The sequence below is a fragment of the Rhinatrema bivittatum genome, chromosome 15, assembly GCF_901001135.1.
Source record: "Rhinatrema bivittatum chromosome 15, aRhiBiv1.1, whole genome shotgun sequence".
In the NCBI taxonomy this organism is placed as follows: domain Eukaryota; kingdom Metazoa; phylum Chordata; class Amphibia; order Gymnophiona; family Rhinatrematidae; genus Rhinatrema; species Rhinatrema bivittatum.
The window spans coordinates 47,795,228-47,939,406 of record NC_042629.1 but is presented as its reverse complement, the minus strand read 5'-3'; the positions used below and the strand labels follow the sequence as shown (position 1 = coordinate 47,939,406).

At 42.9% G+C, this 144,179-nt stretch overlaps 1 protein-coding gene across 3 annotated transcripts; it reads right to left on the bottom strand.

Moving 5' to 3' along the window:
- Positions 1-40,044: 40,044 nt before the first annotated feature.
- TBX15 (T-box transcription factor 15) lies at positions 40,045-128,135 on the bottom strand. 3 transcript variants are annotated; one of them, XM_029578912.1, is made up of 9 exons: positions 127,900-128,037; positions 119,908-119,980; positions 83,063-83,279; positions 71,637-71,738; positions 70,100-70,271; positions 65,109-65,276; positions 60,644-60,708; positions 46,803-46,900; positions 40,045-41,525 (listed from the first exon to the last, which is right to left on the bottom strand). In XM_029578912.1, the coding sequence occupies exons 3-9, from the start codon at positions 83,152-83,154 to the stop codon at positions 40,744-40,746; spliced, it is 1,479 nt and encodes a 492-aa protein (XP_029434772.1). In that variant the 5' UTR covers positions 83,155-83,279; positions 119,908-119,980; positions 127,900-128,037; the 3' UTR covers positions 40,045-40,743. The 3 variants fall into 3 exon arrangements, with proteins under 3 accessions (XP_029434772.1, XP_029434771.1, XP_029434773.1); XM_029578911.1 differs by lacking the exon at positions 119,908-119,980 and having other exon boundaries at positions 127,900-128,135; XM_029578913.1 differs by lacking the exons at positions 119,908-119,980; positions 127,900-128,037 and adding an exon at positions 95,208-95,308.
- Positions 128,136-144,179: the final 16,044 nt, after the last annotated feature.

Below are 144,179 nucleotides of genomic sequence, written 5' to 3'. Positions count from 1 at the left end.
GCACACACTCTCACATATCTGCTCACTCACACACTCTCTCACATGACTGTTTCCTCACACACACACACACACACACACACACACACAGAGTCACTCACACATACTCTCAGTCTTTCACTCTCACATACATAGTCACTCACTCTTCTTCCTTTCCATTATGCACAAGCTGCAGCAGCCTCATCCTTCAACCTGTGTAGCTGATTGGACGACTCCTCTGTCATTGAACCATGCAGGCTGTGGCTGCTCTACCTCCTGCTCTTCTGCCTTCAGACTGCTGCTGCTCTGCGTCCTGCTTTCCTCTCTTTGGACCACATGGACTTACACTGCTCCTGCCTCTCCCTTCTGGCTGAGGATTACACCTCCTTTCCTCTGGCATGGACCCATGACATGACTTCCTCTTATAGGACCATGCCAGCAGGAAGAACAATGAGGAGCAATCACTGTGGTCCTGGGTCCTGCCGTGCCGCCCCTCCCCCCCCCCCCCATAACCAGCACTCTAAGTGGCCACCGAGTCCACCTTATGCTTCACACCGGCCCTTGTCTCAAAGAATAGCTCTAATGATTCTAGAGCTCAACAGATGATAATAATAATTTTGTATTTTGGGACTGCCTTTCCAATTTTAGGTTTACAACATTTTTTTTAGCTTACAGCCTAAATGGATATCTGAGGCAATGGAAGATAGAGAGACTGTAATGATTGGTGTGGGAGTGAGCCCTTTATGCTGTGACATAGTTGACACAGCTGCGTAGGCAAGCCTACGAGGCCTATGCCGGCAGCTGGCTAACGCGTCCTGTAGCGGGACAGACTGGAGCTTCGCCTATACCAGCCTCCTCCCCCCCCCGCAGGTTGAGCCCTTGGGTTCTGGCTGCCAGCAGGACTTAGGCAGGTCCCTAGGTCTTTCTGAGTCCGAGGGCATGCCGGGGTCAGCAAGTTGGAGACACGGAGACCTGGGCAGGGCAGGCAGAGGGCAAACATGGTCAGATCCAAGCAAGAGGTCAGTAACAGGACGTTAGGCCAAGGGAGGACAGACACACACAGAACACTGGATGAGACAGGCTGGGCAAGGAGAAGTTGGACGAGGCAAGACAGAGGAATGCAGGATATTCAGAAATGCAGGAGCCACATGCACTACTTCACAGTAGGAGACCCACTGCTGAGGCGTTGGAATGATGCGGGGCCTTTGCTTAAGGAGGCACCGGTCAGTGATTCCCATCACTGGGGCCTATATTAGGCGCTCACATGCAGGCCCTGTGACTGGCGAACATAACAGCGACTTACCCAAAGCCACAATGGATGTCATTGAAAAAAAACTGGGATTTGAACTCTGGTTTCCCTGGTTTACAGTTCCATTGTTCTAAGCACAAGACTATTCCTTCTTCCCCTGACTTGTCTACAATAATCCAGCTTCTCTCGTACCAATGGCAGAAACTTCTAAAGAAAAACCATGCTCTCTCACTACACCTCTGAAAGTTTTTCGCCATTGCTAACATTTCAGATGAACAAGTGAAAAATAGAAATACAGTCCAAACAACAGAATTATCTCTAAATTCTCCAAATAAACTACTCTCAGTGCTTTTACCAACGAACCTATATGGACTTTGTTCCGACAAAGTCAATGATATGCAAATATTACACTCAAGGATAGTGAGCAGCAGAAAATAAAAAAGCTTGCATTCAGAGTTCAAAAGTAAGGTGGCAGGATGTTATGTACCTCTCCCCACCGAGCAGAATGACGTGTGTCCTCCCCAGACGGACACCATTTGTTACCAGCTTCTCTGGGCTGTCTGCACATCTGGTTCTGCAACTGGGCCTCTCCCGTGTAACCCTCAGCCAAGCTCGCTTGTTTCTTTCACAAATGGGCACAGAGCTCTTTTGATCCAGATGATTTTATTCAGAGCCATCTAGAATGAAACAAATACAGGATTTAACAATGCATTATTGGTCTGGTCAGCTCCTTTTGGCATGCAAGCAGTGCAAAAAAAAAAAAAAATTGGAGGAGGGTGTTTATAGTAATTATTACATACATTGTATAACAAAAGCATTCTGTCATTCAGAGCGCGACATGTCTGAACAGAATTAGCGCTAATCCAACATTACAATAACAGAGAGACCTCTGCAGTACCTGGAATGTATCAAATACGTGGGAAAACAATGGTCAGGTCAGCTCTTTCTTGGCATGCAGGCAGTGCACAAAATGGAGGAGGGACTTAGGGACCAGCACAAATTATAGGCTTCTCTGAGAGCAGGGCACTGTGGCTAAATCAGCAGATGGCGCCCAGCTTTCTAGTTTGTGCCTTGGGCCAGGCTCCTCTCCACTCAACTTTTATTAGGAATTTAGAATGATTTGTCCTGATACATGATTGATCACGCTGCCAAATTAGAAACATGTGCAGCACTTTTAAAATAGACCAATAGGTTCCAATAGCCCATAGAGAAATAAATGACACTTTGCAAGATGTCATAGGCGTTGTGAGAAATGAGAATAAGACGGTAGAGAATGCCCTTGGCAAAGGAGAGAAAGAGAATACTATTTTTTGTTTTTCGTGGATATTATTGCTATTCTCCAGAACAGAGTACCTGCCTGACAGGATTTATGAGCGTCTAGAATAGACTTCTGTTCCGGTAATACCACTGGTATTTATAGAGAGAGACTGGGAGTCACTTCTGTCATATTTACTGTTTTCTGTCTAATCTAGTATTACAGGAGATTTGTTAGAAATCCTTTTAATGTTCTTTTTTAAGAACTGTAATAAACCCAGCCAGCTTTGGAAAATACTAATGTTTTCCTCTAATAATTATATTTTGACCTTAGTTACAGCGATATCTAGTAATTTTCTCTTGGCAGTGCCATTTTATGCATACATAATAAATCTAGTGTTATGCGGATGCATGATATTCAGGCCAAGAATAATTTCGTGGGGCATTACTTTTTCCTTTGAAAGTGTTTTATTGAGCTGTTCTTCACTTGTTTAGCCTTCAGTAATGATTCATCATTTCAGAGGGGTTGGGCAGTAGATCCTCATGGCATAGAGCAGTGAAGCTTGGAGAGAGGCAGGGTAAAATCCTACTTTTGCCACATGCTGTATGACCTCGAGCAAAGAATTTACTTAACCTGCCTTCTCTTTCAATTGTTTTGTGCTTTCCAAGGTATACCAACCCAAGGTTTCCCCATGGAACCTCAGTGAGGCCTGGTTCTTCTCAGGATAACCAATATAGACCAGTCAGATATGTGTGTTCATTCTGAAATGACAAGAAAACATCTATGATGTACGTCACTTCGTTTCAGGTCATTTCCAACATGAAACAGAAAAGAAACTATGGATTTACATTTTTTTTTTGTCGTTGCTGTTTAGTGCATGATAAAACAAACAAACAAAAAAAGAAACAAAATAAGAAAATACCCAAAACAAATAAAGAAATGAACGTTTTTTTCTTTCCCTGCACGTCCTTGAATACCAATTAAATAGGTTCTTAGTTCAAATCTGGGCAACTTTAGTGCATAAAAGTTCACTGTGGATATCCTGAAACCCAGACCTGAAGGGTAGTCCCAAAGACAGCATTCGGGAAACCCTGTCCTGAAAGTGACTGAGCCTCATTACATCAATATCCATGTTGTTCCATCAGGAACTGCAAGACCATGGACGGAGTGGAGGCAAAATCTGGACTGGCTCGGCCTGTCCCTTATGACATGGTCAACTCACCAATACCCAACTCAGCTTTAATCAGTACAATGTGCTCCGGAAGTTTATTCTGAGGAAAGACATGTGGTAGAATATTAATTGCAAAATCTTGGAGGGTTTGCATTAAAATTAGCAACAAAAAAAAAGTTTACCTGGGCTATTTTTTTTCACCATAGAATTTAATGGTAAGGTTTTTGTGCTTAGTTGTAACTGGTAGCTTCCTCCTGCTCCTTTGGGCTCAATCAAAACCATAGCTGGAATCCTGCATCATGAGCTTTCATTCACAAACACCCAGGGATTTGTTTGTATTTCCCGTCACAATTTACTTCAGTCCAGTCATTGCAGCTACGGTCCTAAGCCTGGGGCCATGCACCAGGGCTCCATTTTATAATCACGGGGCCTATCTCTAGCCACTAGGCGTCACCTTTGCACTCTGACTGGGATTCTCTTCCCTCAGCTCCAGTAAACCCAGGGGATGGAAGACCTGAGCTGGAAACTGAATAGGCTTTGCCAACTGGCTCCAGATTTTCAGGACGAGCTGATCTGGCCCTGGTTTTATTCCATTGCATGCAGGGATTTATAGACTTGCTTCTCTTAGGGAATGAATACAGAAATCAGAACTACAACTCCCTGCTTGCAATGGGAGTAAAAACCAAGACTAGATCAATCTGTCCTGAAAATCTGGAGCCAGTTGGGAACCCTAGAACCGAACCCAAATCCCTGCCCACGACAGCACGCAGAAGTGCTATTGAGCCATCCGGCCCGGCCTACTAATATGTCTTTTCAGCCTTCCGTGGTTAAACTGAGGCATTCTAATTTTATTTCTCTGGACCTGGCAACTTTCAAGAATGCTAAAATTCACCAGTGACAACCCTTCCGCCCCCCTCACCGCAAAAAAAAAGACCTGTCATGTGATTGACTGTGGGGTCGATTTTATAAGACGAGCGCCCGCGCACACATGGACGTCCCAATTTTATAACATGAGCGTGCAAGCACGCGCATGTTACAAAATATGATGGTGGCGCGCATATGCAGGCGGCCTGCGACTCCCGCGTGCAGAGGAAGGGGAATTTCACAAACGCACGGCGACGCAATCGGGCCTCCCCCAATTCCCCTCCCAGTCCGCTCCAATTAAGGAGCAGAGTGGGAGGGAACTTTCCTACACCTAACTCTCTCCTTCCTCCCTCTTCCCCTCTCCTGCTCGCCCCCTAAACCTACCCTAACTATCCCTCATTTTTTAATTTTAATACTTACTGCTCCTCTGGAGCAGAAGTAATCTGCACGTGCCGGCCGGCGCACACTTCCCCGGGACAGCGGCTAATGGCACTGTCCCGGCCCGCACCCCCTCCCTGCCTAGGCTACGCCCGCCGGGCTGCCCCTTTTCCCTCGGCCGGAACTTCCGCGCGTACCGGGGTTTGCGCGCGTGGCTGGGCCTGTTGTAAAACGCGCACGAGGCCCGGACACGCGAGTAGACCCCGGGATTTCCGCGTGTAGCCCTTTTAAAATCTGGGCTTGTGCGTTTGCAGAATTAAATTCTACCTTATCCGCACTTTTTATAGGGTAATCCAAGAAGGCTTATGGCTGGATTTTGCTTTTTTTATTTTTCTTGCAGTATTTTTTCATGGCCCGTGAAGTGTGAGTAGTAACTATAATATCAATGGGAGACCTGGGAAATTGTAAAGAACTTGGCATGACTTCAGCCTCTGGCAAAATACTGGAAACTATTATCAATGATGAGATAACTAAAGCATATGAATGATATTATTTGTTTGAAGGTAATCAGCCTGATTATAACAAACTAATCAGGTCTCTAGAATTATTACTGTAGAAAAAAGCTGGCAGTAGAGAAATAGGGCCTTTTTTCAGAAACATTTTTTTTCCCATTCTGTGCTTATACAAAAATAAATAAATAAATAAATAAATAAATAAATCTGAATAAGGTCCATGGTGGGGAAAAGGTACCAAGCTGTCATAAAAAGTATAGGACACTATAGTATAAAAGAAAACTAAGACAGGTCAATGCTACACGAATGCCATACAAATTTTATCTATAATTTAAGCACAGAGTTTTTGACTTGAACAAAAACATCAAAAAGTTTGCACCATGAACCGTCCCCCTGCACTCTATGTTCCCACCCTGCCAATCTGTTCTGATTGCATTGCTTTCATCTAGATTGGATAGTGGATACCCACTGGTGGAGGGATCCAGACACCAATGATGGCAAGTTTTTAAAAACGTTTGTTGGGTTTTTTTTAACACATTGTTTATAACTCTTGAGATTTCTACAACTCCCTCCACGTGGTCAGAGGTGTGTTCACTGATGACAAGGCTTTATATATGATCACAGTAAAAATAGGCAGAGTGTAACAACCATGGTTTCACAGACGACATAGTTCACTCCACCTTTAAATTTTCAGAATGAGAACCTGTTATCAAAATGGCTAATAATCTCCTGTCTGCAATATTCTGGAGATCATCAGTTCCATTAAATATTACAACCAAGAAAGCAGAGGAATGGCTTGGACAACATGAACATGCAGAAACCAGAGCAAAATCAGATTTGAAGTTAGGGATGCTTTTTATTTATTTTTATTTATTATTTTTTTATGACAGCTCTGTAGAAATGAAAGCAGTATTTTACCTTCTAACTGCATTTTTCGTTTCCTTCTGCAACATTTCAGGGGTAACACAATTCTGGTGGGAATCAAGGGGCATTAAAATGCAACTTCTAGTGGCCAGCCCAATGGCTCAGTGGTAGAGCCATGCAGGTAGGTTCTTCCTCACATTGGGTTGGCTGGAGCTGAGGATGCTCTAGATGATGGGGGGGGGGGGGGGGGGTTGCGAAAGGATTTGTGACCACTGTTAAGGGAAATACCTGGTGGCTGGATCTGAACTCATGATTCAGGGCTCCTGCAAGAGTCCTGGTGCATGGCTTCTGGCCTCAGGACCATTGCTGCAATGTCCAGACTAGAAACAGTAATAGTGGTGGTGATGGAGGGGGGGGGGGGGGATTAAATTAAGGTAATAATTCCCAATTGAAGTCTCAAGGAGCCAGAATCCCAGTCCTGGTTCTAACTGAGCTAAAAGAAAAAGAAGACAGGAGAAAGTACCAGAACTGGATGGCTTCCACAGTCAAGTTTCAACCAAAATGCCCCATAAATTGAACATTTGGTATTCACAACCCCTAGAGCTAGGTTATTACTAAACTGATGCCTCACAGGGAAATGATGAGGCTACCACGTGTAAATGAGCCTAGATTTGTTTGTTTTTCTTTCTGAAATTTTGCTGCACTTATCTACATTTGCACGATTCCAAAACCGCTGCTCTCCTTCAGGGAGCATAACTTCAAGCAGTTACGCAGATGTTAAAACCAGATATCTGTTTACTTCTTATTTTGTTCCAGTCCTGTAAAATGCAACGATTTTTTTTTCAATCCTTTAGGAAGAATTTTCCACCATTTGTAAAAAGAAATTTCTGTACTGGCTCCAAAATATTAAGTAAAATTGCGCTCTCCAGCAAACTGCTCGCATAATTTCTATATGTTGATTGATAGCTTTTCTGCACTTTGGAAGGGGAAAAAACAGATCCATTGCTTGTGCTTGAATAAAAGGACATGAGAGATTATTGTCAGAGACCTGCTGACTCCTTTATCCTGAAGCACAGTGGAAGCAGGGGCAGTGGTGAACCTGATGTTGAAAACAAACCAAGGGGGCCCCAGCTCAGATCACAGGCAAACCTGGCGACCTGTTCAGTTTGAAATTTGGATCAAACTCATGGCTTCCCCGCAGCGCAGAGCATCAAGCTTGCGAGGCTGTGGCACACTCCCATCAATCTTGTCAACCAACACATTTCTGTTTTCTCAAATAGCCCGACCAAAAATATTTTCTTTTACATTTGACAGAAGAACATTTATTCAAAGAGCTTTCTGAGATTAACAAGTTTCCATTTTTGAAAGAAAAAAAAAAAAAAAGCTGTGCTGAGAGTTTCGTGGTCTGGCAGCTTGCCAGGCTCTGACCGTTTAGGCTGGCTAACTCACTATTAGGTAGTTAATTTGACATGCTAACAACAGAGCTGGTAGATTTTTCTCCTCGGCGCAGACGGACACTTCCATGTTCCCAAGTGCAGCTGGCATTTAACTCCAAGCTTAAAGCACTTTAATAGAAAATGTTCTAACATCAGTGATTCCAATAATAATATTCTCTTTGATGCTGTGAATTTCTTGTGTGCAGTTGTTGCTTCACAGTTCTCCCCTTTTTTTTGTAAACTAGGAGGCCAAGGCACAAAAGTGCAGAGAAAAAGTGCTCGCGATTAGCCTCAGAATGGAATTGTAAGTAAAGTTCGCGTATGCTTTACCTATGGACTTTATCCTAACTGCACTTGTCCGAGGTCTAGTTCATTATTTTGCAAATGCACATTTGCCACGGTGCTATGCAAATTTAATGCTGTGGTCATGGTTAATAAGTTGCCCAACATTTCTTTATTTCCACAATTTCTATTCCGCTGATGCACCAAGCTCAGCGGATTACAGGCAACAGTCACAGTAAAGCATAACAAAACCTTATGCATCACAAAACATAAACGCGCCAAAACATACTTTTGCTTTCCAGCAGCTCATTACCCAGAACAGCTAACAACACTAAGAACAATTAAATCACAATTCAATACACACACACTATATTCAGTATATTGTATTTCCATAAGTCAGCTGTTAAGCAGTAAGAGCCTAGAAAGGCCTGCCCTATGACAGCGGCCAATAAGAATGCAGCATTGCAGCCATATATTACATAGAAACATGTCGGCAGAAAAAGACAGTATGGCCCATCTACCCAAATAATTTAGCATCACTTCCTTAGAGATTCCCTGTATTTATCCCATGCTTTCTTCAATTCAGATACTGTTTTGTCCCCATCACTTCCACTGGGAGGCTATTCCACACATCCACCACCCTCTCTATAAAGAAATACTTCCTAAGATTACTACTTTATAATAAACTACAGATGCATTCATTAAACGAACCAAAATGATCAGAATGAGGGTAATACAAGTGCAATATCGCAAATATCATGTGAAAGATAATGAACCTAATGTATAAGTATATTGTATATATCACATACAGAACATATCAAGACTTCATATGCAAATGCTTATATCATAGCTAGATGATTGTTATATTGTGATTGAATGTTTATATTGTTGGTAGATATACCAGTACTATATAATGATACATGCATAGATAAAATGTTTATTAATTATCACAGAAAAATAAGTTAAATATCATTAGATTGTATTAACTATTTAATGAACTCAATCTATTATTATAGGGGACAATTGATCTAAATGTGTAAGATGTTATTGTATTAATTACTGTATTTCACTTTTGATGTAATTTGATTATTGTATTTATCTTTGATGTAAACCACTTTGGAAGGAAGGTGATATAAAAGTGTGAAATGAGATGAAATAGAGCAGGGGTGGCCAACCTGCCATGTACTAAGAGCCAAGGAACCAAAATGCACAGAACCAACGAGCCTCACGTTTTCAAGACATGAAGGGAGAGAGTGGGAGGAAGGCGACCTTTGAGGAGGGGGGAGGGGGGGTGCTGCTTACTGATGGAGACCCCTCCTTCCCTCATATCACTGTCACTAACCTCCATTCTGTCCCCACCAGTCTCTCTCTCGGTTCTCCTAGTCTTTCCTCAACAGTCTCTCTCTCAGCAGCTCCGGCATAAGAGCCCCCCCAGACAAGAACAATGACAGAGGCTCAGCATCCCCAGCACAGCACTTCCCAGGCAGCCCCTTGTGCTACTCTCCCTTCTCCACTCTCCTGTCCATGTCTCTCTCTGACTGCACTCCCCTTCTCCCCAGTTGCCTCCCTGGTTCTCTCTCATACACCACCCACCATTAACCCTGCTGACCCATACCCATCTCTCCCTTTATCACAGCAATGCCTCTCTTTCTCTCGAACCCTTCCGCCTCCCAAGCCACCATCTCTGGCTCTCTCATTCCTCCATCCCCATCACATCTCTGGATCTCAGAGCTTAATCTGGAAGTGGAACTGAGGAGCAGGGTGGAAGGGAGGGACCAGGGGCAAACTTTGAGAGGAACCACGGCTGGGTACGAACTCTCACTCTCTCCCATGCAGGCAGCCTCTCTTACATTCGCAAGCACACTTTTCCTCCTTATCCCAGCTTCCAGGACGCCGCTCCCTCCCCCTCTAACCATCCTCCATTCACTGGCGCTCATTCCTTCTCTTCTTCGTCCCTGCAGGCTGCCTGGAAGGAGGGGTCAGAGAATGATATCCCTGCTGCTCTGCCTCTTAAGTCCGAAAAGAAGTGGCGAAACTGCGTTCCAGGCCATTCCCTTATAAATTAAGTCCTACTGCATCATATTCTTATTCCCCGCCCCCCTTCCCACCTCACCGTCTCTGGCTCGGTTACCCTTCTTCTCCCACTTCACCACTCTTGGTTCTCTTTCACCTTCTCTCCCCCCCTTCACTACCTGTGATTTCTGCCATCCATCATTCTCTACTTCACCACCTCTGACTATCTCACACACCCCCTCCCCCTCTGACACTTTCTCATCCCTCTACTACCTTTCTCCCAGTTCTTCTGAACCCCTTCTGCCCCCGTTCCTAGCCTTCCTGTGCCCCCTCCACTCCCTTACACTATTTCACACACAACCCCCTCCTCCCATATGGTCCTCATGCAACTCCCTATCCTGGCTCTCTCTCGCTCCCCTCATTCCCCCTTCACCTGACAGCATGGACCTTGGAGGATTAAGGTGCCAGACAGCCCAAAATCCATTGCTGAATACAGGGAGATGGGGAGAGAGAACACAGGAAATTAGTCGGGCAGTAGAATATTGGGTGTGCAGCAAAAAGTGTAAAGCCAGAAAAGAATCCAATAAACTGAGCAGTTGCATCTCTAGCAGAGGAGGAGCTTGGTGCTTAGAACAGCAATCTGAGAACCAAGGAAACCAGAATTCACATCCTGTCAATGTTCCTTGGGCAAATCATTTCTCCTCTCCGTTGCTTCAGGTATAATTTATGAAAGGTTTTCTCCCATTGTAAGTCTATGGGAAAAACGCTTAGTAAACAAGGTCCATAGGGCCGGATTTTTAAACCTACCCAGCGCGGACAAATGTACGCCCGATTTTATAACATGCGCACGCAGCTGTGTGCATATTATAAAATCAGGGGTCGGCGCGCACAAGGGGGTGCACACTAGTGCACCTTGCGTGCGCCGAGCCCTCGGGGAGACCAGCTGGCTTTCCCCGATTTCGGAGCGGCCTCTGTCCCGCCCCCCCAGCGCGAAAAAAACCAAACCCCGGTACCTTTATTTCAGAAGTTATGCCTGCCAGAGGCCTGCCAGAGGCAGATGTAACTTGCGTGCGCCGGCCAACTGCCGGCGCGCGATCCCCCAGCCCAGCGGCAGTGGAGAGGCCTCTGGCCATGCCACACCCCGGTCCACCCCGCCCCCAGACCACCCATTTTTTCAAGCCCCGGGACTTACACGCGTCCCAGGGATTTACATGCGCCTACAGGCCTTTTGAAAATAGGCCCGGCGTGCGTAGGCTTTTAAAATCTGCCCCTTAGAGTGTAAATCCTCTGGGGACCGGGCAATACCCAATGTACCTGAATGCAACTTGCCTTGAACTAGCAAAAAAGCTAAGGTGTAAGCTAAATCCAGTAAAATGTTTTTTCCCTAGTACCTAAAATAAAAACGAGCAGCATGCTCAAGATCACGAGAGCGAGTGGAAGACACAAGAGCTGAGAATTAGATCTGGATGGTGAGATTTTACAGAGCTGGAATTTCACACTAAAATTCCAAAAATTGATTTTCAAACTTCACTGCGAATTCCAGATTTTGTTGCTTGATGGTTTCACACTGGTCACTTCTTTTGTCATCAAGACACACAAGCTTTTACTTCAGATTTCGAGGGTGGTGTCCCAGGCAGGGCTGGATTTTGGCAGAGGCAACATAGGCACAGGCCTTGGAGGGCCAAACTCAGAAGAACCCTAAAAACTGGGACTCGTCCTGCTGCTCTCCTTCCCAGGAGGAGGGAAAAAGAGAATCCTGTGCCCGGGGGGGGGGGGGGGGGGTACTCTTCCTATGGGCGCCATCATCTTAAATCCAGCCCCGACCTGGACCTGCCGTGGAGGCAGAAAAAGTGACAAGGTTCCAAAGCGAGAAAAGCGCAGTGGAAATGTCGTAAATCAGAGGGGTTTGAGAATCTGATGACAAACCTAATTCCTGTCAGGAAAGAACTGGGCTGTCCCCTCTCAACTGTCATCGAAACTCGACCATAAAAATCACAGCTGTCACCTAAGCATGCCAGGCCTGTGGAGAACATGCCATCCCGGGGACTCATCTGCTGCATCCACAGCTGAATTCCCGAGGCCTGGCGGATTTCACTTTATACTTTGTCACATCTCTCACTGGTGCATCTGTTCAAGAGCGTTAACTCTTTCAGAATCACTTTTTTTTTTTTTTTTTTGCTTCTTCTCTCTTAAAAACCAATGCTGGGAAAATGTATGGGGGGAAACTGCGGGAGGCATAGCCCCTGCATTTTAAGAGCAGGGTTCAGGTACGCCTTGCATAAAGACACCATCCAGCTGATAACCTTCCTTCAGGCCACTTTGTTTGTGTTTGCTTAAGGCCTGAAGCACCTTCTAGTTAACAGTAAGTGTATCAAAGAGGATCTTCAATTAGAAGAAGATTATACTTGATGGACCTCTCATCTCCTTTCAACATAAACCAATTATGTAACAATACGCAGGCTGAGTGTCATCTACACTTTGAAATTCAAGAACCCTCCTTGAGATCGTTCAGATCAGATGTAAAGGATTTATAGAACAGTTATGGGTGTAACTCGAAGCCTTAGAAATGTGATCATTTCAGCAGATATGTTTTCCTACCCTTAGATTAGTTTGCAATGCCTCTGCCGCAAGTGTCAAGTGATATTGTGGCAGCAGATGTGACAAAAGATGGGAATGGGAATGGGCCCCCCCCCTCGATAATAAGAGCGGGCCTGGAGGTAGAAAGGTGGAGGCAGCCGCACAAAGTCGCCCTGTTTGGGAGCCGGGCATGGTGCGCTCCGCGAAGCAGCAAGCCAGCTCAATCCACTGCAGCAGACTGTGGGCAGGATCCGCCATGACAGCAACATGGAACCGGGGGCAGATTGCAGGGGGATTTTTTTCCCCAAACTGGCCCGTGGGGGTACCTGACGCCTTTCATGCACTTTCCCTGCAGCGCATGTTATCTTCCGGCTGCAGCAGGAGGGGCTCTGCCGTTATCCTTGCAGGCCTCCAGGGCCGGTGCTTAAGCTTTTTTGCTGTCCTGTGCGAACAACGATTGTGCCCCCTCCCCCTCCGATTCATCCAGTCTCTGACCCAGGCCCATCTCCCTCCAGCAATCTATATTTTATTAAAAACTGACACCCCCCCCCCCCAAATGGCAGCCATGGTCAAGAGAAGGGTATTTACCCTAAGCAAACCTTACAGCCTTGCACATACACACACAATTCAATTATGTATTTATAACAGATTTTACATGAAAAAAGAACATTCAAAAGTACAGTCTTCTGGGGCAAAATATCACTTACAACATGCATATTATATTTACATGCACTGCTGTGGTGCCAACTAGAAGATCCTGCAAAAAAAAAAAAAAAAAAGACGCTTGGATCGTCTATGGAATTACAATTTTTGTAATGTGTGCTGGGTGTGGGCTTGGCTCTCAGAAAGCCATGAATAAACGGAATTACCATTACAATATAGTAAACAAAGCAACCCAACATGAAAAAAAAGCTATATTCAAATTCTGGGGTCACCTCACTTAGAAAAAAAACCCAAAAACCCCTCCACTGCTAAACATTTTGTGAAGTAACACAAACCCCTGCAAAAAAAAAAAAAAAAAAGGCGCCTAGAACCTTGCCATACCATACAGTCACAGCACTGACTCTCAGGACTCAAATAACAGCAACCTTATGAAAAAGAAGCAATGCAAATACTACACCAGGCCCTAGAACATTAATACACCACCTACTGGGATAACAGAACAAGCCAGACAGATACAAATCTCTATAGAGAAACTACAAGCTGGCAGTAATTCTGCAGCTCAGTCACACACAGGCAGAACACAGGCTGACCCTTACCTAAAACCGAAATAGAAAGCCTGAGAAACCAGACTCTGAACAGTGAAAGGCTAAAGAGCAAAATACAAAATTATAAGAAATATACATACCCAAAGATGGCTTATTCCAAATGCTAACATTCTCAAAATATATTTACATAGTTTTTACCTTTGTGGTCTCATGTTTTTATTTTTCTAATCAGTTGGTCCCAGTCTCTTTTTTCCACTTTCCCCTTGCCAGTCTTTTCCTAATTCTTTCTCCAGGGTCACTCTTCTCTTTCTGCTTTCTCTCTCTCTCTCTCACACACACACACACACACAGGCTCATGCTTTCTCTCCAAGACTCCCTCTCACACACCCAAGCTCTCACTCACACACCCAGGCGGCCATTCTCCCATTCTCCCACCCATGCACCAGGGCCCATTGCAAACCCCCTTCTTTGCCGCCATGGGGATGGGCTCCCGAGGCAGCCTTGCTTTGGCAGGTCTTTTTTGCTGCCACACAGCCTCTCCTGCTGCTGCCGCCACCCTCCCAGGTGTACTAGGAAGTTTAAAAAAAAAAAAATCATGTGATGGGAGTGACCGGCCCACCGGGGGGGGGGGGGGGGGGAAACCCGATCCTCGGATAGGGCAATCCAGCCCTGCACAGAACCTAATTAGGGCTATTCTAGACAAGGCCCGTAATTAGCATTGTAATGCAGAAGTGTGATGTGTTGATTTCATTGAAAACTCTACAGTGAATAAAGCAGTGACTTACTTTCTCCCTAAAGCGTGCATGTGTCATGCTGGCCTACAGACTACAGTACGGCTGCATCTTTAACAACTTACAATATCAAACATATAGACAAGAGTAGGGATGTGAATCATTTTTTGACGATTTAAAATATCGTCCGATATATTTTAAATCGTCAAAAATCGTTAGGGCCACGATACAATACCAATTCCCCCCGATTTATCGTCAAAAAATCGTAAATAGGGGGAAGGGGGAGGGCAGGAAAACCGGCACACTAAAACCCCCTAAAACCCACCCCCGACCCTTTAAATTAAATCCCCCACCCTCCCGAACCCCCCCCCCAAATGCCTTAAATTACCCTGGGGTCCAGCGGCGGTCCATAGCTAAATCGGGGGAAGGGGGGAGGGCAGGAAAACCGGCACACTAAATCCCCCTAAAACCCACCCGCGACCCTTTAAATTAAATCCCCCCCCCCCAAATGCCTTAAAGTACCCTGGGGTCCAGCGGCGGTCCGAAACGGGCCGAAAACCGGCACACTAAATCCCCCTAAAACCCACCCCCGACCCTTTAAATTAAATCCCCCCCCCTCCCGAACCCCCCCAAATGCCTTAAAGTACCCTGGGGTCCAGCGGCGGTCCGAAACGGGCTCCTGCTGTTGAAGCGTGTTGTCTTCAGCTGGCGCCATTTTGCAAAATGGCCACCGCAAAATGGCGGCGGCCATAGACCAACACGATTCGACCGCAGGAGGTCGCTTCCGGACCCCCGCTGGACTTTTGGCAAGTCTTGTGGGGGTCAGGAGGCCCCCCCAAGCTGGCCAAAAGTCTCTGGGGGTCCAGCGGGCGTCCGGGAGCGATCTCCTGCCGCGAATCATTTTCCGTACGGAAAATGGCGCCGGCAGGAGATCGACTGCAGGAGGTCGTTCAGTGGAGGTCCGGAACCCTCGCTCAACGACCTCCTGCAGTCGATCTCCTGCCGGCGCCATTTTCCATACGGAAAATGGCGCCGGCCATACGCGTATGGCCGGCGCCATTATCCGTACGGAAAACGATTCGCGGCAGGAGATCGCTCCCGGACACCCGCTGGACCCCCAGAGACTTTTGGCCAGCTTGGGGGGGCCTCCTGACCCCCACAAGACTTGCCAAAAGTCCAGCGGGGGTCCGGAAGCGACCTCCTGCGGTCGAATCGTGTTGGTCCGGCGGCCATTTTGCAAAATGGGGGATTTAATTTAAAGGGTCGGGGGTGGGTTTTAGGGGGTTTTAGTGTGCCAGTTCACGATTTTAACGATTTTCACGATATTCTAAACACCCAAACGGCAACGATACGATTCCCTCCCCCTCCCAGCCAAAATCGATCGTTAAGACGATCGAGGACACGATTCACATCTCTAGACAAGAGATAGACCAGGGCTCTGTATCTGACAAAGAAAGTTGTAGACGTTTGGTTAAACAGGGAGTAAGTGAAGTTATTTGAGAATTGTGATGATGTGGTTTAAAAAAAAAAGTCAGTCAGGTCATTACAACCTATGTCGAGAAATATTTAGAAAACAAAGTTTTGCTCCAGCAGTAAATCCTTGGGGGAGAACGGAAGGATAGTTAGATGGCCTTGAAGGTAAACCATCGTAAACAATTAGTGGCAGACTTTAGCGGCTCCCTGATCATAACCATCAAGGATGCTGCAGTTTGGCATCGCTAAGTCCAAAACAAAGGGGAAAACAAGGGGATGCTGGCAATTCACAGAGATAGGACAACAGATCCTTGGTGGTGGAGCTCCAAGCATGAGAGCCAGGAGTGTGATTTAAAGTCAAGCAATTTGCCTTTACTGGAAAACCAAGCTCATTAGAAATGAAATAATTGCATTGTGGAATTTCTCTTACCCTAAACAAAGGTTTTTTTTGTTTTTTTAACAATATACTCAGAGGATCACAGTGGCATTATTTTTAAGATAGTTCACTCCTCTCTCCTGTCCAGCTACTCTCTTCTTACGTCCTGTATATGTAATGCCTACGGGTTTTTGAGGGTAACTTTACAATGGCCCATGTGTAGAAAGCACAGGTGGACATCAGCATGAATTTTCAAAGCCTTTGCTAAGTCCTCTTTGAAAATAAACGGGCATGCACGGAACCGCTGCGAGGCGTGTGCATGTACACCCGCGAGGGGGCAGGTGCGAAGGTGCTCGTGCGCTTTTGAAAATCGAAGGTCCATGCATAAATGGTTTCCCCGCCCCCAACCGCCCCCGGGAACGGCTCTTTCTAGTACTCATAAAAGTGTGCGTGAAATCATTCCTGCGTGGACTTTCACGCGCGCAACTCTGGGGGCAATTTTTTAAGCGCCATTGACGCGCTGCACGTAAATGCTTTTGAAAACCAGGCTCAGTGGGGGGTGGTATTTTTAAATGTAACTTATGCGCATAAATCTAGGTTTTAGGTGCACGAGTGGCTGTGCTAAAATGGCCTGGGGCTGAGCGTAATAACCGCGTCATGCGCCTGCTTCTATGCAAACCGAGCAGAGGCATTTCAAGGGGGCAGAGCTGGGGGGGCGGAATTGGCACTAATGTGCATGCTTTTTCATTTGGGGAAAAAAAGTGCGCAGGTAGGTTACATCTTCAGAGGAGGCGGGGGTGGAACTTTACGCCAGCAAAGGCATGCACGGCCCAATTACCCGAGGAGTTTCACAGCGAACTCGCACAAGTTAAGTGGGCTTTGAAAATAAGCGGGAAGACCTGCGCCTCTCCCATGTAGGCGCAGATTGCACCTCCCCGTGGGAAATAGTTTTAAAATGACCTTCCATAGGAGATTTCGAAACCCTCTAGGCATTGCAGACTTCCTGGAGATCCAGCTCTCCAGACTGCACTCTGTCCAGGATTGATCCTAAGTGGTTTTCAAAGCCATTGATGCACACACAACACGGATATATGCACGCGTAACTGGAAGATAAAGCTGCTCGGGGTTTAGGCACATAAAATTATGCAAGGAACCTGATGTCCCGCACGTTTTATTGTACACACACAAAAAAGGGCATTTCAGTGGACAGAGTTTCAATTTATGAGTATAAATTTGATTTGAAAAAGTAGGCATGTTGATGAAAGCTCGGTCGAATTGTGCCCTTTAAAGAGCAGGCGTAACTCTGTACAGGTGAGTTTGTATGCGCTCTTAGGGATCATTTTCCCAACAAACGTTTGCACATAGGTTTGCATTGAAAATTCATGCACGTAGGCAATGCATTGCTTCCATGTGTTCTAAAGTTACCTCCAATATGTGGTTACATATAAAGTTATAAAGTTTAGAATGCATGGTAGATGCAGACCCCTCTAGCCTAGATGGCTCATGTCAAGCTTCATTGTAAATCAGTAAAGGATTTTCCAGTGTGGGTTTTTTTTCAGTTTTTTGCTTTGTGTTGCACGAGCCAGACATGAGTGCCAAAACATCACAGCAATGTAACATTTTCCAATTTCCAAATGAGCCAATAAAACATAAAACAGAAATGGTTTGTTTTTTTTTAAATGTATTTGTGAAAAAGTTTCCCATCAAGCCAAAAGGCTGACTTTTATTATTTAGCAAGGCCTGAGGAAGGATTTTGCTATTCTGAGTTTTTTTTTTGTTTTAATCACTTTTGCCCTTTGCTAAAATTACTTTATCGCCATTCACTACAGCTGGGCCCATGAGACAGTTCAAAGCAATAGATTCCATTTGTAGAGGTTCTGGCGTTCTCGTTTGCATCCGGTCTGAAACACTGTAAACTTACAGGACTACACAAGAAAATCTGAAAGGCTACGCAAACATTAGCAGTCTTTTATCTGCAGCCTTTGCTCCCAACTCTAAATAGATGTTGCCAAATGCATCAGAGAGTGAATTATTTAAAGTGAAAATAGAAAAATGCAGGAGATGTTTGTTTATTGCATTTAATAGTTGGAACCTGTACCTACTGGAAATGGAAGCTATATTATCCGAACTTATTTTCAGGTGATGTCTGTTTTACATTTGTTGTCTGTTTTACTGTCCTGAGTGGTTCAAAATGTAAACCAGAGTGAAGGCCAACACTAATACTCCGGTATAAAAAAAACCCACTTAAATAAAAATAAATAAAATAACTTCACAAAAATATATAATTTAGGGAATGATAAATGTCACCACAATGTCGTGATGCTTAGCATTCTAGGAATATCAGGCTCAAATGTGCTGTCACCTCTTTCAAACACTTAATTTAATATTGTGGTATCTTTTTCATACCCATGGGATGGGAAGCACCAAGAAAATCACAATAGTTGTTCTCATCTTTCCTAAATTGCCAGTCATAGTTCCATAAATTTACACAAAAACTGATGCTTTTGTGCTTTGGAAAAGAACATTTTGCCCTAAATTACTTTGGTACATTAGGGTTCATTTTTCTCTTTCTGGGGCGGGTAAATCGCACACCTATTTTTTTATTGGCAGATGCTCACTCAGAGATGGCTGATCTCTCTTGGGACGGGGATGTGGGGGCAGGGTATCAGAGTATTGCCCGTTTTTTTATTGGCAGATGCTCACTCAGAGATGGCTGATCTCTCTCGGGACGGGGGACGTGAGGGCAGGATATCAGAGTATTGCCCGTTTTTTTATTGGCAGATGCTCACTCAGAGATGGCTGATCTCTCTCTGGACGGGGACGTGAGGGCAGGGTATCAGAGTATTGCCCGTTTTTTTATTGGCAGATGCTCACTCAGAGATGGCTGATCTCTCTCGGGACGGGGGACGTGAGGGCAGGGTATCAGAGTATTGCCCGTTTTTTTATTGGTAGATGTTCACTCAGAGATGGCTGATCTCTCTCGGGACGGGGACGTGGGGGCAGGGTATCAGAGTATTGCCCGTTTTTTTATTGGCAGATGCTCACTCAGAGATGGCTGATCTCTCTCGGGACGGGGGACGTGAGGGCAGGGTATCAGAGTATTGCCCGTTTTTTTATTGGCAGATGCTCACTCAGAGATGGCTGATCTCTCTCGGGACGGGGGACGTGAGGGCAGGGTATCAGAGTATTGCCCGTTTTTTTATTGGTAGATGTTCACTCAGAGATGGCTGATCTCTCTCGGGACGGGGACGTGGGGGCAGGGTATCAGAGTATTGCCCGTTTTTTTATTGGCAGATGTTCACTCAGAGATGGGTGATCTCTCTCGGGACGGGGACGTGGGGGCAGGGTATCAGAGTATTGCCCGTTTTTTTATTGGCAGATGCTCACTCAGAGATGGCTGATCTCTCTTGGGATGGGGACGTGAGGGCAGGGTATCAGAGTATTGCCCGTTTTTTATTGGCAGATGCTCACTCAGAGATGGCTGATCTCTCTCGGGACGGGGGACGTGGGGGCAGGGTATCAGAGTATTGCCCGTTTTTTTATTGGCAGATGCTCACTCAGAGATGGCTGATCTCTCTCGGGACGGGGACGTGAGGGCAGGGTATCAGAGTATTGCCCGTTTTTTTATTGGCAGATGTTCACTCAGAGATGGCTGATCTCTCTCGGGACGGGGGACGTGGGGGCAGGGTATCAGAGTATTGCCCGTTTTTTTTATTGGTAGATGTTCACTCAGAGATGGCTGATCTCTCTCGGGACGGGGACGTGGGGGCAGGGTATCAGAGTATTGCCCGTTTTTTTATTGGCAGATGTTCACTCAGAGATGGGTGATCTCTCTCGGGACGGGGACGTGGGGGCAGGGTATCAGAGTATTGCCCGTTTTTTTATTGGCAGATGCTCACTCAGAGATGGCTGATCTCTCTCGGGACGGGGACGTGAGGGCAGGGTATCAGAGTATTGCCCGTTTTTTTATTGGCAGATGTTCACTCAGAGATGGCTGATCTCTCTCGGGACGGGGACGTGGGGGCAGGGTATCAGAGTATTGCCCGTTTTTTTATTGGCAGATGCTCACTCAGAGATGGCTGATCTCTCTCGGGACGGGGACGTGGGGGCAGGGTATCAGAGTATTGCCCGTTTTTTTATTGGCAGATGTTCACTCAGAGATGGCTGATCTCTCTCGGGACGGGGACGTGGGGGCAGGGTATCAGAGTATTGCCCGTTTTTTTATTGGCAGATGCTCACTCAGAGATGGCTGATCTCTCTCGGGTTGGGGACGGGAGGGCAGGGTATCAGAGTATTGCCCGTTTTTTTATTGGCAGATGCTCACTCAGAGATGGCTGATCTCTCTCAGGACGGGGATGTGAGGGCAGGGTATCAGAGTATTGCCCGTTTTTTTATTGGCAGATGCTCACTCAGAGATGGCTGATCTCTCTCGGGTTGGGGACGGGAGGGCAGGGTATCAGAGTATTGCCCGTTTTTTATTGGCAGATGTTCACTCAGAGATGGCTGATCACTCTCTGGACGGGGACATGGGGGCAGGGTATCAGAGTATTGCCCGTTTTTTATTGGCAGATGTTCACTCAGAGATGGCTGATCTCTCTCGGGACGGGGACGTGAGGGCAGGGTATCAGAGTATTGCCCGTTTTTTTATTGGCAGATGCTCACTCAGAGATGGGTGATCTCTCTCTGGACGGGGGACGTGGGGGCAGGGTATCAGAGTATTGCCCGTTTTTTTATTGGTAGATGTTCACTCAGAGATGGCTGATCTCTCTCTGGACGGGGGACGTGGGGGCAGGGTATCAGAGTATTGCCCTTTTTTTTATTGGCAGATGTTCACTCAGAGATGGCTGATCTCTCTCTGGACCGGGACGTGGGGGCAGGGAATCACAGTATTGCCCGTTTTAGCATCACACGGCAGGTCCTTAGGTATCTTTATGCTCCTTCAGCTCCATGGGTCCTGGTCCCAAAGCCAATTAGGCATGCGTAATTTCTCAGAGTCAATTAAGGGTAAGATTTATGAGCCCCAATGTTTGTCCTTGGGCATTTTTATAATCTTGCCCATTTCTGCAGCTCATGACCAGATGATGTCTGGACCATTGGTTTAGTTCTTCTGTCATTAGCTTTCCAGTTGTCCTTGTAATTTGGAAATCATGTGACGCGTGGTATGACTAGGAAGCCAAGGTTTATAGGCCTAGGCCTAACATTTCCAGGTAGAGATTATGAATAGAAGGGGTACTGAACCAGTGCCTCTTCCTCTCAGTTTCAGCCTCTACTCCTTAGGACTGTAGTTTAGTTTTAGTGATCAAAGTTAAAAATATGCTACAGCCCTGAGCCCTATAAAAAACTAAAGCATAACTGAGCACATCTGGCCATGCTTCTACGAGATAATGTCCATTTTAAATAGGCAAGATCCTTTGTGCAGTTACAATTTGAGTCTCTCACTCGCTCTTTTGCTGGTTTTTGGATCCAAACCTGACTAAAGAGTTACCTTACAAAAAAGTAGGAGGCAGAATCCACTGTAACCATCACAAACCACTTTGGACTGAATTTTCAAAGCTTTTTACGCACGTAGATGGTTGTAAGGAAATAGATTGGGGCTCTCTGCACATAAACATATGCTTGGGGAAAGGTATTCCAGAGGACGGAATAGGGAAAGTTGGAAGACATACACGTTTTAAAAAAGGAGTTTCATGTGTAACTACTGTTGTAGCAATTTTTAAAGCCATTTACACGTGTAAAGTGCACTTACATGAATAAATACTATGGATAATTCAATGGAATATATTGTAGCAATTCTCAAAAGCCCCCTTACATGGGTAAAGCACATTTACATGTGTAAAACTCGTTTTTAAGCATGCAAATTCTTTTAAAAATCAGGTCCATATGTTTTTATTTGAAAACGTATGCATGTAAGTTTGCCTGCAGCTGTAATTTTGGGCAAGGTAACCTGTGCCAGGTCAATAACCCGAACATTTTCAAAGTAAATTTATGCGCACATAAGTTCATTTTGAAAATTCGGGGTAAAGCCTGCATATAAACAAATATAGGCAGACTTAATCCAGTTGCGTGCGGTTATAAAATGACCCTGCTAGTACATAAAGGGGGATAAGACCTTCAGGTTCCTTTAGTATAATTGCATTAACGAGCCTCTGAGTCCTATTGAACCATGGTGCAGAGGTGCCTTTGACCAAAAGGAGAGACATTTTACATTTGTTCATTTCTGCTCTTATATAGAGCCCCCACTAGGGCATCTTAGAGTAGAAAGTTAAAGTGGGTGGTAGAAAGAGCTTAAGGATTAAAATACGCAAGGTGGAAAAGAGGTTTTAAGCTTGGACCCAAACAGTTATTATAAAAGGGGCGTCTTGGATATCCAAACCAAAAAGCTGTTCGTTTCTGAAACGATGCCTCCTGCATACAACCACACTGGTGAGTGGATGATCAATTTGCTGTTGCGAAGACGTTGCTATTGATATCAGATAAATGCCTGTGGCAAAATGTTACGCCAAAAGCAACTCTTCTACCCCCTATGCCAAGCAGATATAGTTTTGGTAGCAGATTTTCTATAAGAGCAGATTTTTGCTATGAGCTGTACATCCTTTTAAGGAAGCAGAAAGGAAAAAAAAAAAGCAATCGATTAAAATTAAAGAATTTAATTAATGCACATCTAAGAGACTTTCAGCGAAAAGTCGTCATCTTTATGTCTTCTGTGCTGGGCATTTCAGGGCTAGGTTTCTCAATGGTTTCATATCAGTATCTTTGCTCTAGTTCTGCTTTGCCATTCAGCCCCTACATTTCTAGCTGAATAAATTGCCAATAATGCTAATGTGCACCATGCCCCAATGAAAGCTGGAAGCTCGGCTCTGCACATTGCCATTTTGGCAGGGCTGGTATTGATTTTGCAACACCAAAGCAAGAGAGGTGAAGGGCAGCCTCATTAATCTCACTCTCTCCTCTCTTCTCCCATTGACCTTGAACAGAAAAACTTCCTAGGTTATGACTTGAGGTTAAAAATCTCAATTTAAGAGAATGGCTTCAAGATAATACGCTATGGCCAGTGCAAATCTGAAGAGAGGTTGTACAGCACTTCCCTCAGCTTGAAATTGGAAAGACATTTTAGTCTAAATTGTGTTACAAATGCACATACGTACACACTCCCAAGCCTGCATGCAAGGTTACGTTTTCATAGAAACCACTAACAATAGAAGGTGGTGTCAGCACTCCGTCACCTTCCATCCTTCCCTTTTTACAAGACGCACGCCTTTGAGTAAAGCAGTTTAATTAAAATGCTTTCTGTAGCATCCTGTTTCTCCTCTCTGCCGTAAATTAAACTTGACATGCCACGATTTTAACAGGTGGATGAGATTATTGAGAAAAGCTGCCAGATGGGCAAAATAGTAAGAGGGTGAGAGACAAAGACAAATATACAACCCAAATGAATATAATTACTCACCAAGAAAAGGAAAACGTATTCATGGAGTCAGGGACGAAGAAGCTTGAATTCCAAACCATGTTGTAAGTATCCTGCTAGAGAAGACAGACAGACAGACAGACAGATGGATGTTATACATGGGATTAATATAGAGAGAGACACATGGAGAGTAATTTTCCCCTGGGTAAAAAAAATGTGCTTTACCTGCAGACGTGGGACTTTACAGAATTGCCTGCCCAATACGCGGGTAAAAGTACAGGCATCGGGCCTGTATGCAAACACATTTACTCACAGTGAGTGGAGGGCTTCCCGGGGTGTGCCCATATTTTCAAAAGTGTGCCCATATTTTCTCTCAACAAAACTGCCGTGACAAATTAGCAGGTGTACAATCTGTGAGCCATCGACTCTGACTCTATGCAGGCAGTTACAGAATTGTCCCCGATTTGTACATTACAAATGGTGACTATTTTTACTGATTTCCCCTTTCAAATAGTACTTGGGACCAGGAGATACTCTGTGAAACTAACTGGTAGCAGATTTAAAACAAAGTTTAGAAAGTATTCTTTCAGTCAGTGCAAGGTTAGGCTGTGGAGTTTGTGGCCGGGCTTTGAAAACTGTTTGGCCCAGTTTCTGGAGAACGGGTCCATTAGCACTAAATTAGCTTAGGTAGATGTCGGCACTGCCACCTTTTACTTCTGGGCATGAATAATAGGGAATGGATCTCCCCATTGGAATCTACCGGCTACTTTCTATTGATTCTGCTTGACCACTGTCAGGGTCAGGATGCTTGGCTCAATGAGCTATCGTTTGTGCTGCTGGTGCTCTGAGCCACCCTCAGCCCAACTCAACTTTTAATTTGATGAGAACGAAAGTGCAAGATTAAAGACTAGACCTGCCCTCCCCAGATTAAAACAGGATGCAGAACCAAGGATCCAGGACGTTTTCCTACAAGCAATCGGAGGGGCTATCGTAACAAGGCTCTAGCTTAATTCCTGTTTGATGAGCTTTTTAATACCCTGGTCCCTCAAACGTACTGATACTATAGGCTAGGGTAGCCATGCTGCAGCTTGAGGCTCTGGCCTCAAAAAAGTACTTTTTGGTCCACTTTTTGTAACTACTCCATTCTTCACCACTTTGCAGATTGTAATGAAATTTGCAGAAAGCAGATGGATTTACTGGCTCGGTGGTGCCTTTTTCCCCAAAGTTGTTTTGGGGATGAAAGGAGGTCATCAGCCACATTTTCTTGTGGTCTGTGAATATGTTAATATAAGAGAAAAAAAAATGAATGACACAAAAAAAAAAGTAATAACTTCTTTAAGGTCAAATGCTGTAGTGGGCGGCGAAATGAGCTTTTACCCTGGGAAACTGCAGAATGTTAAAATTAGAAGGGAAACAAGAAGTTCCTTGCACCCAGAGCTAATGGAGCCTAATTTCCAGAATGCACACATACATAGGGGGCTCAAAAAAAAAAAAAGAAAAATACTGCTCACGGGATCGCTTGACATGTCCTGAAAATTTGGTATGGATAGGACCCTAAAGCATAAAAGTCATTGAGGGAGGGGGAGGGCCAGCCACAAAGTCACACGGACATTGCAAGCTCTTCCTTTGGAAAGCAGGTTGAAAGCATATCTACTACTGGAAGAGTGGACCTTGTACTCATCCTCCAGCAAGGTGACCAAAAAGGTACCAAAGGTTTGCCATAGTAATCTCGGTTGTTATTACTTTATCCCGCAGAATAACTTTAAAATTTAAGTAGCAAACTTAGGCCTGGATTCACCATTCTATCATAGCTGGTGTGAATCTGCTGTTGAATTTCCAACAAACTCAATCTAATTCTATCATAGAATGGTGAATCCAGCGAAAACGGGGGGCAGGGGAGCGGGCTTGCGAAAGCCGGCAGCCTTCGCACCACCTTGGCATTTTCGCAGCCAGCTTTTGCACCCAATAGCGCCACCGTGAAAGGTGGCGCTGTTGGGCGCGCTACTGGCGACGATAACGTTACTGACCTTATCGCCGCCAGTGAATTCACCGCCGAGACCGCCTCCTGGCCGCCCCGACTCCGCCCCCAGCATGCTATCGCACGTGAAAAGGGCCTTTTCGCACGTGATAATGCTTTGAAAAATAACCCCCTTAGATAGAAGCAAACCTCTTGCAGCCCTCTCATTGTCATTTGCCCACTGATTGCCCCGTTCTTCATGATGTCATCCTCCCAGTTGCATTAATTTAGTATTTTCATACCACCTTACCAATAAAACCTGCCCAAGGTGGTTTATAAAAATATCAAACACCATACGATTTTTCAAAAATAAAACATCACTAGCAGAAAAACAATGCAGTTGCTTGAGAGACACTACAGAGTCCAAAAAAAATGATTAAAATATTTAAAAATGTTAAAAACCACAGTCAAATAGGAAATGATTGCTGATGTGAATCTGCTGTTGAATTTCCAACAAACTCATCCTAAGTGTCTCTTTCACCACTAGGCAGTCCTGTTTTCCTAATGAAAAAGGGAAAGGAGACCTCAAGGAATAGTTTTCAAGTGTCTCTCTTTTGAAAAAGAAATGTATGCTTGCTTCTCTTTCCTTTTTTAATCTCCTGCTTGCGGTCTTTCAGTCTTAATAGAGAAATGACAATATGTGAAACAAAGCCAATCTAATGGCCTGATGCATTGAAATGCCATTTTATCACCGCACTGATTATATGTGGCAACATCTGAAAGTTGTTAAAAAGAACATCTGGGAGAAACAAAAAGAGGGAAAGTGCAATAATGGTCTCTGTTTTAATTAAGAAACAAGGATGCACCTTCCCCAAGGGGCTGAACTGGTAACTCTGCATGGTGACAAATGGACAGCTTGGTTCTGCACAGTGCCCTCCTGACAGCAGAACGTAATAATCCCATAGGTGAGTCTGCGGTATTTTTTAAAATTGAAAACACAAGACTTTAACAAAGCTTCTTGGATCAGATTTCCTTTTCTTGCTAAGGAATAAAAGGATCCCTTGATGGTAGTAATTACATCTGAAGACTTCATAGAGTTCATTTCATGGTATTTAAAAAAAAGATAGATTTATATGCCTTTCTTATGTCAGTTTTCTAGACAGGTAGATCAATTCATGTAAATTCTGTTTGGAGATACTGTTGGCACTATTGAAGCATGCACCTAGTGGTGTCTATTACAAAGCTTTCAAACAGTTAAAATGTAGCCACGCAAACTCAATGGAAATAGACTGTCCAGTGTCCATAGGTGCTATGATTCAATTTTCCAGATGTGCAATGAAGGGATCTATGTGATCTCAAAAACTTTTTTACAGCATTTGTATTTATGTATTTATTTATAAACCGCTTACATCTAGGGCCCTAAGCAGTATACAAGAGTACATAAATAAAATAAATTCAGAACAAACTTACATAAAAGCATAAAATAACATTCGGCAGGCTCTAACAACTTCAGGCCTGACTGAAAACCAGTTCTTCAAATTGCTGTATCGAAGATTACAAAGTTTTCTCCCCAGAATAAAAACTAAACAAGCATCTGGAAATGCCAAGCGAAAAAAAAAAAAAAAAGAAGAATGTCCTCATTATACTTTTAAATGATTTTGAACAGACAGACAACAACTCAACCAGCAAAGAGTTTAATAGTGTAGTTACCACAACTGAGAACGCTCACTCCCTAGTGTCAATCAGACAGGCGTTCCGAACTGAAGGAACATCTAACAAGCCACGTGGTGAAGAGCTTAATAATCTTACCGATTATAGATTCACAGTAATGCGTTAATTCAAGAATGAATTTTATGTTGACACGATAAAAGCTTTCACAAAGAATCCAATAATGCTGGTAGAAATGCAAAACAGCAGCATTCAAATATGAATGCTTTAAGTATAACCATAAAATTGTGGGGCAGGCAATTCAAGGAATTCTTAAAAGCTCATCTATGAAGGACAGTATGTAACTTTGTGATGCTTTAAGTTTTAATGAAGAAGCTGTACAGAATATAAATTTATAAAATAAAATGTCATTCATGTTTTCACAAAAAAAAAAAAAGTTTAGCATTAAGAAATTGCAATAAATTGTAATCAAATTCTTGCTGTGAGCATTAAAAGCTCAGAGTCCCAAAATTTCATCCTGGAGGGCCATGAACCAGTCGGGTTTTCAAAATGTGTGCAATAAATGTGCATGAAGTGTATTTGCATACAATAGAAGCAATGCATGCATATAGATCTTATGCATATTCATTGAAGAAATCCTGAAAACCAGAATGGTTTGCCAGCAGACCCCATCTGTCATAATCTAATAAACATTGAAGCGGCTGGTATTGCGTAAACATTGCCATAAGTTTTGTCTTGGCATCGTTCAATACCTGAGGAAGCTCTGCGAGTTGCAGACTACTCATTTGCTTTTCGTTGTTAGAGGATTTAAATTACATAGTAAAGTGCCATTAATGTGCATTGGGAATGCATTCAAGGAAAAAATGTTAAAGATTAACATCATTAATAACGAGGAAGAAGGGCAAGGTCAGGTCTTTAAGGACTAGCAGAGGAAACAGGAAGTCTGGGAGAAGTAATGCTGTGTACAATATATTAGACCAATCCCCAGAGGAAAGATAAAATTGAGATCCTTGATGTGCCATCAACACTGTCAACACATTGTTTGGACAGAAGGAAACTAAAAAAAATAAAATAAATTATGGTACAAGTATCAAAAGCTTGCTAAGGAAAGGGAAATACTGTAGACCAAGAGAATGGTTCTACTGGAGATTCAGGTAGTGGTAGGTGCCTTGGATGTTGACAGAATCTGCCAGCAAAGAGTTACATGTACTATGGGTCAAAAGTCATAAATTGTTAGATACTGGAGTTGAAAAGGTTTGCAGCTATGCCACAAAACTAAGGCTGCAGCCTCAGCCTGTGCATTAACTTAGAAAATATTTATTAACTGCATAATAAGGTACTCTGGAGCATATGTGATAGTGGGGCAGACATCTTAAGGCTTGTGCCAAACAAAGCCAAGTGGCATCTAACAATCTGCTGTTTGACATGCCATAATGCTCAGTTGTATCCCAAAGTAATATTACAGTAATCTGTTGAATTTTGATGCTGTAGATTACTTATTGTATCGATTTATGCCATAATATTTATTTATTTATTTAAAACCTCTTCTATACCGTCGTTAAGTTAGTTCGCCATCACAACGGTTTACATAAAGGCACAATAAAATAAAAAACTATGATTGGTGTAGATTACAAATTAAGCATGTGCCAACATAGAACGGTAACATATTTTAATAAGAGAACCTGTGTGTTAATTAGAGCTTATATGTTGGTTAGGAAACTGTTAAGTGGTTCAAGTCTACGTTAATATGCATTTGGAGATATAGTTAAAGCCTGCAGTACTCATTATTGCATTGGCTGATATTAATCTACACTTAAAGGTCTAGCTCAGAACCACATCCCAGAACTTGAAACATTCTTGCTTTTATAATCATATCAAACAACTCCTAATTTTATCCTTGGTCTCACAATTCCAAATCATTAAATATTTGAACATGCTACACCAATACCTCTTAATCCAGATGTAACCTTAGTTTTTGAAGTCTTCACTCCTATAGAAATAACCGCCAGTTCTTATTTACTTGACCCTATTCTGTAGACGTAAACTTTTCATGAAGACTGTAATCTGTAAACACCTGTATTTATTATAAGAACTTGTATTTACTATTTATATTTATTATTTAGCTATTAACATTGTTCTATTACCACTTGGTACTATTTCTCTCCTTCACCTCTAACTCTAAGTTCCTACTAAGTTAGCCATGTTATTTATACCCAATTGTTGGATGTAATTGTATATTTGTTTAATTGTTCAATCTGTTTGATGTAATTTTCTGTTCCTTGTTCCGTGTAAACCGAAGTGGTATGCACTAGTGCATGAACTCCGGTATATAAAAGCCTTTAAATAAATAAATAAATAAATAAATAATCTTCATGGGGCTTATTTACTATTTTTAAAGCAGGTTCTTATTGCGCTGCTATATGTAGGTACCATCATTTTCAGTTATTTTATTGTATTTTTCCTGGTATTTTTAAAATTATAACAAAAAAAAAAAGTAGAATAATGACTTTTCCCACTGATTTTTTCCTGTTTGTTATAACAAAGTCATTTTTCCACTGATTATTTTTGTTTTACCATTGAAATTAGCAGGAAAAATAAACCGATAAAGGTCTGTAGCTACAGTATATGATAGTTATGTAGCATCTACACACTGTATATAAAGATGGCAATTCAGCCGCACTCTGGTCTTTGTGTGTTTCATGCAGGCACGCTCACGGAGAGCATCAGCCAACGCACTGGGTGGCCTCATCCGCGCCCTCTTCTTCGTGGCGGTGGCCATCTCTCCTGCTGCTGAGGGGTGCCAAGGACCCTGGGGGTCAGGGGAAGGCTGGGGAATACCTGCAGGTGAGCGTAGTGTTTGGGGTGCAGCTTGCAGTTAAGGCACAGTAGTTGCAGGGGGAAAGGAGAGTGATGTCATTGTGGGCAGTCGTTCTGATGGACGTTCCTACTAATGTTAGGTCACACGGGGTCGTCCTTTGGCAAGCTAGAGTGCTTTTCAAAAGTTTGTTTATCTAAGCGCAATATGTAACGTGCGTAGCTGTTTCTTTCCTATATAGGAGATATTTACATAAATTCTCATCACCTTCCAGACCAGGTAGGAAGCTGAAACTTTGCACACATGGGCCAGATGCAAATGGTTTTCTCCACTACTTTGTGTCTATGGAGGAAAAATAAGCTTCATGCACTCGGCCTTCAGGGTCTAATTATTGAAATGGACTGACAAAAGTCCCCAAATCATACATATATATTTTTAATTTTTAGCAGGGCAAGCGTGCCCCCAAAATGTTCACCCTTTTTTTCAACTGACTTGGCCAAAGTTGTATTTCCAGAGGTTTTCTATGCTGGCGATTCAGCGTTTTCAAAAACCAATAACGATATTTCAAAGATGGAGGAGGGGGAGGGAGGTGGAAGCATTGAGTTCTTTTTAAATTGTAATCCCATGACCGGTAAAGCTAATTGATCTTACTTGGGCTCCACCAAATCAAAGGAGAAAAAGAACGATAAGACCGGAAACAAGGCGGCCCAACAGAGGTCAGTATTCTAAGGAGTCACCCGGACCCATCCAGGGATTTGAATAGTTCCCCCAATTCTCTGGCTAAACTTTGTCCGGGCAACTTGTAACTGCATTTAAACTTTACTTGGCTACAAAGAAATGGAGCTGGGGGTGCTCAGCCAGGCAAGTCAGAAAAATACCTGCTGCCAAAATGATCCGGAAGCCTCTCTCTGGGTGTATGGAGTGGAGCCCTTCTCCTGCTCTGTTCCACTAAATATCTGGTTACAATTATTTGGATAACTTTTCCTCTCCCCTGCCTACTCATCATGAAACTCGGAGATTTACGATTCGCATAGGATCAGGGGCATTGTGTCCCGTGTCCCCCCCGGACTGGGAGTCCCAGTTTTTGGGTACTTTCAGAATTTGTTGCCCTGGACCCGTGCCTAAATCCGGCCATGTAGGTAAGACGCAATACATGGATGTTTCTGATACCGGGTGCCAGCGTTCATCGTAGCGAGGAAGTAAACAGCCTCCAGCATCGCTGGAAAGGAGGGCCATTTGATCGAAGTGGGGAACCAGGATCGCTAACCATTTCCTTCCTTATTTCCGCTCATTGGGGTTCTTATTTTGGAGCAAGTACTTTAAGCAGGTGGCATGCTGGGAACAAGAGAAAGGTTTGCAGCGCTGTACTGAGTGCCGGGGTGCTTTTGCTGAAGGGGAATTACAGTATGTGTGGGAATATATAGGAAGGGATGTCAGGTCAAAACGTTTGGCAAGTTCACTGTTGGAAGCAAATTGCTTTTCTATAATTGTATTCACAGAAACCATCGGTTCATAAGTCACATTTTCCAGCATGTGCAGCCTTGCCTGTTTCAAGCTATGATTGGAAAGCTAAATTAAAAAAAAAAAAAAAAAAAAAGTATTTCTGAGCCTCCAGGAGGAAAACATTAGTTTTCCAGTAATTGCTAATATGTTAGCAGATATTCGCAACACCTGTTGGGTTGTGTGAGTGAGGAAGAGGGATCCCCGGCCTGTGTGCATTCTCTCCAGATGGGCCCCAGACCTTGTTTTCAAGTGCAAATTTCCTCAGCCCTAGGATTTTATAAACCTTCTATGGTAATCTTCTCCAGATTTGCCAGAGATCAAAGGTCATATACCTTCCAGGGTCCAAGGCTGAGGTCGCTGTCTTTCCAGACTAAAGCGTCGTAGGCTGGTGAGTGACGAGCGTGCCGTTTCCACCCAAAACCTCAGCTGACACTGGGACAGAGGTTTCCAGGCCCTTTCCCAGTTTTCAGGTTTTGCTTCACTTCTTTGTCCAATTTGGAGTGAGACGTGTAAGAAACTGTGCCGTCACCTGAGCTGGACTAATCTTGTGGGGCTGATCCAGTGCCAGTTCTCTTAAAAACCATCCCACCGTATTTGGCCACGGGTAATTTCGATTTGCAAAGGACAGCCAAGAACACGGAGCAGGGGGGGCGCGCTCCGATCCAGACCTTAAGGGCTGCAAACTAGTCTGGCTTTCAGAATAGCCACCAGAGATATACTTGCCTGCACTGAGTCCACGAATCAGGCTCATTCTTGTCAATTTGGTTACCTCAAAAAGTAGGCCTATCTGCATCCTTTTCATATATCTGCCCCAATATTTGCATGTATGTATGTTTCAGTGCACACAAATATTTTGCAATGCAATGGAAGTGGTACTGTAACGCTCACGGGAATAGTGGACCCTTGGTGCTATGGTGTGATTTGCACTGCCTAGTAAGTCAGGCCACTAGGCCCACACCAAGAGCTGGCGGAGAAGCCCTGTAGCAGGAGTGGCTGGAGCTTCGCCTATACCAACTGCCTCCCCCCGCAGGCTGAGCCCTTGGGTTCTGGTGGCAGGCAGGTCTTAGAGGAGTCTGGGAACGAGAGTCCAAGCTAGGCAAAGGTCAGGGCTGGAAGCAGGCAGCAGAGATGGATGACATGCCAGAGATTGGGGCAGGCATTAGATAGCAGAGACATAACAGGCCAGAGGTAGGGGCAGGGGGCAGATGAAGCTGGGTCAGGTCCAAACTTGGTTAATAATAGTTTATGGATTTCTCTTCCAGGAACTTGTCCAAACTTTCTTTAAACCCAGTTACACCTCCAACAATGAATTCCAGAGCTCAGTTGTGTGTTGAGTGAAAAAATATTTTCTCCAATTTGTTTTAAATGTGCTACTTAGTAACTTCATGGAGTGTCCCTTAGTCTTTGTATTTCTTTGAACTTCTGTAAGACATTGGGAGAGGAACCTTTTCAAAGAGATTTAGTCAGTTATAGGGTCATTTATCAAAATGCATTATCGCCATAATGCCTGTGATATTTATCGCTGTGCATGGCACGAATGCAAATTTTTTTAAATTTATTCAAAGGGGCAGGATCAATGAAAATGAGGGGCATTATGCAGTGTGTGAATTGGGGAGAGAGAGAGTGAGCGAGCCTCTGGGGTGGCACACATAGTAGTCAACTATTTATTCCGCTATAGGAGGGCCAGCTAGTAACTCGAGGTGAGGTTTTGGTGGTGGTCTAGGGTTTGGGGGCCAGTTTTACATGTACAGTGAGACATATGAACAGCACAGTGCACATCAGTGAAGATTGGACGTGATTTGGAGTGAGGAAAGTCACACACAGTTGAGATTTCTACAATGTACTCTCACCCTAATTTGATGGACTCTCTACCAGAGTACTATCAAGCTAGGGTGAGAGCATTGTAGAAATCTCATGCCTGTCCCTCGTATTTTATAATAAGCGCGCACCGACGCACACATGTTATAAAATATCCGCATTCATGTGTGTGCACCGGGAAGTGCGCACACATGGACGCACGCAAGTTTAAAAATCTACCCCTTTGTTTTTACAGAATTAAACTAGTGTATCTTCTCACTGATTACAATAATATGCAGAGCTAAGCAGGAATTTAAAACAAACCTGAGAAAATTCTTTTTCACTCAATACAGAGTTAGGCTCTGGAATTCATTGCTGGAGAATGCAGTTAAGTGTAGCTGGGTTTGATAAAGGTTTGGACAAGTTGCTGGAGAAGTCTATAAACTGCTACTAACCAAATAGACTTAAAGGTGAATTTTAAAACTGGCGCACGGGCACACAAGTGCTCCCGTTCGTCAGCCTGTACCCAGGAACAGGGCTAGTTCATAACATGTGCATGCCTATGCACTCATGCTATAAAATAGCCTGGCCTTGTGCACAAGTGCGCCAATTTTAAATGGACATAAGATCATAAGAACATGCCATACTGGATCAGACCAAGAGTCCATCAAGCCCAGCATCCTGTTTCCAACCGTGGCCAATCCAGGCCATAAGAACCTGGCAAGTACCCAAAAACTGTCTATTCCATGTTACTGTTGCTAGTAATAGCAGTGGCTATTTTCTAAGTCAACTTAATTAATAGCAGGTAATGGACTTCTCCCTCCAAGAACCTATCCAATCCTTTTTTAAACACAGCTACACTAACTGCACTAACCACATCCTCTGGCAACAAATTCCAGAGTTTAATTGTGCGTTGAGTGAAAAAGAATTTTCTCCGATTAGTCTTAAATGTGCCACATGCTAACTTCATGGAGTGCCCCCTAGTCTTTCTATTATCTGAAAGAGTAAATAACCGATTCACATCTACCCATTCTAGACCTCTCATAATTTTAAACACCTCTATCATTTCCCACCTCAGCCGTCTCTTCTCCAAGCTAAAAAGTCCTAACCTCTTTAGTCTTTCCTCAGAGGGGAGCTGTTCCATTCCCCTTATCATTTTGGTCGCTCTTCTCTGTACCTTCTCCATCACAACTTTATCTTTTTTGAGATGCGGCGACCAGAATTGTACACAGTACTCTAGGTGCGGTCTCATCATGATGCGATACAGAGGCATTATGACATTTTCCATTTTATTCACCATTCCCTTCCTGATAATTCCCAACATTCTGTTTGCTTTTTTGACTGCCGCAGCACACTGAACCGACGATTTCAATGTGTTATCCACTATGACACCTAGATCTCTTTCTTGGGTGGTAGCTCCTAATAAGGAACCTAACATTGTTCAACTATAGCATGGGTTATTTTTCCCTATATGCATCACCTTGCACTTATCCACATTAAATTTCATCTGCCATTTTGATGCCCAATTTTCCAATCTCACAAGGTCTTCCTGCAATTTATCACAATCTGCTTGTGATTTAATTACTCTGAACAATTTTGTATCATCTGCAAATTTGATTACCTCAGTTGTCGTATTTCTTTCCAGATCATTTATAAATATATTGAAAAGTAAGGGTCCCAATTCAGATCCCTGAGGCACTCCACTGTCCACTCCCTTCCACTGAGAAAATTGCCCATTTAATCCTACTCTCTGTTTCCTGTCTTTTAACCAGTTTGTAATCTATGAAAGGACATCGCCACCTATCCCATGACTTTTTACTTTTCCTAGAAGCCTCTTTATGAGGAACTTTGTCAAACGCCTTCTAAAAATCCAAGTACACTACATCTACTGGTTCACCTTTATCCACATGTTTATTAACCCCTTCAAAGAAGTGAAGCAGATTTGTGAGGCAAGTCTTGCCTTGGGTAAAGCCATGCTGACTTTACGCAAGGCAAGACTTTACGCGTCGCTTCTACCATGTTAGTGGGGAAATTTTAAAAGGAACTCGCTTTGACGCCATTGCCTGTTTTACCAGGTCCTCCCCAGTTTGCCCAGTTAACAGCTAGGTCCTCCAAACCTGCTCTGATATCCTGTACCCCCTCCCAGTTACCCCATACTCTTTACACCCCTCCAAAATGGCTCCTAAATTATTTTTTTTTTAATTTACACACCATCCATAGCAAAAGTGAAGCGACGCAGCAGGGGACCTCAGAGCGTGTTGTATTTACGTGCAAATTTCTGCTGAAAGATTCGAAACGCCCATGTACCGCCCATGCTCCACCCACCCCATGCATACACCCCGCCCCTTTTTGAAAACTTCCAAGATGTGCGCGCTGTGGCATTTATGCGCTTATCTGAGCGGCTTTTAAAATCCAATCAGCGCATGTGAGCCCAATTTTTTCACACCTCCCGATTGATGTGCAAGTCAGGCTTTTAAAATCCACCTTTTAGGAAATAGCCACTTCTATTACTGGCATCAGTGGCATGGGATCTTCTTAGTGTTTGGGTACTTGCCAGGTTCTTGTGGCCTGGATTGGCCACTGTTGGAAACAGGATGCTGGGCTTGATGGACCCTTGGTCTGACTCAGTATGGCATGTTCTTATATTATTAATTGCTGATGGACAGAATATTGACTGTCAGTATCCTGTACATCATGGATTTCTACTTAAGCACAGATATTACCAGATTCATGGTAGTAACATTGATTCCATCCATCGGGTTTGCTTACAAGGTAATATGTATAAGTCTGGTAAAAGAATTTAAGTTTCAGAAAGAAAAGTTACTAGACCTCCTAGAAGCAGATTTAAAATGAGAGATGTAGGAACCAGGGACTCATCTTATAGAATAAAACATAGTTTTTTGGGGGGTTTTTTTTTATTGTTTAGACATCTCTCTGACGATCTCAGGATAAACCCCATGTTCTGATCAGTCCACCTGCTTGCCTTGCTGCTTCGGTGAAGATGGTCCACTGCCGATATCAACAGCGCCTTCAGCACATTATTTACTATGGTGGCTCAGGATGTGAGCACCAGTCTACTATTAGATTTGATAGCCACTCTTCCAAGGCTGCTACCTTCTTCACCTGTTTTCTTCCAAATCCTTTTATGGGTTTATTAGGCTGCTACCAGTGGACTTTTCTGCTCGGGGTAAATATTCCATTTTGCAATTCTATTTCTTATGAGTGACGTGGCAAGAGACCCTTGCTAGCTGGATGAACTAATGGCCTTCTAGCAATACGCGTGATGTTCTAACCACACATTCACTTTTTTTTTTTTTTTTTTTAAATCCTCTTTTACAGCCTCTGACAAATTTAATGCTGGCAGCTGTCACCCTTCCATTCCCTGCACCACTAAAACTAAGTGAAGTCACTCCAGAAAGCTTTCGCTGAAAGCTGTGGGAAGTGCCTCCCATTCCCAAGCCGTTCAAGCTCACTAGAGCCATCACAGATGGAGTGCATAAACCATATTGAACAAAACAAGTGCCTGATCTATTTTATGTTACATGCGCACAAATTCCAAGTATTATTTCCAAATCTGTATTGAAACAATAGGTGTATGGACTACATTTACCCAATGCATTGCCGCTGCATTTGTTGTGTGTCCTTTGACATCTTGATGTGGCCTTAATGTTCTGAAAACTGCACTGTTGCCACAGCCTATTCCTTAAAAAAAACAAACAAAAACTTAACTCTTACAGCTTGAACTTTTAGGATCCATGTAATATCATTGCCTTGGGCTCTGGGCCAGCTTGATCTGGTGGTGTTAAAGCAGAGTAGCTATCCTGTAACTAGGAGGTCAGACCCAGCATTTATTTTAATGAAGGAATTGGGTAAGCATGGCAGAATGCTGATAAATAAGGAACAGAAGAAGACTGGAAGAAAAAATATAATTTAAATTTAAAAAAATTAAAGGCAATTGTAAGGGGCACGGTATCTGTTCTGATGTCATAAAAAGAGTAAAATTAGTATCTGTGCAGGTATGTAACATCTGTATGTAACTAGTGCATGCAAACTTTCGCCAATGTTTTCAAAGTGAACTCATGTACAGAAATTTGCTTTGAAAATGCTCGGGCAACTGGTCCATTGTGCACCCAAATTAACTGGCACAAGTTACACCTCCTTTTCGGAGGGCATAACCTTTGTGGGTTAACTTACAGGTGTACTTTTTAAAATCAAAATGTATGAGGGTAAGGTCCAACTCTGCTCCCCTGAATGTAAATATGTACTGAGCCTCGGGCTATTTTGCAACAGCCATTTATGCATATAAAACACAGATTTACACACCTAAATAGCTTTGAAAATTCTGCCCAAAATGCACACTCATAGTCAACATTAGGTTTAACTTCTTTGGTTCCTTTTCATAACTTAAACCAGCTTTACAACACTAAGAGAGTTCTCTCATTTTCCCTTCTTTTATTTGAGAAGTGGGCCATACATGGAGTTTCTTAGGATAATTATATCTGACTTTTAGTGGTTGTTTTGCTTCATACTATCATGAAGTTCTTCTTGCCCTTTGACACCTGGCTGCAGAATTTTTTTTTGCTATCTGGAGGTACTACTGGGGAAATGTTCAATATGATCCTTAACTAGCAACGTAGACACGTACTTCCCAGTCCATGTAAACCCAACCTGTTTTCAAACACAAGACCATGGGAATAGTGTAGAGGTACCCTGCACCTATGCTATGACAACAGGCTTCCAAGAAGGAATTTAGGTAACCGGCTTGGAGCAACAGTTATGAACCTAAGAGCCTATGCTTCCAAGAAGACAGTGGGGTAACCTGCGGGGAACAGTAGTCATGATCCAAACTGCAGCATCAAGACTGCATCGAGCTTCCAAGAAGGCACTGGAGAGACCTGCATGGTGTGACTGTGATTAAAACCAAAACTTCAATGAGCATGGGGAGGCTGGATGTTTTGGACAATGGCTCTCCTAGCTTTGGGAGCTGTGTGGATTATTAGAAAATGTGGTAATAAGACATTGAAGGGGACCTGGGTGTTGGATTTAGGTGCTGGTCTTGTAGGAATCAGAGGAAGATGTGAAGACCTGAAATGGTCCTACCAGTGGAGATAGTACAGGCCAAAGTTTAACAGATTCTGGGCATGCTTACAACTGAAATGGAGGGTCATTGATAGCAAACGGGTTGAAAGTTCAGGTAACATACATGGTGTTGGGGGGGGGTGGGTGAGAGAATGGAGAACTAGTGTTGGGTTGAGCATGAGAATTTATCTGCTCATCTATCCAAAGTGGATGACTTGCAACTGAGCAGACTGGATGGGCCAATTTGGTGGTTTTCTACTATCATTTGTTTTCTTTCTTTTTTTTACTATATTTGCTATTTTACAAGGTGTCCACATGCACTGGTCTTGAATATCAACTTAGATGGCTAAAAGCACCCACATACACTCACCCAGCATTAAAGGCTGGCATAAAGTTGGATGCATTAGCAGCATGCAGACTGCATGCACACATTCCCGAAAGGCAGCTCTTTCTCCCCCTGAAAATTCCTTTCCTATGTGACCAAAAGTACATTTTGCACACATCACAATAGCACAACTTAAACAATGGCAAAGATTTATTGAGCATCATTCTGTGCTTGGCACTTATAAACAGAGTTTCGTGCACAGGGCAAATTTTTATACATCTTTGTATTCATATATCTTACATACCCTTTTATTGCCCTTTTTTTATATTCATTATACTGAATTATCACTAGGCACATAAATACATTTATCAACAACACATCAAAACAAAATCTTAATGTCTGCATTCTGTTATTTGGTATTTGCATTTACACATCACTTATATTCTTTTGCTTATTTTGAGGATGGAGGAGAACATGGGACAATAAGTCCAAGGCAGTGATCTATCTGATATCACAACTGGTCGCAGTTACATAGCTGACAGACAGAACTTGTCCTCTGCTAAACACCATTGATCTGCCTAAGGTTTCCTGTGCAGACTCTTCCATGAAGTACCGCCATCCAGGACCGAGACTGGACTTTTAAAACTTAGGAGAACGGTTCATTTTTTTGTCTTTCCCAATTTCTTTGCACTTGGCTTCCACAGGTATTCTATTAGTTGACTGATTTTCATTCTGCCTCTGCAGACCCAAGGGAAAAGCGGGAGATGTCACACAATGGTTGACCGGATAGCTATACAGTTCCAAATTTAGGTCAACACTGCCCATGGAAAAAAGTTAAAAAAAAAGCTTGACTTCTGGGATGCCGCAGGAGCTCCCCAAAGAACACATCCCTTGATTCCAATTCTACCCTACTTCTAGGGTCAAGTGATGAAATGCATGGAGAAGGCACTTGATCTTTGTACTTCTATGTGAATGGCTGATGCACCAACCCATACACTGTACTGTCTGTACTAAAATATAATCCCCCTTTCATTGGTGTCCATCCAGGTGTAATGCAATGCTTCATCCTTTATCCTGCTACTTGACAGATTTCAGCCAATAGTTGAACCAATGGTTTTTTTTTTGGGGGGGGGGGGGGGGGAGATTTCTGTTATGGAAGTGCTGCAGAAAGTCTGTTTGCTCATTTTTAGCAACCCCAATCATCTTGTAGAAATTGTTCTTCACAACAAATTATCATCAATCATCTTTTGGGGAAAATCATTCCCGGTGCAAGAGCAATGTATCAGTCCTGTGGGAGACTCAGCACATTTTGCAGGCTTCCAGAGCATGCTGAATTATTCTTTGTGTAACTCTGAGCTTCATGCTTCAAGGGCACCTCACTGCAAGTGCAGCTTTAAATAACCAGTAAAAGTCTAAATGTGACTTCTTTCTTTGCTGAGCACTAGCACTAACCTCCTACGGTGTCATAACGTTCATGATAGTTCATAGCAAAATGCACCTTTTTCCATTTAACTAGAGCACGGGTTTTACTTACAATGCCATTTGAATGCCAGTTGAAAGTCATTGAGGATACTAATTCATTGCTGGAGGTGAGTAATCCTAATGTTGAATATCAGGTTTTTTTTTCTTGCCTCAACTCTATAGATTTCCTTGATTTTTTTTTTTAGCTGTTATTATGTTACTTATGAGTGTTTTATTCTAAATAATCAGTTCCATTCCATATCAAAAGGCAAAGAGATATTATGTCGGGAGAGCATGGAATCCTTATTTTGATCCTAAAGACAAAAAAAAAGCTTCCTGCTGTCTTCTGTTCTGAGAAAATAAGACACTTAAACCATGTGCACCGACATCTGTGAGGAGGCACCTGGTACAGTTCCATACTGTCTGCTGTCACATGCATTGGCAGCCTGCTGATTGGTGGAAGGAGTGCCAATCATGTGCATCCCATCCATGCCTGCTGAAAGGTACTGCCTTTCTCCAAAAGCCCCACTGGAGGGAGGAGAACAAATTAAAGTGCTCTGTGATGCAGTCAGTTTTTCAGGGCTTCCTGCAAGTCGGGGGGATGCTGGGAAATTGTATCCATACAAATTGTATGGGTTGTGAAGAGAGAAGGCATTGTAGGAGCCCTGCTGCATGTGACCACTGCCAAACATATGTGGAGATGAAGAGCCGGTGGTGGAATTGCTGGCTTGCATGACATACTGAAATTGAGAGGGTGGAAATGACCCTAGCTGGCCACCATAGGTCTCCATCTTGCTGTTGCTTGGCAAGGAGGAAGCAGTAGGCATTCCTGAGATCAAGGATGGAGTCCTCTGAGGTATGAAGGTTTCTGAGGGCTGGGCGTTCGAATTATTGCCACTCTGAAGCCTATTATATCCATTATCACTTAGCCCTGGGTAGCTCTGTAAGGTAGCCACATTACTCCTGGCACATGGAGGATAATCGGACAGGTTAAGGTTACAGAGCTGGCTCTCCCGGCAGCCGACATTGAAAGTGTTAGGGGCTAGGTGAAATGTTGGAGGAGAGCAGGATGGGGAGAGGAGATGAGAGGAAGCCGATGGGGATGGGGTTCCAGTGCTTGAGGTTGTTGGAGAAGTTCCTGTACTGCCACCTGCAAGAAAACCACAAACAGCATTGAAGCAGCTTTCAAATGTTCTCCCTTTGCCCAGTATTACTGAACGTCACATACTACACTGTGTGTTAAAATCCAGGTGTTTAAAATCATGTTCCACTATTTAATCCTTGCACTTAGGTTTTCAATACCAGATGGGAATTTGGGTCGTGTGCACCAACATCTTTTGAAAAAAAAAAAAAAAAAAGGGTTTTCTTCTGAAAATTAATATGAAACACATGGAAAGACAGATGATCATTAATCGTAATTCAATAATGTTGAAAGCTGCCCAAGGAGACTACCCCTAACGCAAAATGTCTTGCCTTTATAGAAAGCCCTGTTTATCAGCCTGGGTACTGTACGTGAATTCTGGTCAGTAATTAAATACATCTAATAGGTAGTCTGGTGCTCTGTATTAAGAAAAGGTTTTTTTTTCAGGTATGATTTCACTGCAAAGGACTCCTGCAGCATTCCCAAACCTTGATCTGGAGAAACAGGAACCCAATCTCAAAATCAAACCCAGATCTCCCATTTGGCAACACTTATTGATAACCATCAAGCCAAAGGTCGACTCTAACAGACCTCCTGCTCTACTGTAAAATATTATGGATACAGCAACAAAGTCCTGTCCACATTTACTGTTTCTTAAAATGCACATGAAACACATTGATTTATTGCTTGAATAAGTTAAGCCGGCAGTTGTTCCTTAGTCTAGCAATTAATTCTTAGGCAGTTTTTAATCAAGGGAATCATCTGTTTTCTTGATTACTATAAAGAGCATATTTTTTAGGTTTAGTTCAAAATAAACTGATTTTCTTGAGTTCTTTAGTACTAAAAACCACATTTGTCTTCATGCATTAGCTATATGCATGGCTGGAACCTAAGGGCCGGATTTTAAAAGGGTTACGCGCATAAGGTACGAGCGTAACCCTTTTAAAACGCCCCTGCGCGCGCCGAGCCTATATTGCATAGGCTTCCGGCACACGCAAAGCCGCGGGACGCGCGTAAATCCCAGGGCTTTCTTGGGGTGGGCGTGTCTGGGGCATGACGTGGTCGGCGCATCATCGGGGGCGTGTCAGGGGGCGTGACGTGGTCAGTGCGTCATCCAGGGACGGTGCCGCGGACATGATTTCGGCCCAGGGGCCTCGAGCAGGCGTAACTTGTGCGACAGAGGTGGGAGGGGGGTTTAGATAGGGCCGGGGGGGTGGGTTAGAGGGGAAGGGAGGGGAAGGTGGGGGGAGGCGTAAGGAAAGTTCCCTCCGAGGCCGCTCCGAAATCAGAGCGGCCTCGGAGGGAACGGGCAGCGAGCGCAGGGCTCGGTGCGCGCAAGTTGCACAAATGTGCACCCCCTTGCGCGCGCCAACCCCAGATTTTATAAGATACGCGCGTATCTTATAAAATCCGGCGTACTTTTGTTCGCGCCTGGTGCGCGAACAAAAGTACGCGCGCGCGCTGTGTTTTAAAATGTATTTCTAAGAGCACTTCTATGGTAACATAATTATTACTGGATCTGGAGTTTTTCAGTGCTTCTCTGTGGTTAAGATTTCATAAAGCTGATAAGAAGTGACCGCCCTTATGAAACTGCATAAATATGTATATCTAGAAGTGCTCTTATCTCAGTCAAAGCTCCCAAAACAACTGATAAAAATTGATCAATGATCTCTTCATGTGTCAGGGCTGGGCGATCTTGAATCTGATACCCATGGCTCTCCAGCCAAGGGCCTCACTCAGAGAACTGTTCAGCTACCTGGTGCTGGATATGTTCTAGCGTGCTCACTACCTTTTTCTGAATCTGTAAGTGATCTACCCTGCTGGCAGCTCATTCGACTAGTAGTAACTACTTAGTTCCTACTTCTTCCTACTATAATAATTTGGAATTGGAGCACAGCATTTTTGACCAGCTCTTGTTCATCATGATTTAGCAAAAGAAAGTGTTGCCTTACCAATATATTAGATTTTTTTGAAAAGGCAAATACAATATGCGGATAAAGGTGAGTCAGTTGATATTGTGTATTTGGATTTTCAGAAGGCATTTGGCAAAGTCCCTCATGAGAGGTTCCTCAGGCAATTATTTACTCATGGAATAGGAGGCAATGCCCTAGTGTGGATTGGCAATTGGTTAGAAGACTATTACAAAATGCCTCAGCAAGACTTTTGTTAGGATCTGGAAAATGTGATCACATTACACCCTCGCTGATCTCTCTGCACTGCCTGCCATTACAAGCTCGAATACATTATAAGGTATTAACGCTAATATTCAAAATGATGAATTCCAGTAACACCGGTATGATAGGTTTGATGTTACAACCACGCAAACACCTCAGTGAACACTAAGATCTCAAAATAAAGGACTATTGACTGTTCCCACAATACAGAGCGCATACCTGATGCAAGTAAGAGATTGGGTGTTTCCTATAGCGGGTCCAAAGCTATGGAACTCCCTACCTGAGGTGCTACGGTTAATACCAGACAGAAAGAGATTTAAATGTGAGCTATAAACATGGCTATTCAAAAAAGCATATAAACTAACTTAAAACACCTGAATGTAGAAAGGAACAACAACAAGAAGGTCAAAGGATACTAACCGAAGCACAAAGAGAATGAAAGAATCGATAGAATCAATGACTAAAATGTGAAATCCATTATATTATTCTATCTTATTTTATCTTTCTCTACCCCTCGACCATGTCTTAAACCTTTCGTCAAATGTATCGGAACAATTCAATTGATAGATGTTAATGCCTAAAACTACCTCCGTCGCCCATCATTGCTTGTTGATTTATAGCTATGAATGTTACTTTTGTAAATCGTTGTGATCTTTTACATGGAACAACGGTACATAAAATGTCTAAATAAATAAATAAATAAAAGAAAAGAAAGACAGGAAATGGAGAGTATTTATTTATTTGATATGCACTTCAATTTGAAAAGAAAACATTAAAGCGGTTTAAAATACTAATGCATAACAGAGGTAGGCAACACCAGTCCTGGGGTGCCACAAAACAGGTCAGGTTGCATGATATCTCTCTTTGGAACTTGGCACACAGTCTGCAGGTAAAAAGTACCCGCATACTCTATCCTCATGCGGACGTTCTGTAAATTGCCCTGTTCTGCGTAAAAAAAAAATTAAAAATAAAAATAAAACCAAAGGCTTGGGCTTTAATAAACCTCTCCCAGGTCTCACCTGTTCATCGGAATTACAGACACTGGAAGTGTTCCCAGTTTTCCTTCACATGTGAAAAGTTCCACTTACAGAAACAAACAGCAAGCTGCAGGATCCCTAAACCCACCCCCATGTCCCGCTCCTCCCAAGGCGTTTCCAAAAGAAACTTAAAAGTTTTCAAGACAAGCAGGCAGGCCCACGTCTCCCAGAATTCATGGGCGCCTCCTGCATTTGTATAGATTACTGTAATGCCCTATATTTAGGTATCTTAGAGATTTCCATGAGAAGGGCACAGATGTTACAAAATACCATGGCCGGGATTATTTTGGGGGCATCAAAATGTAATCCTGCTAACGCTGTTATTGCAGGACCGTTGCTGGTTGCTAGTACAGTACAGAATTCTGTTTAAAGTGCTCTCTCTCACTTACCGGGCATTATACAGAGGGCCACCAGTGTTCCTTATGGACCCACTAGAACTCTTCAATCATCACAACTAGAATTACTTAAGCATCCTAGCCCCTCGTGAGATGAGATTAGATAGCACCAGGCAGACTACTTTCCATTAATGTGGAATCATCTCCCCTTTGATTTAAGAACAGAGAAATAGTATCTCAAGTATAGGACGCTTCTTAAAGCCTGGTTGTTTGCCCAGGTTTTTAATTAACTTTTATCGATCACATTTTATTAGGTTTGATTGTTTCTTTTCGTCTATTTTGCCACATATTATATTATATTTAAGGTCTTTTTAATTTTTATGGTTTTCCTTTTCTTGTAACTCGTCTTATGACAATTGTCTTTTGTGTTCAGATTATGGTATTAATGGTTCTATTTAATTGTACACTGGTTTGATTTTTTTTTTTTTAGCAAATCTATGAATTAAAATAAAATTACCACTACCCTTAGCTAACAGAACCTCTCTTTTTTTCAAAGTGACGCTGAATTATTCAAACACTTCTTTCTTGAAGCTGAGGAAATAAGCCACATATTTTCTAATAATAAAAATCTGGGTCAGGTTCATCCTAGAGTTTGAAAATATATTCCAATTAAAGTATTTACTGAATTCTTGGCTCTCTGGCTCTCCTATCTGCATGTGCATTTAATAACGGAGAAGCAGAATTCATGCCCGAGATCATGCTTTTAAAAGTCCAGATCTTCAAACAACACATTTTTTTTGACTGTATTTTTTTCCACTGGCAGAGCTCTGTGGTATGGTATGGAAGTTTCAAATTTCCAAAATTAAGGAGGTCAGCTCTCCAAAAATAGAGAGAGAGCAGAGGCGGTCCAGAGAAGGGCTATCAATATGCTGTGGGGTCTGAGATTAAACTTAATGACCTAATATTTATACCCTAGAAGAGAGAAAAAGAGTAGGGGAGAATATGATACAGATATTCAAATATCTCCAAAGTATTCATAATGTGCAAGACGCAAACATTTTTCAGTGAAAAGGAAGTTCCAGTATAAGAGATCGTGATACGAGGCTCACAGCGGGTAGACTCAGCAGCAACACTGGTAAATATTTCTTCAAAGAAACAGTAATAGGGAGTGTCATCGATTATTTCTGAATATGATGGACAATTTATGGATTGAATATATGATTATGAGCCTGATTCACTACAGCTGTTCTCCCACATTATGTTTAAAGGAAGAGACCTTGACAAAGTGTGCCTCATCTTAGCAGACTTCTTGAATCTTGGTGCTTGGTCTGGAATTGCATTGAGGTGGCTAGGGTGGGAGAAGCATGTAGAAAATAAAAAATCCCAGGTAATTGCAAATTAGGGTTTACAGCAATGTAGCTCAATAAAGTCTGGTTCCGACTGAGCTGGAAACCTGGAAGAAATAACTGGGCACAGCCTCCTGCACCCCCTGCCTAAAAAATAAAATAAAAAATAAATAAAAAAGACCTGCATTGTTTAGTGTTTTGCGTATTCAATATTTTAATACTGAACACAAGTTCTGTTACTATGGAGCTGTTTGATCACCTACATATGCTTTTTTCCCTCCCTTTCTCTTTTGGCAGTCATGAAATCCATAGTCAGTGGTTCAAACAGCTTCAATAGGAACAAAAGGACTCCCCATTCCGTTCCAGCATTTCGGTGCCCATTCCGGTGACTAACCTTGCTGCTTCTGCATGCTAGTGAAATCCTCAAAGGTGAGGGTGCGCACAGGCGGTCTCCAGAAAGCATAGGTTTCCATAATGGCCTCCAGGCCAGTCCTGGAAATGAAAATAAAACAAAAATAAGAAATATCTTTAAAAAAAAAAAAAAAAAAGCATAAATCAACAAGTACACCTAATTCAATAAAGGGAAGAGCCTAACCTCTTTTGACAAGCTGCAAATGCTCATCGAAAGGTCACCTTGTCAGCTGTAAATTAATCAAGCAGGTGGTGTTCAATATCCAGAAACAGAACTGATCTGCCCCCAAGATACAAGATCTTGTAACAAAAGCTTAGCTTCCTCCTGCAGTTTAAATTAAATTTCTCCCAATGCAGGGGTTTTTAATGACGTGCATGTTATATCCCAAATAGTCTTTTCCCTGGACCACTGAAACACACAGATTTTGGTTTTTAAAACCTGCTGTAAAACCATATTTTCTATGTTCACCAGCTGACTGTTCAATGCATTGCATTTGTCATGATATATTTGCCCGCAGAGAATTTAGGAGGTAGCTTGGCCCAGTATTTTCCTCCTGCTCCTTTAAGGCTTCCAGATCAGTCAGAATTGGCTTCAATTGGGCTACAGTACTATGAGCATTCATTCACAACTGCCTAGGGGTGGCCCCTATTTTCTATCCCTTTCTCAATTCCCTTAGCTCAGTCGGTGCAACAACAGTCCTCAGCCAGGAGCCGCACACCATCACGGCTTCTGGAACCCTGCAGTTAGGAGTCCTAAGTCCAGCCACTAGGTGTCACTGTTGAGTAATGACAGATTCCTTTCTCCCCTCTCCAATGGCTATGAACACTGCCTCTGTGGCATCCCCAGCTGGTCCAAGGGCATGGAAGACCTAACCCAGGATTCAAACCCAGGTCCTCTGCATAGCTGGGTCAGCTTTGCTCCCAGAGTGTTTTGCATTAAATTTATTGTACACATCTGTGTGCCATTGGCTCCACACAAGCATAAAGCAGTTATGACTCTGCCAAATGTAATGAATTTTGTAGTATTGTAGCTGCACCCACTCTATACAAATTCTTAAAAACACTAACAATGAAGCTCATCTTCAACCCCACTTGTCTTTGTGGCTGGTTTCTTTTTTGTAAAGAAAATGATACTGCTAACAGTAATAATCTCACTTTACCATATGACATATTTGCTTCTGGCAGAATTTGAATCTTAACTCTTCAGGAATTTGCAGTGAAGATGCACTGTAGCAACATCCCAAAATGGCAGTCATAACAGATTATTTCATAGCCAGGTCACTATATGGCAACTTTTGAAATCAGGGTAGGAAATCCTCCCTTTTGGCAAGGGACAGTGCATCCATCTTGGTTAACAAGATTATTTTGTTTTAATGCTTTCACTTTCCCCTCAAGAAAATCATCCCAACATATTTCAAATGGCAGCTGTCCTATCCATCTTATACACATCTTATTGCCCACAAATTTCTCTAAAAAGAAAAGGTGATAGCCAAAACAAAAACAGAACAAGTTCAATAAAAATGGTGTATTCAGTGCAAGGACCTGGCACCAGATTGTTTTCTAGTACTGTACCAACTGGTAGTCATTTGTTTTGCACGTTTTTCTCGACTAGGACTTTCTTATTACTGGAATTTGCTTCCTAAATTCGCCCAGGATGTGCAGATGCTGGAAATGCAAAATTTAGATGATCTTGAGTTGTGTTTAAACGGCTAGACTGTTCTACAGAAGTCGTCCCTCCACATACAATGGTAGTCCATCCTCAGGCTACTGCTGAGTACACTTAGCAGAAAATACCAGTGGGAACATATGGGCAAGAGAACAAAGTCCAAAAATAAAAACCCAAAGGTGTGGACACAGTGCCTGCCTGTAGATGAAGTGAGTGGTAGTTTTAATTTTAACTCTTCATGATAGATATCATGAAAATGCTTGACCACTAGCACATCTTCGAACCTTTTGGTGTGCATGCAGGCTTCTTGCATAGAAAGGAAGCGATATGCTAGAAAAGATGAAATTCAGTCTGCTTGGCCAATTTGGTCTTTTCCCATCTGTGTGAGAGATGACAAAGATCTCGTTCACCTTTCCCTCAAATACATTTGAAATACATTTCAAAGGGTTTCACAAAAAACGTATGCATGTCTTTGAAACCGAAGTGGGAAGTATTTCAAACCCATTTCAGGGAAACTTCTCCGTGAACCATACCTTGTACACCCACAACAAATATTTGAATCAATAAGGGCCTTGAAAATTAGAAGGGGTAGGCATGGAAAAGAATTTCATTTTTATTTTCCATTTTTTTTTCAATTATTGTGTTCTGCCTTTCCATTGTATTAATTTCTGTTTCGTTTTTAGTGAGCATTATCTTTTGCGAACAGCATGTGCTGAAATGACAAAAACAAAGACTTGTTAATTTTTGTGTTTTGTAAGAGAAACAATGCAAAACAATATGACAAATATCATTGATATTTTCATGTCATTTTAAAATGAGGTGCATCAGAGGGCCACGGGTTCGCATGACCTCAAAGAATACAACAAAATCCCCTTTATATCTGAATTATTTCCTACTGGCTTGGACTTCACACGGGATGCTTTGGAGCTCTGCCTAGCACTATGGTCATTAAATGCCTCTTGGTTGCTCAAAGCCTGTAGAGATTGTAGAAAGACCCTAGCACTCTTACAAGCCCTCAGCAAAAGGGCATGCAGCAATAAAAACATATATTCTGATTATCTTTATATGCAATTCATATTTATTTATTTATTTTTAGCTTTTATATACCGGAAGTTCCTGTATACAATACATATCACTCCGGTTCACATTTAACAGAGTTAACTATCGCCGGGGAGGCGATTTACAAGGAACATGTTGAAAAAATGAACGGGTAATCTATAATAAGGTACAATCTATTATAAAACAACTGGGATCAACTTAGAGAACAACTGGGAAATATAAAACTGAAGCAATATAGACACTACATTATAGACACTGTAACCGAAGCAGCATAGACACTGTTAAATAGACACTACATTGTTGCTGAAAGACAATAAGTGTGGATTGATTTTTCTTGCTTTTAGCTCTCTGGGAAAGCTTGCCGGAAGAGCCAAGTCTTGAGTTTCACTTTAAAAGTGGTGTGGCACGGCTCAAGGCGGAGGTCCGGTGGTAGGGAGTTCCAGAGGGATGGGCCCGCTGTGGATAGAGCACGTCTCCTCAGGGTGGATTTTGCAGGTCGGGTGATCATTCTGTTCTGATAAGCCATTCTGGTTGGTTTGTTAGAAGAGTGTAGTTGAAGCTGGAAGGTTAGGTTGAGTGGAGAGATGTTATGTAGGGCCTTGTGAATCATCATGCAGGTTTTGAACTGGATCCTGTATTTGATGGGAAGCCAATGGAGATGCTGGAGGATCGGGGTGATATGGTCCCTTTTTTTTGCGTTGGTAAGGATCCTTGCAGTGGCATTTAGTACCATCTGCAGTGGTTTGGTGGTGCAGGCCGGAAGGCCCTGCAGGAGTGAATTGCAGTAATCCAACTTAGGGAGAATGATGGCCTGGACTACTGTGCGGAAATCCCTATAGAGTAGAAGGGGCTTTAATTTCTTTAGCACTTGGAGCTTAAAGAAGCATTCTTTTGTGGTGTTGTTTATGAAATTATTGAGGCTGAGTCTGTTTACTCCCAGATCTCTGACTTGAGGTGTGGTGGCATATCCTGAGGTGTCTGGAGAGTTGACGGATGTTGGTGGGGCAGATTGATTTGGTGCTATTATGAGGATTTCCGTTTTGTTGGTGTTTAAAACCAGATTGAGGCTGGTTAGGAGATCATTGATGGATGAGAGGCAATTTTTCCAGTAGGCCATGGTTTTGTGTATGGTCTCCGTGATGGGGATGAGAATTTGTATATCATCCGCGTATAAGAAATGGGTAAGCTTGAGGTTAGTAAGTAAGTTGCAGAGAGGGAGAAGGTAGATGTTGAAGAGGGTGGGGGAGAGTGATGATCCTTGTGGTACCCCCATCTTGGATTGGATGGGGTGAGATTCCTTGCTGTTTATCTTAACTTTGTATGTTCTGTTCTCTAGGAAAGACTTAAACCAGTTGAACGCTGCTCCTGTGATGCCGATGTCTGTTAGTCGAAGTAGTAGGCTAGAGTGGTTCACGGTGTCGAACGCTGAGGAGAGATCCAGTAGTGCGAGTAGACAAGGTTGACCTTTTTCGAGATTGAAGATAATGGTGTCCGTTAGTGTGGCCAGTAAAGATTCGGTGCTCTTTTTCCTCCGGAATCCATATTGGTTAGAGGTGAGGATATTGTTGTCATCGAGGAATTCTGAAAGTTGTCTGTTGACAATTTTCTCCATAATTTTAGCTAGCAAAGGGAGGTTAGCTATAGGTCTATAGTTAGCCGGATCTGTAGTGGGAAGGTTGGGTTTTTTGAGGAGAGGTTTGAGAAGTGCTAACTTGAGTTGGTCAGGAACTTGGCCTTGGGCGAGGGAGCAGTTGATGATATCTGCAACTGGCTTGGCAATGATGTCTTGGATTGAACTCAGTAGGTTTGATGGTATATGGTCTAAGGGGTGAGAGGACGGTTTTATCTTCTTAAGGATGTTCGCTATTTCTAAGGTGGACGTGGGTTCCAGAGTTTCGAGCACAGCTGTGTGTGTGTTGGGTTGAGGAGCGGTAGCTGTGGCAGATTTCGGGCTGTAGATGCTTGCTTGGTTAGTGTGTGGCGTTGGCCCTTTGAGGGGGGCTACGAGTGCTGTTTATGACCATAATTATTTATCTTTATTTATATATATATATATTATAATATATATATAATATATATTATATATATATATATATATATATTTATTTATATTTATATATTTATGACCATAATTATTTATCTCATTGAGAAATAAAAGAACAAAGAACATCTTCACTTTGATTGTGGGAAGGAGCTATTTACCTTCAACCACAACTCTAATCATGAGTTTTTACTCTAATCAGAGTTTTTACTGCCTGCTCATTTTTTGAAAAATAAAATCTGCCTTTAAATAGGTATCAAAAGTGGTTGTATCTTTTCATCTTTGTTATTTTTTCCAGTGCTATAAAGTTTTAATAATAGGCAATAAATCAAACAATCCCATTGAATGAAAAAAGAAAAAAAGATGTCCCAAAGATTTCAGTCCTTAATTCATTCCACATGGCTCCTCCTTGCTGATGTGGTGGATTGGGTCACAGCTTGATCATTCATTCTGGAAAGAAATCTGTTTTTTTTCTCAGTCTTCCAGGACGCTGAGCCTGCGAGAGGGGAAACCAGACAATTTCTGCATGGGAGAGCAAGGGCTGATGGGATGAGCAGCGGTAAGTGCTTCCAGTCCTTTGGGATCTTCACCACCAGCACGGGCATGAAACGAATGGGCCCTTGCTGATAGGCACCAGCGGTCGCACGGATAATGAGAAACGTCAAACCTGGCATACTCTCCCTGCTTACAAAAATTAAAAAAAAAATGTGGCTCTTTTATCTTCACTGTGCTCCAAAGATTCAGAGAAGCAGATTGTAAACGACCATCTGATTTTGAATTACTGTTCACAAGAATTCCTCACGCTTCTCAGTCTCCAGCAGACCTCTTAGAGATTAGCCCAATGGGATTTGGCCTTTCATGAAAACATGCATCAGATTTGTACTGGTCACATGAAAGATTCTGCATTAAATCCAGCGGGGAAAGTTTTTGCAAAGAAGAGAACGCTATCTCATACTTACGAATGTATTCACAAATGTGACAAATTTATTCAGTGAGCATTTCTTGCTCACTGAATAAGTTTGAAACTTGTTTTGATACTGGTTTAAAATCCAAAAAATAAACATTAGATAAAGTATCCAAAATTGTCTTCCAATGCATTTTGACAATAAAAGGAGTATACCATATCCTTTGATATTAAGAATATTCTATTTGTACAACACAATTCATGCTTCTTAAAATGTATCTGCTCCTATTTCCAACTCAATTCTTTGGATGATTCCTCACTTACGATTCAAAGGGGTGGATTTTCATGTTGTTACGTGTGTAAGTAGCGTATTTGTTATTTTATAAAGCTTCAAAGTATGTACATACTTCACATTTCACGCACACATATATGCATGGGGAATAAAGGGGCGGTCTAGGAGCACTCCAGAGCGAGGCCAACAGTTCCACGTGCAAATTGCTATTTTAAAAAAAAGAGACTTACGCATATACGCTTGGCTAATTATCTTGCGTAACTGATATCTGACTTGTTTTTGGTGTACCATTGGCTGGGTGGGAGGTTTGGGTGAAGAACCAGGAGGGTCTTGGTGACCTGGAGTAGGAGGACTAGGCCAACTGGTGAAGGAACTGGAAAACCCGCGCACGTTGTAGAAGATACTGACTTAGGCATATAAACTGGGTTTTATGCCAGAAAGTCCTTCTTTATTTTCATGCGTAAAATATGCACGTGTATATTTTTTTTAAATTAGAAGGAAAAGCATGCATGTTCAATGCATTGCATGGAGATGGAAGTGGTGCACTTACGTGTATTTTATAATATGCACATACCTGATACACACAGCCATATATGCACCTGTTGTATATGCAGTAAGTTATCCTCTAAAGTTTTTAGAGTCACAGCAAAATATTTTGTAAACAGAATTTGTGTGTGCAGATCATAAACAAACCTCATTACAATCTCTAGGTCAAGCCCTCCTTGACTTACAGAGTTAGAGAAAAGAATACAATATTATAGGCCCTATTTATTCCTAGGAAATATACATAGGAGGTGGAACAGGTGGGGGAGGCCACAGGAGTCATGCCCCCCCCCCCCAAAGACATTTCAGCTGGCAAGCATGGATGTTACCCCCTCCTTCCTGCCCACCCTGGAAAAAGAAGGCATTGGTGGCAGTGGACGGCGCAGTCCCTCCCTCACTGACTCATTCCATCTCCCCTGGCCTTCTCCCGCCTCCCCTGCTGGAGCCTGAATGCTGCACTTTTAACCCAAGTGGCTCAAAGCCCGACTCTTACCCCACCCCCAGCAGGAGGGTGGGAGGCAATAAGAGGGAGGACACCCCAGAGCAGCTCTTGTCTGGTTGAAAGTGAGTGAGAGGATCCAGAGGGGCAGGGAGGGAGTGAACTAGGGATCCATGGGTGGGAAATGAACCAGGGAGAGTAAAGAGTTTAGGGGGGGGGGGGGGGGAGAAAGGAACCAGGGTGAGTGGGGGCCAGGCCTCTCTACTACCCCAACAACATCTCACCTCCCATCTCCCTCCCCCATCCACCTCTTCTCCCATCAGCCCCAGACTCTCTCCACCCTTGCTCCCTTCGGCCTCCCTCAATACCCTACCTCTCCCTTTGCTTTCCTTTCTCTACCTCCTCCTCTGTTTCAGGCCCCTCTCCTTCTCCTTACCCCTGCTCCCACACCCCTCCTGTCCTTACCCCCTCTCTACAGCAAAGGCACAGCAGATTACTTTAGGGCTGCAGAGCCTTTGTTGTTTTTCTTGGAGGCAGCTTCTCATCCTGGCTCCCATACCGCTCGCTCTCTCCTGCCTCCTCTTCAGCCCCTTCCTGTTTCCCTTCAGTACCCCACCTATCTCCCCATCCCACCTCTCTCCCTGTCCTCAATGCTTCCTCTCTTCCTCACCGTACACATCCCTCTCCACCCCCCACATCTCTCCCCATCTCCACGCCCCCTTCTCTCCTCTACTTGCTTCTCCTCCTCTTACTCTCTTCTCCCTGCTCCCACTCTTCCTCCTGTTGCTCTGTCTCCAGCTGCTGCCACCACTCCTACCCCCCCCCCCCCCCAAAAAAATGAGAAAGGCTCGACAGCTTCAACATAATACCATATTATCGGGCTGATACAGTACAGTGCGCTCCAATGGAGCGCACTGTTAACCTGTCATTGGACACGCATTTTCCCTTACCCCTTATTCAGTAAGGGCCGAAAACACGCGTCCAATCCCCCGAACCTAATAGCGCCTGCAACATGCAAATGCATGTTGATGGCCCTATTAGGTATTCCTGCGCGATTCAGAAAGGAAAATGTGCAGCCAAGCCGCACATTTTGCTTTCAGAAATTAGCGCCTACCCAAAGGTAGGCGCTAATTTCTTTGGGCACCGAGAAAGTGCACAGAAAAGCAGTTTTTACTGCTTTTCTGTGCACCCTCCGACTTAATATCATGGCGATATTAAGTCTGAGGTCCTGAAACTTTCCAAAAGTAAAAAAAAAAAAAAATTGAAGTCGTCCCGCGGCTGTCAGGTCGAAAACCGGGCGCTCAATTTTGCCGGTGTCCGGTTTCAGAACCTGTGGCTGTCAGCGGGCTTGAGAACCGACGCCGGCAAAATTGAGCGTCTGCTGTCAAACCCGCTGACAGCTGCCGCTCCGGTCCAAAAGGAGGCGCTAGGGACGCGCTAGTGTCCCTAGCGCCTCCTTTTACCTGGTTTTACTGCCGGGCCTAATTAGCATAGTGAATCGCGCGCACAGGAGAGCGGGTGTTTGCCCGCTCTCCCGCGGACTTTACTGAATCGCCTGTATGTGGGCAATACCAAGTCTTTGTCATTTTTCTTGTGGGGGGGGGGGGGGAATGATATTTAACATAATAGCCCTCACTCTTGGTACTTGATGGCCTTCTCTCCATGTAGTACAGAAGAGACACTTAGAACTGGCATTTCTATTAGTAATGCTGTTTTTGTCTTTTTCTTCTTTACCACAATGTCTGCATTTCTTTGGTCTGGGAATGAATAATTCTACTCTGTGATTTATGCAGAGAATGTATGTAAGATCGAATGACTAACTGGGAATGTAGTGGGAATGTAGGCGGAGCTTGGGTGGAGTTGGGGGCAGAGCTTGGTTTCCTCCCCCAACCAGAAGGGCGTTCTGCTACCCCTGGAAATCACATGAGATTTCTTGCTGTTTCTTCTCCTAAAGCTAAAAGAGAGCAGGCTTGCTGAGATCAAGTCCCATTTGCACATGTTTTGCAGATGTTCCATTCATGGATTCATCCATTCTACAAAGTATTTGTGGCCTAGCTCATAACTATGTTTTGTTTTTTTTTTTGGGGGGGGGGGGTGTTTGTTTTGTTGGTTTCATTTTGACCCCAGCTCAATCAGAACCAGCCATAACCGTGGCTTCTGGGTCACGAGTTTTCATTCACAATTATCCCAGGTGTTTGCCCATGTTTAACCCATCTTTTCCCCGCCCATCTAGCCTCCCCATCACAGCAACAGCCCTCACCCGGAGGCCACCGACCGGCTCCCTCCAAAAAACGTGCCGTGCGTGCGCCCAGCACCTGGCCACCAAACATCGCTTTCGAGTAATGACTGGGGCCAAGGAGCCAAACTGGACCTGGTCATGGGCTAGCTTGGCCCAGCCCATGACCGCTTCCAGAGGTGTAATAAAAAAAAAAATTCTGGCACCAGCCACTCAGCATTTTCTCAGGCCTCATAAAGCTGATTGGTTTCCAAGGTTATTTTTAGTTTTGCTGAAAGCAACGAATGGGATTTTTTTTTTTTTCTTGTGCTTCCCTTACCCTCCATCTCTTAAACCCCAGTCTCTTCACAAAAGAACCTTCGGCCCAAATTTTCTAGCTGGCTTGAATGACACCCACGCACTAAGTAACAATGAATATAAATATGCAAGGCCTTTCCGAACCAGAGAAAGCGATGCTCCTGCCAGCACCCAGGGAAACCAAAGGAAATTATTACAAAAAAAAAATGAATTTGCAGCCCAAATGGGGTGAAGAGAGAGTCTGTTCTCCCCAAGAAAAGTTGAAATACTTCCTGGAACACAGGAACTGGAATCTTATTTTAATCACCTATGGGTGGGGGAGGGGAGAAGGAGGTGGGAAAAAAAAAAAAATCAAACCACAGTCCAAAAATATGAATCGAATTCCTGGTCCTGGGTGAATGGTAGGATTGCTACTGTGAGCGTCTTTCCCCGAAGGAGAACTTGTACAGTAATGCAAAAGTGATGCGGTGACTCCGGAACGGCAAAATAAAGAAGCGAGAACCACAAGAAAAGCAGGCAAATATGCTAAAGGCAGAAGTCACGAGAAAGAAAATGGAAAATACAAAAAAATCTAATTAGCCCAGTTCCCCAATTTTTCCATATATTTTAATTTTCCTACGTTATTTAAATGATTTAAGTGTGCTTTTTAGGAGCTGAGCGAAAGATGATCAGTGGGTCACCCTTTGTCAAACCTCGCACTTCCTATGCACGTACGCCTTGGAAAACCTTTTTTTTTTTTTTCTTTCACTGTAAGAACCGGACTTCAAAACAGAATGGTAGAATGAAATATAAACTACCAAAAAAAAAAAAAAAGAATAGTGATGAGCTAAACACTTCTATTAGAAAAACCTGCAAAAGGATCGAAACCTTTTTGTCTGCTGCGGCAGAGTGAAACGGCATTTGGAAGAGAATTTTGACAGTGACGTGTGTGGTTCTCTAGCGAGTGAGTTTTCTTTGTGATTCTTCTTGACTTTAGTCCCCACAAAGTTCTACATCAGGGAACACGTTGGAAATCACCTGTTAATAATGTGCACCATACTGGTAATGCTGGGGTAATGAGCACCTTCTTCTGATAGCTGTAATAGGACAGTTCAGCTCCATTAGGTCAAGCAATGGGGCTTTTTGAAGGTCGCCAATCAATGTTCATAGTCCTGGTTATCAACCTCGGGGGGGGGGGGGGGGGGGATTTGAATTCTCTGAGCTTACATATGCTCTTAGGGGTCATTTTCAAAAGGATTTACAAATGTAAATATAACTATTATTGTAGCAGTTTTCAAAAGCCATTTACTTAAGTAAAATCCACATAACGTGGGTAAATCCTACTGACAATTCAGTGACATACATTGCAGCAATCTTACATGGATGAAGTGCATTTAAGCATGTATTTACTTTTGAAAATCAGGCCCTGCTTGCTTATAGCTCTTGCTGGAGTACGCAGGAATGCCGACATGTTTTTTATTGGGTCCTATTTGAGTGCCTTGTTTTACTTTCATATACTTATGAACAAGAACGGAGAATGAACTACATGTTTAAGTGCAGCGCAATTGCCTCTTCAGATCCATCTCTAGAGTATTATGATCCTGCGACCAAATTTACAAAGGACATTCCCAGCCGAAAGGGCACGGCGAGCGCACAGCATGAAATTATAAATATATCCACAGTTCTCAGCAGACTTTAAGATGATCAGCACTGCCCTAACAGACCCAGGTTGCTGTGGATTGAGAATTAACAGAAAAGCTTTGTGACTACTGTTTTGGAGATGTTCTCAAATCGTAAGCCTGCTTTCGTCCAGGTGGTCACCAGGCTTTAACCTAGAAATTAGGGTTGCCAGGTAGCTCCATTTTTTCCAGACCTGGTTTTGCTTCATTGCATGCTGGGACCTGTAATTTTTTTGTTTTTTTGTTTTATTTTTCTCTAATAAAACTGGGGTACATTTCATGGGGTAAACTCAGGATTTGGATGAGCTTATCTGAAAAAAAAAAAAAAATAGTCCCGATGGGGAACTCTACCTAGAATATTGATTGATTAATATGTAGAGGGATGGGAAAACTCCTACAAATTGGTTTAAAAAAAAAAAAAAAAAAAAAGCATCGATGAGAAAAGATCCAGTGACACTCGCAGAAAAGTGAAGGTTGAACGAGGAAGTTTGACATTTTACAATCCATATGATGCTGAGGCATCTACTCCTATCCTGCTGTCTCCATTTAGGAGCCAAATGCTTTTTTCTTCCAGAGCTCAAGCCAGCCAAGGATATTTTATTTGATTCTCAGGGATGTTCTCCAAGAAAAGCAAACAAGAATTAAAAAAAAAAAATGATTAAAACCAACTCTGTCACAAAGCAGCATATTGTAGTCAACTGGTTTCGAGCGCCGTCCATTGGATGTGACAGTATCCTCCCACACTGGGTCTTAGTCAAATGAAAAAATCTTTGACTGTGATCTGCCAACTCCTGGCCTGCACCTCACTGAAATCCCAAAGAAAAGTGAGAGAAACCAAGAGCTGTCACGTTTATTTGTGCTTTGCCTGGGATGATCCCAGTCAGGGACTTGCTGCTAGAAGGGCAGGCTGGCAAGACATTCCCAAGTGCGCCGGTGCTCCAGAAATTACCTCCTGGATGCTGGGTGCAACCACCGCGGTTCGGTGTTCCTGGAAACAGGATGTCGCACTGCATCTTGGTGCATTTGCCATTCCTATAAATATCCCTCATAAAAAAAAGTCATGCCAAGGAAAAGTCTATGCATCATCGGTGAAAGGGAACTAGATGCTTTCTCGTTAGTCACAAATACCATTTTGAAAATACTTGCACGCCGACTTGAAATCCCCAGTTCACTGATTCCTCTGCCAGTTCTAGCACTGTACCCTGACCTCCCTGAGCCCCAATCAGTTCACCAAGACCTGCAGCCAACAGCCAAGTGCAATTCCACTTGCGCCAATCAATGAGCAGCTGTAAAAGTGTAGGAATATGGTTTTTGGCGCTTATGTAAACATATCTCTTACAAATAATAGCATGCCATCTATCGTGGGTACTTCTGAGCCATGCCCCAAAACTCCCTTAGCCCGACCCTTTATTCCTGCTGGTAAAATGTATGCACACAATTGAAAGTAGGTGCATATGAGCAACATTTATAAAATAGCATATTGGCGAGTAAATGCTATTTGTGGATGGATTTCCTACCTTTACAAGCGAAACTCCTTTGAAAAGTTACTCCAGAGTGATCAACACACAAGCGTATGACATCGTATAAAGAGAGAGAGAGAGCGCGAGAGTGGTAATCCATGCAAACTCAATGTGTGCACTGTATTCCCCCAGAACTCACTCTGCCTTGATCTTTCCAAGTCTCAAAACTTTACTGAGGTTGATATCCAAAGAGTTTGTCCAGCTAAGTTTTTCAACCAACCCAGACCAAACCCAAGATTTCATTAATCCCCCTGCACTTCTGGCTAAATCTTATCCAGGTAACTCCTTACCCTTACAAAGAGGCAGTGATGGAGGCATTCTGGGAGTGAGGCTAAAGTTTAACTGGTGACCACTGAATATTCAGTGCTGCCCAGTTGAAATTAGCTGAGTAAGTAAAGGGGAAAGTTTCCTGTCCTAAAGGTGCCCAGATAGCTTTATCCAGGTGATGTTAACCTCAAATATTTAGCTGAACCGTTATCTGGTTATGTTCCACTGAATATCCGGGTTCCCTCACCGGTCCACTGAATATTGACCCCCCCCCCCCCTTAGGGTCATTCCTCTGTGTTGGGTGCACTCTCTGGGTTGGGTCTCCACAGGTGCGTGTGTCCATCCACATGAAAGTCCTCGAAGTTTACGCCTCAATAAATCTGCTTGCCACCAGCCTCTGGGTCCTCTTTTCTAACTTTTAAACTACCACAGCAACCCCTCTGGACGTTTTACAGCGAGCAAAGTTCCTCCTATGTGTCTTGTCTGTCCGACCCGACGAGATTGTAAACTCCAGCGGGCAGGGGACTGTCTTTTCTTTGCCTGTACGGTCCCGCCACTAAATAAACGATTGCTAGCAGAAATAGCAGCAGAACCTACTCGACGACCCCTGCAGTATGCAAAAACATAGGGGCTTGACGATAAAAATATGTATGCACTGCCTCCATAACATGCAAATTTGCATGCACTGCCTCCATAACATGCAAATTTTCTCTCATGCATATTCATTGTGGATATCCTGAAAACCCGACTTGCTGGTGGGCCCCCAGGACAGGGTTGGGGACCACTGCTCTAGGCAACCGCCCAGTTTGCCTAATAGAAGCACTGCCCTTGTATTGAGGTAGATTTCATAGCAGTATAGTACAAAATGGAAAGGAAAATTTTAAAGACTTCTTAACGTTTACCTGTTTCTTCCAGAGTCTCTGAATCCTTTGGCAAAGGGGTTTCGGTCAATTTTTAATCTGGTGATCTAGAAAGAAACACAATGTGCAAATCACTTTTTAATTGATTTTTTTTCCAGAAGAGTGGAATCATCCCACATGGTCCATCCAACCTCTGTGTGGCACAAGCACCATACGGAGAGTGCCAGCAACCTGCAAGTCTGCAATGGAACTGCGGCAGCTCAATGTGCCCCCATTGAGACAAATGAGTTTCCGACGGCTTAGTGGGTTAGCCTGTCGGTGTGGGGGAGAGGGGATTTACTAACCAATTTCATGATATCCAGACATGATGAGGTAAACAAACAAGACGGACTTAACTTGACCAATTGGCACTGAGACATGTGATCACCATATTTAATACCAAGCTGTCACAGCATCAATGGGGCAGAGTGACCAGCAGACGGTTTGACTTGTTGAGTTGAGCCAGTGCAAGTAGCCCCCGCAGGGGAGGGGTTTATGCCTGTAGCGTGTAGCAAAGCCCACCTGGACAGAAGCAGGAGGGATTTAGTGAGAGCAGCAGGTCACTTCCACTTCGATAATGGAAGGGTTGCTGTGGGGAGTGGGGGAAACAACCCATGAACAGCGCTCAAACTGGGTAATCTACAGATTGTGGAGCCCCGGAATTCCTGGTAAATCCCCCCCCCCCCCCCAACCCCAGCAGAAGAGATGTCATTGGTCGAAAACAAATAAAAGGGAGTAGCTTCTGTCAATGGCCTAGTTGACAGTTACAGAGGGGGATGGTCACCTGGAGAGTTATTGGAAATAGACGTGGCTTAAAGTTGGGCTGTTTAGGCCTCCAGTTATAGAATTGTACTTGAAGTTGATGGTTAATGTATGCTATTTATGCTATCCAGTGTATGTTGCGGCCATGATTGTCTGCAATAAAGGTTTACATGCAGAATTCTACATCTGGAGTCTCCTTAAGCATTGGGGGGGGGGGGGGGGGGGGGAGTTGGCCCTAATGTGGTCGGAACAGACCTCAAGGGAACTACCCATGTTGAGATAGAAGAGAAACTGAAGTAGGAAATACCTATAGTACCTGAATGTAAACCGATGTGATATCTCAGATCGAATGTCGGTATATAAAAATAAATAAATAAATAAATAAATAGCTGCATAGTTACTTAGGACTGTTGGCTACGTATGATAACAGACAAAGAGATTTAAAAGTGAACTAAAGATGTGGTTATTTAAAAATGCATTCAACCTAATTTAAAACATCAGAATGTAGAGAACTAAAATAAAGAGACAGACAAAAGATACTAATTGATACAAGATAAACAATTTAACAAGAGATTGTACTACGCACAGAATGATTTGTGACATTTGTTATTTATTTTATTTTTGTACTTTGTGTCTCAAGTCCTGATCTTTAATATGTACTTGAGAATTCAGTTGATAGATGTTAAGGTCTGTTTATGAATACTTCCTATGTAATCCATCATTCTCTGCTGATTTATACCTATGAATGTCATTATTGTAAACTGTTGTGATCTTTACATGGAACGACGGTATATAAAATGTCTAAATAAATACATCGTAAACATTCACAAATACTAGAAACTTCCCTGATGGTTCATGCATGCCATACCATGTGCTGATCTATCACTCTAATTCTGCTATAAAACGTTACCCTCTGAAAGCTGGCAAAGCACATCAAGCAATTTCCTCAGAGTCAGAAATGATCACCGTTGATTTAGGAAGGTCTCATAAATTACTGTTAAACGATCAGCAGATTTTGAGCAGTCTGTGTTACTGCTGGAAGAACGGTTTGATTTCTATTGAGGAACGTTCATAATCTATTAGGAACTCTCCACCGCTGTGAAGAAGCATTCAATCGTGCTCGTCACTGAGGAAGATGCAGTATCAATCTGGAACCACTTATCGCTATTTTGAAAACATAGCAGGGCTCTGGCATGGCTCGAAATAAAGCAAAAATTCAGGGAAAGCAAAAACAGAATGACCGTTGTCTAAAATCATTACCATAAAGGGAAGTACATTTTGGATTTGTTTCCTAAAATATACTCTGCAAGGAAATCTCTCTCTCTGTTTCTTACTTTCTTACCTGTCTTTCCAGAAGTGCCCAAGATGGAGTACACTTAAACCCAAAACACAATCTAACACACACAATACACCATAACCCAAATATACTAACATATAAAATGCATCTCAATAAGAACATAAGTAGTGCCAAGCTGGGCCAGACCCATGGCTCATTGAGCCCAGCATCCTTTCTCCAACAGTAGCCAATCCAAGTCGCTTGGAAGTAGTACCCAACAAATCCGATCAGGGAGATGCATTAACTGCTGCGATCCCAAAGTCTTCCTGGCTAATAATTAATGGACCTGTCCTCCAGAAACCTGTCCAAACCTTCTTTAAATCTGGCTGTGCTGTTGGTTTTGGCCATGTTCTTTGGCAACAGATAACCCTCTATCATATCTCCCCCTCCGTTGTCTCTTCTCCAAGCTGAAGCTCCCTAACCTGTTTAGCCTTTCTTTATAAGGGAGCAATTCGCTCCCTTTTATCATTCTTGTTGCACTTCTCTGTATCTTTTCTAGCTCTGCTCTATCTTTTTTAAGATGGGGTGACCCCCGCCCCAACTGCACATAATACTTAAAGTGAAGTCACACCATAGAGCTATACAGAGCCTTTATGACATCTGCAGTTTTGTTTCTATTCCAATCCCAACTAACTCCTGCTGCACACCGAGCTGAGTAGGGTCTAGAATGGCTCTAAACTCCTTTTCCTGAGCAGCAACTCCTAAAATGGAGCCAAGCACTGTATTCAAGGCTTTCCAAACCTGTTCTGGGAACCCCTCAGCTAGTCAGGTTTCTGGATATCCACAATGCAGATTTATCTCATACCTGATCGTTGTGAATATCCTGAAAACAAACACACCTCATAGCCACATTCAGAGGTGGTGTTCCTGGAAGCATTGCCTCTCTTTGTTAACCAGCCCAGTATTAATAAACCAGTTAGTGTGGGCCCATCCCTCCACTGAAATCAAGCCCCTTTGGTTTTGCAATGATCCTCCTCCCCCCATGCACCAGCAGTCAAAAGTGCAAGGTGGCAAGGCTGCCATTTGCAAACAGACTGGTGAGGCAGCAGGATGCAAGATGGCTGCTCTCCTCCTCCTGCTGCCTTGTCAGGCCTGGGGGGGGGGGGGGATTCTTGGTGGGGGCTGTTCTAGCCAGGGAGGCACATTAGCACTCTACATGTTCACATATGAAGAAGGGTCCTAAAAAGTACTACTCATACTCCAAGACCCCTTCAGAAAGGTTGCAAAGACAGTACACTATTAAAATTTGCCTGATGCAGCAGGCTCTAGGCAATTTATAAAATTACCCACAGAATGATTAGAAAATACAGCACAGAAATAAACACAGACTCATAAAACACAAACTATACAAAACTTAAAAACAGGTCTACTAGACACAACTAAATAATGTGGGACCATGCTTAATATGCATTGGCAAGTTCAAGAAAAACTGCCTTACGTACTATCCGTAGGCAAGCCTTAACGTAATAAGTGTCTTCAGCAAAGTTTTAAGGGACCTAGGACATGAGGCAAGTCGTAATTCCAAAGTTTCTGCTACTGAGAAAGGTCTCTTGGAGATGGGACATCAATCCTGCCCCTCTCGGCTGGCCGTAAAGCAATAGATGGAAATGCGTAGGGCCGCAGCCCAAGGAAACGAGTTTGAACACAATCACTGCGATTTTACACTGGACCCCTCCAGTAAATGGGCAACCTATGAAGTTCATAAAGAACTGGGGCTATATATGTGTTTGTTTCATTCGTGCATCAGTAATGAAAGCGTGCAGTGGAGCTTAAACAGAGTTATTAGAAAGGTGCGCAAAGTTGGCGTGTTGCCTCTGCTTGTTGACCATGAGTAGATCCCAAAGGCGGAGGTCTCTTCGCCCGTAAAAAAGAAGGCCAGCGAGAGCTCAAAAGCTAGTATGAACTTTACACCTGACCTGAAAAAAAGGGGCCTTAAATGTATCATCTGTTTGCTGAATTAATCAAATTATGGTTGCCATTATCTCATCTGCCTTACAGGAGACCGATACAGCTCCTGTTTCTTTCTTGCCTTATAACAAACCAGCTGGGAATAACACTTCAGCTTCACTGCTGAGAGTGTGTTATATGGTAATTTATACTTTGGTGGCATGAGCTCTGCCTACTGTGGCCAGGCTTTCATTTGAAGAGAATTATAAGACATCGCTGGATAAATCCAGCTGCAAACAGCACCATGTTGAGATGACAGTCAGAACATGGAGTCATTGGGGCCTTAATTACAGGTATAATTAAAAAAAAAAGGAAGGAAGATAATGCCGCACATATCCATTTAGGTGCGGGATAAACTGCACACACATCACACCAATTCTCTGGATCGGTGCAAATGCTGGGCTTGCACGACTGCCGCCTTACCTGCTGATTCTGGTATGCGGTTACTGTGGTGAACACCGTCTCCGGAAAACTGAAGCTTTTCACGCCATCGCCCATGGGAATGGGTTTAGTGGGCGAGAGATCACTGCTGAAGTCCTTCCGGATGACGTGGACTCGGGGCTGATACTTGTGCATAGAGTGCAGGATTATCTGTAAAAAAATGAAAAAAAGGCAATTTTTATTTTTTAATTTTTTTTTTAGGTTTTACCTGACTCTTCTGCAGACCTTTTTGGATTAAGAAAGAGCAAGCTGAAAACACAACAATATGCAAACTTTCTACCAGTTACAAGTGTGGAGTCGCGCTGCCGAGTCTTATAAATGACCCGATTTACATTGTTCAGCTTTTGTGTATCTGCAGTAAGAGGTGGGGATGTGTCAACACCACAGCTTCTCTCATTTCCATGTCTGGGGTGGAGTGAATATCCAGTCCATGATCACATTCTCTCTCCACGTTTCAGGATCCTCCATGACCAGGAGTCAACCTTCACCAAGATTGTAACTCTTCAAATATTCGCTCTATGGGCTTGATGTTTTAAGCTTTTTTTCCCCTCCGCAGACATACAGAATACCAAACTAAATCTATACGAGACGTAACTAGGGGAAAAAAAAAGCATAGCAGTACTTTCAAGTATGCCATGTTCACTCTGAGATCTTCAATGGCTGGTAGAGCTTTCTCCTACAGAGGGGTGGAAAACCTGTGGTCCTCAAGGGCCACAGAGCAGTCAGGGTTTCAGGATATCCCCGATGACTTGCAGTACATGAGACAGAGCTGCAGGCCCTGCCTGAACCGTATGCAAAATTTCTCTTATTCATATTCATCGGAGATATCCTGAAAACCCAGCAGGTGGTACGGCCCACGTAGACTGGAGGTTTCTCGCCTTATCACATCATTGTATTTCATCTCATCAGTGCTTAAACCAGAGGGAAATAAATATGAAGCTAATGACCAGGGAAAAGCAATCAAATTTAAAAATAAAGGTAGTAACTTGACGACAGGGAAAACTTAAGGCCCGATATACTAAATGTTTTGCACATAGCTATAAAACTTGGAGGCTCCTGTTCAACTCTGTTTTTCAAATGTCCTTAACCAAGTAAGTTAAACAGGGAAAGGGAATTGAAAACAATGAAGCGATAAGGGTGCCAACTCCAGCAGACTGTGATGGTGGATTTCTTTTAATTGTGGACACCTAGAACTGGATGGATTGGAGACTGACCAATTCGTTTCACAGTATCCACAGCTTTTGGTTTTAACAAATACTAGATTCCATCAACCTGACTTGCATCTATACTGGTAGGCTAGAGTTCTTGTAACAAATATTTTCTTAGCCTCAGTGTGCAAATCAGAGTTGGTGTCCACAAGGACCATTTTCTCTTTAACGCTTAATTGGCTAAAGTTAATTTTATCTGTAGTGGCTCAAAAAAAATAAAAGGTTAAGGCCATCTGCAAGCATGGTGGCCACATTGAGAAACACTGACCTAGAGACAAAAGCCTCTGCGTCCCGACGCTAATCAGATCCCCGTAACAGGGCTGTCGCAAGGCGTGAGCAAGAAGGGCAAGCACAGTGGGCATCAAGCCAGGGAGGGGCGTGCAACATTACCCTTTTGAGTCAGTCTGCAAACACAAGGGAAGAGGCTGCTGTGTGTAACCTCTGCAGGTAAAACCTATGTGGAGACCTTGGAAAATGCAAAACGTCTGCGCGCAGGTCCTGCCCCCTCCCCCTCCGCTGGGGATATTTTCATAGAGTTACTCACTCGCCTAAGACCCCAGTTTTATGCCCATAAGTGGTTTTGAAAAGGACTCCCGTGCTCCCAAGATCCTTTACTCTTGAGAGCGCAGCAGAAGGGCCCCCATTAGCATTATCATAGGCTTTTCTCAGCCTGATATGAAGATCTTTTACTTTTGCCGAATGTCTGGTGCATTTTATGTATTTATTTTTTTTAAACAGCAGCTGCCATTCGCAAAAATCTTGAATATTGTGCCTGGAGGCCAAAATGAATATGGGAGAATCACGGTGTAGATTTTTTTAATGAAAGAAATAATGAAGAGTGGCGCAAGCTTCCTTCCCTCATAAATCAAGAGCGTGAGAGTGGGACATCACCCACACCGGGACGGAGAGGAGATTGGGACGGTGCCCCAGAACTAATAGAGGACAGATGGCCTGGCGCTCTTTCTGCTTTGAATAGCACTTGAATGCATTGCAGAGAGCTGCTCCCTTTTTATTTTTATTTTTTTTCCCTCTAAGCACATCTCAGGTTCCCCCGGGGACTACAGAAGACGAAGGTCATTCCAGGTCAGGGCTGATCGACTGCCCGTTTTGCAATATAAACGGCCCAAGTAACGTTGCAGCATGCACCTGGTGAAGAAGAAAATCTCCAGGCAAAGGCGGAGCAGCTGGAAACCACTGTCCAGCGATTCTCTCTCTCCACCGACATCATCTACAGTGCCGGTTATGTGCTTACCTGATGCCCCATGGAGATGGGAAGAACTTTCAGCCCATTAAATGGAAAGAGATTTTACGTGTCGAGGACTTGCCACCCAGAAAGACTTGCAAAGGCAAACACTGCATTGGTAGCACTAATTTTCCGTTTGACTAGGTAGGTAATAACGCTGGGCGTGCCATCAGTAAATAAAAGCCTTCCCAGTTCTTCAAAGTGACCACTACCAACCCCTAAGGACGTTCCAGCTGTATTATTCTGTTAAGGTAAAGAAGCTGCCGGAGGAACCAGACATGAACCTTATTTCTTGGATAACTGACCCCACAGCGTGAGAGGGGTCTTCCAAAGAAGCCGAGCACCAGGGTTTCTGATGGACTGAACCAGAAGCCTCCCCTCCCTTGATCTTCCTAAACAGGAGCTTCAGTTACAACAGCAATACCAACTCCGGGAAATGGAACTGATGTAGGGCCGTGATGGTTCTTGGAAACACCGACTGGCACCAGTCTTAGAATGGCTACATTCAGAGTGGCATCGATATATTACCCTCAAGGCATGGCAAACATGATTTTGATGACCTGCAGCATTTTGGGTTGGACATCTTTAGGAGAAAGATTTAAGACCAGGTGTAAAGAATGGGCAAAAACATTGCAAGTATTTCTGCTGGGCTCAGTGATGCTTGTGTGCGCACATGGGCTAATAAAAAGGTCCCACAGTTTGTCAATTTGTAGAAAGTTGTTCGAAAAGTCACTGAACAAAATGTTGCAAGCCCTGGAGCCTACATAATTTTAAAATAGAAAGTTTAACCTGAAGTGTAAAGTTGATGCAAGGCAAAAAAAAAACTGTGCAAAAAATAATTGCACATAATTCAAGATGTGAAAAAAAAAAAGACTTTTGGTCATTCCTTACATCTGATCGCTATATTTAGAGTTCACTCCTTTGCAGCTTTTTTCCCTTTTTTGCTGGTTGGGTTTTCAGTTTTTCACCATTTCTACTAAAATATGTTAGCTTAATGTCTATATCCTTAATTTGAGGAGGGAGAATAACATATTGACATTAACTTTCAGAGGGGCGTGCGGGCACACATTGACGTGTGTGCCTCAGCATGCGCCTAGGGACGCAGCTATTTTATTAACATACATGCGCACACACACACACGCAGATTTTATAAAACAGCCTGGGCACGCGTATGTGTGCGCCCTACTTTGCAACTGGGTGCTCAAACCCGCGCACATCTGGGTACGAGCTGCACAAGCGGGGGAATTTTATAACCGGCATGTGCCCAACGGATGCTCAGTTTCACCAGTTTATCCACCAGTCACCCAGTGTAGAGCTGGGTCCTCCAACCCCCCACCCCGGTTCAATAGCTTGCATTCCCCAGGTAACCCAGACCCTTAATGGCTGCTTTTTTTTTTGTTTGGGTTTTTTTTTTAACTTACACCTTTCTCCATAATGGAAGTAAAGTTACGCAGCACCGGACCTGAGCGCGTGCCCAGGCGAGTAAGCACGTGTGCGCACATCTCCTGGCCCTGCCCTAGTACACACACGCCCTGCTCAAACCATGCCCACACCATATCCCCTTTTTGGATCAGCGTGAGATATTCACGCATTGGGAAATATGCGCACATGTGGGCGGCTTTTAAAATCCATTGGGCCTGTATGCACGCACATCTCCCAATTTTAGCACACGTTAGGCTTTTAAAACTTACCTCATTCTGTTTAGCTAAAAAAAAAAATGTAAAAAGATCCACCCTATACCTTACACATAGTACCTTAACCAAAACTGACTACATATGACATTTCCCCCATGGGCTACCCTCTCAAAACCCTAATAATTGGGTATTGATAGAACCCGGAAATATGTGAGGCTTGTTGAAATCTTTAGAATATTTTCAGAATGTGGCATTTTATGTCAGCCGTCTTACAGAAATTCTACAGAAACAAAACAAGGTTAGAAGCAAAAACACGTTTGGCTTCCCATGCCTTGCTCTTTTTATACTTTTCATGCCCTCTCACAGAAATAATTAAAAATAGCTGGAAGCAAGCTGTCCTGGTGGCTCAATGGTTGTGCTGCTCCCTGCCTTCTGGGGAAACCTGTGTTTGAGTCCTGGATCAGGTCTTCTACTCCCCTCCAGCTTGACCAGGGCTGGAAGTGCCACAGAGGTAACGTTCACAGATGTAGGGGGCCCCAATCATGAGGCATTGGCGACATCTAGTGGCCAGAGTTAGGGTCCACTTTAACTGGGTTCCAGAAGGACCATTACTATAATGGTTGAGCTAAGTTGGAGGGTGATGGGAGAGGGATAGAGAGAGGAAAAGCCCTGGATAGTTACAAATGAAGGCTCATGGTACCGCAGCCTAAGATGCCAGTTTGGACTCAGCTGAAATAGCCAAAAGTTACATTTTAAGAGAAAATGTAGTAAGTCACATGACAGAAACATATTCAGCTGTGTTACTTAAAAAGATTAAAGGCAATGATGCCTAAAATGGTTTCCTTGAGTAATGAGATGCAGAAATGCTAAGGAGAAAAATAGACTTACATGGCCTTGATCATCCAGTTCATTGTTCGTTAGCTTGAGTTTGTCAAAACTGACCACCTGCCTCATCCAAGTATCTCCAGAAGCCAGAGAGTCAGGGTGAATGTATACCCGAGGAGGCACTGGGGAGTCAGCATTGCCAGCCACCATCCACTTGGAACTGTGGTACACATATCTGAGGTAGACAAAACAGTGGCCTTCAGTGAGGGTTATGATGTTAAGGCTGCTGGAGCTTCGTATGCCAACTGCAAGTCAGTGCTTCAGAACCTCGTCTAGGAAGCAGACCTAACCAGTCTGATTATCAGGATATATGCAAAGACTGAAAGCAGTTATCCTGATTTTAAGAAAAAATTAAAGCCTGGCTATTTCAACATGCCTACAGTTGGACAGCGGAGTGGGAGATGTAGTATTTCCGGTGGAAGGACATTATTTGTTTATATTTTATTGGCACTACAATTATACATAAATATGTAAAAATAAAAATTTGTATCCAATTATGGAATCCACTTCTAGCATCCTTAAGGAAATTTCAGAATATCAATTAAAGTAAAATGAAATAAATATGCATGAAATACACTTTGCATTCATTGGGGGTCTCTAGCTCTTGCCATATGCATTATGGCTACCCAGAAAATCAGCCTGGTTAGTAGGGATGTGTGCATTCATTTGAAACAAAATAGACAATGAAACAATAGAGAAAAGAACCACAAAATTGTGTGTGTTTTTCTTCTATTGTTTTTAGTAGTGTGCACTCTTTCCAAATTAATTAGAAAACATTAACAATGAAAAATCAACCTCCAAACAACACGACAACATTGTGAGCCTGCACGCCCCTACTGGTTAGGGACAGACACTGTACAAAAGACGTGTCATGTTGCTTTTATTTGGGGATTAATCTATTGTAGCATGTAGACAAAGTTTTTATTGACTTTTTTTGGTTATGTCTTTTGATTTATTGTTATTTATGAATTGTTTGATATTTTACTGAGTTTGTAAATCTCTGACTTTGCAGGATAGGCAATAATTCAAATTGAAAAAGAAAAAAAAAAAGAAAGAAAAAAGTCAATTTCAATTGGTTCTTTTAATTACAAATTTGTTAAAACATTATTGCTGAATTGTTCCTTGGTAAGAATCAGTTGCTTAATTCTTGCAGTGAGACCGCAGAGTTTTAGGAGGAAACTGGATCCTCGGTGAGTTGTGTTGCTTTTTATTGAACCAACCTAAGAATTATCTAAATCTCTTGTTGGATTATTCTCACATTGGCCACAGTAAAAAGGTGAATCCAGTTACCTCCTTCAACAATTGCTTTTAGTTACAATACAGGCTTGGTCATAACTAGGAACAGATTTTATTAAAGGCAAGATTGGTGGAACACTGCTCACTTTTCATCATGTTCCAGTAGTTTTACTGAGGCACGTTCCTTCCTTGCCTCTGTGGTAACTACACCCCTGCCACGTATTAAACTGTAGTGTGCTTCATACATTCCTGGGTGTGCAATGTACGGCTGCCCGCAGCTTAGTAATGCACTGGTTTAATTTACCTGTATCTCTTGTTATCCACAGGTACAATATCCATCGCTATGTAATACTGCTGATGTGGGTCGAGGCCGGTTATTTTTACCCTCATGGCTGGAAACATTCTCCTGGAAAGCATGAGGAATGCAAAGAATAAGTAAAGGCAGGGGAAGGTCTGATTAAAAAAAAAAAAAAAAAAAAAAAAAAATATATATATATATATATATATATATATATATATATATATATATATATTATATATATATTCTACTCTTTTTGAGCTCGATTCAGTAAACATGCCTAAAATCTAATGGCCTCAAAGAGAAGGCACTGTTGATTACAATTACAGGAAATATTTATGAAAATCCAACGCATTAAAGCTCTCCGTGTCTGCAGAGTAAGACACTTCCCATGGTCTGTGACTGGAGATTGGGGGACAAAATGATTCGGGTAATGAAACACAAAAGGCTTGGGCTGGTCTCTTTCGCCAGTCAGAACAACAGTCGACTTTTGATCCAACCTTAACCAAGTCTTTCGGGGGTTTTTTTTTCCCATTTTAGGGCACATTAATAAACCGATTAATGCTCACTTGAAATGGTTCGATGAAACAAAATAGCTACAGTACCTGAATGTAATTTGCTTTGATGTAGCTGAAAGACGGAATATACATATTTTAAAAAAAAAATGTTTTTCTTATGTTTTGAAAATGACGCAAAGTCTGGATATTCCAGGATGTTTCTCAACATACACAGGTTAGAAGGAAGGCTTTCCTTCAGCTTAGAGAAGCTGTGATTGCTAAAGGAGGGGTTTTTTCCCCTTAAACAATTCAGCTATATGCATGGTTAAAGTTCTTAATAATAGCTATATTTTCTTGGAAGTTAAGTCATTTGAAAGCGCTCTTGGAAAATATGATGGCCGTGCCCTCATCATCAACTCCAGAGTTTTGTGATTAGACGATCAGACTAAATCTCAGATCAACAATCTTAAAGGTGGGTGGGGCGTGGCCATGGTCTGGACGGGGAATGGGCATTTTGGGGGCTGCCCAAGAGATGCGCGTGTAAATACTCACACTCCCAGGCGCGCGCAGGGGTCCTTCTGCTATGGATGACGGGCAAGTCATAAAATAAAAAGGATCGAGCCCTTTCTGAGGGGTTTAAAGGGTGGGGTAACTGGGGGGGGGGGGTGAGTGTAAGCTTTCAAGCCAGGAGGGTTGGAGGACCTAGCTGTTACCTGGTCAAACTGGTGGATGAACTGGTAAACTAGGAATGGCGTGAGCACTTGCCCCTTTTTAAAAAAAAACCCCGACTTATGCAGTAGAAGCGGGATTTGCACCCGCCTAATTAAAAGTTGACACGTGTGAGTGCGGCCAGGCTATTTTACAAGATGCCCGCATATTCGTGCTCAAGTTTTAAAATAGCCGTGTCCCTAGGCGCAGGCCGATGCATGCGCGCCAGTTTGAAAGTTACCATCTTTGTGTTTTGTAATTATATTTCCTTTTTTTTTGGTAAAGGTCTTTTGCTCCTCCTTCCTTTTTGTGGCCTTATTAAGGGATCCGACTATACTCATACTCTATACTCATTTATTTGTTTTATTGTTTTTCTAATTGTCAATATCTGTGTGTTTTCTCTCAAGCAATTTATGCTTGTGTTTTGTTAATATGAAATTATAAATAAAGAGTTTTAAAAAAGATGACGACACAAATTGAAGCAACAAATTTCGTTTCCATTTTGTTTAAAAAAAAATAAAACACATTCCTAAGTCCTTATCAGACTCAAACTCACTTGATGAAAAATGTTGTGCAGTCCACACTTAGGGGCGGATTTTCAGAGCTCTGCTCGCCTAAATCCGCCCAAAACCGGGCGGATTTAGGCGAGCAGGGCCCTGCGTGCCGGTAAGCCTATTTTACATAGGCCTACCGGCGCGCGCAGAGCCCCGGGACTCGCGTAAGTCCCGGGGTTCTCCGAGGGGGGTGTCGGGGGCGTGTCGGGGGGCATCCGGTTTTCAACCTGCGAGCCACGGACCGATTTTAAATTTCTTTTTTTTTTAAATTTATTATTTTTTACTTTGGGACCTCCGACTTAATATCGCCATGATATTAAGTCGGAGGGTGTACACTTTCCCGGCGCCTGCAGAAATTAACGCCCACCGGAGCACATTGTACTGTATCGGCCTGTTAATTTATTCGGCGTCCTAAAAACATATTTTACTCAGTCTCTCATTCCAGGCTGAACATGTTACGTGTATCAAAATTTTTCTTAAAAAGCTTTGATATGACAGATCATCTCTCTCATCATTTTTGTCGCTAAGTCCAATGCTTATTCCCTCTAACTTTTTCCTTTAGGAAATCAGAGCTAGGGGAGATGCGGGTGCTAGACAGGGCCGTGTAAAGAGAAGAGCGATCTCCCTGGCCGATTACTTTTAGTTCTTGATTAAAAACCTTCAGGCCTCTTTCTCTGGCTTTATCCGTAGTCTTGCCACGTAGAGCCGCAGATAGGATTCCTACCATTTCCTCCAGAATGCCTTGTTTTAATTAGCCTTATTATATCTAAATCTACAGAAGTCCCACTTAATCCTTTACTTGTGCAAATCTCCAAGGTTCTCAGGTTAAAAAAAAAAAAAAAAAAAAAGCTTTCTTCTCCCTCGTGCCCATCATCATCTGAATCTCCAACTACAGAAGAACGTAGGTGAGATCTACGTTTTGCACGTTAATAAGTGGTTATGTTGTTCTTACACATGGCTAGATTTTAGGGATGTAGTCACATTGCTTTGTTTGCTTCAGGGCACTGCCATATTTTTGCTACCATGGGACTCTTTGAAAGGAAACTGCCAAACACAGTGATACGTTACACTCTACTTAGAGAGATAAGGCCCCACAGCAGACTGGAAAAATATCCAGTTTTGTAGGAGGATGGAGAGCGATAGTCACTTTGGGTATTAGTGTATGCACCACATTTACAATTTTAAAACTGCAAGAAATCTGGATAAAACAACTGGCACAGTTCCAAAGCAAAAATCTTTAAGAGAAACACATAGGGAAACATTTTCTTATTATTAAAATTAGTTTTAAATGTGTGTATAAACATGTAATTTTTGTAAACCAGCTTTTTGGGGATGTCTTGTCATGCATAGCACTTCGTATACATCAAAGAGTACATCTGGTCTAATCTTAGGCATAGCTCAGCCCTTTTCTGGGCGCTCGAGGAAAAGTCCATAAATGATTAAGAGCCAGGTGGACAGGCAGAGAGACTACGTTTCCCTGAGAGTCAGCAACAAGGAATTGGAGCTACTCTTTGGGATCTGCCGAGTACTCCTTAGGGACCTGCACTGGCCACTGTCAAGTCTGTTAGGATAGGATGCAGGGCTCAGTGCACACTTTGGTCTAACCCTGCATGGCACGTCTTATATTACCATGGAGAGAGAGATATGGGGTCATTGGACAAGGCTGGCCTCACCGGGCCTCTGATTATTTTTTTTAACTTATCCCAACCCATGTAACTAAGTACTATCAAGCATAGAACAAAAACAAAAACAAAAAATCAGATGAAATGATTCAGCCTTTCCTCGTGCGTAAAATCCTCCGTACAAGCCTGGAATGATCTATTCAACTAGGACAAATTCTTTGAATTACTATTTATCATGGGAAGATTTTGGTTCTTTCCATCTCTCCTGTGTTTACTATAATTATTAATACAGCTTTTGTCCGCTGGATAGTTCTCCGGGCACACTTCTCGTCTATTCTCCGTGAAAGGAAAGGCTCAGAGAAGGTCACGAAACAACTGAATAAGCACAAAAAAACCCCAAAAAACCCCAAGAGAAAAATACCAAAAAATAGTAAAGAAGCAAAGCAACAGGGCATTTGTATGTCCTCTTCTAAAATGCATCTTTGTTATTTCAGACGAGGAAATGAACTTCGGAGGGGGCCAGAAGAGTGCAGACTTAATGTGAAACCTTGATACTGGGTGGGGGGGGTTACTGCAATGCAAATGAGGAGCAAGTGAAGTTGAGGTCACCAGCAGAAAGCACAGGAGGGCAGCCAGCTCACGTGGACTGTTTGGAAGGAGATTCTTTTTAGGGTTATTTTTCAGATAGTATTTTTCTTGGAAGAAAGGCGGGGGTGAAACATCTCCATGTTTACAGTTATAGCAGAGAGAGAGAGAGAGAGAGAGAGAAACATTCTGTCCCCAGGACTTTTAATCACGCTGTGTCTGCAATTAGAAACCGAGAAGGGAAGACGGCCAGCGAGCTGCGAGTTTCAGCGGCTTCCAATTTATTCAGGAGCATTCAGGACAAGAGGAAGAGTTCGGAATACGACGGTTTTATAAGAGGAAGGGTACCCGAGCCAAGGGGCTGGACACAAGACAATGGCCATGCTCAGCACGTTTGGCCAAGGGGAAGAGTTAGTCCTTAGACCCCCTCTCCATCCTTTATCGGAAATGTATGTTGAGGGGCAATTTGCCTGTGGGGAGGTAGTGTTGCGACAGCCTGCCCCAGCGGGTGGTATATCACAATACTGGGATGCTGCACCGTGAGCCCCTACCTTGGAAGATCACAATGGATGCCCAAGCAAACCGGCCTAGGCTGGTATACAGCAGGCTCGGTGGGTTGTACAAGAGTACCCAGTTGAGTACATTGGTAAGGCTTGATTCAGGATATTATTACAATAAAACTGAGCTATGGCCATTTTATTCCGGAAGGTCTCATGGTTAATTCTTTGTGGCTCGAGGTAGGGATGGGGAGATATAGTGTTCTGACCCAACTCTGAGCCCCTTCATCCCAGCTCATAAATGCACCTAGACTCCAAGCTCCATTCTGCATCCTCTTTTTAGACCAAAACGGGTCAATTTTAAAAGTGCAGCTCACTTAAAAACGGCGACATACATGCATATACGGGCCTCACATGAGCAATGCACATTTTAAGAAGCCACGAAGCACGCACGTACATACCCGTGCATGCGTAAAGAAGAACGGGGCAGAAAAGGGGCGAGGAATGGGTGTTCTAGGACCTACGCATGGTTAAGTCCGCATTAAAAAACAAAAAACTGGCCATGGCGCACGTCAGCTTATCTGTGTAACCCTACTTCTGGTCCTGATGAGGACCAAGTCTGGAGATCTCGAGTTTTAAGGTGTTTAGCATGGCATGGGGTTCAGAATAAAGTGTGGGGCTTCCAGGATGAAGAACCAGAGGGGTCTTGAAGACCTCGATATGAACTAGGCAAGCTGATGGACTACTTGGAAAAATTAGTTTTTCCCTTGCGTGAGCACGTTTTAAAATTTGCCTGCATACAAACGGAAAAGCCGCTAAAGCCCTAGCAAAGATACACATGGGAGAGGTACTTTAATGATATTTGCATACTCGCAAGCACAATTTAAAATTGCAGCGTCTCTCCACTTGTGCACTTGGGCGCATACATATTCATTTTAAAATTATCCTGCATGTGAGCAGGATCTGCGGGTGGTCACTTTCTTGTTAACTCCATCTTTAAAAATGGCGCCGGCCGTCCAGTGCTCCTACCATGTGACAGGGGCCGGCCAATGGCACGGTTATCCTGTCACATGGTAAGGGCAAAGGGCCATCCGCTCCATTTTTATTAGTGGCAGCCGACGGCCCGAGAGCGGGAGATCGCTCCCGGGGCCCACTGGACCACCAGGTAATTTTAAAATGTTTTGGGGGGGGGGGGGGGGGGGGGTCGGGAGGGTGGTGGAGGCTAAGGGAGCGGTTTTAAAGGGTCGGGTGGGTTTTTAGGTAGATGTAGAGTATGGAGGCAAGGAAGACACTTGAGGCAGCTTTCATCGCAGGCAGCAAAAGGAGGGCTGAGCCCTCACGAGGCTCTTCCTTTTATTGTACATTCATACAAAGGCAGATGATGTATCATTACATGATTGGCTACTTTCCCATAGCAACAGACAAGTCCCTACACTATTGGTTTTGGCTCAGGGGGTGTGCACGGATCATTTCATTGGCTGCTGAAATCTATACCTCCTGACTTTGTCCTGCCTCTGACTAGGGAACACCCAGCCCTACTTTCAGGCTATCAGGATTAATTATAAGCCAGAGAAATACATGACAGTCAGGTATCCTTTCCTAGGCAGAGACTTAAGCACAAGTGATGCTTTTATTCAGGCAAAGGTCAGGGAGAAGGGAAGTTAAGTGTTTAAACCCTGATGAAATGGCTTGCTGGCAAGCGCATATTTCCCACAGTGTCCTAACTCCTGTTAGTGTGCACTAACCCGATTAACAATTTTTTCACGATAAATCGGTGGAATTTCTATTGTATCGCACTCTTTAACGATTAATGACGATTTAAAAAAATATCGGACGATATTTTAAATCATCAAAAAATGATTCACATCCCTAGGATTCAATGATACCAGAGTGCAAAATATATGGAAACAACAGAGCAGATAGAAGTAATGTTGGCGTGGCCCTGTATGTTAAGAAGCATCCAGATTCTGCAGGCAATAAATTGTTTCCTGAAATCTTTATAACTAACTACTCCATATGCAATGGGGAAGAGTATAGCAAAGGAGGTTAACCACCGCTCCACCCAAATAGGATGGTGGAGCAGATTGCAAAATGTTAAAGGAGATTAATGATCTAAGAAACATGGAAACACAATAGTAATGGGAGATTTAAATTACCCCAGTATCGATTGGATGAATGTTTCATCAGAACATAAATGACTGCTTCATGAAGCAATTGGTCCTAGAACCAACAAGAAAGGGTATGACTTTAGATCTAGTTCTGAGTGAAATGCAGGAACTGGTACTAAGGTTAATGGTGCTGGAGCTACTTGGAAATAGTGACAGTAATTTGAGATAATCAGAGAAAAATAATGAGAAACTACTGTCATAACATATGACTTTCAAAAAAGATAACTATGACAAAATACTAGTTAGAAAGAAATTAAAAGGAGCAGTTACAAGGGTTGAAAGTATGAATAAGGTGAGGGGACTGTTTAAAAGTTTATCTTGGAAGCTCAGATAAAATGCATTCCACAAATTAAAAACGGACAAAAGAAGAGCAAGCATCTCCCAATGTGGCTAAATAGGACTGTAAAAGACTAGAAAAGCCAAAAAGGCATCCTTTAAAAAAATGAAAAGGCAAGGCATTTGCAAGTTAAATGTAAACACCAATGAAACAAGAATAGGGTGAAAGTGAGGAAAGTCTTGACATGGGGCAAAAAAACAATCATAGAAGCTTTTCTTCAATTACATTAAAACAAGAAACCGGAAATGGAATCAGCTGGGCCATTAAATGAACAGCAGATAGAGCAAGAATAAGTCCATAGCAAAAAAAAACAAACAAACAATTCTTTGCTTCTGTCTTTACTGTGGAGGATGTTGGGGACATCCCACCGTAGAACCATTCTTTGAAAATGATAATTCAGTGGGACTGAAACAAATCATTGTGAATCTTGATGAGTGCTAGAACAAATTAATAAACTAACTAATAACAAATCACCAAGAACCTATGGTATTCACTCTAAAGGAAGTCAAATACAAAACTGCAGTCTGATTCTGTACTTGAGGACTGGAAGATAGACAATTTAACACCAATTTTCAAAAAAGGCTCCAGGGGTGACCGGAGTAATTACAGACCAGCCAGCCTAACGTTTAGTGCCTGGTAAAAAGGTGGAAGCTATTGCTAAAAACAAAAATACTAAATATATGACTAAATAAGGTTTAAAACAAAGTGCAGAAAGTATTTTTTCACTCAGTGCACAATTAAACTATGGCATTTTGTTGTTGGAAGATGGGCTCAAGGCATCCAGCAAAGTTGGGTTGAAAAAGGGTTTGGACAAATTTCTGGAAGAGGAAACGTTCATAAATAATTATTGGCCAGGTAGACTCTGCAGGTACTTCTTAGAGATCTGGGTTGACACTGACTGAGACAGAATGACCCAGCATGGCACTTCTGATGTTGGTAGGGAGACATATAGACAGAGATGAACAGAGAAATATCAGTTTAACCCATCCCTCAACGAGGCTATAACTTCTGAAAATGATACCATCAAGAGCTAGACCTTTATTAGGACATGAGGATTCTCAATGTCATGCTCTATTTTTCAATCCAAAAGTAGGAACCATTATGACATTAAGCTTTGATAAATCAAATCTAGAAAATATAATCATAAGATTATTTATTCTATGTTCCTGAGTGCATAATTACTAAACAGGAATGCTACATTGATGGTTCTCTAACACAGGTCCCACCAACAAGCCTGATTTCCAGGATATTCACAATATATAGTCATGAGATATATCTCTATATACTGTGTTAATTGCATAGTTAGATTACCCTGAAAAGCAGACCTTTTGGGGGTGAATTGTGGCCTGAAGATCAGAGCTGAGAGCCACAGCACTATGCAACGCACGCAGACATGCTAATCAGAAGACAACTCATCCTCACTCCTTTTGTGCCTTTCTCCTAGAGGTTTACTGCAACTGGGTGGACTTCCTGTCTAAGACCAGGGTAGAACAGCCCTCATACACAGCACACTATGCTTAGGGATGTGCAGAGTAAGGATGTGAATCGTTTTTATAACGAATTGAAATATTGTACAATATTTCTTAATTTGTTATATATCTGTTAAAAAGCGAAACGAACATTTTTTCCCCCGAATTTTCATGAAAATCGTTTTTCGGATTAGTGCACGCTAACGGGAGTTAGCACGCTCTAACAAAAAATGTTTATTTTTGTTATTTTTTTTGTTACTTTTTGTTATTTTTTGTTACTGTGCACTAAGCCAAAACAAGATTTTTCACTAAAAAAAATGCCGATCCACGGGAAAACGAGATTTTCCCGCGGCCAGACGAACCCAAAAGCACTAACGATCAGGCACCCGATTCACATCCCTTGTTTAGTAGGTCTTTTTCATTTTTTTCAAACAAAACAAAATGTTTGTTTGCTTCATTTGTTTCCCATAAAAGTCAATGGGGGAAGCAATGCAGCTTATTTTTAGCTTCAAAATTGGGATTTTCTAATCAAATCTAATGAAACTTGTGGGTAGACAACATCAGAAAGGGGAGGAGAATTCCAAGGCATCAAAGACTGTGGCAAAGTGACCCAAAAGTGCCATGAATAGCCTAAGGTACAATAAATGGACAAAAGGGTACCAGCAGTGGCAGAAGTACTCCAAGGCATGGTCAGAGCAACAGCAAGAGTGTCAAGAACACCCCAAGGCTTCAAAGAGGGCACTGATAACAGTGGCACGAGCCCCCAAAAGCAACACAAAAGGGGCAAAGTGACTCCAAGCATGGCATGAGCATCTTAAGGCACCATGAACAAAGCAGCAGAGGTTCAGAAAAACGTCCCAGGCACTGACAGAGGGACAAAGCAGCACAAAGAATGGCATGAAGACCTCAAAGTACCATGAAAGGTGCAAAGCAGTAGCAAGACCACCCAAAATCGTAGAGTCTGGGGCATAGCAGAAAGGCAGAGAGGCAGCAAGACACCCGAGGTGTAGAATCTGGGGTATGGCAACGAGACACCCAGGAGGTAGCATCAGGAGCAGCTCAGCAAGGCTGAGTGGTTGCAAGACCCCTAAGGTGTAATATAAAGGGTTTAGCAATAAGACAGAGTAGCAGAAAGACCCCCAAGTGTATCATTCTGGAAATTGTACCTTCAAAAGGATATAAACCAGTTGGAGTCAGTCCAGAGGGTGACTACTAAAATGATCTGTGGTCTTCATTCTAAAGCATATGGAGACAGAAAAATCTAAACATATATAATCCTAGAAGAAAGGCGAGACAAGGGAGATATGATAGAGACATGTAAATATCTCCAAGGTTTCAATGCACAGGAGGTGAGCCTCTTAATGGAAAGGAGGCGTCATGGGATGAAGGTGAAAGGGGGTATACTCGGGAATAATCTTAGGAAATATTTCTTTACAGAGAGGGTGGTGGATGCATGGAACAGCCTTCCCAGTAGTGTTGGTAGAGACAAAAGCAGAATCTGAATTTAAGAAAGCAAGGGATCTCCACGATAGTGATGGGGATTGTTAAGCTAAATTAGTTAAGTGGATGGGCACACTAAGATAGGCCAGATGGTCTTTTTCTGCCATCACATTTCTATGTTTGTCTAAATGTAGCTTGTCAACTAGGCAAAGTGGCAGCAGGACGTAATGTGTAGAGTCTGGGGTACGGCAGCAAGAACCCCTTCCCCATGGTGTATGGTCAGAAGCAGGGCAGAGTCATCTTGATTGGTCATCCTGTCTACTTGCTCTCTTCTCCTGCCTCCGCTCTGTCCTGGCTACAATCTCACTCAGGAACTTCATGGTTGCTGTACTTACCAGTCTCATTGCAGCACTTTTCAATGGGCCATAAACTTGAATGGGAAGCATACAAGAATGAAACTAAAATTTTCGTTTAATTCCATTTGTTTCGTGGGTCCACGCCTGAAATGAAAATTGCCCCACTCGTTGCATTTTACCCATTTGTTGTTTCAAACAAATGCACATCCCTCTTTTACAGCCTCCTGCTCCTCATCCTGACTGGGGGCCCGGGCAGATGACAACCGGGCTGCTGGTGGAGTAGAAGAAAACAGCTGCATGCAGGGCTGGCAAAGACGGAAATGGAGTGAGTCAGAAATATTCTGACTTTCAGGCACTACAGTACCTCCCCTTTCACTCTTAAGACAAATCTTTAAGTTTTGGAAAATCCAGCCCCATCTGTATCTAATATATCATTTAATATACCAAGCTCTCCAGTATCAAGGACATGGCTCTGTATTTTCTAGGTCAGGTTCAGCTATTCTGATACCCATCACAATATGGGAGATAAATACCCAGACAATGTCAGAAGGAAACTTAACTCAGGCCACAGAGCACAAGGGAGGACTGGTTTTAACTGGAGCGTTTCTCCAACAAACACAGTGAGGTGGATATTCAAAGAACATCCACCTTGGAGAGTCAATCGCATAAACATACTTGGATGACTTAGTTGGGATATTTAGCATCGTGGCCCAAATAACTTTGTTAACTTTAAGTTATTCTCAACAGCAGATCTAACTTATCTGGCAAACTTAGCAGATAAAGCTGAAGTGAATATCACCACTTATCCAGCTAAGTTAGCCGCATAAATAGCTCCTCCCCAAAATGCCCCGTCCCACCCACCTCTTAGCCAGATAAAAAGTTATCCGGGTAAATAGCGGCCATGGAGCATGGCTGGATATTCAGGTGCTGCCACTTATTTGGGAGCTGGAATTTGAGGAGAAAGGTACAGATAAGAGCGACATGCCCAAGGAAGGGTGCAGGGAGAGCGAAGGGAAGGCAGGTAACGAGGCGCTGCAGTGCAAATGCATTTGTAGGCGAGTAAGAATGGAGAACCAGTCTGATGGAATCAAATACATTGACATTTTTCAATAACATGCTCCTACCATGGTAACAGGCATTGACATTTATTTATTTATTTATTTATTTGCCGTCATTCACTCCATCTCTGCATTTCTCACCTGCCTGCTTTAGTGATGATCATCTCTGTGCCGATGTCGTGGAACCTCTTCCAGAGGTCGGCGCACTGCAGTTCCACTTGGATCTCATCCATGGACAAGGCAGAAGGCGGAGGGGCATCGGTTGCAGGAGGAGTGGTGAGATCAGAGTGGGAGCCGAAGGAGCAGGATGTCCTCTCAGCCAGGGCCTCCGTGTCCGAGCCGGTACTCTGTTCCGAATCTGTGGAAGTACCAAGACCGTCATGGGTAAGGAGGAGAACTGAAACACGCCAGTGCTCAAGGGGCAAAACCAGAACATGCTATACTGGGAGATTTTATACAGTTTGCTTTATTTATTATAGTTGTGTTTTTCTGCTCCTAGTGTGATATTCAATATTTTTTAAATAACTTGTATCTGACTATACTTTGCAGGGTCATCCCAAACAGGAAAAAAAAAACCCTTATTTGCCTTACATTTTCTGTCACTCAATTTCATTTTCAAAAAATGTATGCAGTAGTTACATCACATAACTCCAAATTGGTTTTCCATTTTTGGCACATTTTCCTCTCCTTACACAGCACAGAATTCTCTAGTTGGAAGGGAAATTTGCCCAGGTCTCTTCCTCTCTGGTTCGCTACTTCTTCAGGTGGACGACCATATAAATTCTCATTTTCAAACCAACACCTGCTCCCTTTACCGAAATCTCTCAACCCCCTCCCTGCCTCTGCCCAAAGCCTGTTTAAATTCCATTACAAAGCTGCCCTCCAACACCTTCACTGCTAGGACGCTCCAGGTCCCCTCATCTTCGTCTTCGCTCCTTGCCAGGTACTTGCGTCTTGGATTGGCCACTGTTGGAGACAGGCACTGGGCTTGATGGACCCTTGGTCTGACCCAGTTTGGCATCTCTTACGTTCTTATTTATTGTAACATCTTTCTTTAAGGTTTCTGGCAGTATTTTATTATTATTGTAACCCTTTTAATGAAAATGTGAAGGTTTGCCTGGCACTGGCCAGCATTTGTCTACAAGTAATGATGCAGCAGCAGAGATATGCAAATCAAAAGAGGGGTTCATCAGCAACTCTATGGGGACCAGCAGAAGCACAATGGGTGAATCCGAGAATTTGCATGTTTTTGTTGCTGTATCACAGATCTAACCAAAATATGTTGCCAGTCCAAATGGCACATACAAGATAGGTAGAACCGTTTTATATGTGCCATTTGGGGAGGGTAATTTTACCCTTCCCAAACAGTGGGAGTCAGCTGTGTGAAACCCGCCCATCCTGTACGTGGGTAAAACATACATGCAGAGCTCCACAACCCACGGGCTTTTACCCGTGTCATAGTGGAGGCATTCCCAGGGCGGGGTTAGGCGCAGGGAGAAAACCACATGCAGGTTCATAGCTTGGTCGGAAGAAATATCCGCAGAGCAGGGAGGCGCGGGTTCTTTTTCCTCCTTTGAAAAAACTGCAGGTAAGAATTGTCCAGGGACATTGCAGGGTAGGAGGAAAATTGCCTCACACTTAGGTTGTTGCATCCCCATACTACATTTCATCACTCTAAAATACTGCATGCAATACAGTGCAGGAATTTGTTATTGGTATAAATCAGGGACGTTGATGTTACTCAACGTGGCAGAACCACAGATCACAAGAGCACAGTAATGTAGTAAATGACGCTAGAGCAAGATCATCCAGTTTGCCAAGTTTTTTCTCTCCACACTGCGAAGAATACATTCCAGCTGCCAGACACGGAGCATGACCACCTGCAGGGTTTCTCCTTATCCAGAATGATCCTTTGTGTCTTAGGTACACAAGTGCATACAAGATCTTCACTTAGTTCCCTCCAGCACCCACTTTTCCTCACAGCTCTGTAATAATCTTAAATAGCCAGCAATACCAGCATGGCTTTTAACCAAAATACCCAGCCTCCCAGGTATCCTGCCTGCATGACCATCTGCATTTCCACGAGGACCTCAAACATTTCATATTCACCACTTCACCAGATATTCTGGCAGCCATGACACTCGCTGCTGAATCAAGGTGAGTAAGGTGCTATGAACACAAACAGTTGCCGCTAAGTCATTCTTCTTGCTCTCTCCACATTTGGCAACATCCTCTGTGCTTATTCCATGCCCTCAAACTCCATTGTTGTTTTAGCTACCGTCACCCTCTCTGCGATGATGTTCCACGCTTCCACTGCCCTTTCCATAAAGATGTCCTGATGCTACTGCTTAGTCTGTCTCCTTGTGGCCTCATATCACGACGACTCAATTTAGAGCTTCCTTTCTCATGAAACAGATTTGCATCTCGCCTCTCCTCCAAGTTCTGCATGTTTGGATTTCTAGGTCTCATCTCATAGGGCTTCTGATGCAGACCTCACACCATTTTGGTAGCGCTTCTCTGCACCGTCTGCACTCTTTATTCTTCCAGAAGTAAAGCCTCCATAACCAAACAATACTCCAGGTGAGCCCTCATTAGCAATCTGCACTGTAATACGTCTCCATATGCATCCCGGCATCCCTCTGGCCACCATCTTATCACCCCATTTCCCCTGCTGTGAACTCTCTGGATATAATCACTCCGAGGTCTCTTTCCTGCTTTGTGGACATTAGCATCTCACCCCTTATTGTGGACCGCTCCATCCAAAATGCATAACAGTGCATCATTTTATATGGAAGGTTTGCTACCACACAGTCAACTATGATTCAAGCTTCTTAATCAAGACTCATTCCTTCTACTCTCGGACCAGGCTGCAGAGCTTAACAGCATCCACAAAAATACAAAATTGAAAAAACAACAAACACAGAGAATACCGTTTGAATTACTAAAGATAAAGATGTGTTGCTTTCTGTATGGCTCCTGTTAGTTTCTTCCACTTCACCTGAATCCTCCCACTCTGCCAGTAGCTCCCTTAAGATGAAAATGTAACCTTTATTCCTTCCCATTTCCCTAAAGAAGCAGTTCTCTAAGGCACCTGGGCCACCAATGTGAGGATTGCCCCTGCCCCTTGTTCCTTAACCTCTTGGTATGTTGCTGGTAGGGGGGGGGGCTGAGGAAGGGGGAACAAATGGACACCAGCCCCTTTCTCCCCCCCCCCCCCCTCCCCCTGATTTTCAACCTTTGGGGAGGGGCCATGCTCAGACAAATTCATCCCAGGGTCGGCCCTGCAGCCTGGAGCCATGCATGAGGGCTCTTCCCACTGGGTGTTGCTATTGCATGACAGCTTGGACCCTCTCCCCCCAGGGGCTATGAGAACTGTCTTTGTGGCATCCGCAGCTAACCAGGAGGAACAGGAAACCTAAGCGGCAAATCAAATCCACATTCCTCTGCACAGAGCATGCAGCATTGCTAGGTGCCACCAAGCCAGCCCCCAACTTACTCTAGATTTGAGGGGATCCATAAAGCTGTCAAAAAATTAATGAAGTATTCCCTCTTTGTTCTAAAAGTCATTATTAATGAAACCCTGTTATTAAAAGGTAGTGTTGCCACCTCATCCAAGTCAATCCAGAGAGGCTGATCCATTACATACATGTAGCTGTAGCTCTGATTTTGCCTGAGAGAAGGAGGACTACATTTCCCTACATGCAATGGGGCATAATCAGAACTGGATCAGCCCCTTTGGGTTGACATGGATGGAGCTGGCAGCCCTAAGTAGAGCAAAACCTTTTGTAGAAATGGCAGTGAATGTTTGTAACATAGTAAGGATGGCAGAAAAAGACCAAATAGTCCATCGTCTGCCCAGCAAGTTTCTTATGGTAGTAAATGCCATTCCGTGCAGGTTATCTGCATGTTTCTGTGTTTGAAGGATCTCACCCCTTGCCCAACTCTACCCAGGCAGATATCCAGAACGTTATTTCTGTCTGGGGTGCAATTTAAATTTTATTCCTTACATGGTTTAGTAAACCTCAAAATTACCCAAAGTTTGTTTCTGGTGATCCAGAGGAAGGCAAAAGAAAATCCCACCAAAAAAAAAATAAAAATTCAGCTTTATTTTAGAAATATTTATTGAAGTGATCAGAACCGTCTCAGCTGGCAGGGTTTTTGTACTTGGCTCTTTTTCTTATTCGATTTCCAACACCGTGTGATGTCTGCTGGTGCTGGAAATATAGCTTGCACCTTTGAAAAGCAAGGACTAGCTGACAAATATTTATTGCATACCCCGGCACATGCACAGTAAAAGCTACGGATACATTTATTCATTCTTATATTCTGCAGAATCCAACAAATATCAATCGGTGCAGATTACAGATCATCATGTAACAAACATAGTATCAAACATTTACTAAATAGAACTAACAGAAAATGAAAATCCAAGTCAAACTTAAAACTCAAAGGCCTGATTTAAAAACTTTCATCTTTTCCTAAAAATCAATGCATGCAAAATTTTATCTCATGCATATTCATTGCAGATATCCTGAAAACCTGACTGGCTGAGGGTCCCCCAGGACAGGTTTTGGAACCAATGATATTGAGAACTGAGGCTTGGTTACAGTCCTGAGATCAGTTGGTGATACAAAATGCCTTAATTATCTTATTGTGATATATTACAGTATGGAACAACAGGATGGATGGCAAACCGCTTGGTCTTATGTTAACTTTAGTTAGGTTCCAGAAAACCCTTTGCACACAAACATTGCAGTGTTGTATGTTTAATTCATTTGCTAGAGAGTGTGGACAACACCGAATGAGCTACTAAACAGACTGTAAAATGGATTTGCTGCAATGATGGTTTCAATCAAGCCACCAGTGGGAGAAAAACCTTGAACACACAATGATCTTATCTCCCTGGGAGTTAGCAGGGTGGCACCTTTGCAGTTTCTTTTAAAATGCATTAGCAGTGCACTGTGGGAAAACTTGCATTCAAGGTGCACTATGTGAGAAGCATCCCACAGGCACCTGTGCTGCTCTCACCAGCTGGACAGAACGTACCCCTGTGCCCAGGTGAGCAAGTCATAGCCCTCTGTCTGTATTCGCCAAGGTATCTGTCAATATGGGATTTACTGCTGCAGAGAGATCAGGAGGGATGTGGTCTCAATGGGAGAGAACATGTTCTCCCACCCACCACATCCCTTTGTTAAACAAGCCTCCTCCGTTTATGCTGAGAAAAAAAATGTCCCTGGTCTGTATCTACAACCAAGGAGATACTGGAAGCTTCCAGGGCTCCTTGCTTAATTATTTTATGATGGCAAAGAAAGACAATCACATGAGCAGAACTGCCAGGTCCTCCTCAATAAGAAACCAGCAGGCCAGTCTAATGGCTTCGAGGCATGAACTGCACACAGCCTGGTTCAGGTCTTCCACTCCCCAGGTCAGCCAGGGCTCACAGACCATAGCAGGGAGGGGATAAGGGAATCACAGTCATTGTGCGATGGTGACACCTAGTGACCAGATTCAGGACACACAACTGCAAGGTTCCAGGAGGAGTCCTGGTGCACAGCCCCTGGCCCAGGACCATCGCTGCAATGATGGGACTAGAGTAAGTGGGGAGGTGTTATGGAACAGGGGGACCAAAATCCTTACGGTAGGCAGTTGTGAATGAAGCCTCCTGGTGCCAGATCCCAGCCTGGATCTGACCTAGCAGCCAAAAGGAGCAGGAATAAACTGCTGAATCAAAATTATAAATGTATTAAAGAGAAAAAAAGAAAGAAAAAGCCTGATTGTGCAGTCTAAAAGTGGTTTCCAAACTATTAAGTCTTCTTCTGTCAGAAGAAGCTGTTGTAATCCTTTCTAGAGATGTGCATTCGTTTTAAATGAAATAGATAATGGCAACAAAATTGTCTATTTCAATTCTTTTCAGGAGCGCCACAAAACAAAACAAAACAAAAAAAAAGACAAAATTCCCTTAAAATATAGTATTTCGTGTTAGTGCATACTAACGAAACTTAGTGCATACTAACTGAAAAAGTTAGCAATCATTTAAAAAGTGTCATTTGGGGGAGCAGTTTGTTAGCTAGAGTTATGGCTATGCATTCCCATAGTTACTTGTTTGTGTTGCCAAGGTTGCAAGGTGGTATTTGTAGGGGGTGGGGGGGGTGGCCAGTGCCTGGTAACAAACAAATAATTGATATAATATATATTTAGTACCATCAAGTTCGTCAGCAATTGCAAAAACATCTAATGCAAATGCATATTTTGACTTTGCCAATCCCTTTGTATTTTAGGAAAGGGACCCTGGCAGTTGGTACTTGCATACTTTTAATTCCCCTGGTGTCTGTCTGTGTGTTTGGGTAGAGGGGTGGTAACTGGTGAGAGTGGAAGTGACTGTGGGTGAATGTATGGGGTGGTGGGTGGGAGAGAGTCTGGTTGGGGTAGTGACTGGTGAGAGAGGGGAAGGAAGGCTTGGGCTAAAAGCCCTATAATACTGTATGGTCACTGGGTGGCTCCAGGGCTTTCACGACAAGCTGTACGTCAACTGGGGCTAACCAGGACTGGCTCAGAGGCTCAGCCCATTAAAGAGGATTTGGAGCCACGCAGTAACCCTACAACATTGCCCTAAGCCGCCCTATCTCCTGCTTGATAAAAGCGCACCACAGCCATTCTGTGTAGCAGTAATTCTTGGTCTGATGTTAATTAGCACCCACTGTAAGAACTGGGAGTGGTAATCATCATTACTGCTTGAGAAACCATAGCAGCTGATGAAATGCACCACACCGGCATATAACACAAACTAAAAATGGTTTTATTTAAGCAAGAATTCACTATACTGAGCATTAGTAGCTGGATAAATGCAGGAGAAATAGATGAATAATATAAATTCAGACTCTTAGCAGGAGGATCAATAGAACAAGGAATGGTAACAGAATGAAGCCCCAAATTCCTAATGTGTCTGCACCAGGATCCCTTTAGGCTTTGCCCTTCTAGATTTTCTCTCTCCCATAAGCTTTCAGCTCCTGGTATTGGCAATTTAAAACTAGCAAGGACAGGAGTATGCCGTGTGGAGCTTCATCAGCAGATCTGACCACATGCAGGGAAGATTTGTACTGACATAATCAGGTCCACCATGGGACCTGCTATGTGCTAAAAAAAAATGGGATTTTTGTGACTTATTAACATAAATAAGTGAGGCCTTTTCCCAAACTTGAGCACAGTGGAAGTTCTTTTGTCACAAAATGTAAGTGCATTGTCCCTTCAAGTTTCATGCCTCTCAACGTACACAAAATGACTTCTTTCTATTTTACATGCCTTGAGAAGCACCTAAAATGAATCACTATTTTTGGAATTTCCCTTCTCCATCCTCTCCTAAAACCATGCTTGATGCCACCTCAGAAGCAGCTGCTGCTGTCTCCCAGCATATTGTGGATAGAGGGGCTCTCGTTGACGAGGTCACAGGTTTGACGGGTCTGCCCTGTTGCCAATTCCTCGCCATAATTCCATGGTGCCATGGAGCCCTCTTGCCAGTACTTCGCAGCTCTGCAGAATAAAATTTCCTCTCTCAGCAGGCAACTCCGGTCATCCATTCCCATAATCTCATCAGGGCCATCGCCGTCATGGGCGCCAAATATATCCAGGCCACAGAGGAGCCTGCTTCTGCTTGCTTTAAGACTGCGTGCAGTTAGAGCTTCGAAGGGGTGCTGCTGTGGTACTCTGCCTGTGGGCACCAAACTCTTAAATCCGGCCCTGAATTTCAAATGTTTCTGTGTCAGTTATTGCCTCAAAATAAAATCAGCATTGCTAGTGCTCAAGCTCCTTGTGCCTCCTCCAGCAGCACCGCACATTGTGATGTCATCACCTGCAGTGCACTCTGGGAGTCCAGGGCTATGGGAACTTGCTTCTTTCTCATGGCTTTCACTGTTCTGTCAATCTTAAACATTAGAAAATTAGTATTCAAAAAGCCTAAACAGATTACGAGGATTTGTATTTGCACACCTTGTAGCTGATGGCACTTCCCTGTTAAAGAAACTTTATAAAGAAAGTTCAGTTAAGCAAACTTAGATCAAGTTCCCAAAAGTCTCTATCTGAAATACTTTTTGCTTCTGGCAGTGAAACAGTAATAGACTCTTCCACTGCACGCTGGTAAGGATTTGTAAGGGCTTTTTTTTTTTTTGCTCTGTTGAAACTGGCAGTGAAAAATTAAAATTTGGACAAGCCATATGCCATAAATATGATGAAGTCCGCTGCTGCTGGTCATGGGAAAGCCAGGATGTGTTTTGCATGGTGTGGTCACTTCTTTTTTTGAGGTTTCTGAGGTTGCTGTGCATGCATCTCATCTTTCTGGTTCAGACAAAATACTCCGGATGGTACAAATATCGTAAGCAATCCACAGGAAATGCACACACACACATGGTTTTGGTTTAATTTTAGATTGTGGAAGTCAACAGATTCTATGCATGTATGGGTGGAAGTCTTCAATTTCTCCTTTTTTTTTCCCCCAAAATAAAAATAAGATAGCATTTTTGTATTGCTTCTATTTGTTTAGTTTTTAGTTTCGAGGAGTAAAGATGTGAATATTGAAATGTCTCAAACTCTGACGCCTTCACAGCAGATCATTACGTTTGCTTTACCTGCAGTTTTAATGTCTTAGATTACTCACAAAAGACTCCGCCTTGGCTTTGCAAGCGCGTGCCAGCTAACTTTGAACCTTTGGTTATGGGCACGTTGCCCCCGGGCCTGCAAGCCACAGTTCCCTTGGAAAGCGCAGGCTGGCAGGGGAACCTGGAAACCCGTGAAGCAGGTGCCAGGTACCTGATGGAACTTCAAAATTAAAATCTCCGCACATGCTCGGCCCTTTCTTTTTTTTTTTAATACCACAGGTACAAGTGTACACGCTGTCAAACAGCTCCCAAACTTTTACCCACAGTAAGGGGGGAAAGCAACAGTCTTACTGCATTTTTACACGTTCACCTGTGTAAACACTGTTTAGTACTGCTCCTAAAGTCTGCTATAATCCATTCTATTTCTTCTTCCCTGTTAATAACCAGCAGCATGCACAGAGCTACTGTTTGCATGTACAAAGTGCATGCAGAGTTCAGGCCAAATTTTCAAAGCGGACTTATGCGCGTAAGTATTTCTGGGTGTGCGCAGAACCAGTGCAGACATGCATGCATGCACACATTTCCGCCTTCTCCCTGGCCGCTGTCAATGTGCGCTTGTAGACTTAGCACACATATCAACGGTGTCCCCGCCGCCACTCTTCCTCTCCTCCGGAAGGCCTGTTTGTAGCGGCGGCTGGGGGGGAGGGGAGGGGGGGCACATATCCCCTTTTCTGAAAACCCTACACTGATTGCCAGTGGCCTTAAGAAAATAAAACCAGAATGTAAAATTCTGGCAAGCTCCGAAGACAGGTAAAATCTTTTGCAGATTATAGAGCTTCCCAGGCCCTCCAACAAGAAGATAAGTGTTTACGGAGAGAGCTCAGGTATAAGACGGCAGAATATACGTGGACGAGCATCCTCAAATATTGGCCTTCACTTTGGAATGATCTTCCAAAGCAGAGGTTAAGAAGGAAAATGATGTTAAGACCTTTAAGAAGAAATTGAAAGGGTTACTTTTTATGCAGGCATGCCCAGAAGAGCAATGGGGTTGTATCTCTGTGTTACAGTACTATTTTTCTGATATGTTTTAAATGCAAATCTTTTATGAATGTTTAGTTGTAAGCTGATGAGAATGACAAATAATTTAACAGCAGGGTATATAAATAAATAAAATCCCTATTTCCTATGATTTACTTGGGGTTGAGGGTTCTGTATAAAACCAACTCCAATTAGCAGCTAATGGTAGTTGGACTAGAGAAGCCAAAAGAAAAAAAACACACGGGAGCGTTACGCTGATGAACGTGAAAAGCTGCAGCCTTCACACCCGGACGTTTACATCTCATTAACATTGGTTAGCACAGCCTCTAGCCAATCACTTTGCTGATTTTTTTTCCCCCTCCAGAAATTTGATTGGCCATTAAAAATTAATAAAAAAAACACCAAAAAACACAACAACAACATGGTTGATCCCTAAACATAACCTGCCAGTTTACTTTTTCCTGGGCCTGAGCCCTCCTGCGTCTGTGTCAAGTTACATCTGGTCCAAGCCCTTCAGCCTGCTCCCAAGCCAAAACCCCCACGGGCCTTTCAGGGACGAGCGTGGAAAACAATTGTTTCCCATCCATAAGGTGCATTTGTCATTTTTACTACGCACCTAGGGCCTGATTTTCAAAAGCATTTACTCGAGTAAGCGGGCTTTTGAAAATTGCTACGATACATGCCATTGAATTGTCCCTAGGATTTACGCGCGTAAGTGCACTTTTCGCGAGTAAATGGCTTTTGAGAATTGCCAGGATAGTGCGTTACGTTGATGCGTTACGTTTATGCGCGGAACTCCTTTGAAAATGGGTCCCCTTGGTTTTTACAGTGCACTTTCTTCTTGTGATTTGGCCAGCACGGGTACTAAAATGCTTTCGTGCATGCTAAAATGAGGAACAAAAACTGTTTTGTTAGCTTTTTTTTTTTTTTATGTCGGACAGGAAACTGTGCAAAACAAAATAAAAAATATCCTGGGATGTGTTCATGACGTTTAAAAAAAACCCAACAAAAAAAAAACTGATAGTACAACCGTATTGGGCTTCAGAACCATCTTAAGAAGGGGAGAGAATTCTCCCCCTACCTTTATTTGCTCACGTGTTGGAAGTATTTGTAGCCCTGGATTAACCATTAAGCAAAATAAGCAGGTGCATAGGCCACCGAGGGAAGGGGGCAGGGGGGCACCACAGTGTTGAAAATGTACATTTTTGTTTGTCGCCCCCTTGCGCTAAGTAAATACTTTTCCTATATTGCTTACTGCTATTTAGTGTTAAATGCGTAACATTTTCAGAAAACTGAACTTTTAATCTCTTATTCCACCTTCAGCACTTATCGAGTCTTAATGTCTTGTCAGTTAAGCAGTGGAAGGGCCGAGGGGGGCACCATCGTTGGGCTGTGTTCAGGGCATCATTTGGCCTTAATCTGATCCTGTGCATTTGTGTTCGCTTAATGACTGCGAGCAGGACCTCTCTTTAAGCAAAGTACAATATCTGGATGGATACTAGGAGAGCCCTGGCCCCTCCTCTCCGTGGGTGGAATCTGCTGGGAGCTGAAACGTCCAACGAAGCTTCACCCAGAGCCAGCAGTGAAACCCTCCGCAGACCTTGGAATTGGCTAAGCCGCAGAATTCAATGAGAAGTGGGGGCAAAGTTTGGGGTCTATTCTGAGGTGGTTTTGTTGGTCGATTACAGTAGAAACCACCCTCCCTCCATGAGTAACATTTAGCAAAACAAGCTTTTGATTTGCTCTCTTTCTTCCTCTTTTGGGCCCTGCCGACCTCATGTTTGCGGGTCCATTCTTGGATCTGTGCCTGGTAGTCTGGCGGGATAGGGTATATCTATCCCTTTTCTCTATTCCTTAAACCAGGAACTTCTTTGTCGGAAGGACAGGAGACTTACAGCGGGGAAATTGTCCGTCCTAAATTTAGTAATGTATGAGGGCTTCCCAGCAAAGACCGAAAACATGAAGACACTTTGCTGCTCAGCATTAAGAGTCTATTGATTCTCTTTTTCTGTTCCAAGATGCCTCACTAGGGTACATAGTGATACCGTCTTAAATGTGTTTTATTGTTTTCTTAATTTTTCTCTTCTTCCTGGGCCTGGTTGTGATTTGCACAGGGGTAGGGCTCTAGCCTGCTCTGGCTGGAACAGCTGTAGTGAAGAGCAAAAGGGAGGGAGGGGCGGACTCCTCTTGCTATTTCTGGCTTGGGTTTTTGGAAGAGGAACATGTTGCAGTGTTTATGAGCCCGACGTGACTTTAACACAGCCGCAAGCTCGCATCAGGCCTGCTTGGGTAATCTTGCCACATTTCTCCCGGTTCAGATTTCATTCCAAACCATATTACTAAGCTCTGGTTTTAATATCCAAAAGCTGGTTTTTTTTTTCTCTCTTCTTTTGCTCAGTTTAATAGTCAAAAACAGCAAGAAATCGATATAGAAAAGCTGCACGTACCAAACACAAAAAGTGTCCCCACCAAGGTCAATCTTTCTGATAAATCACTTTTTAAGCTCTGGTGTACTAAAGATTTTGCCAGTTCCAGCTCTAGGCGTTTTAAAAATATCAACAGGCTCACAGCTCACAAATTCAAGTTGCTCCAAATAGCAAGATAGCCTGGAGCAGACAGAGCAGAGAACAGCACCTCTGCTCCCTAAGCCAGCCCCTTACCTCCTGGTACTGAAGCAGACGCTGCGAAGGAGAAGCCCCGAAGAGGCTAGATTAGAACAAGTTTCCCCACTGTCGAGGCTTCAGTCCCGGCCTGGATGATTAGCACTACAGCTCCCAAGTTTCAAACCTGTGCTAATCCAGCTTCTTTTTTGGCGATACCCAGGACTCATTTTCTGGCAGCACCACACGGAATGGCTTTCTATCAATTTTTTCTGGTACTCAAGGAGGCAGGATCGAGTCTGTGGCAGAAATCAGTTTGCTGGGTCCTTTGCAGAAAAGCAGAGCTGGTGGTAGCCCGGATCATTTCTGGGTCCCAAGGCAGAGTTTGTGGGAGCTGCTTGCTCTGAGATGGGAGCGGCCACATAAGCCTTGATTTTGTGCAATTTGCTGGCACCATTGAGGAGTCCATGAGGTAGAACAGCCAAGGTCAAAGCGACAGGAGCCTGTTAGCCTCGGTGCTTCCGCTGGGTGTCTTCACATACGTGTGTGTGGGGGGGGGGGGGGGGGTCGCACCCAAGCCCTGGCCTTGCTCCTCCAGCTCCATCTCCTCTCCCCTCCCCCACTCCACAGATCCTTTTTGACTAGAAATGAAAACCCTGATGATGTCTAAGGCAGGGTGTGAGACGGTGTTCCCGGACGTTTGCCGGTTCTGCGGTGTGCTGTAGATCAGTAGCCAGCAAGTCCCTCGTTAATACCACCTTTATAACGGCATAGATTCAAGGGCTGCACAGTGTCCATTTCAGGCTGAGATTTATCGCAGCCCAAGCTTCCACCCATATTACATTTTCAGAGGCCTAGGAAAGGCCCTCTTGGAGGAAGCGTCTATATTTTTGTTCAGTTTCACAGCATGCATTTCTTGATTTTCACCGCCCATATTTCTCTCCTCGTGTGACTGCCGTTCTTACATTTTGGGTGGCGCATCTTGTCACCAAAGACCTGAAAAAGAGGTCGCCCTGGTTATGGACATTGTGGAGAAGTGTAAGGTCACTTATTGATGTTGAGTTTAACAGCAGAATCACTGACTTGAATGCCACACACAACACTGAGTCACTATAGATCAGAAGTAAGGGCATTCTTGAGGGCAGGGGGGTAAAGTTATAGCACTAGTTTATACCTTCTTGCCCAGTGCGCACTCTAGTAAGCGCTGGGCAAAAAGAGCGTTTCTCCTTGCAAAAAATGGACCGGTGAATGGAATGGGGGAGGGGGGATAAAGGGAACAATGTAGGGGAATATTTCAAGCAGAACTCCCCCGCAGTTGTTGACATGGGAAAACATCATAGAATAATTAAACTTCTACCAGTGCAATATCCAAACAATGTAGACAAGATGTCTGCCTCCACTGAAAACGGAGTATTTTGGGAAGCTTTTTTTTTTTTTTTTGTGGGAATCCACAGCAGCCCTTGGTGCCACCATGTGCTCAGTTCGGCTGTGCTTCTAGTACCTGGGGTTCTGGGGGAATGGGAATCTGAAGCGTTTACAGCTGCTCCAAGACCCAGCAGCCAGACTGCCGACTGGAATGCAGAAATAAGATCCATATCCTTCCAGTCGTGGAGATCTGCCCTGGTTGACAACGAATGAGCCTAGAAATCAGTCCGAAGTGCCAATGTTGGTCTTCCAGTGTGTGGCCTAATCTCCCAGTATCTAACTGTCGAACAGACTGGGGCTCATCGTCTCAGCGGTGGCTCTTGGAGATTCCTTCTTGAAGGGATTTCCAGCTGCGACTCGGGTGTCAAACAGGCTTTAGTTATTTAGACCCAACATTCTGGAGCAAATTACCCTTCCAGATTAGGAAAGAAGGGAGTTACCTGAAATGTAGGACATGGGGAAGAAAAAGCATGACCGAGTGATTGGGATAAATTACAAATCTGGAGACTAAGTTAATTTGTTTAGCCTGTGTCCATGTTTATTACCACTGCCATATTTTGTATGATTGTATTTAATAATTGTATGATATTCCTTGCTTTGATGGCCTCCTGTAAGAGTAATCAAGCATAGATAAATAAACTCTAGTCTCCTTTCTAGTTCTGTTTTCACCCCCTTTACCATGTTTTCTCTTTTTTTTTTTTTTTTTACTTTCTCTGAGGACACAGAGATAAAGTAGACACATAATAATGATTCACAAACCTGTCTCCGATTGCTCTTTCCTTTAAAAAAAAAAAAATCCCTCCGACTTTTAAAAATAAGCCCCCAACATAAGAGAGCCCGGGTGATAATCCTTGGAGCTCATTTCCTCTTCTCCCCTCCTCAGTAAATAAAAACAGCCCTAATACTCGCTGCAAACTTGATAGTTTAGCAGGAATATTAAACTAGTTCTCTAAAAGCGGATTTGCCTTCGATTTTCTAAAGATTTTCTCTAAGGGTCTGTAGCTCGCAGGCATTTTGGATTCGTGTGCTTTTTGCAAGTTGTGTCTCTTAGGCTTGAACAATACGGGTTTATGTCACTGGGGGCTTGGCAAGGTGAGAGCTCTTTGGTGTATTAGTGATGGCATGAAGAAAGAGGAGAAGCATTCATCTGTTTAAAGTCAAGAGTGCCAACGCACTTTTGCCCAAATAATTAGTTTTCAGACCTGGGATGCACTTGATCCGGCAGGTTTACCATTGAACTGATATTAATAATAAACTGAATTCTTTGTAAGTTGCGATACCTTTACTTAAACCAAGCCTAAGAAAAAGATTCCCCATTGTATTCTGAGCTCGGTCCATTAGTACATCAGTTTTGAAAGGTCCCGGTTCTTTTCAGAAACCAATACAATTTCTGGAACTCTGCGGCGCTACAGATTTAAATTCCTTCTATTTGGGTTATTCAGAATGCAAAATAGCCTGAAATGTTAAAGGGAAAGTCGGCAAATTCAGAACCAGTGCCATTAAGCTACAGTATTTGCCTAAAACCGGAGCAAGCTAGATGCGTTTTACTGTCAAAGTCTCCATTATAGCTGCGCCTTAAGCTTCCTCTCCCAAGCACCGCCATAATATTAATAATGTCTATTTGGGTCTCCCCCGCCCGGGCTAAACCCCTTCCCCGTGGTTGATGCAAAAGCCAAACGGCCCTTCCCGTGAGGAGCTTCCAAGAGCTCCGCGATCTCGGGGTGCAGCACAGATAGAAACTGAGCATCGCCGGATACAGCAGGGCCGCAGAGCGGGGCGTTATCCCGACGGGAAGAGGACCCTGGATGTTGCCTGCTGGCGAGGAATCCCTGGCCAACTTCGGCGGAAAACCGATCGAAAAGACAGGACTTCTAAAGCGAATGTATTATTGGATTCAGCTTGGACTGAGTGCGCAATTGTATGAGAAAAAAATGTAATCGGGTGAAGGACGGACGGAAGTGGACACGGCGGGAGCGGGGAGAGTGTCCGTCTGTCGCGTGAAAACATTAACAGAGAGATGTAATTTAGGGAGCAGGAAACGTTAATTGTAGATTTAGATGTGTTATATATATATATATATATATATATATATATATAATTTATACCTAACGAAATACTGAGAACAGCAGCTAAACTTGGAGGATAAATGCTAGAATATGGGGAGGATGGGGATAAAACCAGGGATCTATAATGAGATGAATAGCAAGAGCGGAACTCGTCGGTCCTCCAATCTCTTCGGCCACTGTCGGCCCTAGGCTGCCTCCAGGCAAAGGGGAATTTAAAATATAAAACTAGAAATTCAGCAGCTGCTCCAGTTACTGCATCCGGAAGACTCGTTTACTTTCCTGAAATTTTATGTCCACACACAAATTTATTTTATTTTTTTTTTAAAGGCATCAGTTATTTCCTCTCTTCTTTGGTTTCCATCCCCCAGAATAAAAACCTTTAGTTCGAAAGTTGCCTCACGAGTTGGTCATTTAAAAGATTCAAATTTATATTAAAAAAAAAAAAAAACCCACCAACCACCAACAACATATAAGACAAATCATTTCCCCCTCGTGCCGATTTTGATTTCAGGTTTTATGGATGGGTTTTCCCCAGCACCCGACTTGCTTGAAATGCATTTATCTGAGAGCAATTTATTTTGCACGTTCCAGACCAATATTTGGGGTGCAACCAGATTTTACTTATCTGTTTAAATTTCTGCTTTTTACGACAGCTTAGTGTGGGATCAGAACAGTAATTCTGCAGCCATAAAAGATGTCCTCGTCTATGCGGTTCATTTACGGTAAATATTTTAGAATATTGTTATTTAGCTTTGAGTTTTGTTTTGCCTTTCTGTTAACACAAAGGCGCTGGCAAAGATAAAATAATCGGGCCTGAAGGGCACAAGGAAGAGATCTGGGAGAAGAGAAAACGGTGGAAGCTGAAAGGGCGGAGTTTTGCATTAAATAAATTCATGTCAAATAGACGAAATGAGGCTGTTAAGCTTCAGTTTGCCTCGAACCTCTTGAAAGGAGGTTTATTAAAAGGTTTGCCTCCTAGAACATTCATCGGGGTTATCACCCAAGAGCTTGCGAGCCTCGACTATTATTTCAGCTTTTCTCCTTTCACTTCTGTGGAAATACGGAAAGTATTAAAGGTGGGTGCAAAGGCCGGGCCAACGATATCCGGAGGATTATCTGCGATTTAGTCATAAATAATATCTGAATGCAATGGCCCCAGCATTAAAGAGGGGGAGACCCTGGCACTATTCTAATCTTTTCAGCTTTAGCTAACACAAGCTGTCCATGTTTTATTGTTTTCTGTATTGCTGTCTGTCTGTCTGTGTAAACGGTTCTCCGCCATGAACAGGTCTTAGAATTGCAGAATTTAAATAAATAAATAATTATCACCTGCGCCATTTAGAGGCACTGATTTTATTATTACAAGACTAACTATGCATCATTTCTTTCTTTCTGTCTCTGCCCCAAAGTATATTTTGGTAAGGCTTTTTTTCTGTTTCTCATTTTTCCCCATAAGCAGAAAATATTTATTTTATTTCACCGATTTATAGTCTACAACTCGCAGATCATCAATGTGGATTACAACCAAAATACACAATAAAACAAAATATTACAAACATTAAAAAAAAAAAAAAAGAGAGAGAGAGAGAGGTTTAAATCTCTTAGGTACTCTCATGTTCTTTATTGGGTTTGTCATTTTTTTTCTGTTTTATTGTTGTTTTTGTCTCTGTAAATTTCAAGTCCTGTTAGAGGACCAGTGTAGCTCATGCTATAAAGGCAGTTAAATCCTGACTGTACTTCTTGTCTCACCCCTTTAAACGGTCCTGGAAGTTTTTGTTTCTGCCAAACCCAGAGAGGACAACTCCAGTCCTTAAGAGTCTCAAACAGGCCATGTTTTCAGGATATCCGTAATGAATATGCACGAGGTATATTTGCATGCATTCCCTCTATTGTATGGAAATCTCTCTCGTGCATTTTCATTGCGGATATCCTGAAAATCAGGCCTGTTTGTGGTTCTTAAGAATTAAATTTGGTCAAGCCTGACTTATACCCAAAGTGGCCTCAGCATAGTCTTGTGGCCTATTAGCATACGCATTTGTTTTAAAATAAATGGTAATCCAAACCACATTAGACATTTTAGTTTCAGATCATTTTATGCCACAATAAGTGCACAATCCCTTAAAAAAACCCAAAATGTTTGGGCTGATTTCAAAAAATACTGTGCACTATTTTCTGACAGAAATAAAAACAAAAATGAAAAAAATACCCATGAAACAAAAAAATAAATAATTATCCAAACATTTATAAAACAAACTGAATAGAAAAATAATTTTCCTCCACAGCTGATGAATTCTATATAACCAGAGGTTCAATCTGATGCAGTCAGCAATATTTCCCACCACACTGAAATGCATATACCCAATTGCTACCCCTCCCCTCACTCCTCTTCCTAACCTGCACCCCTTCTGAGAGCTGTACCACAGTCATGCCCTTCTGGGTTGTTCACTTTAGCCAGAAATGGGGAGCAACTGCCTCCAAGCCTCTGCATTTGAAGGCCACTGGGGATTCCCTCCCAATTCAGCAACCAAGCAAAATTTGCCCACAGAGTCAGAACAACTAGCCAACCAGATAGCTAGTGACAAGGGTCACCCTAATATCTGAATCATTTATCATGCCATCTGTCCCAGATAGGCCTCCGTACTTTGGTGACATCACTGACCAGCCCCTGGTTACACTCACTAAACTCCACTATTATCTTACCAACTGCTGTAGCCCACATCAGAGCTGTGGCACATAGCAATTACCTAAACCAAAACCTTCACTTTGGGAACCGTCTCAGCTAAGTGATCCTAATGGGCTGGATTTTCAAAAGATTTCGCACGCCGGGCCTATTTTAAAAAGGCCCGGCAACACGCGTAAAGCCCCGGGATGCATGTAAGTCCCGGGGGCTTGCAAAAAGGGGCAGGGCCAGGCTCCCGGCACAGCGGCCATATTTGCTGCTTTGCCAGCGCGCGCAGGCCTAGGGCTCAAGTAAGTTTTGAAACAAAAAGAAAACGTCAAAAAAGGTAGGGGGGAAAGGGAAATTCCCTCTGAGGCCTCTCCGCTTTCAGGGGAAGGCAGTGCGGCTCGGCGCAGGCATGTTATAAAATCGGGCGCACATGTACGCCACACACGCTGCTTTTAAAATCTACCCCAATATGTTTCTTTGATCAGCAGCAAAAAAAAGAAAAAAAAAAAAAAAAAAGGACCAGCAACCTAGCTCATCTCTTTTTAACTCATCCCAGCACCTTGCCTTGCTGATGATGCAACACCCAGCATTCAGAATTCACAGGGGAGAACATTTCCATTGAAATTCACAAAGCTGGGAGGTCCGAGTGAAAGGACAAGAAGTAGAGCAGCAGCAGCACCATATTAAAGATTTCCCAGGGGCTCCTGCATGCGTTAGTTGTTATAAACATTCAAAGTGATCTTCCTTGAATTCCAAAACGCGCGTCCAATCGCGGGTTAACAGTGCGCTCCACTGGAGCTCCACTGGAGCGCACTGTACTGTATCGGCCTGTTTGTGCTTAGGGTCTTCCCCCCTTGCCCATGCTCTATGCACCACTGCTGCTCTGGGTCCCTGCTACTAGTTGGAGAATAAGAGAAGCCACAGGCCAACGACCACTGCAGCAGAGCAGTGACACGGCTGGTTTAGAGCCGTAGAGCTGGCCTTGTTGGCAGTGGGGTGAAGACCACTGGTGCAGGCTTTGGCAGCTCAAGGAATCAGCCTCGGACACAAAGGAGTGGGACCAGCCTCAAATGTAATTACATGAAGATCCACAGGACTAGCTTCAAAGGCAGAATAGTGAAGAGCAAAATGGTCAGGCCCAAAGGCAGGAGAATGGAGAGTCCCAGGACCTTACTGAATAAGGGGTAAAGCTAGCGCGTCCAAAACACGCGTCCAATCCCCTGAACCTAATAGAGCCCGCAACATGCAAATGCATGTTGATGGCCCTATTAGGTATTCCCGCGCGATACAGAAAGTAAAATGTGCAGCCAAGCCGCACATTTTACTTTCAGAAATTAGCGCCTACCCAAAGGTAGGTGCTAATTTCTCCAGGCACCGGGAAAGTGCACAGAAAAGCAGTAAAAACTGCTTTTCTGTGCACCCTCCGACTTAATATCATGGCGATATTAAGTCAGACATCCCGAAAGTTTAAAAAAAAGTAAAAAAAAAATTGAAATAGGCCCGCAGCTCGCGTGTCGAAACCCGGACACTCAATTTTGCCAACATCCGGTTTCCAAACCTGTGGCTGTCAGCGGGCTCGAGAACCAACGCCGGCAAAATTGAGCGTCAGCTGTCAAACCCGCTGACAGCCGCCGCTCCTGTCAAAAAAGAGGCGCTAGGGAGAGAGGAGGAGAAAGAACGTGGAGGAGGACGTGACGGAAAGACGACTGCCATAGGTACACCCCATTCCTACCCTTTTTTGTTATTATTAACTTGCACCTGATTCAGGTACAGTAGGTATCCCCCTGCCTCAGAGGCCTTACCATCTAATGTTTGTATCTGAAGGAATGGAAGATGAAGTGTTTTGCCCAAGGTTATTGCTGTCAATCGAATGGTTTGGGAGATAACCTGCACACAGACAGACAAAGCCAATGCTTTAAAAAAAAAAAGAAAAAAAAGATTGCCCTAAGAGAAAAAGGGCTAAGAAGCAGGGCTAGGTGGGAGGTGAATCTACTATTTATTGACTGAGCATAAAAGAGGGCAGAAACCTTTTTGTAAGCAGCACTCGATCCTAATCTGTATTTTTTTTTTAAATCAAGTATTCAGCATCATCAGTATAATATAATACATACCCAAGGAGAGCCGTACACCCAGCTGATGCCTTATTTCAGAGGGGTTATTCCAGGCTGCAGCCTGTCTCACACCACATGTGGTGCAAATCACCGTTACCCCCCTTTGGTGCTGTTTGCTGCTACTAAAAATAGAAAAAGATGGTCTGCCGCCGTCTGGTGCTGTAGAAGAACTGGTTTAAAGGAGTTTTATGGGGATAAGAACCAGTTTCTTCCCGCCCCCGACTGCATTCAGTTGGAGTTCATGTGCGTGCACCATTTACCCATCGTACGCTTTGAAGTGCCAAAAAGGCAGAATATAAATAAATAAACACTCATTTATCAACGATGAGCACTTGCACAGACTTTCCTGACAATCTGAACAGTCGCCCACCAGCTCAGCCCCCTACTCTCTAAGAGAAGCGCCATGCCTTCAGTTTGGGATGGATTACCCTACTCCTCGATTAACCTATTCAGGCTGATGCAATATAGTGCGCCCAGCATTGCGCCCAGTTTAACCCTCGGTTGGACACGCTAGAATAACTCCCGATGCAATAATGGGATTAGCGCATCCTAAAACGCACATCCAAACAGGCATGTAGCTAATAGCTTACATCACATGTAAATGCCACGTAGATGAGGCTATTGGCTGTTATCCCCGATGTAGAAAATCGCCGCTTGGCTAACGCACCATATTTAACGCCAGCCCGGAGTTGGTGTTAAGACTTGCCGTGAGTCAAGGTTGCATTAGTGATTGTTTAAAATCAAGCAACCCTCAACAGGGAGGTAGAGAGGCTGCAGCTTAGTGCAAAGAAGAGGAGATCGGCCCCTAAATCTCATGGTTGAGAGAGGGTAATGCCAGCGGCTGGGGTAGGAAGTCTCACCACAGTTGCTGAGCTAAAAGCTGCTGCTGCTGCTTAGAGGACTGGAGTAGCATGAGAAGCAGCCTTCCTGGGAGGAGGTGCTGACAGGGGTCTCGGGGCAGTAGTGGGGTAAGTGAAGGAGTGAATAAATTATTATTAAGGGTCGAACACTTAATATTAATTTATTCACTTCTTCTCTGATTGCCGATTTGTCCATTCACTGCCACATCAGTGAAAAGACCAATCCCCTTTCAGAAGGCTATCCTGAAAGGGGATTGGTCCTTTTCACTGACAAGTGTCAGTGAAAAGGATCAGTCAGATACAGACCTGCCAGGGGGTGGGGAGGGAGCTCTGGCCAGGCTGTTGTGAAACGCACAGCCACTTCTCCTGGGTGCCTGATGTAAAGCACTAAGGACGCACAAATTACACTTTGTGCATCCCTTTTAGCATAGCAGCTCATTTGGGTATTGCATCAGGCACCCAGGAGAGGAGAATGTGTGCGTGTTGAAAAATGTGCACTCAGTTTGGACGCATGTTTTTTCACATTTTATATTGCATCAGCCTGATTGAAAGCAAGGCAAGTCACCACTCATAGCATTCACACCAGCACAAAAGTGGCAAAAAAATAAAATAAAATCCAAACAGCTTAATGAAATGCACCTTGCAGAAGAAGCTGCATGGCGACTGCTACCATTTCACCATTGGCAGGAAAAATTGACAGTGGAGCACTCTTAAAAGCTTTCCTTTTCATTGCTTTAAAAATCCTTTTCAAGATTGTAAAGTCATTATTATATTTTCCATAATAAAACTTAGAATATGGGAAAAGTCATTCTTCAGTAACGCTAAATAATTGCAATCTGCAAGATTTATAGTCCTGTTTGATGTTCTGAGTCTATAAAGTACTTTATTTGAAAGCTAATGCACAAAAGTATCTATCACATCTATCTACACCCATGTTTAATAAGTCGGTTGTAATTTCCGACTGTTTATTGTTAATTTTATTTATTCGATATTTGACTATGTTTATTGATTCTATTTATTGACTGTTTATTGACTCTGTTTTTTTTGTTAATTTTATTTATTTGATATTGTAATAATTTTAATTTTAATCATAAGTTGTTCCCAGCATAATCTATAAGTTCTCATGATGTTTGACCTGTTACTTGTTACCTCTTGTCTGACATAATGTTCGATTGTTCTATGTAATTTCCTACTTTGGTTTTATGTAAACAGACGTGATATGTACCAGTACATGAACATCGGTATATAAAAGCTCATAAATAAATAAATAAATAAAAGTACTTTGCTGTCACTTTTTCTATCAGCCCAGCATGGGAAACATCCTTACAGAACTGAGTCAATATAAGATGTGGTCATACAGAAAGCAACCCCAGGACAGCTTTTCCATCCCAATGGAGCAAACCTGTCCCACATGAAACTCATGTTAACTTGATTCCTTAAATAGCTTTTCCTGTGTTGTAAAACAGATTACTAAATTAGCATTTCCATTAGTCACGTCTTGGCAATATTTAAAGTGACAACATCTCCTCCCACTTTGCACTTGGGAGTGGAACAGAATCGCTGTTTGTTTATTTATTTATTTTTATATACCAACATTCGATCTGTTGATTAGTTAGGGCCAGCTCCTAGACCTGTCATAAGCATGTCACTATCTGATTTACTCCTAAAACTGATAATTAGTTATTAGATTAAAACGATTATTAAAAAAAAAAACCAAACAATCTCCCCTTTGAGATTTTCTTTCTTCACATGGCTTCTTTAAATATGAAATCAGCAGTACTACAAGTCAGTCAGAAGTTACCTGGTTCTATTTAAATAGAATGTATCTGTAAATAAGACGATATTCAGGGCCATTTAACTGGATAAATCCACATTTTTCTGGCTAAATGGTGTTGGGTCTATATCGACCATCACTAAGATGATTAAATAGTTATCTGGCTAAACGGTTAGCCAGATAAGTGAGGGGTGGGGGTGGAGCTACTTTACTTATCTAAGTTAGTCAGATAAGTGCAGACATTCAGCCTTATCTGGACAAGGTGACCAAATAATTTTATCCAGCTAACTTGCTCAGCCGAATAGTGGCTGAATTTTGACCTGTAATTGGTATCTACCATAAATCATAGCTCATCAGTCAAAGATGTTGTATAGTACAAAGACAAACTTTTGTAGAACCAACGATAGTTCATATTAATTTTGCGTTGGTGAACTTGGTTAAGGCCTCATTACTTTCATGTTCGGATGATAAACTCATCACATGAGCTAATATATAATCAGGTTAGTGAAGGGGTAATTAGCAATGTCACTAGCTTGGGCATACTTAATGGCCATGATAAGGGATCCCCCAGGGGGACTCATTAAAAGGTAGACTTTAAAAGCCCAGTGCAAGCATCAGTTGGAGGATGCACACACAAGTTGGGCTTACTTGTGCCAACCAAATGTTAAAAGCCGCCTAGATGCCCACTTATCTCCCGCTGCATGCACATTTCACTCGATTTCAAAAAGGGGTGTGGTCTGGACAGAATGTGGGCATTTCAGGGTGTGGCCAGAGATGTGCAGGTAAATATTTGCACGCTCAGGTCCTCTGCCACGTAACTTAACTTCTGCTATGGAGGAGGTGTAACTGTAAAAAAGAAAAAACAAACCACAGCCATTTTAGAGGGATTTAAAGGGTCTGGGGACTGTAGGCTATTAAACCAGGGGCTTTAACACTGGGTGAACTGGTGGACGAACTAGATGAAACTGGTCATGGCATGGACACGCTCCGGTTTTAAAAAAAATACCTCGACTTCCATGATAGAAGCCCAATTTACGCGCCTGGGCACATGCCCACTTAAAATTGTGCGCACACGTGCACATGGCCAGTCTATTTTATAATATGTGTGCAAGCTAAAAAATGAGCACATATCTGGGCACACACTAGTTTTGTGCCAGTTTTGCTCCAGCACAAAAATTGCACCAGATATCTCAAGGAAATTATCCCGTTATAGTGAGTTTAGTTCCCAGTACCAATACACAGGAGAACCAAATATGGCCAATAATGAAATCTTTATTGTAAGGAAAATGTGTCTTATGGCGCACACTGGTTCCTGTTTTGGACATGCTCCCGCTGTGCTGACTGTCAGCGTCTCTGTAAAGATGCAAGTCTCCCTTTATTGTAAGGAAAATGTGTCTTATGGCGCACACTGGTTCCTGTTTTGGACATGCTCCCGCTGTGCTGACTGTCAGCGTCTCTGTAAAGATGCAAGTCTCCCTTTATTGTAAGGAAAATGTGTCTTATGGCGCACACTGGTTCCTGTTTTGGACATGCTCCCGCTGTGCTGACTGTCAGCGTCTCTGTAAAGATGCAAGTCTCCCTTTATTGTAAGGAAAATGTGTCTTATGGCACACACTGGTTCCTGTTTTGGACATGCTTCCTGTCAGCGTCTCTGTAAAGATGCAAGGTCTCCCTTTGGCTGCAGCTTTGATGCTTGTTGTCAGGCAGATTTCTACATTATTTTTCAGTGGAGGAAAAATGCTGGTGCAAAACTGGCACACACACATTTCACAGCTGGACCCACAACATCCTGCATCCCAAAATGTTATCTTTATCATTAATAGACCACGACCCACTGGAGATGAAACTTATAACGCTGATGATGACTTTGCAGTCATATTGCAGACACTCATGAAACAAATATATATAAATATTTAAATAATCCTAAAACTCAGCTCGCACCCTTTGAACCTATTATCTAAATATTACGATTTTTATATTATTCTTTTTTTTAAATTTGTTTCCAAAATGCTGAAGACATTAATCGTTCTGATATGATTGCCCTTATGAAATATCTTCCAGAGCAAATTTATATCCAAAAATATCTCCTAAGAGAAACACTTTCTCTATAGAATCCCTCATCACAATAAAAAATTTTTTATGGAAAGGGTTGTGGTTTCATATTAAACTACCGGGTAATCAATACCATAGCATGTTATAATCATTAACCGCCAACTACCTTCCCTATAAACTAATGTGAATCTATTATGAAAAGAATTGTGTTTCTTTGAGCATCTATCATGCAGCACTGAAAAACATGCCTATACTTTTCACCCTTAAAAATGTCCTCATCGCTAAATTTTCTTCTGATCACCCAATTGTTTTCCCAACTCAACAGAACAACGAGGCCGTGTTTCAGACATATCCTTCCTAAAAAAAATTTTTATTGCGATGAGGGATTCTATACAGAAAGAGTTTCTCTTAGGAGATATTTTTGGATATAAATTTGCTCTGGAAGATATTATTTCATAAAGGCAATCATATCAGAACGATTAATCTTTTGCTGTGTGTGCCTGGAGATCATGCATCAGATGACCCCTTCCAAAGCCTCCAGAACTTGTAAAAGTTACAAGAGAGACTTCAAAACACATTGTGTGTGCTAGCAGGGGCCCTATGAATCTGTCGCAAAGAGTTTGTTTATCTATAGTTCAGGTTGTCTTAAAAACAGTGATGTGGCTGGAGAGGGCTCTCTCGAATGCCCCTGGTTACATTATTTTATGATAGCAACTGCTAGGGATGTGCATTTGTTTTTCATGAATTAGACAATGTCAACGATATTGTCTAATTTGTCATGGTTTGGTAGCGCCGATATACAAACCGATTTTTGCTAAAATTTTGGAAAAATTAGTATTTCATGTTAGTGCGCACTAACGGAGTTACTGTGCACTGCATATCTCTTAGTGCGCAGTAATACCAATTAGTGCACACTGTTTTTCTAGCTAACGAACTCCTCTGAATTGATACTTTTTAATTTTTAAGTAGCATTTTTTAGTGCACACTAACAGTTACAGCGCTCTACTACATACTTAGGCCTGGATTTATCAAAATGCACTAAATATCGCATGCGATAGGAAAAGGGGTGTGCTTTATGGTAATAGGCTATCTTAGCGCATTCCTATCGCATGCGATATTTAGTGCATTTTGATAAATCCAGACCTAAGTATGTAGTAGGGTGCTGTAACTGTTAGTGCGCACTAAAAAATGCTACTTAAAAATTAAAAAGTATCAATTCAGACGTTACCCAGATAGAGAGTCCATCAAGCTAGGTTGAGAGAACAATGCACAAATCTCATCTTTGGGTGAGTTTCCTCACTCCAAAGGTCATCAAATCTTCACAAGAGAGCACTGTGCTGTTCGTACGTCTCACTTTGACATTCAAATTGGCCCCTAACCCCTACACTAATACCTAAATCTCACCTCAAGTTACTAGGTGGGCCTCCCATAGAGATATAAATACCAATCTAGTGTGAGGGCATCATGGCTAGGCTCTCCCCCTCCCTTTTCCTCTTCCCCCAGGAGGGCATGTAGGAAAAACAAACATCACACAAAAGATGTAGTTCAAATTCACATGAGCTGAGCTTGGCCAAAATTCCCACCCCAATATCCTCCCCTTTTTCTCATTTGCACCACACCAAACATTATGGTGCTTTCGCATGCATTAATGGCATCTTTTGCATGCGAAAATGCCTTAACGCATGCAAAAATGCCATATAGCACTTTGATAAATGACCCCCTTAGTGCGCTGTAAGTTCTATTAGGGCGCACTAATTAACCTGTTACTGTGCATTAACATCTAGCTAGTGCACACTCTCTCTTTAGTATACTGCACACTAATGCAGAGATAGTATGTACTAACTGGTTGTTAGTGCGCAGTAAGGCCCATTAATGCGCACTAACACACTTTGTTGAAAATTGCCAAAAAAAAAAAAAGAAGCATGGGAAACCGAAATTTTCCGTGGAGTGCCCGATCCGAAGCCCGAAGAGATATGCTTAAACAAAGCACATCTCTAGCAACTGCCAAACCCAACAAAATTACTGCTAGCAGCATTTTTACAGGGTGAGCAGCCTTCTTGATAATTCAGACAATGCTGCTTGATCGTGGTTTGCTTTTGGACTTGGTTGTAAAAGCAGTCCTGCGCATTTTCCCCTAATGTCTGCGAATCAGTACCTCAGACCGTAAAAGTCTGGGCTCAGCACTGTCCATCTCCGAATCCAATTCCCGTTCTTCCTCCCCCCCCCCCCCCCCCCATTAAAGTGATGATGCCTTCTGCTAAGGGTATTAGCAACTGGCGTCCTTGCAGGCTACCCCCAAGCCTTCTGTAGGAGTCTAAAATGACAGACTTCAAGAATGCTGACCTTTGGGGTTTTTTTTATTTTGCTTAGTTTTGTTTTTGCTTTTTTAATTTTTAATTATTATTACTGAAAGGATGAGGGGTTGACAAATCAGATTATTAGGACACAGCAAAGATGCCTGGGGAGCTGAACAAAGAGTTGACAAATTCAAGGCTGCCTTGACTGGAAGAGAAAGCTAGATTAATACTTTGTGTAATAGGGTTGATGACCAGAGGAAGCAGTCTGGTACTACAATAAACAGCAGTAATGTTCCCCTAAAAACAGCCAGGCAACTGATAAATGCAGGTGGAGTGCACTTTAGACCAGATAGAGCCATACAATGCAGGACTATCATCAAATAAAAATCGAATGGATTTGGTAATTTTCTACGCAGGTTATTTTTGTCCCTTTAGTCTCTAGTTTCCACTAAGTTTTTGAAACAAAGGCGTTGAGAGAGGTTCTGACTGTTCCTGAGCAGCTACAGCTCGTCCTCCTACAAGCTCCTTTCTTCAGGTTTCTAAAATATTAGAACGGAATTCAGGCCCAGGGAGGTGGATAATCCTTTTATTAATAAAAAGTGCCTTAGAGGTTGGGCCTCCTAGCCAGTCTGGTTTTCAGGATATCCACAATGAATGTGCATGAAAGAGATTTGCATACAATGCATTAAAAAATGGTCTCTATTATTTCTTTCCCATTAAGCCATTGATATAAAATGAAGATTAGGTATAACATATCCTTTACATGTATAATGTACAACAGAGAGAAAATAAAAGCAAGGAGTAGATAAAATACATAATAATCTGACAACAAAATGAGACCCTTTTTTTTTTTCCTGACATTTGTAAAGCATTCTTCAATGACAGCCAAGCACACATATGGGGCTCATTTACAACTTGTTAGTGGCCGCTCTAGCGAAGAGAAACCATGTAGAACCGCTAGCCCTGGGGGTAAAGGGGTATCTGACCGCACGGCTCCCTAGTGTGCCTTCGTTAAAATATTTAAACCAAGGCCCGTCAACATGTACTAGAAATAAGGTGGAATACTTCATGTATGTTACACAAATATGAAATTGTCAGGCCATTTAAAGAAATTAAGGAGGCCCATCGAGATTTAAGGTTTATAGTAAAATGCACCTTCTATTCAGGTTCTCTCTCCCTATACCTTCCTTAGCCCTTAATCAACCCTTTTATGCCACCCCTGGCGCCTTAAAATCTGCTTATTGCACTGTTCCGTGCTCTTACTTACATATTGTTTTTTCCCCTTGGTAATCCATTACTGCATATTATCTTTCATTATGTTCCTACTTCTTTGCATCCTAGTTCAATTTTCCCTGTTCTACGTATTGCACTAAGTTATCTGTAAACCGATTTGATGTACCTATGAATACCGGCATATAACAGCATTTAAATAAATATATATATATATAGGTTTCTTATTTGTTTAGTGGTGTCTTCTACTGCTAAATCCCATGTTTTGTATAAATTTAAACTTCAATAAAGACACGAACTGAACGCTGAAGATGTTCTTTTGGAGTACAAGTAGGATATTTTGAGGGCTTAGAGTAGCCATTTTCCCAGATGCACGTAGAGTAACGCAGTCTAAGCGGAAAGATTATTTTGCTGTTTAAAGAGTGGGTTATTGCTTTAGGGTTTCGAATCGTGCGGAGGTTTCCATGTAAATGGTTGGTGAAATCTAGAAATGTTGTTAGGTATTTGTTCTATGGACCCTAAACAACTGGAGGCTTTTTTTGTTTTCAAGCGAGAACCTCTCCTTCTGTTTCTGTCCATAGACTCTAAGGAATATTAACGAGCTATAGATTTTAATCGCTGTCTATCTATAATTTTTTCTTCATGCTCTAGGTCTAATGCTGTTAATATTACTTTTGGCTACTATTTGTAGATGTACTTATTTCTTGCGTCAACCATTTCTGATGATATTATGAAATTTATCAAAGAAATAAATAAATACATGGACTTAAATAATAAAATAGTGCAGAAAAGCAGGGGCAAGCTTGCTGACAAAAGATTGAAAAAAATAGAGAAAAAAAAAAAAAGATTCTTTTCAAGGTTTGAGGTATGGCCTGCTAAACCAGCCGCTTGTTTCTTTGATCTCAGAAGCCAGTGAGGATAAAGATGTGATTTCCCACCGATTTGTGCTCTGCAGGGTTTGGTTTTCCAAGGCCCAGTGCATTGCATTTAGCATATTGACCGTTTCATATTAATTTTCCCCCTTCCTATAAATGGAAGGCTTACAGCACCACTTTGCACCCGGCTTGGTAAATGAGTCTCAGGTTAACTGAGCGACTCCCCTCGGCTAGCACCAGGAATGAAAGGTTCAATTATAAGACGTCACAATTTGTTGATGAGCCTTGAACATTAAAATCAAGGGAGATCAAGCAGGAAAGTTTAATCACGATACACACAAAATAAATAAATTACCCCTCTCTAGCTTTAAGGCCGACGCAGAAAGCTGGGCGTTGGGATTGTGCGCTGAAATTCAGCGCATGGTTTCTTAATGCACAAAATATTGTTTCTTTAACTCCCAATGCTGCAAGCTAATGGTATCAGATGTTTAAAAAAAAAAAATAAAAAAAAAAATATATATATATATATATATATATATATATATGCGTGTAGACTGGAAAATGTGCGCTCAACACCGGCTGAACTCAAATTGTAAGTGCATATAGCTCTGCTCCACTGGGTCTGATTGATGGCCGCAACATTAGCAGGGGGGCGAAAAAAAACTTTTTTATGGAACATTTGGAGAGCAGAGCAAGGCAAAGATTCATGGGCGGATGCAGTAAGATGCACACTCTTTCTGAGCAACCATTTTCCTAACGCATGCACAGCCACATTCCCTGTGCGCCCGATGCAATATTTAAATGAGGGGGGAAATCAGGCAGCATTAAAAAAAAAAAAGGGGGGGGGTGCGTTTCTGGCGCTCAAAGGAGTTTATTGCATCAGGAGCCCCCAACTGCAATGGTGCAACTCAGCCCCAGCATTCGTTTTGATCAGACTTGCTTTGGTTATTTTGCTGAGGTGCTGATTTCAATACTGAAGTTTATTACATCAGGTGCCCATTGCAGCGGGCATGAGAAACATGCACTTCTTTTTGAGCAAATCAATACACGTTTATATTTTTGCCACCGCAAGCAGTAAATCCCAGACTCGGGATGATCCTGTGGAGGAGGACACATGTTTCACATGAGACCTTGACTGCCAGTTAACTTTACTCCACCTCCAAAGCCGGAGTTAAAATTCCCCATATTAAAAATGTGCGTCAGACGCCCAACCCTTGGGCTCGCTTTCCTGCAAGGGAAGGTAATAATTAACGTCTTCATCTACATGGAATGTACACGCGTTGGGCGCTATCGGGTACGCGCATTATAGATGCGCCGATCTCCTTACGGCATTGGACGTTATAATTGCGTGCCCAGCCGCAAGCAAACCCGTGTCCTAGGCTGGACGCACCTTGTTGCAGTGGCCTATCAGAGGGATCTCAAATGGGTCCTCTGGCTCCCCCTGAGGAAAAGGCAGCCCGGGAGCGGTGATCAGTGAGCAGGAGCTACGTCCGCACCAGCCCAGGGTCCCATGGTGCCAACTCTGCAACAGGAGCCAGGGCCTTATCCAAGCTTCAGGACTGGGACCCAGCTTTCTACCCTGGGCTTTGGATACCTTTGACTGTGGCTGTAGAGGAGGTCTACAGAGCCCCAACCCTCTGCAATCTGGGACACTTTGTTATGACTTTTCTTGCTTTCCTTCCAAGGCAGAATCTGGAGGGTTTGTTTTTTTTTATTATCTCATTGTTGTTTACCGACTTGAGTGGCTGAGGACCTCAGCCTGAGTGCAAACTGGAGGGGAGGGGGTGGATTCTTATTCAGAACCTGGCTGAAATAGATTATCTCCTGGTTTCTTGCTGTGTTCCTCCTTGTTTATCAGCAAAATCTGCACAGAGCAGCACAGAAATGGGTCGGCTTAATGGCAAGGCAGCACTGGAAACTTTACTCCATCTACGACCAGGAGTAAGATTTCCAGCGCTAACAAACCAAAGTTAAGCCAGGGCACCTCTCTGCATCCGGGAATAGTGGTCAAGGCATTCGTTTGCATGGGGCTTACCATGCAAGGGCACGAAGCAAGATGCACAGTTTAACATGCACATTTCGCCAGGAAGGTTTATGCACACCTCGCTCACAATTGGGGGTAAAATTGAATGCTCTGCTGAACACACCTTATTGCACTGACCCTGCAGTAATCTGTGTGTTAAGAAGCTGTGTTCTGGATTTCAGTGCATATTGTTTAACGTCCAGATTTAAAAAAAAAACCATTATTTTTTTACTTTAATGCTGTAAACTAATGCTATACAAATGCATTGGGAGTTTAAAAATAAAAGTGCGTTGAGTATAAAACGTGAGTTCACACATTTTAACTCCGGAAGGGAAGGAGCAATCCTGACAGGCTGATGAAGTCCCATTAGGCGCTTCCACCACTTATCTGAATAAGTATAAATCTATCCGTCTAAGGGGTGGCCGCTGCCCTTATCCAGATAAGTCACACTTATCAGGCTTACCGGCCACCACTTAGAAGATAAGTCCAGACTTTTTTTTTCCACACTTTTTTGGAGGATTGTGCCAGCACTATAGCGTTGGAAACTTAACTCTCTCTCTAACCAGGAGTTAAGTTTCCAGTGCTGAGAAAGACCGTGGGGCTAAGGCAGTAATCTGGGTATTAAGAAACTGGATTTCAACACATTTTTAATACCCAGATACATTTTTTTTTTAATGCCCAGTGCAGTAAGCTAATGCAACGCTAAGCCATCGGGAGTTTAAAAAAGCACATTGACTGGAAAACGTGTGCTCAGAGCAGGCTGAACGCACATTTTAACTCGAGAAGGGGAAGGGGATCTTTCAGCGAGCAGGCTCTCTCCCGTGGCCGGGGCTCTGAGCCGGCAGCAGCGGTAACCAGGCTCCTGTGGAATCTCTGCAAGTATTTGAAGACTTACTGGCTACAGCGGTGGGGTTGGAGCTGCTAATGGGAACTACTTTAGGGAGTAACATTTTCCCAAGTAGGGGGAAGATAAACAGGGGCGGATTGCAGGAAAATATCAGCTCGGGGGATTTTTTCCAAAACCGGCCCTTGTGCACTCTCGCTGAGGCACATGCATCAACACGCCAAGTCGACTCTGAAACCCGGCAGAATTAAGCCCAAATATCTCCAAAATAAATGTTACATTTTTCCTAAATAACTAAGAAACAGAGCATACTCTAGACCAGCAGTGAGTAAAAGAATCTGTAGACCCCCATCCCATCCATGCAAATCAGTTGAGGCCACTCCACAAGTCTGTTTAGCAGAATCCCTCACCTTACTCATACATGTAGAACTCAGACAGACCCTCACCAATAGAAACATGCAGTCAAAAACTGAACTTGAAACCGCGACAAGCCAGACTGTATGGAATGGAAAAACAAATATCATTCCTCACTAAACATCAAACTATAACATCAAGAAATATAAAGCATCAATCATAATAGTAAAACCAAACTCATAAAAAGAATAAATATTTCAAAACAGCTAATGAAAAGATCATCCAAATCATTTCAAACATGTAACATTGTTTTTTTAATTTCCCAAACATCGATAAAATATTTCAAAATAGCAGACACAGCAAACTCTCCCCAATAATTAAAATTAAAGCTAAAATTAAAGCTAAAATAAAACCCCTGCTCTTCATATCTGGGAACTTTAGATTCCAGTCACCCTGGGGTGGGAAATATGCACAACTTTCTTCTCTCTCTAACACACATGTTCATTCTCACACAAACTCCTTTATATTCTCACACACATGCTCACTAGATCATATGCTGTCTCTCTCGTACATGGTCACTGGCTCACATGCTCCCTGAGTTACACAGTCATTCTCTTGTTCATGCACATGCTCACTAGCTCATTTGCTCTCTCATATACATGCTCACACACGTTCACTGACTTGTTCTTGCTCACTGGCTCAATCGTTCTCTTTTGTACTCACACCCAGGCCCACTGGCTTAAATAGTCCTCTTGCTCAAACATATGCTCATTGGCTCAGTCGTTCTCTCTCGCTCACAAACATGCTCTGGTAACCACAACAAGCCCGACTGTATTATGCATGCAACAATGGAAAAACAGAAACATAATCACATCTCACAAAACACCAAGCAATAAAATCAAGAGATATAAGACATCATTCATAATATTAAAACCATAAAAAGAATGAATATATCAAAAGCAACCGACAAACATAGGGGGCCCAATATTCAAAGCACGTTCAGCACTACTTAGCTGGATAAATGGGACTTATGTGGTTAAGTAGCGGCCACTGAATATGCACTTGCATTTAATGACTGCTGCATAGGCAGATAAGTCCCTTATTTGGCTAAAATGTTGGCTGCATAAATTGTGGGAGGGCAGTAGGTGGAGCGACTTAGCCACATAACTTATGCAACTAAGTAGCAACATTTTGTCTTAGCCGCATAAGTTTACCAGCTACGTTAGATGGTTATAACTGATACAGCCAAGTACAAATATATATGTGCATATTCAGCAACATAGCCGTGCTGCTGAATATACCATGTAATTTAGTCAGATAAGTTATATCCGGCCAAGTTACTTAAATGGCCATCTTTCAATATTGGGCCCCTAATGATTTAAAAAGTCACATAAATTTGTTCTAATATTTCCCAAACACCAATAACATATTTCAAAACAGCAGACATGAAATAACACCCCAAAATGTAAAATTAAAAATTAAGTAATTAAAAAATCTCCAGCTCTCCATACCATTAAATAAATAAAAAACTGGCTTCTTTTGATTTTCCAGAGATTGTTGTAGATTTGGATGAAGACAATCTTTATCCTCTCTCTTCTTCACACACATAGGCACTCTCTCTCTCATACACATGCAGGCTCTCACACACAGATATTCTCTCTCATACACACATGCAAGCTCTCATTCTCATGCACACAAGCAGATACTCTCATAAAAACATGTAGGTGTGCTCTCTCTCTTACACATGCAGGTGCTCACTCATGCACATATTCATGCTCTTTCTCTTTCACACACACACCTCTGAGGCTTCTTCTGGACCTTGGCCAAGCCCGAGCTGCTCATTTACTCCTGGAGGGGGAAGTGGCCCTGCAATTGCGAGATGCTTCCTGTTGCTGAGCCTGTTGGCCTTTCTTTGGGCCGAGACCTCCCTCGGGCCACGCAGATACTTCCCTCAGGCCACGCGGACATGCCGACACTTCCCTTGGGCCACATCAAGTTCTGTGGCAATCACTCAGCAGGAGCTGAGATTACCACGTGACCAGGAAGACTAGCCCACCAGGGGATGCCCAACCCCCAATAGGCCAATCCGCCCCTGAACATAAGAGAATAGTGCCGCACAAGCTTATGCCCTGAAGATTGTCGCAAGGAGAGGTCGCTGTGTACTCCTGAGGCCTCTCCCGCTCCCCTTTAACACTGCCGATACATATACTAGAAACTTTGTGCCACCTCTGACCAGGCCTAAAGTTTCCAGCATTAAAAATGTGTGTCCAGCCAGTGCTCCTCTCTGCATTGGGAGGGAATGCTCAATGCCCTCATTAGCATGGAATTTCTGCATGGGCAGTAAGTCCTGCAAGCAGAAAATGCATGATGAAGAGCAGCTAAAACTGTTTGATCACCCCAACTCATGTTATTGCATCGGCCCGTGTTTGGCCAGCACACCTCTCTACATCAAGGAGTATTGCTTAATGCCCTCATTTGCATGGCATTTTGTGTGTGGAAAAAGTGTGTTGAGGTGCAGGCAGAAAGGTGTGTTCGGTTGAACGCTCCTTCCTGCATCGGCCGGCTAATTTACAACTGTTGAAAAGCAGGGGGCAAATCTGGTGGCAAAGGTTTGAGCAAAATTCAGGACATTTTTTTATAGAGTTGAGGTTTGCCATACAAAATTAGTCACTTGGGACAGTTTTGTCGGCTACTGTTTTAGAAATCTGGGGGAGGGGGAAAAAAATCCAATAGTTTTCCTGGTGATCTCTATTCTGAAGCGCAGACATCAGGCCAGTGCTGTAAGTACAAGTAGTGCTGGTATGGGACCTAGCTCCTTTCAGTTAGTGCTGCGTGTAATTAAATTAAATTACACCTTCTCCTGTCAATATTCCTGGAGCTAAACATGGTGCCTGAGCACACAGAAAAACAAAATTATGCAGCGCTGGGTGATCTTTCCTCTGGAGACTGTAAATGAGCCCCTTAGAATTCTAGATCACAAAGAGAAAAATCCAGGTCACATTCCCTCCCCCCACCACCATCATCTCTTTCCTGTCCCTACAGATGCATCATCCTCATCATCATCTCACAGAATCACCTGGAAGGATTTCTGATAGGCAAAATGACTGAAATACGGAACCATGGCACTGATACATACATGGGCCCCATGCATCAAAAGGTTTCATGGACTCCAGCATTTTTGTAAAATAATTTGATAATTAGTTATCCCAGAGATTAGTAAAGGATTCATTAAAAATGACAAATTGCTGGCATTGTTACTGAATTTGCTTGTAAGATGATGATAAATAAATAATAATAATAATAATAATAATAATAATTCTGTACTGTCTTCCATTGCCCAGGTTTTACGCTCCCTGTTTAATGTAACTTTACTTTCTACCTTGATGTTAATTGGTTTCCCCTCAGTTACATTGTAAACCGGTACGATAAGACCTAGTCTTGAGCATCGGTATAGTAAAAGAAATTAAATAAATAAATAAATAATACTCAATCTCCAAGCTCCTGTAAAGCATAAAACATTGCAGTTATTTCAAACCCGTTAGGATTTTCCAGGTGTAGACCATACTGCAATAATTCAGTCACAAAATAAGTCATAAAAAACTGAGCAAGAGAAATGTGGCTGAAAGTAGGGATAGGGAAATACCTACAGTACCTGAATGTAAATAAATAAATAAATTGCCAGGGCAATCTCAGGTTTAGAGATAACCCCAAGCAGTGAAAGTGCAGCTGCTTGAGGCTGGGGACAGATGCCTTGCTAGGGTCACTTAGACTATGGGACTGATTATAAGCCTAAGGAGTTATGATGCCAATTCATCTGCTTGGCATGTGAGCAAATATCTCTACCTATCCATCTTAAGTCATCAGGCCACATCTATCTCAAATGCCTCACACCCAGATTATGAAATTAAAAACGTAAGCAACAAGTACTATGCTTGTTTTGTAAAGCCAAATCAGAGACTCTTTGCTGCTAACCTTTCATAAGCTCATGAAAGGTAAGCATAACTCATTGAAATCCGTTGGGCCTGTCTATATTTTACCGATTATTGTTTCTTATGGCATACCATGTGAGCCGTTCCCCTTTGATGACAACAGCCGTGCTGACTGGATATCTTCCATAGACGGGCTCCTTTAATCAAGCTGACTCAGCAACATTCCTAACTTGCTCTGTTCAAGCTCCTTACCTTCAGTGCGGGCTGAAAGTTGTCATCCAGCATTTCCTTTGTTTTCAGTTTTTCATTTTGCCTGGGAATCTCACTGTTAGAACAAAAGATGTCAGTGGGAAAAATGACTTCTGAGAGAACACGGAGGAGAAAAATCCGTGGAAAAGTAATTTTCCTACTGGTTTCTTTTTTGTTCTAACACTGACATGCCCATGCAAAATAAAAACTGAAAACGAAGGTTCCTAATTGCAGGATGGCATGTGGAGTCATGCTGTGGCCAAAATACCTAGAGTACCTGAATGTAATCTGCTTTGATGTACACTCTGAAGTGCCGACAAGCAGAATATAAAAATCTAAATAATAATAAATTTGCATGCAGTAACTGAAGCTGTGAGCTATTATCACTAAGCCCAGATTTTACCCTGAATGCTTTCATAAGGATATTCTGATTGAGAACTTTTCACGATGACTAGTTCCTTCTTGGATACAAAAATTTGCACGTGGCTATTTCTTATGTGAATTTCTATTTAATAAGGACATCAGTACCATTAAAGACCTTTTATCTATAGGAAGGAGGCAAAAAATATAGTCAGTTGGTAATCACAGACACTGACCAATGGCAAGGCAGCTTTAAAAATGCTGGATGACATCACAGTACGCTCAAATTTCAGCTGAACTGAAATAGGGAATAAAAAGAAAAGGGGATTTGGAGGTCCAGGACACTGTCTGTAGCTGACGTTTTAACCCATTTGGATGAATATTTCAAAAGATATTAGATGGACAGTCAGGGTAATCTTACAAGACCAGTTTATCTGTAAGAAACAAGGCAGCTATGTTGTTCATATTATCATCATCATCATTATTACTATTTAAGTGTGCGTGCTGGCAATACAGAGCTCATTTCAGAAATTTAGCTGTTAGGTCTGAGAAGCAATGATTTAAGTTCATCCACAATTGCCTGTTAAATGATTTATTTACAAAAGGAACTGGAAGTGAGCATTAAATAATAATAATAATTTAAAAAATCCCAGGATCAAAACCTGCAGAGAAAAGCAGGGGTGGCACTAGAAATGGTATTTTAACATGACTGTTATCCCTATCCTGTCTACAAGTAGCTAAATTATCCAATTTGCTTGAAAGGGGTCTTCTTTTAATACAAAATTTCCTCCAGCTTTTTGTCATGGGTTCCCGCGATTTTAATCTCTTTGCACATAATCAGAATGCCAAAAAAAACAAAAAACAGTCCTCCTCGGCATTCACGGCTACTGCACCTAATGGAAGACTCGGTAAAGTTAAGAGCCCTTCCTGCAGCCTGGAAATGCTTTTGCAGTTGTCACAACCCTAAAGCTCTTCTGCAATCCAGCCCGACAGATAAAGGGGGTAGCCGTTTTAATCTGGTATAGAAAAAAAAAAAAACACCACAAGAGGGGATGGCACCTTATAGAGTAACCAGTGGACTCTGTCCTGCAACGTTTGTGCCTCAATAACTTTGGTTACCCGCCTCCTGTCTTTTTAATACAAGTATTATCATGACCATATAAGGCTGTTTCAGGATAATTTGCTTCTTATCCCGAAGAAGGGCCCTTAGGGCTGACTGGATTGACAGCCGCTCTTAAATGGCTACATAAAAAAGACAAGTCAACAGCTAGAAATAAAAATCGTTTAAGGCAAATAATTCATGAGTAACAAAAAGTTGCTGAAAACTGCTAATGATATTTTGACTTCAGATAGACATCGTTGACCTCAAGGAATGCAAAAGCCAAACGCAATAAAGAGCCAGTTTTCGGAAACAGAAGTGACTCGGTCTCTTTGTCGTTGAATTCGCCAGTGTCTGTCTGTGCGGCTGCTTCCTTCTCGGTTGTGTACAATCTAATCCCTATTTAATATTCTAATAGATGAACTCAAAGTACTTTGGAGACTCGTTTAAAGCTAAAATATTTGCATTTACTTTTAGATGCATTTATGGGAATAGTTAATGAGGACTGCGTTGTGTGAATAGCTCAATTCATAAGTACGATTCGAAATAGATCCATATAGAGAAGTCGAGTGCAGCGATATATTTCATTTTAGCGGGTTTCTCGAGTCTACTTCAAAATTACACCGTTACAAAGCCTACAAAAAACGTTTTTAAATTATCTCCTTCAAAATAAGTCATCTGTTGTTCACAGAATTAGATTTTAGCAGATGAAGTTTCGAGATTACTCTAGAACGCAATGCAAGAGAAGGTGAATTATCTGGAGCAGGAATGGAAGAGAGAAAAATCCGGTTTGGGGAATCTGAAATTATACTCAACTTTTGTAGGTTGTACAATTTATTATTTAATGTATGGTTGTCTGATGCACTGCAGAACTAAAAGAAAAGTATCTAATTCCATTTTTTTTTTTTTTAAATTTCGATAAGGAGAGAGCGAGATTAAAGCGCAGCCCCAATGCATCGGTTAGCCAGTTCCCCGGTTAGATTTCACAGTAGAGAATGCAAAGGGCCAGCAGGAAAAAAAATGTTATCTTTATCGTCCAGACCAAATCCACCCAGCTTTGTACAGGGTTTCAAAGAGAGGAACTTTCAGTGGAAAAAATATAACCCTTTCAGAGCCTGGGATTCACATGGTTGGCATTTCCCTCCAATCTGGATATTTAGCGCCTATGGTGGCAGGTTGTTTGGGGGGGTTTTTTAAGCGTTCCTCGTGCCTTTCCGGGGCTCTTCTGCCTATGGTTGCACTCCTGTTGCATGGTCGGCCTACTCTCTCCTAACAACTTCTAGGTTAGCTGGGCACGCACGCCTGGTCAGGGGAGTGCGTGTGGGCACTTCCTGATGTAATTTTCATTTACGTTAGATGCGTTTCTAGCTCCCTTCTCTTGCTGCTATTTTAGGAATGCATTGTACCGTGGTAGCTTGAGGACACCGAGAAGCCCCACTGCTGATATATATATATTTTATTTTTTTGGGGGGGGGGGGTGTCAGTTCCTTCTGCTTAGCTTTGCGGGAGAGGGAGGGGTTGGATGATGTATGGCGAGTGCCATTGTAACAGCCTCCTGCCCCGTGCAATCGCTCTAATGCGGGAATCTTAGAGCCCATGGAAAATTAGACAAGACCTCCAGGCCGTTTTCCAAAGGGGGGGGGGGAACAATTAGTTATGTTCACTCTGTGTGTGTGTGTGTGGGGGGGGTATTATTATTGCTATTCTCATCATCATACACGGCATTGAGCTTTTTGCATTATGTGGATTTATAAACTAAACTTTGAAATAGAAAGTGGCACCTTCTGTATTGCTCGGCTGCATCCTTCTCGCTTTCAGTCGGGAAACTTTAGTGGCTTGACAATTTGTGCACATTATTTGTGTATGTATTAATATGTAAACCGCCTAGACGGATAGTTCCCTACCCATTGTGCGGTATATAGAACTGTAAATAAATAAATAAATAAATAAATAATAAATTAGTGCACATGTGACTAATGCATAAAAGTAAGAGAGTAAAAAAATTTAAAAAATCAGCGTAATACTAAGAATACAGTTACAAAATACAGAACTGTTCCTTCTCTCTCTCTTTGCTTCTGGGAAAAGTCCGGAAGCAATGATTGAAAAAAAAATGAGGAAATTCTGAATTATTTTTTAAACACGCAGAGTAATTGCATATCAGCAGGTGTAAGAAGTAATTCAGCCATGTCTCTAAGGTTCATAAGCGGAGATTAGTCATTAAGGGGGGGGTAGATATTTCAGTGTGCATGGAAAACAGTCGGATAATCAAATTAATTCAAATACATTGGCAACCAAATTCAATTAATGAAATCATGAAGTGTAATTGATTCGCTGCGTATGGGCAGTCATATAGAAATCTCTTATTTCTAGTAGACCGCTGAGCAAAAGCAAGTTGAAGGGGCAGTTTTGGGGTAGAACTGTAGCCATTCATTGCCATCAACTCGATGCAAATCTGGCTGACATGTTTTTCTTTTACCATTTTATGGATGGATGGATGGAGAAGCTAAGCCATTGAGAATTAATTGCAGTCTCACCCCATGCGGCTCTCAGGTAGTCTCAATCAATGCACCCCTTCTTGGGATTTCTATCTGGGTGGGGAGAAAGACGGTGCCTCTCCTCCCAGCCCCCCCAAATCCCGACCCGTGCTTCCCGGTTGGAGAGCTCCATGCGGAAGGCGATCTATTCGCTGGCTTACTTCTAAGCAAACCGGAACCCGCCAAGGGGTCGGGGGTCGCCCTGCTCTCTCTCTCGCCCAGAGCCGAGCACCTTTGCCCTTCAGCCATGCCCCACAATACACGAAAGCGCGCTAATTTAAAAGCGACAGGTACTATCGCGGCTAGCGTGGCCCTGGCCGCCTCGTTACCACTCTGAACCTAAAGATCGTCTCACAGCCCTTCCTTCTACAGTTTCAAACGATCCCTGCTATTCAAGTAGGAGAAAGGTTAATTTATTCTGTAACAGTTCAAGTAAATTTTAGCGCACTATATAGCAGACTAACCAGTGAGTACAAAATAGATATCTAATATTACAGAGCAGCTGGAGGCAATATAATAGTTTAAAGTATATATGTTATGCAATAATTAATCTAACTTAATTCTAGGAGTAATTGGCGGGTGTAACAGCTGATACTCTACTTAAATACCAACAAAAAATGGTTGAACACATATTACAGAGCGCGCCTGTGTCATACACGCACGGAGAGAGATCGTTTGGCTGGAGAAATCTGGGCCTGTTCGGTAAACCTGCGCTCCATACCCCAGCAAAGCCCTTTTTAGTGAGACTGGGGGGTTTACCTGTCAGAAAAATCATCTGCAGAATTCAGAGCTGGGTTTAATCGCCTGTTTTACGCAGCACTGTAAGAAAAATGGAGGATTTAAAATCTGCCTGTGGGATTACTTCAGTTCTGGTCCATTTTGTATACTAAAAAAAAAAAAAAAAAAAAAAGGAAGGAAGGATTCCCTACTCCTTCAGTGGCCTGGTGTCTTAATAATAATAATCTTATGGCAGCAAGATGAAGAATAAATTCTTCTTCATAATCCGGCCTGGGGACCCGCCGGGTCCTCCTCACAGCCCCCGAGCCCTAATCCCCGTCCTCTTAGTCCGCTCGATCATTTCGGTAGCGTCCCCCACACTATTGGCAGTGACCTGGCTGGAAATCCCTTCCGAGCTTCCATTTCCAGACTCGACATTCCCTGAACCTCCCCGTTTTGAAAGAGAGAGGGTCTGACTACATTGATTCTGCGGGGAAAGCGTATTTTTTTTTACTGGGGGTGGGGAGCAGAAAGTGCCTCTGGCCTGCATCTCTGGCTTCACTTCCTGCTGAGCAGAAAAACAGATTTTGTATTCTAGAATTGAAGAAAGAGCACGCGTTTGCATTATTTTGTTCAGTTGAAGCGTTTCGGTGAAGTGATAGCGCTGAAAGCAACCTTTCCTAGGGTGTTTTGTTGGCTTTTCTCCCTCCTGAGTTCAGAACAGCCCCCTCTCTGTCTCCAGTTTGCAAATCCCTGCTATGGCTTAATTACCGCATGGCCAAGGTGTAACGCCAGTCCCCTGCTTAAAAAAAAACAAACCCATAAACTTCAGTTTTCAGAGGTTTCGCCCTCTTCCATGGCACAGGGACATAAAACTTGTCAACTTTTCATCAAAACAAGAGCCCTACGGCCAACGAACTTTCTGCACCATTAATTCAATTTATTGATAAAAAGAAAAAAAGTTAAACCAAGGCGTTTGGCTATCGGGGGTTCTATTTCTATTCACATCGATACGACAAAGTCGTTGAGGAAGAAAGGGAAGACTGCTTTATTTAAATAAAACAAATATTTGAAGCTGAAAACGTTTGTTACCCGCACAAAGCTATTTAAAATATTACACGGGAAAATGAATGCCGACAGCAGGGCTTTTAAGATTAAGTTTCAGTCCTTAAACTTCAGTAAAACGTTTTGGTTAGAAAAAGCTAAATGAATCAGTCACCACTTTTTAACTGAGCCCAACTTTTAGGTTTGGACGTTATGACGAACTTTGCCTTCCGCCACAGTGGACACTGCTGTAGGCAGCCAGAATGTAAAAGATTATTTCATTGTCATTCGGGACCAATGGTACAATCTAAAGTTAGTTCAAAGGAATTATCGTTTAGGAAAAGAAATGTTCAGGCGTTTCTTGCAAATTGAAAGGCGGTTATTGAGATGCTGTGGATTAATTTTGCCTGCTAAAATGCCTCCAGAACTTACATTTTACATTTCCAGCAAATGATATTTACAAACACCCCCCTCCCCCGAACATTATATATAATATATATATAAATGAGGTTTCGGTTCTTTAATGGGAGATGTCCGACTGTTCAACTTGTCATCTATGGCAAGAAGGTCACCCGGGTCTCCTGGGGATGTCCCGTTGACCCCATGGGGGGAGATTTTACTCTTCTGAGCAGCCAGAAGCATCATAAAGGAAGACATTCGCCGTCTCTTGTGGCCGTCACAACACCAAACAAAAAATATGTACCTAATGTAGAAAGAGTGTGAACCGCTTTGTGCCCCTGGGGAAATACAAAAATTGCCAGGCCTGCATTGCGCAAAGTTAGGGTGGAAGATCTAAAAATATTTCTCAGACTGTAAGAAAGATATTCGGGAGGAGCGGGAAGGAAGTCACCCCTACCCCACGACCTGTGTATAATCTAAGGAGCAGAAGCCGTGCTGGGTCCGTTTTCTTCCTGGTCTATTGGTTACTAAAATGTATTCCGGGGCCAATACATGTGTGTACAGTTTCTTGCTGCATGTTGATACATAATTAGAAATGTCATCTTCTTTTTTTTGCCATGACATTTTAAACTGGGAAATGTTGCATCACAATTTCTTACCAGAAAGTACAAAATTAAATGAGTACTGACAGTGATTTTCAACATGGCGTATAATATGTCTGAAGCTACAAACTTCAGTAGCTGTGCCTGATAATCCTATCCTGAAAGTGACTACCGCCAACACTCTAGGATGGAGGCAAGGAACAAACCTTATCCTTTATTTCCACTCTGCATTGATATTCAGTGTTGCTTGCAAAAAAAAAAAACGAGTTTTCTAAGAAAAAAAAAAGAGTTCATGGTTTAAATTTGTCTCCATATTGCTTCTGCTCACAGCGAGGACAGTAGAAAACTGAATTGAAGAAACAAAGACGAATGAATGCATGGTTTGGTTTCCAACCGACATCATCTCTAGAAGGGAGCGAAATGATTTCCAAAGCTCGGGAGAATAACAGTTTTTAAACACCCATCAGACCCGCAAAGAAGCAACAGGTACCTAAGCGCTCAGGCCTCTATTTCCCTTCGCCCCAAGATATGACCTTCAAAAGATGCCCTACTGTGCGCATGTTGTAAACTAGCTGGCCAGTCCTCCGCGTTAAAGAGGACTGTGGCTGCTGGGGTTTTAAAACGTTTTGGGGTTTTTTTTGTAAATCTAAAATGCATTTAACATGCCAACTTCGTAATGAGTGAGCCTGCCCTAGCAATTTCGGTTTTCGCCCTCTCTCGGTGAAGCTAAGATGGAAGTTTTGTGACATGTTTCAACCACGAGAGCGGTTTGTGAATGGCTCATGGTCAATCCTTGGGCTGTCGGGTCACCCGCGCTAACATTTCCTCTGCAGGTCGCCCTTCCATGTGGGTATTTTTAACGAGACAGACGCGCGTGCAGGGCCAAGGGGCAATGCATCGAAGGACGAGAGCTATTGAAGCTGTGCGCGTACGGTATTTGTGTACAAAGACACTAACTGCGGAAAGCAAATGTGTGGATTTATGAAAGGTGTGGTAACTAACGCGGATTTCGGACTGAACGGTCTCACGGCTCCTTAGTGTGCACTGCACATGGCCACCTTTCCATTCTGGGCTAAACTGCTCGTCAGCAGCCAAAACTCTCTTGGCCAGGTCGGTGAATTCAGCCATGACAGGAAATGGGACGGATCTAAAATGCTAGGAAGAAATAATAATAATAAAATAACATAAAAATAGCAGAGCGTATGCCCTAGATCCTTAAAGCAGAAAAAAAGGGACTAACCAGGGTTGAGATCCAGGCAGTGAGTCGGGTCTTCATTCTCCCCTAGCTGCTCGCTGGGGCTGAGGGCTTCCATGGACAAATCCAAGCCTTTTTCCTCCCAGTCTCGGAGTTTTCTCTTCTTGTTTGTCCCGATCAAGGCTTCCACCGAAAAAGCATGCGCTCTGGAACTCAGGGCCACGGCACTTCGCCTCCTTTCACTCATTTTATGCCCCCCCCCCCCCCCCCCCCCAAAAGCAGCAAAAAGAAAAAAAAATTCCTTTGTTAAAAAAAAAAAAATCTATATCTCTATATAATCAGCAAGCAAGGGCTTTGCAGTGGGGGGGAAAAGTTCTCCAAACCACAGCAACAGTTCCCCCCCTCCCCACCCCCCCCAGGAAACTCTGCGCCCTTTAAAGAACTACATGAGCCCGGAGGATGGCGAGAGGCTGCGGAAGCCGGGAGGCAATTGCCCTTCTTCACAGTCGGCCTTCTGGGTCTTTATATTTCCTCATTTCTCACTTTCTTTCGCTCTCTCTCTCTCTATCGCTTTCTTTTTTCCTCCTCTGATTGATCCAAACTGCTGGGAAGGGGTTTTTTTTCCTCCCCCTTTGCAAGGAGCTGGGCCGGCCCTCTGCGCCTGTCAAAAAAAAAAAAAAACCAGCCCTTGACCAATAGGAAAAGGAGAACGGGAGAAAACCCAAAAGCTGCGACCCAATGGCAGCGAGAGACGAGAGGCGAAGTCCTAGGGCGAGGAATGCGGCCAACTGGGCGCGCGGCGCTGGCTGGCTTAACCCTTTCAGGGCCGCAGCAGGGGGAAGGGCCGAAAGGGCCGGAATCCTCTGTCCGAGAGCCTGGGCCGGGGTCCTGCGGGCCAGGCTCGAGGGGCTCGCGGAAGCCAGGATACAAAACCAAGCTTCTCTCTGCTCTTAAAACAGTTTCTAGAAGGGCAACGGGAGGGAAAAAAAATGCATGTTTACAAAAGGGCAATAAAAAGAAAAGTTTGTTGTTCCCTGTGCTGAATGGCTTCTTACCGAAAACAAATTTTCAAAGTCCCTCCCACCTTTTTTTTTTTTTTTTTTTTAAAGTTCACAATTAAAGAAAAAAAAAAAAAGGTAGCTTATCGTTCTGCCCTGCTCCGTGTACTAAAAAGTATTCGTGAACGTTAAATTATTTTTCGTTTGTGCTTTGAACCGTTTGCTATATGCAGTGCGATAATGTGTTTGGGGTTTGTTTTTTTTCCCCAGCATTTCATTAGATCTGTCACATACAAATGAATTTGGGGCAGAGTACGTTTTAAATCTCGTCATGAGTTTTCCAGTTTGATGTAGTCGTCTTTGCAAATATGGGGATTAAAATTGATATTAAAAACACCGAATCATTTCTATTGTATTTCTCTATGCCTGATCTTTTTAATGCAGATAGATCGATAGACGGACAGGCGCCTAGACATTCATTTGCCCTAAAAAAAAGGGAAACATTTTCTAGTAATTCACAAATTCAGTTCACGATTAAATGAATATTCTATTTTTGTCGAATAAATAACTAGGCAGATTAGATGGGACATTTGCTTTTTCTGTCCTCATGAACTAGAACTGTAAATGAAATTGTTGCCTTTAAAAAATAGTATATTAAATACAGCATATAATTCGTAAAACAAACGAGAGAACGTGATGTCTCTCTAATACCGAAATGCACCCGAGTGTGAAAGACTGCAAGTTAGCATAAAAGAAAGTTGGTACTTCATCACATTTCAAGTAGGATTTTTTATAATTTTTTTTTTTTTTGCTACACCATTTTCGAGAAAATAAAACGACACATAGAAAAATGACAGGCATCCAAAGTGTTCAAAATAAAGTAAGAGTTCCTAGGATTTTTTGTCTGGCTGAAAAATATTTATAGTTTAGTTAACCTTTAGTTTAGTAAAGCTCAAAACAAGTCATTTATACAGAATGTAACCATTTAAAGTCCTTGTTGGCTAAAATTTTATTGGTTATTGGGAAAGTCTATCCTGCTGTAGAGGGAGGCATTTATTGCAAGATTTTTCAGTGGGATATACTGAGGACCATCTCTTTCAAAGGCGTTCTTTCATTCTGTGTTTGTGGACAAGTCCGTGTTTTGTTTCGCTTTTAGTTTTATGAATGTTGATTTGTATCCATTTTGAATGGATTTTTAAATACATAATTATTACAGCGTGCAAGGGAAAAGGCATAAACCAGGTCCATCTATTCCTCCTGTTCTATTTAATGCGGTTTGCTTTTTTTAACTATAAAATTCACGTTTATGTAGTACTCCTTTCGGTTCTCTTTGTTGGGATATTTTATTTGAACTTCTTCTTACCCACAACTTCACAAACATGTCCAGCGCGGGTTCCAGTATTAGCTGCGCTCGGCACTCTGGCAGGCCCTCAGAGCCGCAAAGCTTTGGGAAATCGGAGCGCGGCTCCAAATGGGCTTTAAACATTTGACAACATAAGACACTGAACTACAGTTTCTTTTTTTTTTTTTTTTTTTTTGTTTGCCCTGGAGAATAGGCAAAGAAAATAGTCTTAAAAACATGAGGTGCAGCATCAGGTTAATGTTCTTCTCATGTGCATTTTCTGTCCCTACCTTTTCCCTGTGTTTTCCAACCTACATCTTAAGAACATAAGAACTATTATGTATTGCGTTACACCTCAATCTTGCCTAAAAATTGGCTAATAGCGTTTTTTAATTTATTTAACTTTATCTAGTATAGTTTTGTAACTAGAAGCTTAAATTCAGATCTAAAAATGTTACTTTTCTTTATTGTTCCTTTATACGTAGCTAAGCAGCAGAAGAGTTGACTTTTGGCTCTGCTGAAGATCTTTAAACTTTTTGAGTGAGTGCACCTACATTTTGTACTGTTTAGGGAACTCTACGATAGTAATTCTTCTGAACACGTAGGGCATTATGGGGCGACTTTAAAGTCATTTTTTTTGGGGGGGGGGGTTTAACAAACATGCACTTTTTGAAAGCAAACTTTTAAAATTAAAATTCGCTTGCAAAGATGCAAGGGAAAATATGAGGTACAGAGAGGACACACACGAGATCTTCTCTTGCATCAATACGCACCTTGGAGGCTCTGTAGGGATCGCACACCACAAGGCGTTTCTGATTTACAGCTCCTGCGAAATGCTCCCACCTTACCCAGCAGCCCTTTAAATGTCTCCTTATCCAATCAGCAGAACCGTTTCAATTTAAGATTTGGTTTGTATAAAAAAAAAACCAAACTAAAGGCGTTCATCTTTGTTTGGTCTCGGTGTGAGAACCCGCTAAGGACCACAAGATGTTGGTATAATATCATCCAGAGCCAACTTTTCAAGAAAACCCAAAGAAAAACTCTATAGAGCTGCAAATAGCCTGGGCCCTTGCGGTAGCACCGAACATCCAGACGCATTTTAATTAATTGATTGCACTGTCCAAGCAATCATAAATTTTACGTATACCAGCATTAATTCAATCCTCCATAAATGCACCAGGGCTTGGAATAATATCATAAGGAAGTTTAAAAAAATGTACATTTGACAATTAAATTAATATTTATGTGACCAATAAGAAAATATTGTTCTAGTCGAAACTGCCTATATATAGAGAGAGATAGATATATACATATATGCTGTGTGTGTAAAATTAGTATTGTGACAGGCTCTGAAGTAGACTAAGAACATCAGTTTATGAAATTCGTGTTTATTAAAAATAGAAAAGAACGACGTCCAAATAATTTGAAAACAACGCTTGGAGTTTGCCCGCTCGTTCCAAACCCTTTCCAGTATCCGGAGAGATCTTTTAAAATTATCCATCAGGATGAATAGGGTTTCCAAGTTGTAAAATATCCGATAATAAATAAAGGTCGGAACCAAGCTCTGTTGCGCGCTGAACAAAATGTATTGTGGGTATCATTCAAGTAATTTAAACATGTTCCACGCTAACTGTTGATTTATTTAAGAAGGATATTTGTTGTCCTGATCCTATATCGTTGTTAAATCACGTTTATTATTAGTTGAGTGCAAAATATAATAATTTAGCCTTAGACCTTTTTTTGGTTGGACTATACATGTCTATATATGTATACTGTACTATTTTATCTGTACTTTGAAGAGTATTAAGTGTCATATTAATTATGAACGTAACAATCAAGACTGGAGGCAAGATTGAGGTGTAATCGCATCCATTGCATTTTGTCCTACATATTGTGACTCCATATGGTATTTTTTATATCGTTCTGCTCAACCCCTTCCTGGTTTACTGAATAGTTTCAATTTTCATGCAATATTGAATCACACCTAACTGAATTGGATTTTCGTTTCAAACCAACAAAAGCCTCTCATTTTAATTATATTACTTTAAACATAAATCTCAGTCTCTTAAATCTTCCAGCTGTTTGCAATAAAAAACGTCAGGTTTTGCCTCTGGGACTCAAAAAAATGTAGCTATCTTCACTGTAATTATTCTTTTAACTCTCCCTTTAGAAATTTATCTGTCCTCCATTTGGTCAAGGAAAAAGTAAAGTATAATCAGATTATATACGGCAAGACTATTAAGTTTCTATCAGCCTCCACGTCATCCCTAAACATATGTGATAAACAATAATCATTGATGTCAAATTGGTAAATTAACTAATTCTGTCTCCATTTTTTCAAGAGTTAACTTTATTTTCGGAGGAGAGAAAGCACAGCAGGAATAATACAACTTAACATAAATACGGAATTGTAATAGAAAATAAGCGTCTCATTTTCTCCTCGCTGTTAGACAACATTACTGCCAGAAATCTTGAAGCTGAATGCAATTGAAACAGCACTTTTGAAGGTTCTGACAAATTATATTTGATCCATCCGAGGTGTAAGCGCCTTTGAAGTCAAAACTTAACACTGAATTTGTTTTTTTAACGTTCTGATTCAAGAACTTTCTCTTTAAAATAATCTTACTTCCTATAAAGGAAATAAAAAGTGAACATACAGCGCATAACAAATGCAAAATAAAATTAAAGTAGAATTTCCCTTTTCATTTATTCATATACAGAAGGCTGTTCTGATTCATTTTCTTATCTTGTTGCGTAATTTTTATGCAGATTTTCCCATATTTTTTTTTAAAATAGAAGACCGTCAGACCTGATACTTAGACGCTCAATGGGAGAGCACGTTGGGAAAATGGGTTCCAATTTGAAAAGTCGATTGGAAATAAATGCAGGTCATACACAAGCACACGTCAAATAACTCAAGGCAAAAACAAAAAAACTCCACATGCACACCACCACCACACAAAAGTTGCACGAAAACAAACCTATAGGAAAATTATTATAAGGAAGCACATATGTATTATTGTTTCAGCAACATAAAAACTATACACGCATAAAAAAGATGCATACAAGTATACACAAACATGCAGAGGGAGAGGAAAACGCACAGAAACGTGACAGACAGGAAAGAGGACCTTGCAGTGGAAACCCCTAGCACCCAAGAACCAGAACTGGATCCTTGCCTTGTCCTCTGCGAGGAAGGAAAATTCTTTTAGCGGCAGGTGAAGGGTTCGGGGATCCAATGCAATCCCTTTCCCATCTCTGGTCTGAAAATGTGGCGCTAGAGATCAAGGTCAAGGAGGCCTGTCTAGAACTAGAGACACACACAGACACACACACACACACACACACACAAAAAGTGGCCCTGGACCCCGTTTCTCTCTCCATCGGTTAACGGGGGCAGGAGTCACCTTCGAAAATCAGAAGAGGACCAGCAAGCCCGCCAGAAAAGGGAGGAGCAGCAAGAATGGCGTTTGCACAAAGGAACCATTTTAAATGAGATCAGACATGTTATTAAAAAAAAACACAAAAACTAAATTGGATGCTTTCATGCTTAAAATCTTGCCCATTTCGAGGACTTGCCTCAAACTTTAGGGGCAATGAAATTAACCTGAGGTGTAAAATGCACAGCGATTTTCTAGTGAATGAGTAACCCCGTGATCTGCAGCTGGCGGGAGCGAAGTCAGGGCTGGAATCATTTCCCACTAGAAAACCGGCCAGCATCATTTTTAAACCCTCATTCACTGCAAAATCTCTCAGTTTTAGGTACTGTGCAATTTTAGTCCTCGAAAAAGGCAAAGACATCCGGGCTCATTGCATTTAAAACGGTTCCTTTATTCAAACCCCAAACTGTCTGAAAGTGGAAATGGGCGGGAGAAGATTACCCTGAAGTTCGGGTGAACGACTAAACTGCCTTGCACTCAAACCTTTCGTGCATTCTGAGTTAGGACACCGGAGCCCTGAAAACACACAGGCCTAGATGTAGGGAGAGACGAGTAAGGATGAACATATTCTTCTTAATGATGCATTTGCTTCATCACCAGGGATTGTTGCACACAGGGACGGTTTATCCTCTGTATGGAATGGCTGGAGTGCTCTTGAAGGAAGAGCCAGCAGTAACTTTATGGTTTGAGAATTAACTCCTGATATATGATAGGATAGGATATGATATATGATATGATAGGATATATGATATATGATATGCTTCATCGGATGGCCCAACATCTAACGATCTGCACACACCACCCCTTATAGGAACTCGCACCCGCATCTCCTGCCATTGGCAGGACCCTATACAATGATGTGGCGGGTACCAGGGCGCTGACTGCATCTCCAGGAGGTGCCCACCACCCACCACCCCAGCGTCCCATAAAGTCCTGTACAGCCTGCGGGGCACACAAGGGATCTTAGGATGTCAGCAAACACCATTTACAGCCTACCTTGCAAAAAAAAAAAAAAAGGTGCATGCTGCAGTTTGAAGCCCTCTGCGTGCAATCATACTTAGGAAAACAAAATCTTTGTATAAAATATGAAGGGGAGCGCCACGATGGACGTCCCTTAATGCCCGCAAGGTGTAGACTCTGCACCCCACGCCTTTCGGACACAGATTAAATAGGAAATGTCGTTTCGTGGGTCGGAATGGCTCCCTTTCTGCTCTGTTGGACGATTTACCACCTCCTGTATTCTACAATCGGAGCGGATTTAGAGATTGTATTTTTAGCAGAGGAGGCCATACGAAAAACCTTCTGCGCCTCGTTGTACTGCAGGTCTCCGTCCCTTATCAGTGCCTGGGAAGCCTCTCCCAGATGCAGGTTTGGGGGATGCGGTGGAGGAGAGGGAACCGCTTCCATCGGTGGCCCCCAGGCACTGCTGGATCGCCCACATCCGAGCAGGCACCGCTAAAATGCCACCCGCAGGGGTCACGGGCTTAATAATGGGCCTCGGCCAACCTTGAGAGCCCCCCGGCCGCTGGCTCCCGGAAATATTTCTCCGTCCACGCCGAGCGCATTGCACAGGTGTAGGGGACTCCGGGGGGGTTAGGCTTGCAACTCGCTCTTGGTTTGGTTTTTCCTTGCTAAGAATCAGATTTAATTCACAACACGCATTCCCCTTTGGTGATGATCGTAAAACCACCTTCTACAATTCCGGTTTTCATGTTAAGAGCACCGCTCCCAGTGCAGCTGAGGACCGAACAGAAAGGGGAGTGGCTGTGTCAAAATAAATATAAAACACGACCAGAGTATAAGTAAAAAGAAAGAAAGCCTAGGAGTAAGACAAAGAGTCTAGAAACAGGTGAGCGTTTCTAGTTTGCCTTACTCCTTCTAGGCCTCACCTTTGCCATGGTCCTCAGCAGATTTTTCTATGCCCCATCCACCCATATCAATACCCCCCGCAGACGAAAGCTCCCACACTGCTTCCATGTTATTTGCAACCTGTCTGGATGCCTTAGATGAGTAACACAATCCATCGTGTACCCTTTTTTCCCCCCATCAGACGAAACAGCAGATTGTAAAACACCCTTTATGTGTTCTGGCATCCCAATGCTCTCTTAGGTTCCCTGAATACAGCAACCCTAGAGAAGTGACTCCATGCTGCGCCATCAAAGGGAGAGGGGAAGCTCATTGGCAGGCTTAGATTTACTGTAGGTTTACAGCCTTCTTAAAAATGAGAGGAACCAGATGTCTTTGCCTGGCCAATAAATCATCTTTAATTTTCCCATGGCCTGCCCTCAGGCTCTCACTGTAGGTAAGGAAGAAGGGTGATACCGTTTTCTAAACAAGATCCAGAGTGGGTTGTGTTAGCTCCAATGGTAATGGCAGGAATCATCATAACCCGTCTTAATTAGTATTCATGGTTCATCAGGAAGTGTGCCCAGCACAGCCACACGGTAAATGATGGCAGACGAAGACCCAAATGGTCCGCCCAGTAAGTTGTTTAGGGTAGTAACTGCCTCTCAAAGCAGGTTATCCCATGCGGAAGTCTTACTCGGGTTACTCTGCGGGTTTTTTTGTTTCCATCCTCTAGCCATTAGGGATCACCCCTGTTAATTTCCATTACCCTTCTTTTTCAGGGCCTCTGCTGGGAGGGCATTCCCCTTCATTCCCACCTTTCAGAGGTCTTCAGCCAGGTCTCTGGTCAGTTCCTTCCTCTGTACTGGATGGAGATGCCATCTAGATGTATGGAAGTGGCAGAGTTCCTTTCTAAGCTGCCGCACAGCAGCCCCTTTAGGGTCATGCCAGATCTGAAGAAGTCACCCATGTGGTCTCACATGCACACACACACACACACACACACACACACACCAGCTTCAGACCATTTCTCTTGTCACAATAAAAAGATCCTTGCAAAAGAATCCACAGCGTGACACAAGAAGATAATGCCCCATTACTCCAGGGCTTCCCAAACCCGTGGGGTCGATTTTAAGACCAGCGCGTGCACATGGACATGGCCGATTTTAAACACAAGTGCATGTCGGCGCACATGTTATAAAATCCAATGACCGCGGCGGCTTGGAACTCATGCACGCGGGGGGGGGGGGGGGGTGATTTATAACCTACGTGTGGCGATACGAGCAGCAGGGCCCCAGTTCCCTCCCACTCCACTCCAATTAAGGAACTACCCTAACCTTCCTCCCTCTTCCCCTCTCCTCCCGCCACCTAAACCTAACCTATCCCCAAATGTGTATTTCGTACTTACTGCTCCTCTGGCACTGTCCAGCTCGCCCTCTGCCCTATCCCTCCCAGACCACGGTCCCCTAGCCCGCCCCCTTCTCTGGGCCCAGCTCTTTGCTACGTCACGGGGGTTGCATGCATGGCTCGGCCTTGGGCATGCTGCGCGCATTTTACAAAGGGCCCGGCCCCGCATGTAACCCCCCAATCTTACGGGGGCGGGACTTTACAAATTTACTTTCTGTCCTGGTGACCAGAAAGCCAGAATATCAGCAAGGAAGCAAACAAGAAAGTCCCTATAAAAAGGCTGCTTATTTGGGTTCCTATGCTAAGCAGGTCCTCTGAGCTATGATTTTTTGGAATGGCTAAATACAGAAATGAGTTAGGAATGGGGCAGCAAGAGTGATTATGGGATCTCACCCCATGAGCATACAACGTCAATTTTGCACAACTTACGCTGGCTGCCAGTGAATGTTAGAATACATTTTAAAATGGTGGCATTGATGTTGCAAGCATTGCATATTGAAGATTACTCAGTCAAGGATAGTCCAATCTTATAGTAACAGTCGTATTTGATGCTCGATGGAGCAAAATCTTGTAAGGGAACCAAATTTTAAGGCTTACTAACGATCTGAGGATTGGAAATTGTTTAGGAACTCTTTAAAAACATTTTTTAAACAAGCATGTACAGTATAATTTTTAAATATTTTAAAGAAATAAATATGTAACAAATACATAAATATATATACATATAAATAGCTTTGGGTGAATTCAGTCCTGTGTTTCTAACTGATACCTGCTGCAGCCTGACTCCACCTCAGGAGAAAAACAAGGTACTGACAGCTGACACCCCCTCAAGGCCAGCCCAGACTGACAGTCATGTATAGGGGAGACTGGAGAAGGGGAATGCTAGGGCTTGCGATTTGGACTCAGGACATCTGACAGAAGGACAAAAAAGGTTAGCATTGCCACTCTCACCCTGCCTCTGCCTAACCTCTGGCATTTCTCTCTTTGCCCATCTGCAGGTGGGTAGCAATGGTGTGAAATATTTCAATGTAATCTCTATGGGACAGAGGCCCTCCTTGTTCTATATTTTCTTCAGCATTATTCACACTAATAGTGATCTGACCATGCACAGTAAATGTATTTGTAGCCTGGCTCAATCCCTCCACAGCAGACATTTGTGATAGTCTCTTAACAAATAGTCGGGCTTTTACGAGTAGTTAGGTATTAAGACTGTATTGTTCATCTGTAATGTTGCTTCTTTTCCGTTCCATAGTTTGCTGTGCAATGTGTTTTATGGCAACCAGCTATGAATGAACCATCCACATCACAAGCAAATGAATGCTCAAAGCAAAAATTCTATGTAAGAACACAAGAATAATATCATTTTAACTATCAATATTTCCCTATTGGCCTCTTCTTGGCTAATATCCAAGTGTACTGAGCTGTGAGCCATTTTGGCTGAGATTGAGAAATGTATAGGATAGGGCTGGGGAACAGAGGAGTTTATTAACTTGCCAGCTGACTCCACTGGGGATATGGTGAGGTTAGTAACATGATCAAAGCAAGAGAATTTAAAAAAATTAAAAAAAAGTTAACAAAAGCAGCTTTATATGATTTTAGGTGGGTTGTCTATACTAAAAATTGCAAAGCAGGTAAGTTAAAAGTTCAGGCATACAAAAAGGAGAAAAAAAAATAAAGCTGGTGTGGGGGGGAGAGGGAATCACATGCTGGCTAGCAGATAAACTCAATGGCTAGCAACAACAAGGCCAGATAGTGCCTACTGCAGCATGGCTTCTGCCTCTTCAGTCATCACACCCAGGTGTGCACCTGGACAAGATTTCAGAAGCCCAGAAAGAACAGCAGCCGGGAGGGGGGGGGGGGGCGGGCGTGAGAATGGCTGTTCTTGCCTGCTATTCAAGGCATAGAAGACATCATTTCTGGGGGAGCCTTGTGGAAATAGCGCGAAAGTGATTGCAGCCCGCTTTTTAGGTGTCCAGGCAGCTCGTTTTAGGGATAGCACCACCCGCCTCTACTGTGGAAGGCCCTGGAAAGGGTAGGGTAATGAGATCTCACTCTCTTATCTGATTGGTCAACAATCAGGACCATGACCTTGGTGAGCCAGAATGTCCACACACGTGTAGATAATGAAAACCCGACTCCATCAAATACTTTTGTATGTGAGAGAAATACAGTTTCTAGTTATAATACCCCCAGTGCAGGGGTTGCATATCTCATTCAGTCAGCATCCAAATTATTTGTAAGGGTAGGAAAACGGACTTGGCATCAGCATAGCAGCTAAGGTGGTGGTCTACTATCCTGTATGCCATAGAAACAACTACTCTGCATAGGCGACACATTAAAAAGCTTACAAGCCTGCAACGGAGACACTTGCAGCAGCTTTTAAGAACATAAGAACATAAGAAATTGCCATGCTGGGTCAGACCAAGGGTCCATCAAGCCCAGCATCCTGTTTCCAACAGAGGCCAAACCAGGCCACAAGAACCTGGCAAGTACCCAAACACCAAGAATTTGGGAACACTTCGGAATTAAGAAGCAAAATGAAGGTATTGAGAAGACTTGGCATGGGCACAGTTGAGATGCTGATAAATGTTGCACAGTTGGGATAGACAGGCCATGTCTGTATGAGGAGTGTGCATGAGGGAAATTATTCATTTAGTTTGCTTCATTTCGTTTGTTTGGGGGTTTGGGTTTTTTTTTTTAATACATTTTTAGCTCATTTTGTTTTGCTTTACTGTGCGATATTTTATACTAGTGCGCACTAAAACAAACCCATACCACGAAAATAACCGCCCCCCCCTCCTACTTGGATTTACTGCCATTCCTCCCAGCTGCTCCAGCCCCTGGACTCCCCCCCATCCACAGGTGGGCTAGTGGCAGGGGATTGCTCTTGCCTCATGAAGACCCAGGAATGAGGAGAAGATGCAAGACTAGAGCATCCAGACCGCTTGTTTGGTTTTTTTTATTTTGGCAGCAGGGAAGGAGTGCAGGGTTGCACCTGCTAGTGCTATTTAAAATGTAGGGTTGTTTTTTTTTTTTTCTTTTCAATTGGGCTAGACGGGGAATGCTTGCTGAAACTCAAGTTAGCCCCCAACATAGCAGAACAGTCAGGGATGCCACGAAGCCCCCTATCTTCTATGAGCTAAAGAGCTGCCCGACATCCCTACTCTGTCGATGCTTCCAGAAGCAGTGGGGAGTCCTTCTCAAGGGAAGCCACCTTCCGACCTTCCGATCGTTCAGGCAGGTGGATACCGCCCCCGGTGTAGACCATCAACTACTTTGAATCACCGCATGGACTTTCCATCTGGAGGGTGATTCTTCCGGTTAGCCACCCACTGTAAATCCCCACCCAGTCTGCTATTTTTGCCCCAAAGCATCACCTCTCTTTTGGGTTACTACTGACCTATAAACTGAAAAGCTGCACTGAAAATAAATATTTTAAAAAAAACATGAAACTGCAAGGCATCTTATAGAGCCATTACCCAGATAAACAAACGTAGCAGCCTTGCAATCCATCTCGTCACTGTCAGCACCCGTTGCTCAACCGCATCCAGTCGTCTTTTTCCATGCAATTATTTTGGAAACGCAATGAAAAAAAAAGGTTTGGCCAATTAGCGCGCAAAGCCCGAAACAACTGTAGCCAGGGGCAACAAATATATTCAAGACAAACTCTTTCATTCCCCTGGCCTGGCAGCTCTCCGTGCCGATGTTCTGGCCACGCACCGCTGGCTTGCCTGGCCTGCTAAGCCACAAGACGAGCATTTTGTTGAAAATTACACTGCACGTTGCCATCACCCTGTTCCAGTGGGTTTCTCGTTAACTGCAGTGGGGAGCCCAGAGGGGAGCCTTGTGCGTGCGAATAAACCTCACTGAACATCGGCTCCGCACTGGCATCCAACCACAACAGCACTCTCTCCCTCAGGGATTATATCAATCGCTTTTACATTTACACCAAATAATAAAATACTTAGGTGCTGAGCCTTTCCCTTCGTTAGAGGGAAGTTGTATTCTCTTTATTTATTCAGGGGCTGGGTCATTTTTATGTCTGCAAATTCTACTGTACGACCTTCGGCAGCTACCTTTTCACCACTGGGCACACGATGGAGAGAAATTCATGGGAAACGGATAAAAAGACCTGTCTGCTTTACAGCCCAGTTCAGATCTCGAACATTATTCATTCCCTGTCCACAGTTTGGTTCATGAGGGGGGTTTTTTTGTTTTTTTTATTTAAAGCTCGCTCTTCGCCTTGCTTTTCAGTGGAATGTTGGAACGATTCGGAGGGCTGTGTTTTTATCCTACTTCAGCAGTAAATCAAACTTTGACCATGGACTTGCCATAAAGAAAAAAAAAATAATGAAGCCATTACATTAAAATGTATTTTAAGACATGCGTTTATTACTTTACGGGTCTTTGATCTGGTTGTTTTAGTAGATATTATTACACATGCCTGTTTCAGTCATTTGCCCTCATGGGCTCAAAGTTTAGCTATAATATTAATACCACCATGCATGACTATGTACAATGCTGCTATAGCAAGGTGTGGCGGAGAAAACCTGCATAAAAGTCAGTGGAGCCTGGAAGAGTATAGAGCATTGCATCTGAATAACTGATTTTAAAAAACATCCAAGAAGCAGAAGGAAAAAAAACCAAAAAAAAACAAAAACCTGCTGAGTCAATTAAAAAAAAATTAGAATTGAGAACCCCCCTAGGGTAACTTATTTATTTTTCTGATCTATCATTTTTATTAGTATTTAAATATAAAATCAATTGTTACAAATTGCAATGAGCAGGTGATAAATATAACATATAGTATCAATACTCCAATAGCAATTAGAAAAAGAAAAGAAGTTAGTTATACAATTTTAATAATTTTTTTTTTAGGTGTTTTGTATACTATCGTTCCAAAAGAAGAAGATCACAATGGTTTACAGTATCAGCATTCATAGTCTACAATCATATACTGTGCGTCAACATTCACCTTCTAATTCAACACCACATCAAATACATATTCATATATATATATTCTAGGTCCTATCTAGGATCTCAAAGTAACTACTGTATAATTTAGTTCATATTGACACTTTTTCTAGGTCAACATAACAGTAATTACAAATTGTAATTCTACTAGCAATACCCTTTATATCATTCATTATATATTGCTTGCTCAACTAGCATTATCTCTGGTACTGTGGTTGCATTTTACGTTAGATTGTATGCCCTTCTAAAGAGCCATGGTTTCAGTTCCACTTGAAGTTCTTTTTTTCTGTTATCTGACATAATGGCTCTGGGAGTGAGTTTCCACAGCTTGGGGGCCTGCCATTGAAAACATTCGGTCTCTTATAGGTGTGTGTTCCGAGTGGAGGGGACCTTTAGAAGTCCTTTGTTTTGTAATCTTAGGTCTCTCTTTGGTGTGTAGGGTTGAAGTGTCACTCCTAATAAGCATGGATCAATACTGAAATTTAAGGATAACACTTTATAATGAATTCTGGATTGTACAGGAAGCCATTGCAGTGCCATCAGTGAGGGAGTGATGTGTCAAATTTCCTTGTCCCTAGTAAGAGTCTTACGGATGCATTTTGCAGTAACTGAAGTGTTTTTAGTAGACTTGAGAGGAGGCCTAGTAAAAGAGAGTTGTAGTAGACTAAGGGGGTTATTTTCCAAAGGCCCTTTTCGCGTGCGATAGCATGCAAATTAGATTGGGGGCGGAGTTGTGGCAGGGAGGGGGCGGAGTCAGCAATGGCTTCGCTGCTGGCAATAACATTATCGTCGCCAGTAGCACGCCGAATAGCACCACCTTTCACTGTGGTGCTATTAGGTGTGAAAGCCGGCAGCCGGCACACTGCGGCCGCCAAAATTGCACTGCTGTGGAGCGAAGGCTGCGGGCTTTCACAGGCCCGCCCTCCATTTTCGCAGGATTCATCATTCTGCAAAGAATGATGAATCCAGGCCTAAGTTTGAAAATGTAAGTGTTTGAAAGACAGTGTGGAAGACTTGATTTGTTAACAGAGGTTTTAGTTGATGTAATATTCTCAGCTTGGAGTATCCTGTTTTGATTAATTTGCTTATATGCGTTTTCATAGCGAAGTTCTCAATCAATCTGAATTCCTAGGTCTCATACTTCATCTGATGGAGTAATATTGGTAATTCTTAGGTTTAGTGTTGGCGGTTTGGTTATTATGTCATCTCTCCTTAGCCAAACAATTAATCTTAACTATAATATTATTCCCTCCCTTCTCTTTTAAGCTCTATTTCAAAAAATAGCAAAAGTATTAATATAGGAACTACAAAAACTAAAATTCCCCTTCCACACCTCACCCCCATCATTCTCCAAAAATAAAATATGGGTAAATCTCAGATTTTGTTTTTGTCAATTCTTAATAATGTAAATGCTAATTACCATAAATAAGAATTTAGCATGTACAGCCTTTTTAAATATAAATCACTATTAATGATTTAAATGTAAAAAAAATGTAATTTTAAATTTTCATTGCATAAATATTAAAGATCATATTGTGAATTTTATTTGGCAGAGTATTAAAATAGAATTGCCATATTTGCAGACATTTCTCCCAGCTCAATGGGGTACATTTTAAAAAAACAGCGCACGCGTGTACTTTTGTTCGTGCAACCGGCGAACAAAAGTACGCCAGATTTTAAAAGTTACGTGCGTAGCAGCGAGTATCTTTTAAAATCCGGGGTCAGCGCATGCAAGACTGCACAAAATCGGCAGCCTGCACGCGCCGAGCCGTGCAGGCTGCCTCCGTTCCCTCCGAGGCCGCTCCAAAATTGGAGCGGCCTCGGAGGGAACTTTTTTTTTGTTCCCCCCCCCCCCCACTTTCCCTCCCTTCCCCTATCTAACCCACCCCCCCCTGGCCCTACCTAAATCCCCCTCCCACCTTGTTCGATGGAGTTACGCACGCCGGCTGGCCAGGCCCTGACACAGGCCACTGTGTCGAGGCATTCTGCCATGCCCCCGGACCACAGACACGCCCCTGGCTGCAGACACGCCCCCAGACTGCCCATTTTAGCAAGCCCCGGACCGCAGACACGCCCCCGGACTGCCCATTTTAGCAAGCCCCGGGACTTACACGCATCCCGGGGCTTTGCGCGCACTGGCGGCCTATGCAAAATAGGCGCGCCGGCAGGATTTACGCACGCAGGGCTTTTAAAATCTACCCCTATGGTTTGCTATCTTGTCCAGATAAATGTTCCATTACCATCATCCGATGCAGTTGTATTCTCCACATTGTTCCATTAGGTGCTGCATCTAGCCATTTGCATAATATGCATTTTCTA

Bases quoted from the DNA above. Each gene is read 5' to 3' on its own strand.
- TBX15 (XM_029578911.1), bottom strand. From the start codon at position 128,101: ATGAGTGAAAGGAGGCGAAGTGCCGTGGCCCTGAGTTCCAGAGCGCAT. The intron at 70,272-71,636 runs GTAAATTAAACC...TGTCTACCTCAG, and splicing joins GTGGATAACAAGAGATACAG to ATATGTGTACCACAGTTCCA. The intron at 65,277-70,099 runs GTAAGTCTATTT...ATTTTTTTACAG, and splicing joins AACTGGATGATCAAGGCCAT to ATAATCCTGCACTCTATGCA.